Source organism: Panthera leo, chromosome B1, assembly GCF_018350215.1.
Source record: "Panthera leo isolate Ple1 chromosome B1, P.leo_Ple1_pat1.1, whole genome shotgun sequence".
In the NCBI taxonomy this organism is placed as follows: domain Eukaryota; kingdom Metazoa; phylum Chordata; class Mammalia; order Carnivora; family Felidae; genus Panthera; species Panthera leo.
The window spans coordinates 33,592,705-33,736,883 of record NC_056682.1 but is presented as its reverse complement, the minus strand read 5'-3'; the positions used below and the strand labels follow the sequence as shown (position 1 = coordinate 33,736,883).

General features: G+C 39.2%; 2 protein-coding genes, 1 non-coding gene and 1 pseudogene across 3 annotated transcripts in view; 3 read left to right on the top strand and 1 right to left on the bottom strand.

Moving 5' to 3' along the window:
- The first annotated feature begins 30,156 nt into the window (after nt 1-30,156).
- Nucleotides 30,157-104,427, top strand: ADAM28 (ADAM metallopeptidase domain 28). Its single transcript, XM_042934541.1, is given in 25 exon segments — nt 30,157-30,317; nt 35,842-35,945; nt 42,605-42,681; nt 45,526-45,604; nt 47,012-47,088; nt 48,881-49,073; nt 51,743-51,814; nt 52,722-52,793; nt 57,691-57,860; nt 61,064-61,148; nt 68,789-68,919; nt 70,206-70,383; nt 72,422-72,511; nt 74,756-74,951; nt 79,738-79,840; nt 82,731-82,890; nt 83,837-83,917; nt 84,226-84,304; nt 98,148-98,177; nt 98,180-98,255; nt 99,284-99,362; nt 100,039-100,104; nt 100,618-100,683; nt 101,973-102,032; nt 102,830-104,427. Coding segments are annotated over 25 exon segments (2,400 nt in total). The 5' UTR covers nt 30,157-30,262; the 3' UTR covers nt 102,851-104,427.
- LOC122218826 lies at nt 76,571-76,675 on the bottom strand. The gene has a single exon (XR_006202139.1). It is a non-coding gene; the product is annotated as a U6 spliceosomal RNA (small nuclear RNA).
- On the top strand, nt 96,014-96,124 carry LOC122218866 (annotated as a pseudogene).
- A 29,481-nt stretch (nt 104,428-133,908) lies between the features above and the next one.
- ADAMDEC1 (ADAM like decysin 1) overlaps nt 133,909-144,179 on the top strand; it is a 17,546-nt gene continuing 7,275 nt past the window's right edge. Inside the window, exons 1-10 of the mRNA XM_042933847.1 lie at nt 133,909-134,030; nt 135,771-135,886; nt 137,385-137,461; nt 138,403-138,481; nt 140,189-140,265; nt 141,373-141,559; nt 141,777-141,839; nt 142,507-142,578; nt 142,878-143,047; nt 143,407-143,488. Coding sequence (XP_042789781.1) covers nt 133,982-134,030; nt 135,771-135,886; nt 137,385-137,461; nt 138,403-138,481; nt 140,189-140,265; nt 141,373-141,559; nt 141,777-141,839; nt 142,507-142,578; nt 142,878-143,047; nt 143,407-143,488 — 972 coding nt within the window. The 5' untranslated portion in view covers nt 133,909-133,981. The remainder of the gene's footprint in view (nt 134,031-135,770; nt 135,887-137,384; nt 137,462-138,402; nt 138,482-140,188; nt 140,266-141,372; nt 141,560-141,776; nt 141,840-142,506; nt 142,579-142,877; nt 143,048-143,406; nt 143,489-144,179) is intronic.

Sequence of the window (144,179 nt, the reverse complement as noted above, 5' to 3'; positions counted from 1 at the left end):
AATCAGACAAAATGAAATCAAAGGCATCAAAATTGGCAAAGATGAAGTCAAGCTTTCACTTTTTGCAGATGATACTATACATGGAAAACCCGATAGACTCCACCAAAAGTCTGCTAGAACTGATAACATGAATTCAGCAAAGTCGCAGGATCCAAAATTAATGTACAGAAATCAGTTGCATGTTTACACACCAATAATGAAGCAACAGAAAGACGAATAAAGAAACAGATCCCATTCACAATTGCACCAAGAGTCATAAAATACCTAGGAATAACCTTAACCAAAGATGTAAAAGATCTGTATGCTGAAAACTAAAGAAAGCTTATGAAGGAAATTGAAGAAGATACAAAGAAATGGAAAAACATTCCATGCTCATGGATTGGAAGAATAAATATTGTTAAAATGTCAATACTACCCAAAGCAATCTACAGATTCAATGCAATCCCAATAAAAATTGCACCAGCATTCTTCTCGAAGCTAGAACAAGCAATCCTAAAATTTGTATGGAACCACAAAAGACCCCGAAGAGCCAAAGTAATATTGAAGAAGAAAAACAAAACGGGAGACATCACAATCCCAGACTTTAGCCTCTACTACAAAGCTGTAATCATCAAGACAGCATGGTATTGGCACAAAAACAGACACGTAGACCAATGGAATAGAATAGAGATTCCAGAATTGGACCCAGAAATGTATGGCCAACTAATCTTTGACAAAGCAGGAAAGTATCCAATGGAAAAAAAGTCTCTTTAACAAATGGTGCTAGGAGAACTGGACAGCAACATGCAGAAGAATGAAACTAGACCACTTTCTCACACCATTCACAAAAATAAACTCAAAATGGATGAAGGACCTGAATGTGAAACAGGAAACCATCAAAAGCGTAGAGGAGAAAGCAGGGAAAAACCTCTCTGACCTCAGCCGCAGCAATTTCTTACTTGACACATCCCCAAAGGCAAGGGAATTAAAGGCAAAAATGAACTATTGGGACCTCATGAAGATAAAAACTTCTGCACTGCAAAGGAAACAATCAACAAAACTAAAAGGCAACCAACGGAATGGGAAAAGATATTTGCAAATGACATATCGGACAAAGGGCTAGTATCCAAAATCTGTAAAGAACTCACCAAACTCCACACCTGAAAAACAAAAAATCCAGTAAAGAAATGGGCAGAAGACATCCAAAGACACTTTTCTAAAGAAGACATCCAGATGGCCAATAGGTGCATGAAAAGATGCTCAACATCACTCATCATCAGGGAAATAAAAATCAAAGCCACACTGAGATACCACCTCACGCTGGTCAGAGTGACTAAAATTAACAACTCAGCAAATAACAGATGCTGGGAGGATGTGGAGAAACGGGAACCCTCTTGCACCGTTGGTGGGAATGCAAACTGGTGCAACCGCTCTGGAAAACAGTGTGGAGGTTCCTCAAAAAATTAAAAATAGATCTACCCTATGACCCAGCAATAGCACTGCTAGGAATTGACCCAAGGGATACAGGAGTGCTGATGCACAGGGGCACTTGTATCCCAATGTTTATAGCAGCACTTTCAACAATAGCCAAATTATGGAAAGAGCCTAAATGTCCACAACTGATGAATGGATAAAGAAGATGTGGTTTATAAACACAATGGAATACTACTTGGCAACGAGAAAGAATGAAATATGGCCTTTTGTAGCAACATGGATAGAACTGGAGAGTGTTATGGTAAGTGAAATAAGTCATACAGAGAAAGACAGATACCTTGTTTTCACTCATATGTGGATCTTGAGAAATTTAACAGAAGACCGGGGGGAGGGGAAGGGGGCAAAAAAAAAAAAAAAGTTACAGAGATGGAAGGAGGAAAACCATAAGAGACTCTTGAATACTGAGAACAAACTGAGGGTTGACTGGGGGGGGGGGTGCGGAGAGGGGAAAGTGGGTGATGGGCATTAAGGAGGGAATCTGTTGGGATGAGCACTGGGTATTGTATGGAGACCAATTTGACAATAAATTTTATATATATATATATATATATATATATATATATATATAATATGTATGTATGTATGTGTATATATATATATATGTATGTGTATATATTTATAAAGAGTGTAGGTACAGATGAGTCATTATATAATTTACCATCCAAATCAAGCCATATTGAGAGTAAAAAGTGGTAATACCAATAGGTAGGCAAAGACAACAGGAGTAAATGGGGGCTGTCCTGGCATGTTTAGATGTATGGTCTGGATATGGGGTCAACGTACAAGAAGGATTCTTGGGTTTGATCAGCTCATGGGAAAATCCAATCCAGCATACAGGAAAATAGCACTTTGAATTTACTCACCCTTTGTGTGGTATAGGATCACAGGGGTGTTAAATCACCTAAGTATGTGTTATTTCTACTTTTTAGACCCATTTTGTTATACCAGCTACTATGACTCATATGTGAAGTGTTAGTATTGTAATGCTCAAGGCTTTGCACTCATACTAACTAGTTCAAAAACTATCTGAAAGAGAGTTTCCCAAACCATACTGTAAGAAATGCTACCTGAAATAATATGGTGGTTTTAAAACATGTCCTCAAATTCTTTGACATTCCTTCCATGAAGAAGAGTCTAATTCCCTCCTCTTAGTGACTTGCCTCTAATAAATAGAATATGGTAGAAATTTTACTGCATGCTTTTTTAGGGTAGGTTATAGATACAACTTCCCCCCAGGTCTCTCTTGGGACACTTGCCCTTGGAACTGAGAGGCAGTGCTCGGAGGGAATGTCCAGGCCATGTAGGGAGACGTTAGGCATGTGGCCCAGCTGAAACCCAGCTTGGGTCCCAGGCAACGGCCAGCACTGACCTCCAGACATGGAGAAAATGATCCTTCTCATGTTTCAAGCCCCAGCTGCTGTCACACTGCGATTGTATGAGATCCCAAGCAAGAACTGCCTAGCCCAGGCAAATCCCCGAAATGTGAGGGATAATAACACTCATATATGATCGTTTTATAAGTATCGGTGGGTGTGAGATGGTATATTACACAGCAAAAGATAACTGGAATAGATGGATACTATTCTTCCACTAAAAAAAAAGAGTTCCATGACCAAATATCTTCTGGCAATTCTAGATACTATCTCGGCATGTCACCAGATATAGTAACATTGAAGTTTCTGATGGGTCTTACAGTCGAGAAAGCTGATCTGTCCTAACTGGTGCCTTCAATGACCACCTCTGCTCCACCATTTTGGTGGAAACAACTCGTAATATCAAAAGAATCACACATTTTCACAGAGAGTATTGAAAAAAAAAAAAAAACTAGAAAAGCTCTCTATTTCTATTCGGTATTGCAGGCTGTTACCGAATTATCTCATTACGAGCTAAATTCACGCTCTTATGTGCATCGCTATCTTTCTAATTTGGCCAAAATAGATACTGTTCAACTGAATAAAACCTTTTGCTCCAATTCACCAAATGTCCTTTCTGGACCAGTCAAGGTCTTTATCTGAAGAATGGGCTAGACAGAACCCAGGGGTGACAGCCCAGATTATTAGGCTGGAACAGAATAAAACTCAAGTCTGTGGGTAGCCTAAGCCCAAATGATCTACCTAGATGTCTCGCGAGTCTCTAGCTCTGATCTCAAAATGCCATCTGAAGTTTATGAGAAGTAAAGATCAGCAGGCTGAAACAATGCTGGAACAATAGTAAGGCGCACAGAACTGTAAGGGTTAAATTGTAGTGTAGGGCTAATGCTTAGCTTGAAAAATAACAGCTTTGTGTTGACATTGAAGGTTAAGAGATAACAGCCTTGCTTTACTCTTATAAATTACGCCTCATACTCTTGTAAATTAGGCTTCACCAATTAAGGAAGCAAAAGTTCAAAGAAAAGAGCATCAGAGGCAGGGTCAAGGAGATCCACTGGTTGCAACTTAGAGGCAGAAAGTCTAAAGTAAACACCTCATTAGGCAACTGTTTCTAACTCATCTGGAAATTGTTTCTTTGTTCTGTTCCCAGGTGATGATAAAACGATGTGATCGGTTATAAAAACTCTGTACCCCGGCTGTTCGGGGCCGCACTCTTATCAAGAGTGTTGGTCCCGATCGGTCGGCCTTGCCTCTCATTGTAATAAACTTTGTTGTGACTGTCACTGGTGCCTGTAGCATTCTGTTTCAGGAGTCGTGTGGATGCAACAGAACCATGATAATAAGCACGTAGGGCTGTGGGAGACGGTGATGAGTAATACACAATTCAGTCTGAGATCTAGCTTTAACGAGAAACAATAACGACAAGTGTGCATTAGTCACGACTCACTTTGTAATCTGATTTAAGCCACACCCTCTTATGTCAGATGTGGCCAGCCCTGTTCCTCTTTTCCATCCACAACTGGTGGGAACAGATGGCTCGGAGAGATTTGTTTTGTAAGATGAGCTTCTGAATATTCTAGTGCACTTTTTTTACGTGAGCTCTACCTCTAAGCACAAGGCCTTCAAATCCTTTATCTATCACAGTGTTAAGGGATGCCAACCTCTCTCAGTCTATGCTGACAAATCTCATACCCTGGCCCCCATTCGTTTCTGCCTAAATTAACAGATGAGAAAGGCTATAACTGGAGCAGAGGTTTGAAGGGGAAAAGAAGTTCTTGATTGAGAGGTAGGAAAACTAAGTTTATTTCCTTTTTTGGCAAAAACTGATGGTGGGATTTTTTTTTTTTTAAGTGACTTGGCCTCACCAACTTCAGCTTTCTTAGGAAAATGAGTGGGTTTAGCTCAAAGGCTCCCTAAGGATTCTTCCCACCGAACTTGTCATTCGGTAGCTCAGATCCCTGGTGCATTCAGCAGCACTCTGTTGGGGTTAAAAAGGGTATGTCGTGTTGTGAAAAGTGGGTTTGATTTTCACAGCTCAGTTTTTCCCCTTCCTGGTTCTATCTTCTCCGTCTCCTCCACCGATTTCAAATTCTCTTCTCCCCACACACACTATGTGCTAACTTTGCCCCGACCGGCCTCCCTGGACTTCCTGTCCCTTTTACTTTTCATTAGTTCTAAATTCTAAATATCTTGTCCTCATTTCCTCATCGGCTCCTCTCTCTCAACCTTCAGGCTTGTATCCAGGTTGTTAGCAATCACTGGAACTGTTGCTTATGTCCTCAGCCTGCTTCTTCCTCTCTAAGCATTGTATCTTCTTACGACAAGTGCGTCCTGCCTGGACAGAAAGACTAACCCAAACATGACCAATGGCGATATTGCCTCTTCCCTGCCATCTTCTCCCATCTGTGGTATGCTATCTAGGATTGCCTACCCTTGATTATAAAGTCTCAGAGGAGGAGAATGTTCTGCACTTGAGTGCTGGGCGTATGAGAACTGAATTCTCAGGCTTATTTGTTACGGGCTGTGTGATCTCCGGCAAGGAACTGCTGTATGACCTGGGCAAATTTATGTTAATGATACCTGTAATATATTAGCTGTTTTCCTACCTTGCTCGAGTTTCTTCAAAGCAGCTGGCACTGTGCTTATAACAAGAGGGTAATCTGTAATCACTTATGAAGTGAATGAATGAAACTGGTTAAAAAATAGGAATCTCAAAAAAAAAAAAGATACGAAAACCAATGAAGCATTAAGAGTGTCATTTTCAGTTAATAAATGGAACAGAGAGACGCATTCACCTGCTAATTGACTGACTTCTCTAAGAAAAGCCAAAGTGTTGAAAAAGTCAGTAAGATTTCTCTGTAGCTCCCACTTTTCAGGGTTCTTTTGAAATGTTCTAAATCCCACACCTTCACAGAAGGTGTATGTAAGGTTTTGAAACGGAAGTAAAATAAGACATGCTTCTGGAAAATATCACTCTGCTAAGAATTAGTTGATTGCAAATTTGCAGATGACCATCAGGTCGCGTTGCTAGGGACCGCATGAGTACGCTACACTGACCACAGATAGATTTGCCACTAAATACAGTTGACCTTTGAACAACACAGATGTGACTTCTGGGCTCACTTATGCACAGATTTATTTTGATAAATATAGTACAGTACCGGAAATATATCTTCTCTCCCTTCTTTATTTTCTTAATAACATTTTCGTTTCTCGAGCTTACTTTATTGTCAGAACACAGTATATAATACATATAACATACGAAATATGTTTTAAGCAACTGTGTATATGATCTCTAAGGCTTCCAGTTAACAGCAGGCTATTCGTTAAGGTTTGGGGGAGTCGAATGGTGTATGGGGAGTTTTGACTATATAGGGGGTCGGTACCCCTAACCCTCTGCACAGTTCAAGAGTCAACTGCACGTTTTTGTTTCCAGTGAATGTCGTTGCCCATTTTGGCAAGAGTGGGACTAATTTATAGATTACTAATTTGCTCTGATGTTGTGGGTACAGATATGCATATACAAACACATGTATATCGATCAATCCATCGATATACTAAAGACAGATATATCATAGATAGATGTAGATATACTTTCCCAGGAAACAATAGCTCAGCTAACCAAGACTGCAATCCAATTTGCCAGTAGCTGAAGTAACAAGAGATGTTCTAGTTCAACTGTGTCTGTCTCCAAGCGGTAAGAGCGTTCACATGCTCATACGTGAACATTCCCTGTAACAGTGTCATAGTGAAATTTTAGAAACAATCCCAACAAAAGGGCATTAGCTAAACTGCATGTCCATACAATGGATCAGTACAAGTGCTTCAGAACTGTACCCATTAATTTAAAGATTCTCACAATAAATTGGTAAATGACAGGAATGCCATAAAACTTAATATCATGATCTCACTTTGGAAAAAGCAATACACATGTGTAGATAAATAGATGTGTAGAAGAATTTTCCAGAAGAATATACCCTGGAGTGATAACTTGTCTCTGGTTTGGGGAAATAAGACCTTTAAAAGCCCTTTATTTTTCTTTTTTGCTTGTTGGTACATTACGTTTTTCTGTATTCAACATGAATTAACATCACAGGAAGGATATTTGGCCATGTATTTTAAAGCCCAGGAATCATCATGCCCTCAGCATAAGAAAATTTTTGTACTTTGGAATATAGCTCAAGAAAATATTAGTAATGTGTACAACATGCACAAAGTATTGAACTTTTTTTAACGGTTGTACCCTTGACAATATAAAGCATTATTATTTAAAAAAAAATTGCTGAGGTGCCTGGGTGGCCCAGTCAGTTAAGTGTCTGCCTTCAGCTCAGGTCATGATCTTGTGGTCTGTGAGTTTGAGCCCCGCATTGGGCTCTGTGCTGGCAGCTCAGAGCCTGGAGCCTGGTAAGGATTCTGTGTCTCTCTCTCTACCCCTCCCCACCCATGCTCTGTCTCTGTCTGTCTCTCAAAAATGAATAAATGTTAATTTTTTTTTTAATTTTGCCAATTCGATGGGTGAAAAAATATTTATGTTCATATTTTATATATCAATCTTTAAGCAATCTGGAATTCATATTGGACAGAAATTCTAAGGTAATACTTCCCTTTTCTATATTAGTAGACTTACTAATTAGTAAACCTACTAATTAATATCATTTATCATTTATTGAGCATTCTAAACTTATATGAAATTGTAACCTTATTTTGCACTAAATTTTAAAATATATTCTGGTTCATTCCTGGATTGTGTACTTTGATTCTCTTATTTGTCTATTACTATTCCTATACAAGACTTTTAAATACAAAGCTTCATGATTGATTCTAACATCCGTTGAAAATTTACCTTCACTTGTTCTCACTTTAATGAAAGGGCCATTTACAAAGTTTGACACAGGTAAATTGCTGATATATTTCCTTAGGTCTCTGGGCCAGTAAGTTCATTATGACTTATTTACATGCATAGACAGGTTTCTGCTGCAGATCAGTGCTTCTCCTAATCAGCTTTTTTGCTATAAATTTCCTTGCTCTCTGCCACTCAGCTTATTTCCTAGGAACAAGCAATAACAATGTAGAACATTCTTATAGCTCCTTGGATTCTGTGGTTTGTGTTTCATTCTATTTATTCTACTGTTCTGGTCTCATTCACAAGGTATCACTGTTCCTGATAAATACCTTTCCTACAGTAAACACATTCTAAAATGTGTACCCAGAAGCTAAGGTATGTCAAGCAATTCTGGCAATGATTCATTAGGAAATGCATGCTTTAGACATTTGAGATTATTCTGGAAGCTTCTGTGATACGTGAAGATAATTCAAGGCAATATTTTTACATGAAAACTATCATCTCCCATTTCTGCCTTCTTCTTATTTTTCTCCTACAATTGCATCTTGTCTCCTGGAATTGTACATTTTTCTGTCAAGTCCTGGTATCCTTGGTTATCTTTCCAAATGGAAAGTACTTTGGTGAATATTTTTCTATCCTCTTGTCTAAAAATTTCTCCACCATCTTGTCACCTCCCCACTGCTCTGTCGTGCAAGCTCTCCAACGTGCCTTCCAGAATGAGTTTCACTGTTTACAAAACCTGCATAGTTTAACATCTCTTCACTTGATCCATCTACTGCAAGGAGGGTGCATATCTGTAGCTTCTTTGTAGGCAATCTTCATTCTGTTACCTCCTAGGAATGCAGCAGTGTGATTAGTTTTCCTAAGTCTCCCACTGCCATTTGCAAATGCTCAACTCTTGTACATGCTGCAAGCATGTCTTTTTCCTTGCAATCAGGCAGCCCTCTACATGTCCTTAGCCTCCACGCTATTTCTCCCTTTTCACCTACAATTTAGTACACCCTTCACAGTGTTTCCTCTTTCGCACCCAGTTCCTGCCATCATCGCACGTGATTACGATGTTCACGTAATCTGATAGAAAACCTTAGCTTATCTCTCAGTTTCTGGATGCTCAGTTGCATTTATCGTCTCTCTTCTTACGCTGTTTGCAGAAATAACTTCATTCTTGACCTGTTCGTCACTCTAAAATTCTTCAGCTTTGAAACATTTAAAAAAAGTTTTGATTTCTTACTATGTTATAAAAATAACTGTGCTTATTTTAGAAAATATTAAGGGATCACAAATATATAAAGAAAATACAAGTCACCAGTAAGCTCATGATATTGGCAATTTGTATTATATATGGACCCTTATATCTATCATCTATTTCACCACCTAAATGGAAGACCTCTTTAACTGCCTATAGCTCTTGAATAATCGCCAAGAGTGTGACAAGCAGCGGTACACCAACTGTCCTGCAGGACATCTAAACAGTCCTGTGTTCTCTACCTCTCCAGGGGACTTTGGAGTGTCCGGAGCAGAAATATTTGGTCCCTATGTTCACATTGCCGGCTTACATAGTCTTCTTTTGCATGTTTTTCTCATTACAGGCAGCTCTCTTTGCATGTTTGAGTGTGGTTCCTTCCCATGCCTCTCTCTTTCCGTTCAGAGATTTTTAAAAATACATTTTGGAGGCCAGCATATGCCTCCTCAATCGTTTCTATTCCTTTCATAAAAATTATTTTAACATTCACGCTTTTTGATTAAATGAGAGCATTCCATTGCCTTAATTCTCTACATATTTTCATAGACTCCAAGCTGGTTATTTTATCTATATTCAACTTGGATGGAAAGATATCTTTCTAGTTCTGATGTTTTCTAATACGTATGTGGATGGGACTGCGCTGCAGATTTACGGATCCCAACATCCAACATGTTCCTCAAGTCCCTCACTTAGAGCAGGAGACTTGGCTCTTTTTTTTTTCTTAGAAGAAATATTTTTCATAGTGTGTGTACTGTTTTCATTAGCTGCCAATATTTTTTAGCTGTTTCCGTATGTGTAGCCACTTATAATCTATAACTCCAGTGTAATCCATTTATAAACCCTCACATAAGTGGTCAACTGTTATTTGACAAAGGAACCAAGAATACTCAGTGGAGACAGCTTAGACTCTTCAGTAAAAGGTATGGGGAAAACCGGACAATCACATGCAGAAGAATGAAGTTGGACCCTGATTGTACACCATACACACAAAATAAACACAAGAAAAGGATTAAAGACGTGTAGAAGACCTGAAACCATGAAAGTCCTAGAAGAAAACACAGGGGACAAGCTCATTAACAGTGGTCCTGACAATGACTTTTTGGATGTGACACCAAAAGCACCATCGGCAAAAGCCAAAAAATAGTAAGTTGGACTACAGCAAATTTAAAAACTTCTGGGTGGCAAAAGAAACAATCAACAAAATTGTTGGTTTGTAACCTCTTCCGGAGCTCCCTGGGTGTAATCCGAAACTGGTCCCTGAACGTGGAGGGCTGGGAGAGACCAAAGAAAGAGGCAGGCCACTCCACGCTAGTAGGTGGCAGTTTTAAGAAGCAAAGGGAACTTGCATACAAGGCTCGTCTTGAGTAGCAGCAAGACAAATGGATCCTTGCACCTGCCCCTCCTCCCAATCTTAAACATTCATAAAGAGACCTTCGCTGGGTTCAGTCATGTACACTCTTCAGATGTTCTCCTCACCACATCACTATCTCAAAAGCTGCGTCCTTGGAGCAGCTTCTGGGAGTGGGAAAGGCAGGTGGAACCCACATTCCAAGGATAGAGGGGAGGATGTGAAGCTTCTGATTGCCTGGGTCCCGTTCACAGGGCAACCGGCAGTCACATCTTTTTGATGACCTTCCCCAACACTCCACCCCTTGTGGCCAGCTCTTACAATCTCACATGCCACCCTCTTCTGCCATGGCCCTGCGTGGTCAACAAGGGGCTTCCCGAGCATGGAAGTGGCCCTTTCGATGGCTGTCTGGTTGCACTGAAGGCAGCTGCTACGGCCACAATACAGGCACATACATAAGAAAACAGAGATTAAATAATGATGCCCCAAATCAGTGACAGCTTTTTTCCTTAAGAGCCCCATGATCTGAACCATTGATTTATCAAGTTCCTTAAACTGCGGGTTGGATCACTCAGGATATTTACTTGTGTCCCCATGTGACTTAGGTATGAACACACAACATTCTGTTTAGATAATGGCACAGATGTCTCCTTGAGGCGTATATATCTATATCTATCTATCTACCTATCTATCTATCTATATATATAATGTCTTAGGCTATTCATTTTGGAAAGCAGTTTTTCTCATGAGAGACATTTCAGTGTTCAGTAAGGATGGGTTTCGTTGGCTAGCAGTTATGGCTTGCTGGGTGAATTTAGTAAAGGCTTCTATGTGCGTTATGCTATCCTCCAGGCAAATCAAGGAGACAAAGATGGCTGCCAATTGATCATACTAGTGGAATATAGTATCCATTGGCCTTAAAAAGAGGGAGGCTAGTAGTTTTAGGAACCTGACTTGGCTTTGCCTAGTGTACCTGTTGGCTAGGGGAAGCAGCCTTATCAGGCATGAAGTGATGGGCTAGGGGTGGGATATGCTAGACCGGGACGCCCGCCTTTTTCCCTCTTTCAATGATGTGTGCTCCATTTCAGGTATAAGACATTTTAGCAGGTCCAGGTTGAAGTAGGACATTGGGATCCTTGTGGAGACTGAGTAGTTCCCCTTGACCTGGGGGTGTGAATAACTCACCCATCTCAGCAAGACCTCCCACTGTAAATTCCAGAATGCTCTTGCAGCATGGTTATCCATGGTGGAAACCTCCATAACCATGGTTGTTTCCATTAACCTCCATACCTTCACAGTATTGGGTGCCTTGGCAAGGGTCCCCTGCTTGAACTGTGGGGCAACAGGACCTAGTGGGTGATTATTCACATGTATTCAAGCCTGGACCAATACTTCAGTCTACCTGGCCGAGATGGTTTTACCTGTTAATAATTTAACCTACTGCTTTAATATTCCATTTTTCTTCTCTGCCAGCCCTTTTGCTTGTGGGTTATAGGAAATATAAAAGCAGTCTTGCATGTTATGGCTTTTGAAATGTGTTCCTTAAGGACTGTCTTGTCAATGAAGGTATCCATAGGTGGTATATACCTTTTATAATCCTCTAATGGTGGCAGCCTAGTCTGCACAATAATAGAGAAAAGCTTAGATTAGGCCGGATGTAGTGTCCACACAAATCAAGGCACATTTAGATCCCTTACTCAGAAGGAAAGGGCCAAGAAAATCAGTATGCCAATCCCTCACTGGCTGGAAACTCAGGATTCTTTTGGGTGGTTGCCTTGGGCATTGTTTAAAATGCACAAGACATGCTGTTACTACATTAACCAAGTCACTATTCTTCAAGGGCAATTGGCATTCTTGGCAATATGCCATCTTATTTGGGCACCATGGTAGCCGCTCTTTTTACATACCCAATCTACTGTATGTACTGATGAGGTCAATAGCTAGGACTCATACCCGAGCTAGGACATCAACTTCCTAATTACCAGGGGCTCTCGGTGTCTTATGAGCGGAAACATGAAAAACACTGACGGCTGCCTTAGGCTCTTGTAGATAGACCCCAAAGTCTTTCCACAGATCTTGTCCCTAGAAGGGCTTATTTATGATCATTCACTCCTCAGTTGCCCAAGCCATAGGAATAATCCCTTTATAATAGCCCAACTGTCAGTGCAAAGGGTTAATGTTTAGGGCTCCTGAGGGATTGATCGCCAGCCAGACTGCTCTGAGCTCAGCCTACTGGTGGCTTTGTGAAAGGCTTTAGCTGGAGGAGTGCCACGTAGACTCCCAGAAGGGATATTGGGTTTCTACCCCCTTGCAGAGCTGGGGCCAAAATTCTGGGGGGCATTTCTTCCCTCCTTGCCTCTACCAGAGGGTCTGGCCCATACCTTCTAAATTCAAGGACACAGCTAACTCAAATGTTAACCCTGCTTAGGGGATCCCAGAACTTTAATCTGCTTTGTTGGTATTGTTGCCTTCTCAAAGGCAGCTTGTTGCTCTGATTCCCAGTCCCACACATGCCCTTTCTTTATCAGACAGCACAAGGGATGGGGGCACTGTGCCAGGTGTGGATTAAAAATCTTCCCAAATCCCCAAATCCCTACAAAGACTTGCACCTCTTTCACATTCTTTTTTTTTTTTTTAACTTTTTTTAACGTTTATTTATTATTGAGAGACTGAGAGACACAGAGCATGAGCAGGGGAGGGGTAGAGAGAGGGGGAGACATAGAATGTGAAGTAGGCTCCAGGCTCTGAGCTGTCAGCACAGAGCCCGACACGGGGCTCGAACTCACAAACTGAAAGATCGTGACCTGAGCCAAAGTCGGTCATTTAACCAACTGAGCCACCCAGGCACCCCAACCTCTTTCACATTCTTAAGGGTTGTATGAACTTGGACCTTATCAATCACAACTTTTGGTACAACATCCATTTTACCTGACCAGATGACTCCCAAAACCTTACAGTGGTGCCTGGGCCTTGAGTTTTTCATGGGTTTACTGCCCATCTTAGCCCTCACAGATGGCCCAGCAAAGTCTGTAAGGTGTCCTGCTGCAGAGGCAAATCTTCACTAGTTAACATTCTACTATCAATATAATGGACCCATTTTACTGATGGAGGAAGAACAGGGATGGGTCCCAGCTACTATCCTGTCACATATTCTGTATCTATGCAGGCAGCCTTGTGGGAGCAGCTGAAAAGTTCATCATTGTCCCTCCTACCTGAAAGCAAATTGATCTTCGTTATCAGAAACCTGTACTTGTTAAAGTCATTTCTATGAATGTCGCTGAAGGAAGGAATTTTTAAGCTCAACGTGGAACTCAGTGAAGGGCTCGATCCCACAACCACTGGATCGTGACCTGAGCCGAAATCAAGATGCTCAACCAACTGAGCCACCCAGGCGCCCCAGAAGATGAAGCACTTTTGTAGGAATACATTTTTTTCCGAAGCATCGTAGTGAAACGATAATTGTCTGCAAATGACCAAAGACTTAAAAATTGCCACAATTAAAGACGTGGTGAGAGTTCATTGTATTGCAATTGACAAAGGAATTTGATTATTTCTGTGACATACATGCTTACATTTTAAAATGATGACCGATGACATTATACCAGGACAAATGAAATGGAATGAGTCCACCTCAAGGGTCATCTTGTGGTCACGGCTTCTCAATGACCTCCCGCAGCACTCGCTAAAAAACAAAAGGATTAAAAGCACAGCTTTTAACCATACAAGTCCCTTTTGGAACACTTGGATGTATTTGGTGTTTAGTTAGTTGTGGTGGTGCATTATAAAGCAATTGACAAGGGAATTTCTACGTTTTAAAAGCCCCCTCCCTTCTTTTTCCTTAGTCTCTGTGGGCAGCGTTTTTGTTATCTTCAAAGACAGGAAAAGATTTACAACTTTAAAAGACAGAGAAAGAATGCAAGTTTTCTCCTAGGAGTTTGGGGGTGATTGCTATTTAATGTTTCCTTTGTCTTAGGGGTCAGAAGGCATGGGGCATTTTGTCCATTTCCACGTCAATTACAACACCCTCCTCTTTATTTTCATTACTTTCTCAGAGTTCCGTTTCTTAGTGTTCTAATCCAGCTTTGGCACCAGTGCATGGGACTTAAATGGAGGCATCTCGGGCCCTCTCGGTTTTGCAAAACAGCCTGTGAAGGCTCTAATTTGTTATCCTGCTCTCCCACCCGGTCAAACTCCCAACTGGTGATCAAGTTCCCACTGCCCTCCTGGGCCCTGCATCACCAGCACAAGACACAGCTTCACCACCAAGAGCCCCAACACTTTAAGATGCAGAGCCTCCCTCTCCCCAGGTATGCCCAAATAAACTCCTTGGGAAAATAATAATAATAATAATAATATAATGGTAATGGGAGTGGGAGTGGGAGGAAATGGTAGCAGGATTTTCGCACAGAGAGTCATGACACCGAGGCTTTTCTTTCCAGGAAGCAACTTTATTCATGCCGGAACCACTCATTGGGTTCACACCCAAAGAACTGAGCCCCAAACGACCAGCAGCATAGTTTTTTTTATACATTTTCTATTTCTTTGTCTTCCATATATGGTAACACACACAAACATGTAGTCTGATTAAGTAGTCTCAGTTTACAAGGTCATGAGGGATGTTGTCACGTAGGTGCATAGCCAGGTTACCTTGAAGTTTTTTTGTTTTTTTCTTTTCTCTCTCTCTTTTTTTTCTCCTTAGGGAGGGGACCCTACCACAAAATTATAAGAGGAGTTAGATAGGTCTATGTCCTGGATAGTGGTGATGATATCATAGATGTAGACTTATATCCAAATTTATCAACTTGTATATATTAAATATGTACAGCTTTTTTTTACACGTCAATCATACTTCAGGAAAGTGGTTTTAAAAAAGTCTGCTGATTTAAATGTAAACCTCGTCAAAAGTACCTTCATAGAAATATCCAGAATAATATGTGACCAAATATGTGGGCATTATGGCTCAGCCAAGGTCACACATAAAATTAACCATCAATATTTTTAAACGATATTCTGAATTTTAATTTCTTCAAACACTTTTCTCTCAGTTCCTTGACATTTAGTTACATTTATCTCCTCTCTTCTTAAGGCACTCTCAGATATGGCTTCATTCTTGACCTATTAAGCCACCTGTGTAATCCAAAAATTAATTGAATATATGAATAATTGGATGGTTTGCATTGATACATGTAGTGTATAAGTGATCACACATTGATAAGATCATGGGTTAACAATTTTGCTTAGTTACGTTGGCAGAGAAATCAGAAAAGATCGCTTTGTCCTGTATTTTGATCCTATCAACCTTACCGAACACTTCTTAGGAACCCAGCAACATGTGACACAGAAACAGAATTTGTAAAATGACTTAGATATAAAATTGATCAATTAGTTGAACAGTTACTCTCATCAAACAATGTTCTTCCATATAGTTTGTTTGAAAGTAAGACCCCACCATTAATCTTAGAGTTCCTCCAATGTACAGAAACAACCTAAAATCTATTGATGGATGAATGCATAAAGAAAAATTTGTGTATATATATATATATATATATATATATATATATACACACACACACACACAATATAGTATTTTTCAATCTTAAAAAAGAAGGAAATCCTATTTATGACAAACATGGATGGACCTGGAGAAAGTTATATTAATGAAATAAGTTAGATACAGAAAGAGAAATATATAGTTTTTGTTCTTCCTGGCTTATATTGATCCCAACCTGCTCAAAAGAAGCATATTTGGGTCTCAGAGTCTACTCAAAAAACAACAAAAAACAAAAACATTTACTCAGGACTTGCAATCAGCATCTGGTGCTCAATTCCAGCTGTTTTTAGTTCATTTCTACGAACCTGTCACATCTTCAGGCATTATGGGGGGTGCTCCCATACTTTGGGGAGCCCCCCATACATGGGGGGTATCCCTTACTTTGTAGAATGGGTTCAGGATTTCTAATCCGGAGAAGCTGGCCCTCCTTGTCCTACAAAGGATCACTTGGAGGGCCTTCTTTGATATGCAAATGTAGGACACATTTTTCTAGGAATAGTGGATTAGTATATAACAAGTCCTTTCACTCTCTCTCTCTTTTTAATGGTTAAAAAGTTGCAATACCCATTTGGTATGCAGTAGATCTCTGTGGCGAACGTGACGATTTAAATAAAGAGCACTGGGTTTTCTAAGGAGGAAAAGGTCAAATCGCAACCTCTATGCCCTGTGATGATTAACTGCATGTGTCAACTTGGCTAGACCGTAGTACCCAGATACTTGGTGAAACAATATTCTGTTTCTGTGAAGGTATTTTTTCAGATGAGATTAACACTTAAATCAATAGACTTCAGTCAAGCAGATTACCCACCATAATATGATGCGTGGGCCTCATCCAGTTTGTTAAAGGCCTTCATAGAAAAAAGATTGACCTTCCTTGAGAGAGATGGCATTCTGCCAGCAGACTGCTTTCAGACTTGAGCTAACATCAGCTCTTTTGGGTCTCCAGCCCGCTGGCATACCCCGCAGAGTTTGGAGTTGCCAGCCTCCCGGAATTGTGTGAAGCAACTCAGGGAATGCTTCGGGCCTCTGAATTACATCACACGGGAGAAAAGGGAATTTAAGCTGGAAAGCTGGGCTTTAGATAAAGATTTAAGTTTGACTGAGAAGAGTTAGGTTTGAAGCAGTATAGAAAGAACTGTTATCGCCTTTAGATCTAGTTACTCTGGAACGAACAAGTCAATGTGAACAGCATCTAACTAAGCCCATGTGAACTAAGAACCTTAATGCCCTATCTGAAACACCATCGTAGGGAAGTGTAGGGAAGGTCCAGGGCCTATAAAAATGCTTCTACAGTATGGACCAGTTTCAGATCAATAACTATACAATTGCAATAACAGACCAGTCAGAATCCAATCCTCATTCTACGCCCAATATCTTGGAAGAGCATGCCATTCTATCAACTATGTAAAGCTGTAAAAGTTATTGAATGATTTTTGGGAGTGGGGGTAAAAGAGGAATAAATGGACTTCCTGATAATAGTGTGTAAGGAGGGCTCATACGGGTTACTGAAAACTTTTCTAAAGTGAAAAATCTGTACCACAATTCTAGGTTAATAAGTAACAGAATTCTTCCTAGCAAAACTTTAAACAATCTTTAATTTAAATTTACTCATTTAACCAATATTAACAAATATTTAGGGGCGCCTGGGTGGCTCAGTCGGTTAAGTGGCCGACTTCGGCTCAGGTCATGATCTCGCGGTCCGTGAGTTCGAGCCCTGCGTCGGGCTCTGTGCTGACAGCTCAGAGCCTGGAGCCTGTTTTGGATTCTGTGTCTCCCTCTCTCTCTGAGCCTCCCCCATTCATGCTATGTCTCTCTCTGTCTCAAAAATAAATAAACGTTAAAAAAAAATTTTAACAAATATTTATTGGACACTTGCTCTGAAGCAAGCACAGTTACAAGTCCTGGGAATAACTTGTTGAACAATTACTTGCCCTTATGGAACTTGACATTCAGGTGGGCAGGAGACAGACCATAAAAATGAGGAAATAAGTAAACAAATGCATAATGTAGAATGCTAGTGTGTGATAATTGCAGCAGAAAAAAATAATAAAACACAGGGGGGATAGGTTGTGCTAGAGAGGAGAAAAACAAAAATTTCTGATCAGGTTACCTCTCATCGAGAAGGCTATGTTAGCCCAAATACCTGATGTAACTGTTACTGGAGATGTCTGTGCTGAGTGCTTAATAATGCCTATTACTTACCCCATTGGTGAGGGAGAGATTCCTGCCCTATTGTTATGGGGATGGCTGAAACATAACCCCATACACTGGAAAGATGAGATCAACAATTTATGTCACAGATACTCACAACCCAGAGCTGGAGAATGCCCATGGCATGCACCCCACACCCAAACACCCAAGGGTTGCACTTGGGCATGGAGTGAACCAGGGATTGTGAGAGGTAGGCTTAGTAGTATCCAGGGGATGGGGTACTCTCCACCACCCCCTGCCCCGAGCCCCCCTCCCCTTGCCCCGGTTCCCCTGGAAGTATGTGATTGGCTTGTTTGGGTAATTCTGTAGGTTCATAGGGAACTGAAGCCTGCTATTCAGGAGATAAGCAGGAACTGTGCCTGCCTGGTCCTGTTAACCAAGGGGGCCTGACCCACGGAAATAAGGGTAGAGAGGGAAACTCATAGTTAGGCCAATCCAGGCCCTCTGGTGTTTCCCCAGATGTCAAGGAATGCATAATATCGTATCTTAATTTTAGTTCTTATGCCAGATGGAGGGCTGGGGGGGGGGGGGGGCGGTGCAGGATGGAGCACAGAAATTGAAGGATCCGCTATGAAGATGGACAGTGTCCATCCTCATTGAACCTGGATGACAAAGTGATCTTCTAGCCCCTGGTACTTAATAAGCCCTCGTCAGCTTGTTAACTACATTAGATTATGCAAATGGCGAATCAGCTTGATTAGACCCAATAAGTCTCTGCTGATCACCTATTGCTTTTAGATCCAGATTTTGCATGTGGAAAGGAAAGACCACGTTGTATTATGCGTATACCTAGGAAATACTGTGGGTTCAGTTCCACAACACCGCAATGCAGTGAATGTGGCAATAGAGCGAGTCAAATACATTTGTTGGATTTTCAATGAATATAAAAATCATGTTTACACTGTACTGTATAGTCTATTAGGTGTGCAATAGCATCACGTCTAAAGAAACAACATACCTACTTTAATTAAAAAATACTTTATTGGGGCGCCTGGGTGGCTCAGTTGGTTAAGCGGCCGACATCGGCTCAGGTCATGATCTCGTGGTCCGTGAGTTCGAGCCCCGCGTCGGGCTCTGTGCTGACAGCTCAGAGCCTGGAGCCTGTTTCGGATTCTGTGTCTCCCTCTCTCTGACCCTCCCCCCCTTCATGCTCTGTTTCTCTCTGTCTCAAAAATAAATAAACGTTAAAAAAAATACTTTATTGCTAAAAACTGCTAATTGTTATTGAGCTTTTAGCCAGTCATAATCACTGATTACAGGTAACCATAACAAATATAATAATGAAAAAAATTTGAAATATTGCAGGAATTACCAGAATGTAACACAGAGACATGAGGTCAGCCAACTCTGTCGGAAGAAATGGCACCAATAGCCTTTGTTGGTGCGAGGTGGCCACAAACCCTCAATTTGTAAAAAAAAAAAAACACAAAAAAACCCACACAATACCTGTGAAGTGCAGTAAGACGAGATATGCCTGTACAAAGAGCCTAATGGAATGTAGCAGGTTTTAAACTAGCTAATAATTTTGTGCCAGAGGGTTATTGGCTGGTTATAATAGCAAAACCTAAGCAAGAAACTAAACTCTTATGTAAATAGAGTACCTGAAAGGTGATAACAAAATCTCTCTGCCTTCTTATGTAAAAATGTATTTACTAAGCTTAAAAGCAAATCACTTCCTTTCATTCTTGTCATGGTATCTACTTACCACAGGTAGGAATATGATAAGTTAGAATAGGGAACCCTGAGGCTTTAAAGGGGTTTTGGTTTTAAAAGACTAATCGCTATTTTTCCTCCTTTTATTCTAAGACTCGGCTGTTGATGGCTTGTGGTTCACAGGCTCTGCTTGTTTTTTAAGTGATCCTCTTCTAACCATTAATTCAGTGTGCAAACACATATTTAGTAGCTACTCGTTTCGAAGAATTATGCTGGGGTCTTGGGATATGAGGATGACCAGCCCATATCCTAAAGGAGAGCTCAGTTTAGGGGAGGGAAGCCCTGTCAATAATTTTGTAAAATATTTTGATTTTTTGGTATTGATTATATAATGTTTAAATTATTAAAAACAAAATGGCAACCACTACTTAAGAATCAAGAAATACAGAAAGAAAGAGATAGAAACCATCCATCTCCCAGCACGTATAGAAAAGCTTCTTTCTCTAGGGGCACCTGGGTGGCTCAGTCAGTTGAGCATCTGACACTCATTTTGGCTCAGGTCATGATCTCATGGTTCATGAACTTGAAACCTGGGTCAGGGAGCCTGCTTGAGATTTCTCTCTCCTTCTCTCTCTGCCCCTCCTCCACGCATGCTCTCTCTGTCTCTCTCTCTCTCTGTCTCTCTCTCTCTGTCTCTCTGTCTCTCCCTCCCTCCTTCTCTCCCTCTCTAAATAAACAAAAAAAGATTGTCTTTCTACCTTTCCCCATCCCCCCTCTCTAAAATGTAAATAAATAAATACATACATACATACATAAGAAAAGAAAACTTCTCCAAATATTTTGGCTTTTTTTTTCTTTGTTTGTTTTTCATTCCGAATAGGTTTGTGAGGTTCTATTCAGATTTTGATCATTTTGTATATAGCTTTATTGCTTTACTTTTGTTCTAGTATCATTATGTAGAGATTTCCCATCGTACCAAACTTCATCGCACAGGTAATTTAAAATAATGGTTTAATATGTCACCGAGTGTAGCAGGTTCCATAGCTACCTTCGTATTTGGGGGATAATTTGGTTTTAACCTTTTCCTTTAAAAATAATGTAATTAACATCTTGCTGCCTCAAACCCGTTTGCTACCTCAGACAATTTTCTTAGAGTCATTCTCAGTGGTGGAATTCCTTGTTTCAAATATACGAAAATATTTAAAAATGTTGAATCTGGCGACCCGTCTGTCTGCTCTTGGAGATTACGTTCCCACTTTAAGTTTGTGCTTTTGGTTGTTCTGTTACCGGAAGTGGAGGTAGAGACGTGACTAGGTGACATTTCAACATGTGTGCATCGTGTGCAGAGGACAGAGAGAAGGAATATATCCAGCCAAGTTAAAACCTGCGCTCCGTATGCCCCTTGCCATTAGCCTTTAATAGCATCCCTGGAGGCGCTGACTCAGCACCAGCTCTGAGCAGTTCTTTTCTAGGTGCAGGCTAAACAGTGGAGGCAGTGCCTCAGTGTTCAGGCACCTTATAGTCCGTCTTTGGCTTGAAGGAGCGGTATGGCTGTGTCTGCTCCAGAAGCAATTGCAACGGCACGACAGTTTAGAAATGTTTTCATTAAGTGAAAACTTATATTAAAGATCCTGTACTCAAGGGTGCCAACCAAGATTTGTCCCACATGCTTAGGAAAGATCAACTGTCTTTGGTTTTTCAATGCTACTTCCTTCTCAAGGTTGTGGCAAAAATGGATCCCTGCAACGACCTCACAGTTCTTGAGTTCGAGCCCCGCGTCGGGCTCTGCGCTGACAGTTCTGGATGTTCCGCTTGGGATTCTCTCTCTCTCTGCCCCCTCCCTACTTTGCACACTGTCTCTCGAAATAAAACAAGCAAGCACGCAAGCAAACAAACAAAAAGATGGAATGATCCATGCTAATGTGAAGACTGGCATACTCTGATCACCCAGAAAGACTTTGCTCCCTTCTCTCTTCCTCTTAGGAAGACCTTGCATCCTTGGCCTAAGTAGATGGTCACCGAATTATCTTTTCCTCCTGGTTCCGGTACTAACACCATCTGCTTGTATTTCTACACGACCGTCTTTGAAATAATTAAATTGGAAAGCAGAAAGGATAGTGAGGATTCTGGGTTGAAAAGAGATTTTCGTAAAGCGAGGAAAGATATCATCTTCCTCATGTGTAATGGAATTCCTTTTCTGCCCTTAGTGACTAGAATACCTGGGAGTAGAGGCATTATGGTCCTGGTAGTGAAACAGTTACAGTAATGTCTTCCTGGTGCTCCCGTAAGAACCAGAAACAGACTCAGTTTCCTGGAGCCCCAACATCACCCCTCCATAGTGATGCAGGGACCGAAGGCAAGAAGGAAATGGCAGATACAATGAAATTTCCTTATAACCTGCAGGCCATTGACAACTACTTGAGGAAGGCAGAGTGAAACTTTCTCCAGGAACTCCTTACTGTCTTAAGGCTAATGGTTTGCTAGAGGGAAAAATAACCTTAGCTTAACAATAGCTAGGCCTCCAGTCATCTGTGTCTTCTTTAGCCTATGAAAATCTCTTGGAAAACTTCCTCTTGACTTTACCTCCCCAACTCCCAGGTATATAAGCAGTCTCTCCTCAGGGTCCTGGGACAGCTCTTCCTGCTCCCAAACCCTGTCCCTGTGCTTTAATTGTAGTGGTGAGTCACACATAGCGAGTCCCTGGGGGACACCGAGGTTTTTCTTTCCAGGAGCAGCTTTATTCGTGCCAGCAGGGGCTCAGTGGGCTAAGACCCTAAAGTCTCCCGTATATGGTAACATACAGTCTGAATGGGCGGTCTGTGTTACAGTCATGAGGAATGTCGCACATGCGCATAGAGCCAGGTTGCCTTCCCTTAAGGTTTTCACCACATTCCTTAGGTAGGTGCTCTACCATATTAAAAAAATCATCTTTTTTTGCACCAAAGATGTCTCAAGAATTCTTTCTTGGCCTTTGGCTCCAAACTGCCCCACCATCGCCCCAAAACCTCATCAGGTGCTTTTCTGGCCTTTTGTATTTTAAGAGGCCTCTTCTTCCCTTTTTTTAAAGTCTTAGGAATGGGGAATGATCTAGATAAGAGTTCCCAGCCATGTTGAAAAACTGTATTGTTGCCGGGGCCTCATTTCTAGTTTTTGCAAAGAGTTGCAAGGTAAGGACAGTTGCTTTCAATACTTCAAGGGATGTCAACCCAAAAGACATTGTAGGTTGCTATACCCATCTGGTTCCATTTCATCGTGTGAGTATTTTTAGAAACTTCCAAGTACCAATGAAAATATGCATCCTGCTCAGGTTGTTTAGTCTAATAGCTGGCTTTCTCAATTTGGGTGCACATGTACACTCATTAGATATCTTTTAAAAGATCCTCATTTAGGCCATTTGAGTGTTAAAGTCATCCTCAGTGTAATCTTCTTAAAACTTTCTTTTGACATTCTTCATCTGGGAATTTCTAGGCTCTGCCTGAACAGAGGTATTCAATCTGCCAGTCCATTTACCAAAGGGGGGCTTTCTCTCTGTCTCGCTTGCTTGTTTGCTTCCTTCCTTCCTTCTCTTTCTTTTGTTCTTTCTTTCTTTCTTTCTTTCTTTCTTTCTTTCTTTCAAAATTTCTTTCTTTCTTTCTTTCCTTCTCTCTTTCTTTCTTGCTTTCTCTCTTTTCTTTCTTTCTTAATTTCTTTCTTTCTTTCATCTTTCTTTCTTTCTCTCTCTCTTTTTTTTCCCTAAAAGGGTATTTCTCTTAAAACACTTCCCCAGAGATCTCCCTTACCCCCCACTGCTTTAGATAAGGGCAAAACCCTAAAGCTGATTTGTAGGGTAATTGCCTCTCACCTCCCTGAAGGAATTCTCTGATTAAAAGCTCTAGAGTGGCCACTGAACTTGTTCAGTGAACCAAGGTACACAGACTAGACAAATCAAGTGCCAAGGAGGATTCTCCGATGCCCCCCACCACCGGCTCCTGCAACATAGATGAGCTGGACCAGCTGAGCTGCGGCTGCCCACTGCATTGCCTACTGGGAGCTCGGGGAAGCCTAAGGGGTTAGACCAGAGGTCCCACCTGGCTCCCCAAATCTGTAACTGAACTCAAAGGATTCACTGCTTGGGGCGCTTTAAATTGAACATTACTCAAGGGAGTGTTGAAAGCAACGATTACTAGCAAGGAGACAGGGAGATGGCTCTCAAAGTGCTGTCTCATGTAATCCCTTTCCTGTGGTGTCTTGTAATACACAGAACAATGGCCGAACTACTGCAGCAACAGTTTGTTCACTTTCCCTTTTCCCTTCCATCCTTTCCTCCACCATTTCCAATAGGATATCTAACAATCCCTTGGGCTTTTGGGGGGGCGTCCTTATACTCATGTGCTAGTCTAAAATTGTCAAAAAACTGGGACAAGTCTCTCCACATAGAGGTGACTGGCCAGCTTGGGACTTCCCCCAAGGACAAGAGTCTTTCCCTGGGGAAGGGCCCCTTTACCCATGCTTGTTTCGTTTTTCCATATCCTGGCTGGCTGGCCAACTGTTAGAAGACGGGGGAGAGGCAGCAGAGTAACCTCCAAACTGAGAAGGCACTTGGAGACCAAAACACAAAGCGGGACCCCGCATACAGTTTACACAGAGTTCTATTCAGAGTAACTTACTGACGGGGGAATCTGGCGGATGATGATCCTGACAGCTGCACAGACGTTCTCCACCAACTCCAAACCTGCGTCTGCAGATTTTGTAAAGTGAGGGGATCTGAAGAAGGTATGTGGCAAAGTCAAAGGGTCCACTTACTTGGTAGCTAACACTTAACAGATCTCGCGATACCACTGGTGCACAGGAGTTGGGGGGGAAGGGACCTATATTACTCTACCAGTTATCTAAACAACTTTAGGGAAGAGCAGAATAAGCCTCCCTGCGTTTCTGTTGGGGTCTCCATTAATGTCCAAGGGGCCTGGAACATGTAGCCCAGGGAAGGTCATCTCACGAACATGGACGAGATGAAGGGCCAAATGTGGAGTCGGTATTGTGGGCACGTCTACAAAATGCTTTTCAAATGTATGATAGCCTCTGATCCTTGTCAACTCCAGCGAAGCAGAATGCTAGAAGTTACCCGTTACGTGACTTTGGAACCTAACTTTATCTATAATCAAGGTTTACGAGAAAGTCATAATCCCTGTATAATACAGCAAGTGGCAGAGCAGGACCCGAACCAAGATCCTGTGCTCTTCCTCACGATACAACACCACAACAACATCTACTACTGAAATTGCCAGATTTCGGTGAGAAATAAGGGAGATTGCATCTTCAAAGCATTAGCCAGGTTTCTGGCACTTAGTAAGTGTTGAAAGAATTAGCTCTCACCATCATTATTTTGTTTTTAGGGGTAGTCGTCCAAATCTCTATTCTGATAATGTCTTGCAATGTGACTTCGGAAAACCTAATTTTTTTCTGAACAAAAATACCCAATCGCGCTATTAGAAAGAAGTTATTTCTGTGGATTAATAATTGGGAATCCCTTGCAAGGTGACTGTAAGCTCAGTCCATAGCATTGTTATAAATTAGTGTGCGTGGAGCAGGAGTAGCACAGGAGGAGTTCTCTCCTGGGCATGGGGATAATGTGACATGTGTTTCACTCAATAGGAGTAGGGGACCATGTCCCCAAATCACATGTCGCGTGATATTCATGGTCCCTGTAGGAGTTGTAATGAAAGAACTTTTTGGAAAACGAATTAATATAAATAAAACCCACAATGAGATGTTACATCATACCTGTCACAATGGCTAAAATTAACGACACAAAAAACAACAGGTGTTGGTGAGGATACGGAGAAAGGGGAAGCCTCTTGCACCGTTGGTGGGAATGCAAACTGGTGCAGCCACTCTGGAGGACAGTGTGGAGGTTCCTCAAGAAATTAAGAATAGAAACTACCCTATAATCTAGCAATGGCACTATTAGGTATTTACCCAAATGATACAAAAATACAGATTCTAAGAGGCACATGCACCCCAGTGTTTATAAGAGCATTATGAACAGTAGCCAAACTATGAAACTATGGAAAGAGCCCAAATGTCCACTGACTGATGAATGGATAAAGAAAATGTGATGCGCGCGTGCGCACACACACACACACACACACACACACACACACACAATGGAATATTACTTGGCCACCAAAAAGAATGAAATCTTGCCATTTGCAATGACGTGGATGGAGCAAGAATGTATTAGGCTAAGTGAAATAAGTCAATCAGAGAAAGGAAAATATCATATGGTTTCACGTATATGTGGAATTTAAGAAACAAAACAGATGAACAGTGAAGAGAGGGAAACAAACCACAAAAGACTCTTAATGATAAAAAACAAACAGGGTTGATGGAGGGAGGTGGGTGCGGGGATGGGCTAGATGGGTGATGGGCTCTAAGGAGGGCACTTGTGATGAACACTGGGTGTTGTGTGTAAGTGAGGCATCACTGAATTCTACTCCTGAAACCAATACTGCACTGTATGGTGGCTAAAACTGAAATTAAAAATATTTAAAAAATAGATTAATAAAAATTCTTTAAGGATTTGGGATGCACAAGATTGTGCGGATCAACAGCAAAGACCGTGACATGCTTTTTAACCCCTAGTTTGAAATCTAAGTAAAGAGGCTCTTTTTTTATGAATAAAATAATAATTTGAGATAGCATAGAAGTATATTCATCCACAGAAGCTTATCAGTGATTGTGACAGGCCAGAGAATTCAAGAGGCCCTGTAGATGGCCATGTACAGGTCTGACCCTTATGGCATGCTGCTTGGGTCTAAAGCTTGCTTCTTTTGCAGAACAACTGCATGGTTTTGCCTCACATCTTTTTACCTTAGTGCATTCTTGTTTTAAAAAAAAATGCTAATAAAAGTATCACTTAGCTCACAAGAAAGTTGTGAGGATAAAAATACGTTAACTCACATATAAAAACTCAATACGTGGAATCTATCATTCTTTGAAATAGATCTCTAGCTTGGTTCCAGACCTATCTGTTTATTTTTTAATTAACAGCTGGACATCCTGTCTCCATGTGACACATCCCAAACTGGTATTTTTCTTCTTACCTGCTTTACTGCATGAATCCACTCTTTCAGGGAATAGTACAAGTGTGTGTATAAGACATATACTTATATCATATGTATCATATATATATAAATATGTATGGCACCATTGATCACTATAGTTTATCACAGTCTCTGAGTGCTAACTGGTGCTTTTTCACACTGTACCGCAGTACTCTGAGCTAAGCATATTATGAAATGTATGTGGCTCACTCATGTAACTATTCTTTCTGTCATTTATTTTCTGCTCCGGCAAAGAGTTTGACCAATAACGATGATAAAAGATATAAGCGGTAACGTCGCATCTATCCCAAGAAACAAAGGGGAAAATTAAACTAAATGTCAGAATTCAACTTTTGGGGGACGTGGGTGGCTCCGTCTGTCAAGCGTCTGACTTGTGGGTTCAGCTCAGGTCATGATCTCACAGTTTGTGAGATCGAGCCCTGCATCTGGCTCTGAGAGTACAGAGCCTGCTTGAGATTCTTGCTTTGCCACTCCCCTACCGCCCCCCCTCCCCCCCGCTTTGCACACATTCTCTCTCTCTCTCTTTCTCAAAATAAATAAACTAAAAAAAAAATTCAATTTTTATGTTTGCTCCATTCATCTTCTAAGAAATAATGAGGAAAGTAGAGAATAAAATTCATTTAGAGATTGGTATAAATCATTTGACATTAGAGGATACTATAAATATAATTCTAGGCTATGCAGAGTGACCAAAGTTTCTGAGAATGACAGCTGGAAAGGCATGGCATGATTACAGATTTAAAGAGAACTGAAGGACGATCGTCAGTTTAAAAATGTCGTATGCATCCCTACGCAGACCGAGATCATTCTTCATTTCCAATGCACCGCCCACTGAAATGGGCAAGTGTGCAAGTTGCCACATTGATTAGAACCTGTCAGTGGTGCCCATTCCCTACAGGGACAGAGCCAGAAATGAACTTGTTCTGTTTAGTAGGATCTCTTCCCATTCTTCCAGGTACTCTGCTCCAACAATGCTAAAGTATTACCGTAAACGAGAATGACATTACATCCTCATTTTTTCTCAAAGTTAATTTTTCATTGACCTCATTGTTCCTGCCTCCAGGAAGTCTTCCTTGCCCTGCTAAGGGTCGCCTCTGACCCCCATGCCTGCATCTTTCCTAGCCTAAAGGACAGTGTATCATAATGTATAGACAGCACTCACTTAGCACATCTTTGTGGGACATGTCCTTGCCTATCTCCCTCGCCAGGCTGTAAGCATCTCAAAGGGAATGACTACATTTTCAACTGTGATCTCAGGGTCTTTCACCTTATAGGTACTAATGAATGTGCATAGAATTAATGGGGGAAATCATGTAATAATTAAAAAGTGGGTATAAACTTAAAAAAACATTTTTTAATGTTTATTTATTTTTGAGAGAGACAGAGACAGAATGTGAGTGGGTTAGGGGCAGAGAGAGAGGGAGACACAGAATCTGAAGCAGGCTTCAGGCTCCGAGCTGTCAGCACAGAGCCTGACCCGGGACTCGAACTCACGAGCCGTGAGATCATGATGTGAGCCGAAGTCGGATGCTCAACTGACTGAGCCACCCAGGCACCCCAAAAGTGGGTGTAAACTTTCTGTTCCCTGAAAAAGACAAAGCAGTAGAACTTGGATTGAGAGCAAAGAAACCTGGGAGATTCCTAATCCTACAGCTGAAATGCTCAGTAAGTAGATATAAAAATTCTCTTGTGGTTGTTGGCTGATGCCTATATGACATTTTGAGAAATCCTTTTTCATTGAAATCGCTCTATTACAAAAATGCGCTTCAGAATCCATAGAATAATGCCTAATTTTAGTGGATTAAGAATGGATTTAATAGTAATAACCTCAGGATTATCTCATGGAATGTGTATTTTATAGGAATATGTATATATATATATATATACATATATATGTATATATATATACACACATAATTTCTCAACAGAAATAAGACTGAGTGTATAAATCAGCTGTTAGAATGTGTGACTAAGAGCTCAAACAATACTAAGTTCAAATTCCACTTCTGCTACTTACTAGATAAAATGACTTTGGGCAAACTTTTTTTTTTTGTTTATTTATTTTGTGTGTGTGTGAGAGAGAGAGGGAGTGCAGGGGAGGGACAGAGAGGGAGAGAGAGAATCCCAAGCCCTACTTGGGGCTCGAACCAGGGAACCCTGATATCATGACCTGAACCGAAATCAATAGTGGGATGCTTAATCGACTGAGCCCCCCAGGCGCCCCTGGGCAAACTTCTTATTCTTATTTACTATATAAAGGAGGACAGCTGAGCCTTAATCTTTTGAATCTTTTATCTTTTTATTTTGAAGAGGCTTTTTTTTAAAGTTTATTTATTTTGAAAGGTGGGGAGGGGCAGGGAGAGAGAGAGAATCCCAAGCAGGCTCCACACCGTTAGGGCAGAGCCCAACGTGGGGCTCGAACCCATGAACCGTGAGATCATGACCTGAGCTGAAGTCACGAGTTGGACTCTCAACTGACTGAGCCACCCAGGTGCCCCTGAATCTTTTATCTTTTTAAATCCCAGGTTTTTAATCAACAAAATAGGGGTAAGATGGCATTTATCATACAGAAGTGTCATAAGAATTAATATGATCGTAAGTATCAAGGACCTGGAACTCAGTAAGGGAGCTCACCACGAGCTATTTAGTGAGTCATACACTGTGCTATCTGGACATGCCTGCTCAGCCTCACTACCACCAATGACAGCCCCTCAAGGTTTTTTCTGGAAATTATGTCCTTTGAGTCTAATAAGGCTTTTTCCCACTCCTCGTTGTTAGTGATGATACTGAAGATGCCCTTGGAGATCTGAACAACCTTGAGCTTGTATTGTCCTACATTCTTATTTCAGGATGGCTCAAGCTCCCTGAGAGCACCATTGTGGGAGAACAGACTACAAGATAACTGGAAAAGAGAATTTTATCTAATAATTGGAGTGGATTAGAAATTGCTTCACTGAACCGCATCTGTATGTGCCGGAAGAATGCCATTCGCAAATACATATATAGCAAATACATCTGTAAACATAGCATATATTTAGCCATACATATATAATACATAGCAAATATATATATAAACATTTGTATACATTTATAACATACATAATAAATGTGCACACTTACCAAGGTCCATCCAAGCCAGTTAGCCCAAGGTAGCTTCGTGGGCTATAGTCATATACTGGAAATGTACTACTCCAGAGTGGGGAATGTGGGGAAGCACGAAAGAGAAACAATAGCTTATGGTAAAGGAGCCTTAGAGCCAGGAGGCAGCCAGAACTTCCTCCTTCAGGGCCATTGTTGCAGGACAACAGCTTCAGGGTTGTGCAACACCTTTAGTAAACACTTCCTGAAGCAGAGACAAGAATGAACCTGGGAGTTTCATTTTGTCTCACTTGAGAGGAGTCAGGGACAGATCAAGCAGTGCACCCTGAGCGAGAAGGGCAGGCACTCTGCCCCTGGGCTCATCCAGCATGCTGCAGGGGCTTCTGACGGTCACAGTCACGTTCCTCCTTTCTCCAGTTCCAGGTCGGTGTTTAATTCCTTTTCGGGTTCTGTTAGATACGCCAGTGAACTGCTTGCTTTTCACCTTCTCTCAATAGCTTTTTTTTTTTTTAACCAATTTTACTCACCAGTTGGGCTGGTTTTAGTCTGCTGTTTTGGGGGGGGGGCTGTGACTGCTGTGAACCCTCACTGTAAAGGAGAGGGAAGGAGACGACTTGAATCCATTTTCCTATGTCTGATATGGGAATACATAGCCATCAAAGGGAAAACTTCATACAGCTTAATTGAAGCAGAGAATATGATCTTCGTGTCACAAAGTGGAATTCGTCAAATCCCGCTTGTCATTTTCAGAGCAGTAAAGACGCAGCGGATTTGACTAGCTACCGCTGTGCACAAGGCTTTCAGAAAGTATCTGCTGTAATTATAGGGACCAGTTTGGCTCGTCCTGTTCCTTTTGAGTGCACGTTTTGATGTTTGGTCCTGCCATTACTGGTGATAATAAGTATGACTAATTAAGAATAAACAGGTGACCAGCTTGATCTTTCTAAAGCATTGTGCTATTACCTGATCAAAACAAGGTTATCGTTAAGCTTAAATGGATCATTTATTTCTATTTTGCTGGTTATCAAACATATAAGACTTCAAAAGGAGAGAAATTTTACTTCTCCGTAATAAGTCACTTCTGGCATGTCCCTCTATTTCTGAGAAATTCACCAATTAGATGTTGGTTAAATTTAATTGGGTAACACATTTCCTTAACTTATTTCTATTTCCAGAGCTTATTTAAGTCACCACATTAGCTTCGGTGCGTGAAAATCCTTCCCATTCAATCTTTTCTTGGGTTTTAGAGTGCTTGTGGAGACGTAGGAATGGGAACAGATCATCAACAAGAAGTATAGTGTTAGGGAGGGAAAGATTCTCTTCTCTCTCACACTCTCCCTACTTGGTCACTAAAAGTAATTCTCCCCACCTCCTCCCCACTGTTTCTGATTTCTTTTCCAGGCTTGTGAGAGTTTTACTTTACATCATTAAATATAGAACTGTACTGGGCATTTAAGTTATTGACTTCAATTTCTACTTTGGGAGTCAACCTTAATAGAAACCTTCTTTCCCTACATGTCTCCAAAAGTGCTATCTCTAAAAATTCTTTGGGATCCCTCACTTGGTTGGACCCTGAGAATTGCTTGGGAACTAGCTTTATTGAACAGCATAAAGATCAAGCAGGATCCATTAACAGCTAATCCTGGAGTCCACCCACATGACAGGCTTTTCACCACATTGGGCATACTAGCTGATTCTGTTCTCTCGTCTTTGCATTCACAACATGGCACCAAGGACAGCTTCCTTAGAAACCATGCCTAAAACCGTGATGTCTTCAAGTATTTGGTGGTGGGGACAGAGGGTTTGCAGTATCTCTTGTGAGAACAGGGTGACCGACAGACTGTTACCCCCTCATCTTCTATCTTGAACAGAGAGTCTCCCCCCACTTTACCTTCCATTTTTTATTTTCAAGACTGTCTCCTTGGCAGTGAGTATTATTCCCACTGATATTGTTCCTACATGGATTTCTTTCCCAGCCAGAATGTAAAAAATAAAGCAATTCTCATTTTCTCATCTCTTCCTTTTTGTTGATCTGCCCCCACCATGCAAAGAAAAAATATGTGCCTCGGACCACGACTTGTGCCCAGTTTCCATAGACATGAAATAAAAGAATGAAGTATAATTAGGCCAGCTGTTTGTACGCACTTCACCATCCCCTGAGAAAAATAACTTCTAGGATTTCATCATAGGAAAAAACCCAAATATTTAAAAGGATGTAACAGTTGTTTGGGGGTGAGATGTATGCGCACTGACAAAAGAGAAAGTTCTTTAATATATTTCAACAGGATATCCAGAGGGTACAGTACTTTTTAAAATTATTTTGCTTCAAATTAACAATTCTTTCTTATCTTCATAAAATGACTAGATGAGCCTCAAAAGCATTTATAATTTAATCTTCATAGCCAAAATGATAGATTTAATGAGGATGCATTTTTCCTCGATGTTTGCCGTCACTTTTACTACACTAAGCTCCAAATCACCAGAGTTTGAGGGGGTGCAGTGTAGCCCAGATCTGAAGTCAATATTGAATAAACTCTGATCCCGGGCTTAATGTCATGTGTTTAGTTTGGAAAGACATTCTTTAAACGATTTGGAACAGATTTGATCAAAAATGAAAATGCCAAATATTATATACAAATGTGCTAAACTCCAAAATTGCCCCCAAACACATTAAAACAGAATGTGGCAATCCAGACCAGTGCCTGTTATATTAATCTTGCCAATGAGTATTCACTTTTCTAAAGCCAATATACAGTAAAATAATTATCTCAGGCAATCTAAAATAATAGTTTTGTTTTTTCTCCATCTAGTGTTGCTGGTCAGAAGTAATCCAACGTGTGAGTTCTGTGGGAGAGAGAGAAAGCGAGTACTAAAATGAATTAGTAGAAACATATTGTGTTACATCTCGGATTTGTGTAATCCCAGGATGGCAGTTAGTTGTGTTTGTTCCACAGGCTTCCAAGTAATTAGCCTGATTTTATTCAGCTGGGAGGAGGCTGCGTCATTTCCATCAACCTTATGGATGATTGAGCCAAACAATATTTCGGTCTGCTGTGTGTCTCTAACTTGTGTAATCTGTGATCATTTGAATCTCATTCTTTCAGGGGCCTTCTTGGTCCCACAAAAATAAGAGCCATTAAGAGAAAGTCTGTTTCCTGTAGAGAATGTACTATGTTGCAAGAGCTTGGGAAGAGCCGAAAATCTGTTGCTTGCACACTGAAGATAGTGAGAGGCTGCCAGAGGCTTTTTCAAGAAGTATTCTGGTTTCTTTGTTGATGGATTTTATTTGCCATTTGGAAGTGTGCAGCCATCAAAGAGCTGGAAGTAAATTTCTCCGCTAATGTACATATTTGACTTCATATAAGTCAATTGGTAGTTTCCGATTTCATGAAATGTTAAGATTTAGATACTAAGTAGTAAGCATGGAGATGAGTGTATATGTCACGAAAACTTGCATTGGCCGGATGGCCTGTTTCCCTCACCCCTTCTGAAAGGGGAATGTGTGTGTGCTATCATTTTTTGCTTTGATAAAAAGAATCAGCCGGATAGTTATTATTTTATGACCCAAGGGCAACTTGGGCTGATATTTACTCTTGGAATAGTGTATCATGGATGAAAACCAATTTTCAAACCGCATTGTTGGAAGAGTTACTTTGGCTGCACATTGGTGACTATATGGCTTCATGAAGTCCGTATTAATGGGACTAATTGCACTGATTGGACATAACCCACAAGACAGCATGTGGTTGCCTTATGGTGTGCCTGTTTGGTATTACAGGTTTGCAAGAAGCTTCAGGGAATTGTGTCAATACCGTCAGTTAATTTGTGGCAAGAGTAATTTTCTGAACCTCTTGGCATCTTATTATTTTGACATAATTATGATAATTAGGAAAATTTTAACTCAATGCTAAAATGATCGATTTAATGTTCCTTTAGGCTTTTTAATTTCTGTTATAAAATTTGTTAATAAATACTTATTATTTTCCTTTACAAAAAAATAAATTCGATAGAAATAAAAATGCCCAGTGATTATCTCTGCAACAGCAAGAAGAAGGTCTTGAGGTATCTTATCTAGTTCTTGAAGTCTTGTCTATGTAATGAGACTTATTTTATCAAAACCAATTAAAACTTTATCCAAATGATCCTCATCTCTTCAAAGAGATTACAGAGAATTCGGTATTTGTTTGCAGAAAAACATGGACTACATGAACTGTCCTTAAAGGTCATTTAATCTTCTTTTTAACCAATTAAAAAATTAGAACCAAACTCAAAGTTCCAGTATCCTAGGGTTGATTCCATGATTTTAAATGTTTTCAAAATGTTTTTAAGAGTAAATCTCAAGTAAATCTCATTGAAAGAAAAGCTACTGCATATCCCTTTAATGGACTGGTTTTTACCTAATGAGATTTAGCCAATGGCTCTTAAGTGGTCAAGTGCATTTAGCCATCCTAAAATGATAAAAGAAAATGGACATAACTAGGAATTTTTTAAAGTTTCTGCTTTAGGGTCGCCTGGGTGTCTCAGTCAGTTGAGCATCCAACTTCGGCTCAGGTCATGATCTTGCGGTCTGTGAGTTTAAGCCCCACATTGGGCTCTGTGCTGACAGCTCAGAGCCTGGAGCCTGCTTTGGATTCCATGTCCCCCTCTCTGTCTCTGTTCCTCTTCCGCTCGTGCTCTGTCTCTCTCTGTCTCAAAAATAAATAAGCATTAAAAAAAAATTAAACCTTCTGCTTTAGTTTCTAAACAACATTTAAAAAAATACTCTCTGGTACATCTTTGGGATAAGCGTACAAGTCACCCAATATGACTGACAAAAAATACTCAATGTTATTTGTTAAAAGATCAAAAAATAATATAAATTTATATTACCATAGAATTTAGGTTTGAGTGCTTTAATAAGTTGGGATTATCTTTAGAAAGCACTCTAGTCATTACCCAGAGAACTAAAGCCCTTCTAGACCACAGTGTTAGTAAATTGCCAGCCTGGGCCCATACTTTGATTTTTGGTTTCTACTGCATCTATATTCTGGGTAGACCAGTAGCCCCTTCAGAAGCCAAAGAGCTGACCTATTGACATTTACTTAGACACTATTCTACACGGAGGAAGGACTCCATCAAGTGGGAAAATAAAAAAGAAAAAAGAAAATTCAGTGTTAGTTTTCGGAAAACTGAATTCATCTCAAAAATAACTTGTAGAAACAATGCTGAGATGAGAATTCAAAATATAGATAGAAGGTTTGGATGAGGTAACTGTTCAATTGTCTTTCCATATGGCTCCAGGCTCAAAGTTCCCTTCCAGACCAGTAATAGTGTTCTAATTGTTTGCTTCTCTAATTTTATTCTTTTCATGCTTTGTATGCAAAAATAAATTTACCTGTATTGCAAAAGCCAAGCATTCTATGGAGCTGGCATTGGAGCTTTATTACTGCATCATAGTTTTCTTCGTTAATGTAGAATATTGCTTTTGGACAATACGAAAAAATATTAGAATCAGAAATGGCATACATCATTGATTTCATTTTTGTAACACTGTGTAGTTTTCAGAGTACTTCTACTCAATTATGCTGACACTGATAGAAGATTGTCTTAGAAGATTAGTTTGGTTTCTGCCTTCCTGTGCTGGCCTGTATTGCTTGCTACGTTCCTCCGCAGAAGATTCAAGGTAGCAAAGAGAAATGGAAAAATCCAAAAGAAATACTTTCACCAAATAGAGATACACTTGCAAGCTTTCAGTGGGGATGTATATGAAGGTCTAGGCTAAAGATCTGAGAGGAAGGGTGGGTTTCCGATTTTGTCTCTCTACTCTTAAATCACTCTGGCATAAAACTCAGTTAAGCCTCTGTATGTGGCATTATTGCCGAAATGCAATACGGCTAATTATTACCAACCGGCTTGTTTATTTCTTCTGCTTCACTCAATCTGTTCTTACCTTTTTTTCCCTCCTCAGTAAACGCGATAAAAGAACTCTCTGGAGTGAAGAACTATGAAGTGGTTTATCCCAGAAGACTTCATTCACTACATAAAAGAGAGGTCAAGGAGCCAGAACAACAGGTACTTCTTTTGACTTAACGAAGAGTCTTGAAAAAAAAATGCATATATTTACAGGTGGTATACATATAGATATATAACTCTAATACATAAATATATACACATATTTATATTTATATTTATATAGAGACATTTTCATTTGTTATTTGACCTATATTATTTTTATTAATCGTCACAATAACCCAATGTTCTATTTTGAGCCTCATTTTGCAGATTAAGGTTCTGACGGTTGAAATAAACTGTCCAAGGTCACACAGAGAGTAAACCTTAATACTTTTATGGTAATTTCTAATTCTGTGTACTTCCAAAGAAATGAGATACAGTTTATTTTATCTATCTATTATCTACTTATCGATCATCTGCATATCTATGTACACACGTACAAACAAAACCATGAACATTAAAACTGAAGTAGAAAATAAAATATTGTGAATCAATTAATATATATATATGCATATTAAGTTAAGATGAATTACTGTAATTAAACATGAAATTTATTTTTGTCTTTCCTAAAGAGAAAGTTATTAAAGTTTGTAGAATTCTTACTACTTAATGAAACAACACAGTCTCAGTCAAAAGCTAAAAGCTAAAACATGATGATCCATTCAACAGTTTTCTCATTACCTGCACTCAGGAGTCTTCTGCTAGGAGACAGGAAAAATACAGATAAATGAGACATAAATAATAACTTGTAGAAATATTGTAAGATGCAACTCACTGGGAGTACATATCCCCCCCACTGGATAAGCTTCCCCACAGATGATTTCTTCTAAAGCAAACATGTTTATAATAGCAGAACCCATAGGAGACCCTGTTTATTGAAATTATTCTCTCTCAACAAAATGTTTCTGGTAAATTTAAATGGGACCTGTATGCACTGGGTTCCTCATCAGTATGGCCCTCTTCAAATGCTTTCCAGTATTCTCTTAAAAATGCCAGATACCTTTTGTCACTGAATATTTTGAGGAAAGTTAATACACGTCCAGTGTTTTAAAGTGAATCCCTCATAAAACAAATTTAAGCTTTTGAACAATTTATTTTGTTGAAAAACTCTAGAATCATTACTGACGCCTATTAGATGATCAATCTTAAGTTTTGGAAGAATTGAGTGGATGGATGCAGTTGATACAATGTGCTTGATATTTATTGCCGATACATTATTTTTCTAGTCCACAACTTGATTCACGGATTGTATAAGCCTTATGTTTTCTTGATTCATAGTAAAAGTGTAAAGGATCCGAATTCAGAAGTCTTGTTTATATTCACATCTTAACTTTGTTAATTTTCTCTGTTAGACACTGATGAGCTTCAATTTTTTCATCTTAAAATTGAGATAATAATAGGAATGCTTATTTTATATGGCTATTTGGAGAAGACTTACATGCAAAGCAAAGCAGGATGCAATTATTAACTCCCTGCTCATGATTATGCTATGGCACTGTCTTATATAACTCACCACCTTCTACTTCTGACTAACTGTCATGGCTCTTTTGCTTAATATAATGATTTATTAAGCCGTTTTGTTATCTTTCTGCTTCTCAACACAACCTCCTTTTTAGTCAGCTTTGGTAATCGCAAAGCCTTTCTTGGTAATATGTTTATTTCTACCACTCGGCCCTTCTTATGGATTTTTTTTTCCTATTTAACATGTTCTCCCCATTTGTAACACCCAGTTCATATTCTATTCTTGTAAAGTAAACATGGAATATTTGTATATGTACTGATAGATCCTTTTCCTGCAGTCATGCTTCAGGAATGGTCAGTGTTACACCATTTGGTTCTTGATTTTCTCTTAATATTGATTTCACTATCATTATCGTGTGTGTGTGTGTGTGTGTGTGTGTCCAAGTGACTGTGAGAATAAGTTTAATCTTCTCATCTGGGTTGAAACTGCCCACGTCAATAAAAAAAAAGTGGTTTTTTTTTCTACCTTTAACATGCCTCTGCTCCTCCTTACCCTCACCTGTCAACGTGTCCTATGGAAGGTATTCCATAAATGTTCATTGATTCAAGGAAATCCCCACAGAACACACCAATCGTACCTTTTGGAGGAAATAAAAACATTACACCAAATTCCATAGACAACCAAAGGGAAATGTGCCTAAACGATTGGAGGGCTTTAATGTTTCTTTAAAGGGTGAATTTTATTTTTATTTTTGTCGTTTTGTGGAGTATATTTGCAAGAGTTTCCTTGTTGCCTTCAGTTGTCGACAGTAGGAGGCAACATGTTATTAACCATGAAGAATGTGACAGGGCGAGGACTGAATGCTTCCGACCATCTCACAAATACGTGTAACTCAATCATGTTTGCCTTTTAGTATTATTCAACTAGCATTGATGTTCTCAGGTGCTGGTTGATGCCTTTGAGGTACCGGCCAGCAAGAATGTGATCAAACCATTAAAAACCACTAAAAACAATTCCTGGCTGAAGAAACATTCCAAAAGCGTTGATCTGCTTTTCCCAGTCACTGTTTTCATCCTCTGATATTTCAGAATCTCACCTCCTTTCCCTCGTCACAGATGTCTAGCTCTCATTCTTACAGTGCCTGGACTACTGTGTATAGAATCACCAGATTCTAGCAAATAAAAATACAGGACACCCGGTTAAATTTGGATGTCAGATAAACAATGAAAGCTTTTTTTTTTTTTTTTTTGTATACGTCATCTCCAATATCATGTGGGTCATGCTTGTATTTAAAAATTATTCACTTTATCTGGAATTCAGATTTAACAATGCCCTGTATTCTAGGCGGCGATCATACCATGGGGCTTTTTTCACGTCCCTATGAACGTGTTCTGTCTACAAATATAAGGTCCTGTGCTGCTGCATGTCTGATATTTCAGTCCTGCCTGGTCAGGCTTGCTGAGTTCTGCCATGACACTTGTTTCACAAGCACAGACCATAGAAGCCAGGGCCTCCTTGTCTATCTAACACGCAGCAGGCACATTCTCTTCCCTTCCACAGAATCTTCTCTTTTTGTTCACATACAGCTTATGGCCAACAAGAACTCTGTTATACAAATAAGCCAAGTTGTTAGAAGCTATCTTCGTAGGGGAAGGAAAAAAAAGAGGTTAGAGTGGGAGAGAGCCAAAGCATAAGAGACTCTTAAAAACTGAGAACAAACTGAGGGTTGATGGGGGGTGAGAGGGCGGGGAGGGTGGGTGATGGGTATTGAGGAGGGCACCTTTTGGGATGAGCACTGGGTGTTGTATGGAAACCAGTTTGACAATAAATTTCATATATTGAAAAAAAAAAGAAGCTCTCTTCGTGGCTTCTGCATTGAGACTATTGGTCCTCCTTGTGCAAAGGATTGATTAGCAATTATTCAAAATAACTAGAATTTGGAATGCATGTGACGGAAGGGATCTCTACACCCTGAAGATGTTATATACATTCTCAGTGAAATTAATCACTTCTCAAAGCAGGGAAGATGAGGACTTGTATACTTATTATTATTTTTTAAATATTTTTTTATTTTTTTAATAATTTATTGTCACATTAGCTAACATACAGTGTATACAGTGTAGTCTTGGCTTTGGGAGTAGATTCCTGTGATTCATCACCTCCATACAACACCCAGTGCTCATCCCAAGAAGTGCCCTCCTCAATGCCCATCACCCATTTCCCTGCCCTCCTACCCCGCCTCCCACCCCCATGAACCCTCAGTTTGTTCTTTGTATTTAAGAGCCTCTTATGGTTTGTCTCCCTCTCTGTTTGTAACTTATTTTTTCTTCCCTTCCCCTATGGTCTTCTGTTAAGTTTCTCAAATTCCACATATGAACACAAAGATATATGTCTTTTTCTGCCTGGCTTATTTCACTTAGCATAATACCCTCCAGTTCCATCCATGTTGTTGCAAATGGCAAGATTTCATTCTTTTTCATCGCTGAGAGGTTTTTCATTGTGTGTGTGTGTGTGTGTGTATCTATATCTATATCCGTATCTATCTATCTATCTATCTATCTATCTATACCTTCTTTACCCACTCATCAGCTGATGGACATTTGGGCTCTTTCTGGAATTTGGTTATTGTTTATTTATCCAAAGGATACAGGGGTGCTAATTCATAGGGGCACATATACCCCTATGTTTAATAGCAGCGCTATCAACAACATACGTACTATTAATCAACTGTGCCCTCTACTGGTCTAGAGAACAGAGGCACTGGCTTTACCTTCAGCTGTGCCAAGAGCATGGCCCCATCCTTCTGACTTCATCATGCCTGGCATCATGAAATAGTCCTCTGAAAAATTTTCTGGAGGGAATACTCAGGGGCTGAGTAGAAACTTGCATGTTTTTTTCATTATTGTATTTTTGGTTATGCTGCGTATGCATGGCATAAGGAAAACTGAATAACTATTTGTTGAATAAATGAGCAAATGGATAATAAACAAATGAACAAATGGGCACATCCATGAATTAGTGTAACTGGAATATATTACCCATATATCTGCATAGAAATGTATTCAGTAAGTACTTAATTAAGGTCCCGGGTGCTGGGAACTTAATATTCAAAGGTAATTCCTATCTTCCCAGGAGTCTGCCTATAGAGCCCACACACTTCCTTTGAGGCCAAAACTGCCAGGCTGTTGGCTCATGTCACAAAATAAAACATCTGGCGGCACAGTACCTTCCTTATGTTGGGAACAATTTCAGGTCTTAGCTGGGTCCACCAGAGTTTCTGGAGGCCTCAGACTACTGTATGTCATGGCAACAGTTGTATTACTGGAACCACACCTCCCTGGGACTTTGAGGGCTTCCTTGGCTATTTATTTTCTGTGTGCATGGGCATCATCTTGACTTCATCCTCTTGCTCCCATCCCAGGAACGTCCAGGATGGTGGCCTTCTCAATCCACCCACTAAACCTTACCCATGGATGGTGTTTCTCCTGGAGGAAGTGTTTATTTATATGTCCCTATGGCCAGCTAACCTTATTCATTGGGCTCCAAATAATTTCCATCTAGTGGACACTGTCCAAATCAAGGTGCATCTTTCCTCTCCTAACCCATAGTTCAGGACCCGGGTTGTATACAAGTAGGATACGCTTTTTATTAGCAGGCATTGCTTTCCACTATGGACTTCTACTTGGAAAGTACAGTTCTAACATCACCTAGAACACCCTCTTTCATAAAGACTTGTTTTCTTCCTTGCTGTTTCCTTTCATCTATAATCTCTATGCTAGTGTTGGCTAAAACTTCCAGTCCAAAAGCAACAATCTTTTCTAAAACCACCACCAAATAAATTTTAGGTGAAAATCTACAAAAATCCATTGCTGACAGGAAATGCATATCTGGAAGCCTCTTCTGGGTAGAAGATTACATTTACTATCCTCCAAATATTTTAATTCCATCTGGCCTTTCTTAAACCTGAATAATAAGTGGTTACAATGATTCCCTATAATTTTTATTTTCAACCCTCAGGCTTTTCTTCCCCCCCAGCTCCTGGTGTTTATAAACATGAAGTGAATTACAGCAGCCTCTCCTCATCTAGATCCACACATTGTACTTAGGAGTTTTTGACTTCAGAGAAGACTCCAATAATTGATCATTTAAAGGGAATGTGGGCCATAATGGTTGACTTTGGAGATGGCAAACCCCGGCGCAATCCTCCTGATCTGGAGGCCCAAACTCACTATTGTCCCTTGCTGAGCTCAGGTATTGCTCTGGCCAGGAGACGGAGGAGAGAAGAAAAGCAGAGAAAACCACACTCAGTCATATTCAGTCTGCCGTAGTTAGATCTCTTTAATAACAATGTCCTGGCACTCCGCAGTGAGTTTTTAGATTCACTGTTTTATAGAACAGAATCAACGTTCAGTACACAATAACATCTTCTTTAACACACTGCTGTACAGTCCTATCTCCTCTTGTATATAAAAAAAAATCTCAATTTCCAACCATTCTCCTTTTCTCCATGAGGTTTATTTGAGGCAATACTTTCCCATTCTGAACTCCTAAGACTTATTTTCTTCCTGATGACTTCTTTCTGCTTTCGGATACATATTTCTGTTGTTTTGTCCATATTCTAGCTTCCATTTAGCCTTGAGAAGACCTCCAGACCAAAAATCATCAGTAAGAGTCGTTGAGGTCTCTGGGTCTGTGTGCTTACTATTCCTTCTTCTCAAATAACTTCCCCACCCTGCTTCACCTGGCTAATTCATGTCTCGGCTTACATGTTACTTCCTCAGGAAGGCCTTTTCTGACCTTAAGATGTTAGACACCCTACACTGCATTCCTATTTATGTCCCTTATCATATAAATCATTTTTATTATCTGTATTTCCACAAGATTTTAAGCTTCCTGACAGTTGGCATCAATTTTTTCTTGCTTAGAGTTGAATTTCCGGAACCAAATAGAGTCATGCTTATAACTCAAATAATATTTGTATATATCATGCCTGTAACTGAAATAATATTTGTAAAATGCATGGGTGGATGGGTGGATGGATGGATAGATGGATGGATATACAGGTCTCAGGTAATTTGTCCATTCAGGTGGCAGAGTTGTGTGATTTGTTAAAAGAGGCCAGAAGCAGACATTTGCTATTATATGGACTACTGCTAAAGAAAGCAGGCATTGTTTGCTGATGATTAAAAGATGAACGCAGCCAAATCAATTATTTGTGTATTTATAATTACCAGCGAATGTTTGTGCATTTTTGCAGGAAAAATTTGAAACTGAATTGAAGTATGAAATGACAGTTAATGGGAAAATTGCAGTGCTTTACTTGAAAAAAAGCAAGTAAGTGTTTTTACTTCTCACATTACCCTCACCAACAAAACGTTAGCAGGTGGAAACTGTGCTGAATGAGTCTGTTTCTGCTTAAGGCTCTCAAAAACCTCGGCTAATAAGCTTTTTCTCTCGACTGGCCCACGGGGTTGGGTGAATATATGTTCCTACTGAAGTGGTTTACGTTGAGCAAAACAATAGTTTATTAGTGTTTCAATTCTTCTAGTAATAAAACACAGTGAATGAGGTACAAGCAGATATACATTTTATCAAGTTCAAGGAAAAGGCAGATTTCTAGACCTTCCCCTACATTATTTTGTTATTTTAATATTTTAATTTTAAATTTATTTATTCAAATTCAAGTCAGTTAACGTACAGTGTAGTATGGGTTTCAGGGGTAGAACCCAGTGATTTATCACTTGCATATAATCCACAGTGCTCATCTCAACAAGTGCCCTCCTTAATGCCCATCATCCATTTAGCCCACCCCCCACCCACCACCCTTCCAGCATCCCTCAGTTTGTTCTCTGTATTTAAGTGTCTCTTACAGTTTGCCTCCCTCTCTCTTTGTAACTTATTTTTCCTCTCCTTCCCCTATGTTCATCTGTTGTGTTTCTTAAATTCCACATATGAGTGAAATTATATGACATTATTGTATTTTATTTACTAGTACTGAAAGATTAGATTTGTTTATTTATTGAGAGAGAGAGAGACAGAGCACATGGGCTGAGGAGGGGAAGAGAGAGAGGGAGAGAGAGAGAGAGAGAGAGAGATAGAATCCTAAGCAGTCTCTGCATTGACAGTGAGGCTTGATCCCATGAACCTCGAGATCATGACCTGAGCTGAAATCAAGAGTCTGACACTTAACCAACTGAGCCACGCAGGTGCCCCCTGAAAGATTAGGTTTTAAAACGATTCGCAGTCATTTCCATCAGGAAAAAAAAATATATCTAAGTTAAAAAAAAATTTTTTTAACGTTTATTTATTTTTGAGACAGAGAGAGACAGAGCATGAACGGGGGAGGGTCAGAGAGAGGGAGACACAGAATCCAAAACAGGCTCCGGGCTCTGAGCTGTCAGCCCAGAGCCTGACGCGGGGCTTGAACTCACGGACCGGGAGATCATGACCTGAGCCAAAGTCAGCCACTTAACTGACTGAGCCACCCAGGCGCCCCAAGATATATCTAAGTTAAATAACCCCTAGGACCAATTGGGCTCTCCTGATTCCAACACCAGTGCTCTTTCCCACGCAGTTACACACTAACCCGCCCACTTTTCTCATGCAATTACATTGTCCTCGTGCTCCTCATTCTCTTTATTCACGCCGGCCACAGGCAACATTTCTTGCAAATTTCATGGCCTCTGCTCTTGCCCAGATCTTGATCATCCTACATCTTGACTATTTCAAACGTAGTTTCCCCACCGAATTCTGTGCTTTCAAGCTCTTTCAATCCTTTAATTATCCTATGTAGTACAGCAAGATTTTTTTTCATTCAAATAGACTCTTTGCCTTTTGCAAAACTTCACAACAGCCTGGAGTTTGGAAATCACGTGGCAGGGTGGAAATAGTACAGGTGTGGACTTGAAGCAGACCTAGATATGATCCTTTGCCACTGGAACTGTGTAATTGTTATGGAACCTGGCCTGGATCCACCCAGCCGAAGAACCAAGCGGCACTCAGGGATCTCGGAAGGCAGGAGGTTTATTTCACACCGGCGGGCTCAGAGAAGATCACTCTCCAGAGGTCTGAGTTCGTAAGCAGAGGGAACAATTTATAGTCTGTAACTTCCGCATTCCACATTAGTAGTAATTTGGCCAGTGTGGCAAGAGGGGTAGGAAGAGGAACCGGGAAGGGGAGTCTTTGGGCAGAGACTGGAATTTCCCTATCAGTCCTGTCGGCCACCTTATAACAAATTTTTCCCTATCATAATCTCATCTGGAAAATAATGTGAGTCATATTTACCATGTAAGACTTCAGAAAAGATGAAATGAATGATCCATGTAAAGTGTGTAACTCAGTGGCTGGTATAAAGACGGCATTTTACACCTACTAGTTACTTCCTTTTCTCCCCACCCCGCCTCTTTAAAAGGTATATCCAGACTCTTATGTGCTGGTGGGTCATTGAAAGAACTCAAAAAAGCTCGGTCAAAATTCTGGAAGGGCCCTACCTACCAAATGCAGGTCAGTTCCCAATAGACTTTCACTGCTACGGTTGTTAGCAGTCGCTGGGAACTGAAAAGGACTGGCGAAAATGTAGTTATCGTAAACTGGTGAGAGACGCTGCCCTTTTTAGTCATTTTTATCAACTCTACCCTTCTTACTTCCATTTGGAAATGGAAATTTATCTCCCCAAATAAGTATAAAAGTCTGGTGAAAAAGCAGATACTGTTCATGGCAGTCAGGAATATCTCTGGTCCTCTCAGTCTTCATGCTTGTATTAGTCTTGAGGGGTTAGGAGGATGAGCTCAGGAGCTAGAACATTCCTGCGCATCCAGTGAAAGCTTTCATTTTGATAACTGGACTTTTAAAAAAAAATTTTTTTAAATGTTTATTTTTGCGAGAGAGAGAGAGAGAGAGAGAGACAGAGAGAGAGAGAGAGAGAGAGAGAGAGAGAGAGAGAGAGAGAGATGTGAGCGGGGGAGGGGCAAGAGAAAGGGAGACTCAGAATCCAAAGCAGGCTCCATGCTCTGAGCTGTCAGCACACAGCCCGACACGGGGCTTGAACCCATGAACCGTGAGATCATGACCTGACCTGAAATTGGACACTCAACAGACTGAGCCACCCAGGCACCCCTGATCACTGGACTTTTCAATTAGCGTGAGTAACCATGAATTTATTTTTCTTTTTTTCTTCAGGGGTCTCCTTGCACCAGGTTACACGGAAACACATTATAATTCCACTGGAGGGGAGGTCACCACCAGCCCACAGATCATGGTAAAATAGAATATCCTAGATTCATTGTCAATCAGGGTATGACTCACACACCCAAAGGCAGTGTCATTGCCATACAAACAGGGAAAGTGAAAGCATTTACGACATTGGTGCCTTTTCCAGCGGTAGTAATTTCTTAATTGATCCTCCAATATTCGTACAGTTTGACAAGAACAAATGCATTTCTTGACCCATGGTCAAGACCCATGGTAACCCTTTCCAGCCTTCAGAGGCTCCCTCTAGGAGAGTAGGCAGGAGTCTCTCATCTTCATTAGAAGAGTGAAAAATTGAATACGTCTTGTGTCTTTTTTTTTTCCACTTCTTTTCTTTTCTTTCTTTCTTTCTTTCTTTCTTTCTTTCTTTCTTTCTTTCTTTCTTTCTTTCTTTTAGAGGGAGAGAGAGAGAACAGGGGGTAGGGGCAGAGGGAGAGAAAGAGAATCCCAAGCAGGCTCTATACTCAGTGCAGAGCCCAACATAGGTCTTGATCCCACAACCCTGGGATCATGGCCTGAGCCAAAATCAAGAGTCTGACACTTGACCAAATGAGGTATGCAGGCGCCCCTACATCTCATGATTTTAGTCAATGCCAATCACCTCACTGGACTGTATAGTCTCTTGATCTCAAGACTATTTCCTCAATGACAGAACTGTAGAATTCTGTTTTTTTTGTAAATACTCTTTTTACTCTTAACTCCTATTTAGAGAAGGCAACTGTGTTAAGTAGTGTGAGGGGTATTTTATCATTTCCATCTTTTCTGAGCTCCATTTTACTTTTGGAAGGCTTTCACTCATTCTCCTCATAGTGATGGCACAGACATTTCTGTGGGTCAATACTCATCGGCCCCAAAGCAGAAAGTTTGCTTGATTAAAGTACATCCATATGGAAAAGTGCTACAGTTGGGCATTTTGCTCCAAATGGAAGCAGAGATGTCATACTAATCCAGTTAATCTGCTGAAACTTTTTGAATGAGTCAAGAAACAACAACACAATCTGGAAAACCTATTCATTGGAAAGAGCTTGTAGGTGTCAGAAAAAATAATTAATGAGCAATCAGCCCAGGGAAAGGATATTGATGTTCTGGGGACTTGGGTTTTCAATTTTCATCTGCATGTTGTTTCTTCCAGACTGAATTCACCCCTGTTACCCTTTTTTCTGGAAGACTCATATTTACACCAACATTTAACAAATGTTCTTTAAGCATTGGGCTAATTAACCAAATATTAAAGGTTTTAACCACAAAAAGCTTCTTAACCATTTTTTTTTTTGTATCTCTAAGTTGACTGTTGTTCAGCATAAAAGGATTTGAAAATATTATAGATCTTGTTGCCAGATTTCAAATTCAGATTTAGGAGTGGATCTAAGAACACACACACTTTCCTTTACAAAACTCTTTTTTTTTTCTTGTTTAGGATGACTGTTATTACCAAGGACATGTCATTAATGAAAAAGTTTCTGATGCCAGCATCAGCACGTGTAGGGGCCTAAGGTAAGGCTTCAAGAATGGTTTGTGTATATCTGCGGTGATGGGTGAGTGTGTGTGTTTTAATAAAGCTGAAGAATGTCAAATATAATGAATTGTATTGTAGTTAAGTATGAATCCTAAGGGCTCAAGAATTTTGAAATTTGAAGGAAACATGTCTCTTTTTTTATTTTTATTTATTTATGTTTTCAATATAGGAAATTTATTGTCAAATTGGTTTCCATACAACACCCAGTGCTCATCCCAAAAGGTGCCCTCCTCAATACCCATCACCCACCCTCCCCTCCCTCCCACCCCCCCATCAACCCTCAGTTTGGAAACAGGTCTCTTGATAGTAGTTTGTAAATTACACATTTGAATTACTTGCAGAAGTGTGTTTGTTTGTCTGCTTTTTTCAAAATACAGGGTTTTGTTTTGTTTTGTTTTTTTTTTTTGAGCTCGAATCCTTAGGAAACAGGAGCTCCTCTCCACCTTCTCTCTTTACTCTAAATTCCCTCTTCAGCTTGTCCTATCCAAGCCTATGACATCATTTTCTTCTGTAGGCATCTGTCTACAGTGAGATATTTCTTCTGATGCCCAGACTTGATTATCTAATTTTGTCTTCCATATCTCCACATCTCTTCCATATCTGGATAGCTTAATGAAATCTCAATCCTGATGAACCCCAAATCAAACTAATGATTTCCTCCCAAATCTGGTGTTTTTCCAGTGGTCCCTATGCCAGTGAATGGTATAATCAACCAACTTCTTGCCCAATCCAGAAACCTAGGTTCCTTGATGATTTCTTGCCTCTCAACTACCCACTTTGAATCCATTATCAAGCCCCATTGATTATACGTTCTAAATGTTCACTGAGATTATTCAATACATTCTCGTTCTACTGCCACATCCTACTCCAAGGTACCATGGTCCTTTATGCAGATCATTGCAACAAATCATCTACTTCTCTCTTCACATCCAGTCTTGTCTTCTAATTCAATGTACACTTAATCCAGTCTCTTGCTATATATTCTTATGCTTTTTCTTCATAGCAATTATCTGTAATTATGAATATTACATATAATATACGTACTTGTGGGTTAAATGTGACTCTTTGATCCACATCCATCTTCCTTGTTTGACTATAAGCTCCACAAGAGGAGAAACCACAACTCTTTTCTTTCTTACTGTCTGCCCTTAATCCAATGACTAATGAATAATGGGAAAGCCCTAAATATTGGTGAAATGAATCTTAGCTTGGGGTTCCAGCAGGGATAATTGATAAGAAATTGATAATATTTGTTGATCAAGTGCTTTATATATTATGTCCTTCAATCCTTACAATCATTCTAATAGGTAGGTACTTTTCTCATTTTATAAAAGGAGAAACTGAAGCTGTGTGAGTCTAGGTAATTTTCCCATAGAATCAGAGCTAAAAAGTTATAGACCCAGATTTTTAATCCTTATTTATAGGACTCCAAAGTCTTAATTTGCAGGCACCTTTAGAGCAGACAAGGCTTAAGAATTGGAAGAACACTGGGTGAGAATCAGGAAGTTTCCATTCTAGTGTCAGCTCTGACACAACAGGTGAGCTATGTGACATCACAATAGTCGCTTCTCTCCAACGGGCCCCATTTCCTCATAGAAAAAATAAGTCGAGGTCATCTCTAGGTATATCTTCAGCTGCAATGTTACCCTATTTTCCGTGGCCGTGAGCTTGAAATTATACGGCGTTGGTAACTTTTTGCGATCTCTAAGTCTATAGTGCTTTCAAAAGCAGGAATATTTTTTAAGAAGCCTGGGTTCTCATGTTTTCCAGAGGCTACTTCAGTCAGGGAGATCAAAGGTACTTCATTGAACCTTTAAGCCCCACAAATCAGGATGCACAAGAACATGCACTCTTCAAGTATGATCCCGAGGAAAAGAAAGCTAACAGCACCTGCGGGACGGATGACATATTGTGGGTACACGGATCTCGGCAGAATGTGGTTCCACCTGCCACCAGTCTGGTGGTATGTATATTTTTATTTTTTATTTGCAGCGCTCTCATGTATCTCGTCCTGGTTGCCCCGTCTTCCAGTCTGAGTAGTTGCGATTAATGGAAACTCGATAGTCATTGTCGAACTAGTAGCCCTATAGTAGGCTCTAGAGACACTAACATCTTGTTGTACATTGATGATTTATTTAATAAGTATTTACGGATCGACTATTATGCGTAAGGTTAAAATGCATAAGGTTAAAACCTATCGATGCGTAAGGTTAAAATGAAGTGTAAATATGATGCTTGCCCTCTAGGAAAAGGCAACTTTGCCAATGCTACAACACACAACAAAGGTCTAAAGTATTACTTTGACGTTAAATATCCTGCCGTCTTCATGAATGAACTCATTCAACAGATTTCTTTCTTGGAGTGCTGCCATGGGTGCTGGGGATGTAGCAGTGAGCAAAAATAAACACAGGATGTGTCCAGAGGAATTTAGAATACTCTTACATACATGAATTCATCTTCTGGTCACAGAAGAAAAGTGAATATGGCTTGTTTGAAGCCACAGGTGGATCTAAAAGGTCATTGCCGTAATCACTCTCCTTTCCTTCCGGAGACACTATATCTAATCATTTCTTCTGTTTTCAGAATCCATTAAGCACGGGGCAGAGGTGGTCGAATAAAAGAAAATCTCAATCCACTGGGTTTGATTTGAGTTCACTTTGCTAGGGGTTTAAATTCTACCCGTGATATGGTATCTAGGAACCCAGAGGAACCACTCCTAGAGACGAAGACTCAAGGATTATTTCCAGGTTTTGGCCTGAGCAAATGATGAATGGGAGTACTGTTAACTGAGGTGGGAGAATGAGGGAGAAGCAGATTTTGTCTGCAGTTTGGGAATCGGTGGTTGTAATTTTGACCACGTTAAGTTGTGGTATCGGACATTCGAATGGATGCATGAAGTAAGGAGTTAATTATAAGAGTCTGGCCTTTAGAGAAGAGGCCAAGACTGGAGATACACGTTTGATAGTAATTAGTGCAGGGTTCCTATTTAAATAAGGCAGAACACGTAAAAAACTACCGATGCCACATAATTTCAAGCTCATGGCAGTAGACTATAGTATAACATTGTGATTCCCTAGGAAGACTGCCTGGATAAAGCAAAGGGTTGAGCTTTAATGACAGCCTCTAATACTTAGTGGTCAAACAGAGGAGAGGGTTACAGGAGTTACAAACCCCAAATGGTTAGGGCCCCGCTTCCCTCCGTAACCTCACCTACCTTCTGCTCCCCACCCACCGATGACCTCCCCCATTATGTTCTGACAAACACATCCTTTTTTCTCTGTGCTTTCAACATGCCAATATCAATTTGCTTTAGAGTCTTGTTCACTTTTTTTTTTTTTTCCTCAGCTGGAATGATCTTCCAATGTGTCTTCCCTTTCCTGGTTTCTCATTTTCATTAATAATGTCTGCTGCACGACCAAGTCTTCAGAACTAGCCATATATTCTGAAATAACTCCCTTGTCACTCAATATCCCATCACTCCATTTACTCCTTCGAGTAGCACTAAGATCACCACCTGATAGCCCTATGCCTGTCTACTGGGAGCTGCTTAAGCCCATGGGCCATGTCTGGTTCACTGCCTTATGCCTGGTGCCCCCAGCACTGGTGGTGGGGTTAGGTGCTAAATGAATGTGCTGCTCCTGTGGAGGGTGGGAGGGAAATGCATAGCTCACCAGATGACGCCTAGAAGTCTTGCTCATGGAAGTTTATTTACCTGTTAAAAGACAAGCACTTCCTGAAATGCAACATGATAAACTTTGATAGTTTATCAGTTAGTATGAATAATGTATCTGCTACTTGTCAGTGGCAAAATCCACTATGAAATGTGTCTTTTGCTGTCGTGGTTTAGTGGAGAAAAGGGAACAGAAACTAGGGAAGCTTGGAATGTGGGAAAGAGATCCAGTTCTGCCTAAGGAGAAGCAAGCAGAGGGGCACCTGGGTGGCTCAGTTGGTTGAGCGTCCAATTTCTGCTCAGGTCATGATCTCCTGATTCAGGAGTTCAAGCTCCGCCCTGCGTCAGGCTCTGTGCTGACAGCTCAGAGCCTGGAGCCTGCTTCAGATTTTGTCCCCTGTTCCCCCCCGCCCTGCCCCTCCTCTCTCTCTCTCTCTCTCTCTCTCTCTCTCTCAAAAATAAACATTTAAAAAATAAAAATAAAAGAGCAGACTAGGTGCCATGGTAGCTCTGGACATTGCACCATTGCTAAGGAAGGAGGTATTCACTGGGAGAGGAATGAAAGACTACTTAAAAACAAAAACAACATGAATAAAACACTGGGAGGTTGCAGAGGTCAGAGTTTCTCTATTTCAGGGCAGGAGAGCGGGAAGAGTCCATGGTTCAAAAAAATCCAAAGACTTTGGTTTTAGTTCCAGCACACTTATTAGTTGTGCAATCATTTAAATTCTGGCAAAATGAAAGGGTCAGACTAGAATATCACCGATATCCCTGCTAGTTCTGGTATTCTGAGCCTCTCATCATAGTTAATTCTGGTTGGTTAGAGTTCAAATGATAATGTTGTCTTTCTTTATTGCCAGGTATCAACCCATCTCTTAGAAAATTACACATTTCAAAGAAAAGAATGACTTTTGCGGAGAATGATGTTGTCTCAGTAATTTTCCTTTTTATTTTTATTATAGAAATCAAAAGACCGGAAGGGTCGGGAACGTAAGAAATACATAGAGTTTTATTTGGTCCTGGATAATGGTGAGGTAATTATATCAGATACCTATGTCTTTTCAAATCTCCTATATAAATTTATTGTGTGAAATATTAAATATATGGATCAGTTTTCAAAAGTCATGAATATGAGCTATTCCTTTTTTGAATTGTTCTGACCCTAGGAAATTTGACATTTAATTAGAGTGTTAATGACTTCTCCTTTTCAGGAATGTACACCTGATATGATAGGTATAAAGTGAATTCTTTGCACTTTATCCTTTATTTTTGTCTCCAAACTTAGCCTCCAATTAAGTTCCTTTGTTATTTTGTCTTTCATTAAGCGGTTAAATCATTGGCAAGTTAGAATATATGCTCATCAGAAAGTGGTAAATGCATAGGACTCATGAATGGAATCTTCTGAAAAAAGGCACTTTTGGGGGGTAACATTCATTGTTTATATTCTTTTGCAAGAATTCATTTTCATATATTGGAAATCTAAGGTTCACATGTATGCTCCCACAAGGAGAAGTTTTATGCTATGATAATCTAAGTTAATTTGTTTAAGTCATAAAGCTTGGCCTCTAATTCTACTAAATTCATTTACCATTTACCATTCATATATATATTTTTAATGAATAGCATATTCCTTGCACTGAATCTGCACAGCTTATGAAACCATGATATTTAAGTGAACACACATTTGGGATAATTCCATAGAGACTTACACTGAGCTCCTACTGCAGGCGTAAAACATCATCTCTACTCCAAGAGTGCTTTAATTTAGCTAAAGCAGTAAGGAACCATTTTGCATCTTTTAACTGTTAACTTTCATAACTGTTTGTTCATTATAACCACTGATAAGCAAAATAACCCGAAGTTGCCTTTTTTCACCTTCTAATGATATTCATTTCTACCAATGCCCATATCTTGTCTCGTTTCTTGTTTGTTTGTTTGTAGTTTAAAAAGCACAATCAAGATCCAGAGGAAATAAGAAAGAGGGTGTTTGAAATGGCCAATTATGTCAATATGGTACGGTATATTTTATTAAGTGCAATTTCAACAATTTGTGAGGCGGTGCCATTGGGTTTTTCTACGAATGCTCTTGAAGCAGGGAAAGAAAGTCACCATTCCTGACTAACAATGCTTGACTGGCTCTTGAACTTTTGCTACTTAATTGAATATTAATATTACATGATAGAGATATTTCTCACTTACTTGCCACACTGTTCTCAGGTTGAAGAACGTATAAGAGATGATTTTGTTTGAATTGTTTTTGTTTTTCTAAAGCCTGGGGAGACATCACTGACCAGCAAATCCCAACAGAAATCCAAATCTATGGAAGAACATGGAAAAACAAACAAAATCAGCTGAACGCTGGCACAGAGTTATTTCATTTAATCCTCAACACAACTCTGAGATATTTCTAAGCCTTAATATTATAGCTAAAGAATTAAATCCTGGGAAGCAAAGGAGCTTGCCTAAAATCACAAAGTTAGGAAATGGGAGACGTAAGATTTGAACTTAGATTGGTTGGATTTCCAAGTCCATTTCGATTGGAAAGATGTTGATCTTGGTCTGTTAGTGTCTTGTTAGTTAAACATCTAGTTAGTCTGCCTCCTTAGATGGGTGAGTCACTTTGTGGCAGCCTGCAAGTTCTCTAAGGATAGAGGAAAAAATGAAAGTGGATTCAAGACCAACATCATCTGGGTCTCGTCTTCTCACCACAAAGACTTCTCCCAAAGAACCCCAAGAATTGGCCATATTTACTGAGCATCTCCTTTGTAAATTTTTTTTTAAACATTTATTTATTATTGAGAGACAGAGAGACACAGAGCATGAGCAGGGGAGGGGCCGAGAGACGGAGAGACACAGAATCCAAAGCAGGCTTCAGGCTCTGAGCTGTCAGCACAGAGCCCGACGCGGGGCTCGAACTCACAAACCGCGAGATCATGACCTGAGCCGAAGTCAGTCGCTCAACCGACTGAGCCACCCCGACGCCCCACTGAGCATCTCCTTTGTGACAGGAACTTTTTGATGACAGAAATAAAGTGGGGAACAAAACTGACAAATATCCCTCCCTTCAAGGGAGTTTACATTCTTGTCCAAGACAAGCATAAAAATACCAAATAAAGAGTAGGTAGGATGGTGATTATAAATGCTATAAAAAAGTAAAGCAGGATAAAAAAGAGAGAGAGAGAGAGAGAGAGAGAGAGAGAGGCAGGTTCCTCTTGGGTGCTGTGTTAAATAGGGAAGCCTAAGTCCAAGATGTCCAAGGTGACATTTGAGTATGGAAAGGAAAGGAGAGAAGCATCTGACCCTAAGGGAGGGTGTGCAAGGCAGAGTGAGGTTCTGAGGACAGAACCCAGATTGTCCTATTTGAGGAACAGCGGGAGGGCCATTGTGGCTGTATGCGGTAAGCCACGGCAAGGGTGGGAGCAGATGACACGTGACAGGCAGTGGTGGCTGGAAACTGCAGGTCCTTATAGACCTATGTAAGGACTTTGTTATGCTGCATGGGTGAGGAAGACATTGGAGGACTGAGCTGAGGCGTAACATGTTCTGATGTGTGTCCTTAAAAAATCACCTTGGCCACCGCATTGAAAATAAACTGAAGGAAAGCAATTGGCAGAAATAAGACCCGATGGGGGATTGTTCCCTAATTCAAGGCAAGAGATGATGGTGGTTTGAGAAAAAGCAGTGATGGTGGATCTATTGAGACTAGCTGGTCTCTGAATACAGTCAACAGAGTATATGAGGTAGATGAGAGATGAGACGTGTGAGAAAAGGAAAAGATGAGGTGACATCGAGGATTTTGACCCGAGCAACTTGAAGAATGGGTAACGTATTGGCAATAGTGACTCAGAGGAACGATTAGCATTTCCATTTTGTACACATTCATTTTGAGATATCTTTTTGTATAAAGATTTCCAAGGGGACATCATTATGCTGTATACCTAAAATAAATATGATGTTATAGGTCAATTGGATTGACAAAAGTATTGTTTCTTAGCGGAGGTGACAATGGGCAGTGGGTTGCTACTTTTTATTAACTGTTCTATGGCTAAGTACTTTTTAAAAATTCGTTCATGTTTCATGTTACATTTTTATATTTAAAAATGAAAATATCGGAGACCCTACATTTCAAAAATCAGAGAAAATACTAGGAAATTTCCCTGAGATCAGGGGTAGACATGTCCATACTGACAATGACCCCCACATGTCTAGAACCTACGGGGTGCCACATTATATCAATGTATGTATGTGCCGATGAATCATTAAGGATTAAAGAGAAGATTCGTGGGTGAAAAAAGAAAAAAAGATATCCAGGTAAAAATGCTAGATATACAAGATTGTTTGAAGTTTTGAAGTCTGGGTGGAGAGATAAATCCAAAAGCCTTTTTTTTTTTCAAGTTTATTTATTTATTTTGAGAGAGAGAGAGAGAGAGAGAGAACTCGCATGAGCAGGGGAGGGGCAGAGAAAGAGGGAGAGAGAGAGAATCCCAAGCAGGCTCCGTACGGTCAGTGAAGAGCCTGATGCAGGGCTTGAACTCATGAACCGTGAGGATATGACCTGAGCCAAAATCAAGAGTCGGACACTTAAATGACTGAGCCACCCAGGTGCCCCTCAGTGCTCAGAATGGCGTGAGATGTGGGTCAGCGAACTGTAGCCTGTGGGCCGTATCTGGCATGCTGCCTTTTTATAAAACGATTTTATTGAAACATGGCCACACCATTTGTTTACGCATTATCTATGGCTGCTTTCCTGCCACAGTGCCAGTGGTGAGGAAGAGTTACAACAGAGACCACACAGCTTCAAAGCCCAAAGCAGTCTCTATCCGGACCTTTAAGGAATAAGCTTGCCAACCTTGGTGTAAGATAACCAAAGGAATGGTGTAGATAAGTAGAAAAGAGACCTAAGAACACATCCTTGAAGTGCTTCTTTGAGGAGAGGTCAGAGTACAGGAGAAACCGATAGAGACCAGGAAAGAGGAGGCAAAGAGCTTCAAGGAAAACCAGGGGATAGTGTTGTTCTGGAAGCCGCTTGAGACAAAAACCCATCAAAGGAAGAAATGATCAATGACGTTAGATGCTTCTGAGGACTGAGGATTGGCCATCGGATTTAATAGTGTAGAAGTTACCAGTCGCTTGGATGAAGCACAATTCTGTGGAGCGTTAGAGTACGGGCACGATTAGAGTGAGCCCTACGAGAATAGGAAGTGGAATTAGAGACAGCAGATACAGAAAATTCTCTTCAAAAATTTCGCTATAAATAGAAGCAGAGAAATGGTGCGTAAGTGACGGGGGGGGGGGGGGGGGAAGGTCATAAAGAGATCCTCCCCACTGTGATGGGTCATTCTTTTTATGCTGATGGGAACGGTCCGTGGAAGGCTAAGCAGAGACAATGCAAGGAGGTTGGAAGAATTGTCGAATCATCTCCTTGATCTGGGGAGAGATTGGAGGTCTAGCGCATGAGTAGAGAAGCTGGCCTTCGGCTCACACAAGCATTCCTCTGTAGAGTAAAGAAGGTGAGCACAGGTTGTTGGAAGAGGTTTAGCTCAGTAGATAGACAGTGGTGGGAGCCAGTCAAAGTTCTCTTCTGATTGCCTCTTTACTCTGAGTTTGGAAGCAAGGGCATCTGCTCAAAGGGAGGTTTCAATACTTTAAAAAGATGTTTTGTTAATGTTTATTCCTTTTTGAGAGGAAGGCAGACCGCAAGGAGGGAGGGACGGAGAGACAGGGAGACACAGAATCCGAAGCGGGCTCCAGGTTCTGAGCTGTCAGCAAAGCCTGACACGGGGCTCGAACCCATGAACCTCGAGATCATGACCTGAGCCGAAGTCGGAAGTTTCACCAATTGAGCCACCCAGGCACCCCAGATTTTGACTTTTCTTTTGATGGTTACTGCATTCCTCAATGCTTTTATTATTTTCCAAACGACTTAAAAACATTTCTTCAGGTTTCTCAGCATAAAGTTGACACATGAGGAAGCCTGTCACCATGGGTTTTTTTTTTCTCCCCCAGCTTTATTGAGATGTAATTGGCATAGCACATTGTGTGGGTTTAGCTGTTCAGTATGTTGGTTTGATATACTCATAACACTGCAAAATGATTTCCACCATAGGTTAGCGTCATATAATTACCATTGCTTTTTTGTGGTGAGAACATTTACGAATTACTGTCACCAATGTTAAAGTATATAATATGGTATTATTAACTATAAGTACCAAGCTGTACGTTAGATCTCCAGAGCGTGTTCATCTTATAACTGGAAGTTTGTACTCTTACCAACACTGTGCAGTTACATCAACTATAGTAGCAATTTAAACTTTTGAGAGATATTGTCTCTTTAAACTTTTGAGAGATATTGTCTTATAAGGTTAATCGATTATTTCTAAAAGTTACCCTGTATGCATCATTGGTTATTTGGCTCATTCCAGATTTAAGAATCAGAGGGCCACTTCATTGCGACTCACGGATGCAGAACTTTTTCATATAGCACGCTCTTTCTCCAATGTCCAAACCAGCACTGAGTCACCCTTGCTAATTCTGGAATGTTCTGACTCAGGGAACAATGCAAAGCATTTGAGTCATTACGCTTACATTGAAGTCATAGTAGTGAACTACTAACTGAAAATTATAATCTGCCTTAAGGTGGCAAGCAAGAGAAGTTTATTTTAATAGGACTTTTGCTCTGAAAAACAGCAGTCTCCAGACCTGAAATACCTAAGGGTGTCTGCCTTGCCTGAGTATGGGGGTGCTAGCATCTGTGAAAAGAGGTGGTAACTTCCATTTCACAAGTATGTTTGGAAAGAAAGTTTTTACCGTGCTGGGAGAAATAGGTTTGAAAATCTGAAGTACACTGAAAATATTGAAAGATATCATTACCACCTATGTCATTCCTTTGACATGTATTCTCTTTGGACAGCTTTATAAAAAGCTAAATACTCATGTGGCCTTAGTCGGTATGGAAATCTGGAATGACAAGGATAAAATAAAGATAACCCCAAATGCAAGCTTCACCTTGGAAAACTTTTCTAAATGGAGGGGAAGTGTCCTCCCAAGAAGAAAACGTCATGATATCGCTCAGTTAATCACGTATGTAGAGTTTTTCCCTTTTGTGTGTTAAATGGTATTTAGCGTAGAAAGTTTCCAAAGCCTTGGCAAAGCAGGTGGTTTCTTGGGGTATAGGGTAAGAAGAAGTGGCTTACACAAAGGGGATAAAAGTTTAAAAAGTATTAGATCGAATCTTATGTTGAATATGCCCTAACTTTTGTTCTAAGTGTTTCTTTTTTTCTTTTTTAAAGAAAAGCTAACAATTTAAAAATGATTCATCAGAAGTCTGTTTTGATTGGGTATACAGAAAGGAAAGACAGGTTTAGATAATGGCAAGAGAAGTTTCAATTCAGTGTTTTAAAAGTCCTGACTAGCTTTAAGTATTAGTGAGGACAAACTTCTAGGATATAAAGAAAACTGCGTATCATATTCTTTTTTTTTTTTAATTTTTTTTAATGTTTATTTATTTTTGAGACAGAGAGAGACAGAGCATGAACAGGGGAGGGGCAGAGAGAGAGGGAGACACAGAATCGGAAACAGGCTCCAGGCTCTGAGCTGTCGGCACAGAGCCCAACGCGGGGCTTGAACCCACTGACCGCGAGATCGTGACCTGAGCCGAAGTCCGACGCTTCACTGACCGAGCCACCCAGGCGCCCCTCATATTCTAATCCCACACCTCTCTACCATCCTGCTGAAGTGACTAATCAAAAACAGGGGCAAGGAGGAGAAATAAATCTAGTGACTATAAATTAACACAAAACCGCTGAGCATATGCCTCAAAAGAAATCGAGAAATTTCTTTTGAGGCATATGAATATGCCTGGAATAGTTTGCAGCTGGAATCAGATGGAAGGAAACAGCAATGAATAATTGAAAATTATTCAAGTGTTACTTCCTAAGAAAACAGTAGGTGTCATAGCACATAAGAGGACTAGGCCCTGTCAGAATTAATTAATATTCTGAATTGGTTATTTACTACACATGACACATCAACCCACAACTCCCTGACTTAAAATAAGTCTTCTTGACTTGTGTGTCTGGTTCCTTGCCTGGTAAGGCTGGAGCACAGGGGCTGGTTGCTCATCTCTGTCTATATAACTTTCAAGTGGCTAACTTGGACTGCCTCCAGCATGGCAGCCTCAGGGGTCTGGACATCTTACAAGGTGATCAGTTTTCACCCAGAAGAAGCATTGTAAGAAGACCAAGAGAAAGCCTCAAGTCTTTTCATGAGCATACCTCAGAAATTATAGCGTCACTTCTGGTATATTCTGTTGGTCAAGAGCAAGTCGTAGATCTACCCATATTCAAGGGAAGGTACTACACAGGATAGGAATACTGCAAGCCTAGCTCATTGGGGGTTATATCTGAAGAATAGCTGCCATAGCTCCTTAATTTTGAAAGGTGAGTTCCTTAAATTGTCAAGGGTTCACCGCAGGGTGAGCTCATTTTGTTTGGAGAAAGTTAGTATTTTTTTTCAAGGACTCACAGCTCATAAGTAGTAAGGTAATTCAACTCTTACCAGACTGCCTCCAGGGCCATGCTCAAATTATAGTAAACTCCCATACTTTGAACCAACAGGGTAGAGAGATAAAAATCACAGACAAGATGGCAAATGCATAGATAAAAAATGACAAGCCAACAGAAAGAGATTTCCTGTCTAGACTGGAATAAACAGGATAAAAGTACTAAAAAGATATGGTGGAAAGAAATAATTGCACTTTCATTCAAAAATTTACCTAATCGGGGCGCCTGGGTGGCTCAGTCGGTTAAGCGTCCCACTTCGGCTCAGGTCATGATCTCACGGTTCGTGGGTTCAACCCCCGCATCGGTCTCTGTGCTGACCGCTCAGAGCCTGGAGCCTGTTTCAGATTCTGTGTCCTCCCCCTGTCTCTGCCCCACCCCTGCTTGTGCTCTGTCTCTCTCTGTCTTTCAAAAATGAATAAACATTAAAAAAATTTTTTTAAAAAGAAAAAAAATTGCGTAATAAATTAACAAAAGGTTGTGTCTATACCTAGGCATAACAAGGTAAGAACTTTGTGGTACAGCTATAATCTATCCACTAAAAAAGAGTAAATAGCTAACTCCATAACGGGGGAAGATTTATTTATTATAAATGAGCTGGTAGTGAGAATTGAACCCACACAAATGCAGACTTAAGTATAAGTAATTTTTTTAATATGAAGTTTATTGTCAAATAGGTTTCCATACAACACCCAGTGAAGTATAAGTAATTTTATAACATAATTTTTAAAGAGGATATCAATACTGCAAATCTTTAAAATATCAGGTATAATGCAAAATATCATTTCAAAACAACAGATATCTGAAAATTGCCCAAAGGAAGTATAAAGTGGGACGAAGTTCTCTAATTTTCCTTATTCTGCATGGCAAAATCAGTACTCTCCATTCTTGATTATGATAAGTGGGAAAATATAAGTTCAACTTTTTATGTAAATGCATCTACTAAGGGCATTTTTTAAGTAATGCATTCTTTGAAAATTACTAGAGGCAACCCAGGGTCAGGATCTTGATCAGATCACAGAATAATAACAAAGGCAGCACATGGAATCATTGCAAATGGAAAGAAAAAAAATGAAGAAGACTAAAAAAAGAAATTAACATTACTAAAACCAAACCAATAGTCTATGCAAATAAATGTAAGTGGCTCAAATTCCTTTTAACAAATATCTCAATAACATAAATGCTTCGTAACGCAAATACATTCAGAATGGGCCCAAATTCCAAATCCCACTATAGCTTAAAACAGTGCTAAAAGTGAACAAAAGTAAATGATATAAAAATATATGAGAGAAAAACATAAATTAAAACAAAGCATATGTGAAAATATTAATATTCAAATTATATATATATATATATATATATATATATATATGGACAAAAACATTCCTGTTTATTTACTTCCTGGCAAGAGATGAATTCCACAACAAAAAATATAAAATAATGAATGAGAGATATAAAATATTTTTAAAAATTTTTTTGAGATATAAAATATTAAAAATGATTATATCCGGTGATTATATCCGGGTGCTTATATTTAGTTGATATGACAACCATTGCACATTAAAAAAATGCCTAATGCAAATTCAAAAACTGAAGGAAATATTTAAGAGTTATTATTTACAATGTGAGTTTCTCTGTTAACCATTTAGAGTCCTGGATGAGTTGTCTATAGAAAATATCATTTAGAATCATAAGTTGTTATATCAATTATTTTCTTTCTTTCAGAGCAACAGAACTTTCTGGAACAACCGTGGGCCTTGCCTTCATGTCTACAATGTGCTCTCCTTATCATTCTGTTGGCATTGTTCAGGTTTGTTTGAAGATAAATAGTTGGTTCTGCAGTTCAAGTCTGTCAAATGCTCTTTTTTTCTGAATCATGAAGGGTTTTTTTGTTGCTATGGCAAATAACATGGATTGAACTTCAAATGTTGAAACAGTCTTGCATATCAAATATAAACACATCATTGCCATAACGTATTATCTTTTTTATATATTGCTGGATTCAACACACTAACATATCTTGAGGATTTCTATAGTCTGTTTAATCCTGAGGGATACTAGTGTGTAGTTGTCTTTTCCTGTTATGTGTTTTTCATGTTGTGTTATTAGAACAAATATCGGGTAAATCTGGCCACATAAAATGATGTGTTCCCAACGTTTCAAATTTATGGAATGTTTTAGTAAGATTGGTATTACTCCTTCCTAAAATATTTGGTACAATTCATCAGTAAAACTATATGGGTCTGGCATTTCTTTATGTTTTTAACTATGAATACAATTTCTTCCATAGATAACAGAAGTGTTCAGGTTATTTATCTTTTCTCAGATGATATTAGCAATTTATGTCTTTTTCTTATGATCTTACTAAGGACTTATTAATTTTATTGATTTCAGAGAAAGAGCTTTTGCTTTATCGACATTCTCTACGGTTTCCTTGCCTTCAGTTTCATTGATTTCTGCTCTTGATTATTGAATTTCTTTTGCTTTCTCTGCATTAATTTGCTATTCTTTTCTATTACTTAAGGAACATTTTTAGATTATTCATTTGAGGCTTCTCTCTTTTTCAAATATGAACATTTAATGCATAAATTCCCTACCATGCACTGCTTGACTGCATCTGTGATATTTGGATATGTGTGTTTTTATTTTCAGTTAAAATATTTTCAGTTAAAAATATTTTCTAATTCCTTTTTGGATCTCCTTTTTGACTAATGTATTATTTAGAAGTATACTATAATGATTTCTATTATGATTTTCTTTTAGTTTCATTATATTATGATCTGAGTATTCATTTGCTAGGGCTTCCATAACAAAATACCCCAGACTGTATGGCTAAAACAACAGAAATGTATTTTCTCAGAGTTCTGGAGGCTAAAAATCCAATATCCAGGTATTGGTAAGTTTGGTTTCTCCGGAGGTCTCCCGCATTGGTTTGCAGATGACTACCTTCTTGCTGTGCCCTCACATGACCTTTCCTCTTTGCACACATCCCTTCCTCTTCAGTCATGTTGGATTAGGGCCCCATCCTAACTTATATTCTCATTTAACCTTAGAGGCCCGATCTCCAAATATGGTCATGTTGGGGGTTAAGATTTTGATATACGAATTGGAGTGTGTGGGGGGGGGGGTGGGCACAATTCAGTTCCTAATAATCTGGAGCATACCTCATAGAATGTTAATATTTTTAAATTTTTTGAGGTTTGTTCTTGGTCAATACTGCATATGATCTTGAAAAAGAATACCTTCTGCTGTTACTGAATGGAGCATTCTATAACCGGCAACCATGTCAAGTTAACTTACAGTGTTCAGTTCTTTTGAATAGTTTATAGAGAGTGGTTAAGTATCCAAGTATAATTGTAGATTTGTCTATTTCTTCTTTCAATTCTACAAATTTTCACTTCACGTATTCTGAAGCTCTATGGTTAAGCAAATACACAAAAACAGTTGTCATGTCTTTTTGGAGAATTAATCCATTATTGTTTCATGTTCCTCTTTTTTCCTGACATATTCCTGTTCTGAAGTCTATTTTGTCTGATATCATTAGAGTTACTCCAACATTTTGTGGCTAAAGTTTGCTTGATGCAACTTTTTCCTTACTTTTACTTTTAGCATATATTTTTCTCTACATTTAAAAGTTTCTGGCATATAGTTGAGTTTTACTTTTTATCTAACCTGACAATCTCTGTCTTTTTTTTTTAATTTTATTTTTTATTTTTTAAAAATTTACATCCACTATCAACAATAGCCAAAGTATGGAAAGAGCCCAAATGTCCATCGCTGCATGAATGGATAAAGAAAATGTGGTGTATGTATATATATATATATATATATATATATATATATATATATATATATAGTGTAATACAATATATATTAATGCATTAATGTATTAATGTAATACATTATATAATATAATGTATAATAGTAATACAATGGAGTATTACTCTGCAATCTCTGTCTTTTATTTCATATATTTAAATCACTTATATGTAATATAATTATTGATATTGAACTAAAAGCTTCAATTTTTTTTCTAGATGTTTTCTATTCCATCTGGTCTATTTTTTATGCTTTCTTTAGGATTGAGGATTTTAAAAAATAATTTCTTTTATCTCCATTATTAGCATTTCACTGTTACCTTTGTTTGTTTCTTTTTAATGGTTGCCCTGGTTTATTATATACCTCTGTTTGTTTTACGTTGAAATAATACTGGGCTGCATCACTTGTAATATAAGGATGTTACAAAAGTACACCTCTAATTACTCCCTTCCAGTTTTGTGCTATTTTTATCATTTGTTTAACTTTACATACGCTATAAATACACAATATATTGTTACTAATTTTTCTTAGACAGTCATCTTTCAGCACAGTTTAAAGTAAGAAAAAAATTGAGGCACCTATGTGACTCAGTTGGTTAAGAACCCAACTCTTGATTCAGGCTCAAGTCATGTCCTTATGGTTTGTAAGTTGAACCCTGTGTTGGGCTCTGTGTTGACAGCATGGAGCCTGCTTGGGATTCTCTCTTTCTCTCTCTTTCTGGCCCCTCTCTGACCTCTCTCTCTCAAAATAAATAAATAAACGTTTAAACATAATAAAAGAAAATAAAAATAATATTATGTTTATCTTAGCTTTATCTAACTCACCTCTATTTCATTCTCAACCCTCTCCGTTTCTTTGCAGAGTTTCTATCTGGTATGATATTTTTTATTTCCTCCCAAAGATTCTTTGAAAATATTTCCCGTAACACAGGTGTGGTGTGGATGAATTTTTTAGTTGCTTTCAGATGACTTTATCTCTCTTTCTTTTTTGTATACATTTTCATTGAGTTTATCATCCTGGCTTAATAATGTTTTTTCTTTCAATACTTCTAATAATTTCACTTCACTGTCTGCTGGATTATAGAGTTCCTGATGAGAAGTCCGCAGTAAACTTTATCTTTGTTGCTCTGAAATGTATCTTTTTGTTTTCTACTTCAAGATTTTCCCTTTCTTTTTAATTTTCTTTAGTTCGATCACAATTATGGTATAACTAAGTGGACTTTGGGAGAAATGGGTAATATATCACACTTAGTGTTCCTTGAGCTTCTTGGTCTTGGGGCTGTATCTGTGATTAATTATGGAAAATTCTGGGCCGTTACTTCATCAAATATTTCTTCTATTTTATTCTCTTCCTTTTTTTCTTCCAGGGATACAAATTCCTATATCTATGACCATTCTATATTGCCCCTCAACACTTATATGCTCTGTTTTTCTGTTTGTTTTCTTTTTTATCCTTTTTGCACTATGTGTTTTCACTTGGGTAATTTTTGTTGAACTGTTAAGTCAAGTAATTATTTTCTCAGCTATTCCAAATCTACTGTTAAGCCTGTTGCAGATATCGTTCGTTTCAGTTACTGTCTTTTTCATTTCTAGCATTTCCATTTGATTCTTTCTTATGGTGTCCAGGTCTGTTGAAATTTGTCATCCAGACTTGTGTGCTATTCATCTTTTCCACTGGAGCTTTTACCATATTAATCGTAGTTATTCTAAAGTATCATCTGATAGTTCTAACATCTGTGTCAGATATGAGTCTGGATATGTTCATTGGCAAGTAGGCCTTTTTCTTTATTTTGTTCTTTTTTTTTTTTTTGGATGCCTTATTATTTTTTGTTGAAAGTCAGACATCTTGTGAAAGGCATTATCTGAGGGGTGTGTGTGTGTGTGTGTGTGCGTGTGTGCGTGCGTGTGTATTTTTTCCTTGCCTGGAAATCATCACTTCTTTCCTCCCTCTAGGCCTCTTGAGTAAGGTTTGAATCAATCTAGCAGGAGTTCAGTTGGATTGGGGATTTTGTTGTTGTTGCTATGACTAGCCTCAGTCCATCACAGGCTTTAAATTCCTCTCACATTATTTTATGTTTAGGGTGAAGGCTGGTTTTCCAGAGGGTTTTTCTCAGTGTGTGCTTCATACTCATTTTTAGGTCTTTACTGGATCCCCCAGAGAGTTTCTTTATGCTGCAGACTCTCTCCCTTCGGTAGGTGGTTGTTACTTGTTACTGGATGATCGTTAGAATTTTGGTGGGCAGAGGGCATTTTCTTTCGCTTTACTAAACCTCAGTCTTTGGTAGGTCCTGTGTCCTATAGTGTCAGGGGTAGGTCCTTTGAGTGCTCCTGCTCCACTGCCAGAGGTAGAGACCTCTAATGGACAGAGCCCAATATGTATTCCTGCCCTTCCTTCTCCTTCCTTCCAGGGGTAGAAGCTTTCCATGTATTTTATTTTCCTTTTTTATAGTTGTATTGAGACTTTACCAGTGCCCTGGGTGACAGGATTTGTTGCTCTTTCTCTCAGAAGCTTAAGCCCTTGGTTCAGGGCTAGAATTAGAATGAGGCGAGTGACACGTTCATTTCACCCTGGACCTTGTCACGTTTGCTCCATGCAGAGAGAGGAGAATGATCTTCGAGTGATTTCATGCCTTTTCATGCTCCTGTTCCCCTCCCCCAGGCCCACACTAGGAGGGAGGCTTTCTCAGAGCTTTCACGTGGTGAGGTCTGTGTGGAGAAAAACCCATGAGTAGGTGAGAATTCCCCTATGTCTGAAGCTCCCACATTTGGTGTATTTTCTTGCTGTACCACACACACTCTAACTATATGGGTTTTAAGATTATTTTATTTTATTTTATTTTATTTTTTAAATTTTTTTAACGTTTATTTATTTTTGAGACAGAGAGAGACAGAGCATGAACAGGGGAGGAGCAGAGAGAGAGGGAGACACAGAATCTGAAACAGGCTCCAGGCTCTGAGCTGTCAGCACAGAGCCTGACGCGGGGCTCGAACTCACGGACCGTGAGATCATGACCTGAGCCGAAGTCAGACGCTTAACCGACCAAGCCACCCAGGCGCCCCTTAAGATTATTTTATACGAGTTATTGCTGGAACCTGGTAGCGTCTCTTCCAGGTAAACAAATATTCATGTCCCGACTTTCCCTGTAGCTGCCAGCCTACCTTTCCTTAGATTTCATTTTGTTTGTTGCCTTGTGGCCTCAGCTCTGGATGAGTTCTAGAAAATTGTGAATTGATGGTCCAGTGTTTTTATTGATTGTAAGTTTGGAAGTGATGCTCTCCCCAGACTTCTACAATGTGGTGGTAAGGAACAGAGGTGGGGGGGGGGGTTCTCCTTTGCCTTTGTCTGGTTTTGGTCTTAGGCAGGTCCTGGGTGTCAGAAGCAAAGCTTTCTTAGGGATTCTTTCCATCCTTCCCACAGCAGCAAAATTCTGCTTTCTATTTTTTGTAGATCTTTTGAGGAAGAGTTTTCTGACCATCCCTCAGTAGGAGAAAATCTCGATGAATATTACTATAGGATCCTGGGCTCAGGATTTTTGTCTTTTTGTTTCAGGAGTAGAGGATGTGTGTGTGTGTGTGTGTGTGTGTGTGTGTGTGTGTGTGTGTGTGTTTAAACCCATCCCTTAACCATGTTGGGTCTTCCGTTCTACCCTAGGTTGTCAGAGATTACTATTTCTTTCCCCAGTGGCTTTAGGTTTCTATTCCTTAAAGGAGAAGGGTCTGGATATGGCTTCAGGCTCTTTTCTTGCAGCAGTTGCTACTTTACTCCTTCTGGACTACTCCACCAAGACAAGTTCTTTCTGTTCTACTACCTGGCTCCCAAAGTGTGCCCTGAGCTCCTAGAGGAGGTCCTTGGAGAAGAGTCTCTAAGTGTATGCAAAGCACCCTTGTTTCCGAGGTCCCGCGGATTCTATACTCCGGCACTGGCCTGTCCCAGGCCTTTAACAATTCACTTAAGAAGTTAAGTGAATTAACTTCCCCACTTGTAGGATCCCTGGCATCTCCTCCTCTACACTTTGCTAGAGACAAGCCAGTTCCGTCTGTCCTTGGGAGGGCCTATTTTTAGTTTTCAGGTTCTGTGGATGTTCTGCAACCACAACTGACTGATAGAGTCAAGGAAAATTATCATTATCTGGCTAGTCCTTGTTTTTAGTACAAGAATAATGCTTTCTTCAGCTTTGTACATCCTAGGTGGAAGTGGAATATATATATATATTATATATTATTATATATATGTGTGTGTGTGTGTGTGTGTGTGTATAATATATCCTATAAGTCTGGGTTTGTGACAAGCTTTGTAAGATGAACAGAGGAAATAAAATATGTACTTTCTAACCTGAAAGAGTTTACCATAAAGTCGGAAGCGGAATCGCACTACTTAAAGCAATACTTAAAATATATGATGATAGAATTGAAAACTGCAGTAGGAATCCAGAGGAGAGAATTACTGATGAAGATTCACGTGGTCAGGAAAAGTTGCTTGAAAATAAACTTCAAAGGGTGGATAGGGGGAAGAGAGAATAGAGGTCACTCCAAAGGAAAGAAACATTTCAGTTATGTGAATAATGAATTAAAGGAAGACACCATGCATTTAAAGGGACCTCAAATAAGGCAATCTGGAAAGTCTAAACACATTTACATTTTTTCCAATTTTTTTTTTGGTTTGTTTTTGTCCCCGTTTGAGTAACTCCATCTTACTAAAATAGCAAGCTTTACTGGTTCTTCTTGACAGGACGATACAATATCGTGAATTGTAAATATGAACTTCCCATCTTACACAGGTGTTCCTCGTTTGCCAGCCTTGTACTGCGCCTTCTGGATCCCTTTATTTGGTTCTTTGACATGAAGTAGATAAGGAAATCAGGCGTCTGTGCGTGGGTGTCATTGGCAGATTCCTGTCTCCCCTGTGGGAAATTAACAACCTTCAGTGATTCTCTAGTGTTGTGTTATTGCTCTTGAAAAACCTGGAGCCCCCAGTCCAACACTTCTAATCAGAAATCATCTGGTAATGAAGTTGGCTACGGGCTGGACTTCATACCATGGGGCAAGTCTAGAACTGACTGAGGTCTAGCTTGGCAGTAACAGAACTGAGAGAGATACCAACGGTACTAAAGTCCTAGGTTAACAAACACTTTTGGATCCCTATTAGCTAAACACATCCAAGACCTTCAGTCAATTAGAAGGCATTGAAAAACAAGCCGAGGGGAGGGAGGTAGATCAGTTTTAAGCAATTCTGATTCCTTATCATTTTTGAAGACCTTTTGCCACTGTCTCTCATGGCAGGAAAGCACAAAAATGTTTCTCATTAAAAATATTCCCCATTTACAAGAATAAAGAGAAAGCAGTGTGCCCTGTAATGGGCATTCAGTACCAAAGTTGTGTGTGTGTGTGTGTGTGTGTGTGTGTGTGTGTGAGAGAGAGAGAGAGAGAGAGAGAAACAGACAAACAGAAATAGAGACAGACAGAGGCAGGAGGGGAGAGGAAAAGGTGGGGAGGGAAAGAGAGATGGTGATTAGTGAAAAATCTGAAGCTGAAACCGTTCGATCTAGCCCACTTAGTGGAACTATTTAATTATACCCTGAGTGATAATTTATTTTAAAAACCAGAGGTCTGTTTTCCCTGTTCTTGCCCTTAGGACCACAGTGAAAACGTGCTTAGAGTAGCAGGAACGATGGCCCATGAAATGGGCCATAACTTTGGAATGTTTCATGACTCCTATGTTTGCAAGTGCCCTTCTACAATATGTGTGATGGACAGAGCACTAAGGTGAGGCTTTCTTGGAAAGATGCGTTCATATCCCTGTTTTTGGTTCACTCTGGACTGTGCTGTTCTTTTATGTCATCTTTGGCAACACATTCAAGCTTTTGAATATCAAATAGCATAATCATGAATGAATATCTACACCAAACCGCCTTCCCCCTCATCTGTGCATTTTTTTTCATTAACTAAAGACATCATTTAAACATATTGTGTCTTTGCTGTTGGGGTGACTTGACATTTTTAACTTCAGATTATCTACACCAGATCTGGTTTCGGAAAATAATTGGTATTTATCACATTTTCAATAAATTCAGATTGGGTAGTGGTAGGGAGAAAGTTCTGGGAGAAAAATCTAATTAAAGAAGAATGTTCGCAAGGACCCTGGGTGGCTCATCGGTTGAGCGTCCAACTGCGGCTCAGGTCATGATCTGACGGTTTGTGAGTTTGAGCCCCTCATTGGGCTCTGTGCTGACAGCTCAGAGCCGGGAGCCTGCTTCAGATTCTGTGTCTTCCTCTCTCTCTGCTCCTCCCCTGCGCACACTCTTGCTCTCTCTCAAAAATAAAGATTAAAAAAAATTTTTTTAAAAAAAGAAGAAGAACGTTCTCCCAGAAGGATAAAGAGATTATACATTCCTGCCTTGCCTAAGTAAACTTACCGTGGAATTTTATCCTTAAAAATCCCACAGTCCCTTTCATATATGTATTTCCTCTCTTGTATTTCCCTTTCCCAGCTCACTCAACCTAGGGTTCCACAAAATTGTATTATGGCAGCATGCCAGCTACATATCTTATGTTATCTCTCTCAGATACTACTGCATTTTTAAACCTCATCTTTATTTGTGAAAAGAAGAAATTCTATCAAAAGTAATTCATCCGGGGTGCGCGTGTGGCTTAGTTGGTTAAGTGTGCAACTCTTGATTTAGGCTCAAGTCAAAATCTCACGGTTTGTGGGTTCGAGCCCTGCGTCAGGCTCTGTGCCGACAGCTCAGAGCCTGGAGCCTGCTTCAGATTCTGTGTCTCCCCCTCTCTCTGCCTCTCCCCCGCTCGTGCTCTGTCTCTCTCAATCTCAAAAATAAACATTAAAAAACAATTTAAAAAAAAGTTGGAGGTGTTTGTGTCCATCCGGAAGGGCTAATTTAGGCACAGAAATGAGCTCATGATTTAGCCATTGGGCACTGGATTGGATTTCATCTTTTGGGGCAGGTTTGGGGTATATCATCCCCAATGTGTGACATTGCTCCCTTCATGCTCAGCATGACTGTGTTTCACTCTCTTCTTCCTTGCCTTCACAGCTTCTATATTCCTACAGACTTCAGTTCCTGCAGCCGTGTCAGCTATGATAAGTTCTTTGAAGATAAATTATCAAATTGCGTCCTCAATGTTCCATTGCCTACAGATATCATATCCACCCCAATCTGTGGGAACCAGTTGGTAGAAATGGGAGAAGACTGTGATTGTGGGACTCCCGAGGTACCACCAAGTACTCTCTGTGGTTTTTTAAAATAATGTCTGTTTATTTATTTATTTATTTTGAGAGAAAGAGCGTGAGCAGGGGAGGGGGAGAGAGAGAGGGATAGAGAGAATCCCAAGCAGGCTCTGTCTGCCCTGTCAGTGAGGAGCCCGAAATGGGGCTCGATCTCCCAGTTCGTGAGACCTGAGCCAAAGTCAAGAGTCAGACACTTATCTGGCTGAGCCACCCAGGCGCCCCCAACCAAGTACTTTCTAAAATGATCGAATGTGTTTTTCAATTGTTAAGAAGATAAACCATAAACCTGTACTACGCAGGCTCACTCTGAAATTGTGTGTTTCTATAATTTTGCATATGTTCGGGCCGGCTTTTCTAAAAATGAATGATGCATTGCTTAAAAGACTTCCTACTTTCCATCTTGGGGTTCCTCCCTATTTCTTTTTCTTTTCTTTTTTTTTAAGAACATTCAACAATTGAGTTTTGTACTCTCTTCCCTCCCATCTGGCAGACATACTTAATGGCTCCTATGTGCCTATGACCTCTTGAGCGGTTACTTGAGGCACAGCACTGTGACAGTGCTCAGAGTGCAAATAGCTTGGTCAAGGTCACAGAACTGGTGAAGGGAGGAGCCGAGACGTGGACCCAGGTGTTTATGTCAGCAATCCCAGAACCACCCTGCCCTGGGATTTAGTTCTTCTCTTTGGGACTGAAGAGTTTTTATCGTTAGGAGTCCTGACTTGATCCCACCCTATTGATATGGCAGCCAGGGTTCTGAATGGGACCTTTGCCCCCATTTTGTGAAAACTTAACATGAGTAACACGTCAAGCCCTCGAGGGGTCAGCTTTTCAGTAACTTCAAAATATGACCAAAAATTTATTCATTCTGTGAGAAAGAAGAATCTTTCCAAGATGATGTGTATATTTGAAATAAGGGTAGGGGCGCCTGGGTGGCTCAAGGGCTAAGCGTCCGACTTCGGCTCAGGTCACGATCTCGCAGTTCGTGGGTTCGAGCCCCGCGTCAGGCTCTGTGCTGACAGCTCAGAGCCTGGAGCCTGTTTCAGATTCTGTGTCTCCCTCTCTCTCTGACCCTCCCCCATTCATGCTCTGTCTCTGTCTCAAAAATAAATACGCATTAAAAAAAAAAAAAAGAAAGAAGGGCGAGAGTTTTAACCCTAACAAGTTGTAACTCTAAATATATCTTAGGGATACTAAGCAGCTATAAGAGGAACTTTCTGAGGTAGGAATTTCCCCAAAACCTCATGCAGGTACCTGATTTCCTAGAAGCAAGGTGGGGAGAGCAAGACAAAGTCTACTGTTTAACACAGAGCTGGTTAAGTGTCAAACTTGGATAAAGAACTACACTTTTAGCTTTTTAGTGTCTGCCCTGGAGATTAAATTTACTGCTGGGTAGGTTCATGAGTTCAACTAATTATGTTTTTAATTATTTAGATAAATTTTATTTTATTAGTTTTTTAAATGTTTTATTTATTTTTGAGACAGAGAGAGACAGAGCACGAGCAGGGGAGGGGCAGAGAGAGAGGGAGACATAGAATCCAAAGCAGGCTCCAGGCTCCGAGCCATCAGCACAGAGCCCGATGCGGGGCTCGAACCCACAAACTGTGAGATCGTGACCTGAGCCAAAGTTGGACGCTTAACCAACTGAACCACCCAGGCGCCCCGATAAATTTTATTTTAAAAGACTGTTCCTTTTCCTTTTGTTTTCATTCATATTTTACTAAAAATAGATCACTTGCAGGGACGCCTGGGTGGCTCAGTCCGTTGGGCGGCCGAGTTCGGCTCAGGTCATGATCTGGCGGTTCGTGAATTCGAGCCCTGCGTCGGGCTCTGTGCTGACAGCTCAGAGCCTGGAGCCTGCTTCGGATTCTGTGTCTCCCTCTCTTTCTGCCCCTCCCCTACTCATGCTCTGTGTCTCTCTGTCTCAGAAATAAATAAACATTTAAAATTTTTTTTTTAAATATGAAATGAGAGCAAAATTTGAGGCCCAAACCAGCATTTGTATTTATTTTTGGTATTTCTTAGGAATGTACCAACATTTGCTGTGATGCTAAAACTTGTAAAATCAAAGCAAGTTTTCAATGTGCATCAGGAGAATGCTGTGAAAAGTGCCAGGTAAGATTATTACTTTAGTCTCTTTTAATAATTAAATACTGTGTATTTTTCTATATTAAAAATCTCCGAGATTATGTTGAATAAAATAGCAGAGTTTTTCTGTCTATAAAGTAACGCTGCTTACCATTTATATATGAGTGCTTTACAAATACAGGCTATTCGATTCTCCAACGACCTTTTGAGTTAGATATTATCATCTCATTTTGCTTTTGAGGGAATAGAGGTTCAGAATAGAGAATGTGTAAGATAATAGGGCCACTGAATTGGCAAACTCCAAATACTATCCGTTCCAAAGCCAAAGCTGGGGACTCCTACCTGCCACTGCTTCTGATGAAGGGCCTTCTTGCACCAAACATCATAATTGGTTGCATATTTCTTTTGGTGGCAAAGCTTTTATTTTAAATCTTGTGGAATCTCCCCTATCTTGAAACTTAGAAGTCACTTCAGGGTGAAAGTCTTGGAAAACAGATATAAAGGATTCTGTGTCCTTTTCTCTGTGGGGCTCATTGACTTTCCTTTCAGGTTCAAGTTTAGAATTTTATATTCCATTGTTGCATAGGATTCTCTATTATGATTATTTGTTTATGTGTCTCTTTCCTTAGTTAGACTGACTCCAAAGGGCAGGGGACTGATTCATCCTCGCCTAGCACAGAGTTTCATGCATTTTAAATGCTCAAAAACTGTTCTTAGAAGGAATGTGTAGAGTTTTAACGTACCAGATTGTGGGTAGTATTTGGGAGAGATTGGTTTCTTTTAATATCAGAGGGAGAGGAAAGAAAGAAAAGAGACCAAAAGGAAGAAAACTTGAGAACATAAGTAGCTTTCAACAAGCGTTGAATAAGGGCTATTTGTTAGAGATTGTGGGAAATTAAAAAAAAAAAGTAGTCTTTGACTTCAAAGAACATGCTGTTTCTTTAGGGTAATGACATACATACCTGAAACATATGAAAATACCATGCATGATTAAATGCCCAGGTAGACGTTATAAAGAAACATGCCCTTTGTGTAGCTTTTCACTTAATTTTCATAATGGCTCTGTAAAGGCGATATTAGAAAGGGAATTGGGTTTTCAGAGTGATGAAGTCCATTTTCAGCACCTAGCCCCTGGCAGAACCAAGATTCAAACCCGTATCTTCCAAATCCAAATTTAAAGTTCTTCCCACCCTGCGTAGAAAGGAAGGACTGCGTTGTGCACTGAAGAAGACAGAGGGGGCTTCATGGAAAATGAGGCTGTCGCTAGTCTTAAAGTAATGTGTAGATTTTAGATAGCAGACAGAAAGAAAAAAAATCCCCAAAAGAGGAGACTGAGGGAAAGAATAAAGATAGGACAGGAAGTATAAGTGTGGCTCAGGGGACAGCTGGTAAGAAAGCGAGTCTGGCTGGAGCAGTGGGGGTTGAATTTGGAGGGTGTCGTATGCTCTTATTAAATTTTGGATTCCATTCTATCATCACGGTAAAGATTTTGAAAGTTTTCTGATGATAGGGGAGCATGCCTGCTCACCTCACCTAGGGAAAGAGATGCCTCCAGTGTCCACACGGCCCTCCTCAGATTTGCATAAATGGCAGAATTGGTTTGACTAAGATTTCTCTGAGGAAGTAAGACCAAAGTTTGCAATAATAGATGGCGATGCAGTTAACACATCAAATGTTAATCTGGTTATTTCTTCTCCACAATAAATCATTTCTTAGGAAGAAGTGAGTTGAAAAGAAATATTTGAGCATACAATGAAAGGAATTAAGGATTAGGAAACATGACGCCTGGGAAAGTCTCAGAGCATGCTGATCTGGTGCTTGTAAAAACTTATTTTCTTTTCTCCAGAAGGTTCACTTCACCAATACATCTCGGAAGTTGCACATTTAAATCTTGAAAATCTTGACAAAGATGCATTCGGTAAAGGAAAAGATAAATCCTTTCTTTGCATTTAAGATGAGGCTTGGTTTTCTTCTGTATTTTTCTCATTGATATTTCTATAGTGCTTGCATTATAAATTCAGAAATATTGATGACTTAAGGACTCAGGCCATTGGGCAAAGCCAACAGAAGTGATACGATAGACGTCTTTAGTTTATACAATGCAAATGTAAGCATCATTCTATCTTACCGAAAGGCAACTCCTTGCCCCCCAAAAAAAAGGCCAAAAGGAAAAGATTATGCGCATCAATTTGAGATATCAGGGTAAGTCAGGTGGGGAGAAAACAACAACAACAACAACACAACTTTCTCTTCACTTTTATTTCCCTGCAGCTTAAAAAGCCTGGTGCAGTGTGCAGGCCAGCAAAAGATGAGTGTGACCTGTCAGAAATGTGTGATGGCAAATCTGGTGTTTGCCCTGATGATAGATACCGAATCAACGGCTTCCCTTGTCAAAATGGGAAGGGCTACTGTTTGATGGGGATGTGCCCCACTCTTCAGGAGCAGTGCACCGAGCTGTGGGGACCAGGTAGGAGGGCAGACCCCCATGTTGCGGGCATTCCTGCCTCTCTCTCTCTCTGCACACGCAAGGAAAAATCGTATTATAACGGGCAACAGTGTTTAATCATGGCCAAAGTAGTCTTCTGTCCCAGTCTTCTTTCTTGGAAATGGTGCATCCGCTCAGAATCCGGGATAAGTGCATTTTTAAGACATATGGTCAATTTGGGGACTGCTAGATTCAGCAAACAAAAATAAGGATGGCCCAGTTAAATTTTAATTTCAGATTAACAATGTTTTTTAGTATCAGTATGTCTCATGAAATATTTGAAGTAGACTTATACTAAGAAAACTTGGTTTATCTGAAATTCAAATTTAATGAGTAAAGCAGGAAAGAATATCCAGTGGGAAAAAGACAGTCTCTTCAACAAATGTTGTTGGGAGAACCGGACAGCAACATGCAAAAGAATGAAACTGGACCACTTTCTTACACCGTACACAAAAGTAACTTCAAAATGAATTAAAAATCTAAATGTGAGACTTGAAACCATAAAAATCCTAGAAGAGAACAAAGGAAGCAACCTCTTTGACATTGGCTGTAGCAGCTTCTTTCTAGATATGTCTCTGGAGGCAAGAGAAACAAAAGCAAAAATAAACTATTGGGACTTCATCAAAATAAAACGTTTCTGCCCAGAGAAGGAAACAGTCAACAAAACTAAAAGGCAACCACTGGAATGGGAGAAGATATTTGTAAAAGACATATCTAGTAATGGGTTAGTATCCCAAATACATAAAGAACTTATAAAACTCAACACCCAAAAAATGAATAATTCAATTAAAACATGGGTAGAAGACATGAATAGACTTTTTTCCAAAGAAGACATCCAGATGACAACAGAGACATGAAAAGATGCTCAACATCACTCATCACCGGGGAAATACAAATCAAAGTTTATAATAAGATATCACCTCACACGTGTCAGAATGGCTAAAATCAACAACACAAGAAGCAACAGGTGCTGGAAAGGATACGGAGAGACGGGAACACTCTTGCCTTATTGGTGGGAATGCAGACTGGTATAGCCACTCTGGAAATCAGTATGGAGGTTCCTTAGAGAGTTAAAAATCAAATTACCCTATGATCCAGCAATTGCGCTACTAGGTGTTTACCCAACGAGTACAAAAAGACGAATTCAAGGGGATCGTGTACCCTGATGTGTATAGCAGCATTATCTACAAGAGCCAAGATATGGAAGCAGTCCAAATGTCTCTCAAGTAATGAATGGATAAGATGTGGTGTGTGTGTGTGTGTATATGTGTGTGCATACACAGATATACACACACACACACATATGTGATATATATACATATAAGTATATACATATATACTTACAGATGTGGTATATATATATATACACATATATATGTGGTATATACATATAAGATGTGGTATATATATGGTGTATATATATATACGGTGTATATATATGGTATATATGTATATATATGGGGTGTGTGTGTGTGTGTACCCCCCATACACACAATGGAATTTTACTCAGCCATCAAAAAGAATGCAGTCTTGGCATTTGCAATGACATGAATGGAGCTAGAGAGTATAATGCTAAGTGAAAGAAGTCAGAGAACGACAAATACCATATGATTTCACTCATGTGGAATTCATGTGTTCTTTGCACAGGGACCATGTGAATCTCTGTATCGTTCCAATATTAGTATATGTGCTGCTCTAGCAAGCACACTCACATGTGCAATTTAAGAAACAGAACAAACAAAGAGGGAAAAAAAAGAGGGAGGTGAACCAAGAAACAGACTCGTAGCTAAAGAGAGCAAACTGATGGTTCCCAGAGGGGGTTGGGGGGCATGAGTAATAGAGGTGATAGAGATTAAGGAGGGCACTTGTGATGAGCACTGGGTGACTATGAAAGCGTTGAATCACTATATTGCACACCCGAAACTAACATTGCAACTATGTTAACTAGCTCGAATTTAAATAAAAACTTAAAAGAAAAACAAATTTCACTGGGTATCCTGTGCTTTATCTGGAAACCCTGATCAAGATCCTTCTCAGATGAGTACACCCCTAGAAGTCTGTGGAGGGGGGGGAGCGGTGTGCCGGGAGATGGGCAGAGTACAAAGAAAGGGGAAGAAAAGAAAAGAAGGCTGTGGGAATGCAGAGGAGCAATCTGGGAAAGCCAAATCTCTTAAATGTCCGTTTTGTCCGTCATACTGGAATTTTAGAAGACATATTCTCTGATTACACCATAAAAATAAATTAAAAATAAAAGCATAACTTAATCTCCAAAACTATAAACCGAAACTTCCATTGTGCTCAACAGATTGATCAGAAAGGCAATTTTAAAAATATCAGTTCTCCGGACTTTCTGCATAGGATGTCCATTGTGCATGTATATTTAATTTTCATACCCTCCTCTGCAACACTTCCAGATTCTTACCTAAGTGGCTGAAGGAATTTTTTAAACAGGGGAAATACGTCTTCCTAAAAACACTTGATGAGGGCTGCCACATGCCAGGAACTTTTCATAATCCCTGAAAATATACATAAAACAAGAGAAAGGAAAGCAACATCGATCGCTGATTTACAACACACCCGGTCAAAGAGAAAAAGAAAAAGAAAGAAAGAAACCTGAGAAATACATGGACTAGAACTTAGAAAAAAATTCCTGAATAAAACCCTTTGGATCAGGCAAGGGTGGGCTGAGACACAGTTTGAGGAGAACGCTGGATACCCCTGGTGCCCCAGGAAGTGTGCTGACCCCTGGATTCTGGCCTCAGCAAACCTCCCGATCACAGGTCAGGCTGACACGAATGCTAGACACAAATGCTAAGTCACAGATTTGGAAACAAGGATGGTTTTGCGGGTTAAAGAAACATGGCTTCCTTGGCTGACGTCAGTAGATAGCAGAAACCTGGGGAAAGAAAAACTTGAGCACAGAGGTGAAGCTCTGAGCTTCCCCTTTAGTATCTGGGGACAAAACCCTGCAATAAATGCTTTTACATGGTCCTTTTGCCCGACCCTTCACTATCTGCCTCACCTGCGAATCTGTAAATTTCCCAGCACCTAGACACTATGTATTTTGTTCACAACTGTGTTCCCAGGGGGTCCTAACACATTGCCTGACTTTAGTCAATGTTCAAAATTATTGAATCAATGTGGAACACATTTATCTGATATTAGAATAGGAGAGATCTTTTAAATCAGACATTCAAAGGCAGCCCTTATAAAAGACCAGAGAAGCAGAGTTGCCTCAATGAAATTCCAAATTTTGCCGTTCATAAGGGCTCACAAATTTATCTCAAGTTAATTTTCAAAGTTTGAAAAGTCTATCGCATATATAGAAGGAGGTCTCGAGATCACTATTCAATATCAAACCATTTCTGTAAGTCAGTTGCCGTTCCAAATATTAGAAATGTGGCCCAGGCATTAATAGGCAATTTGTCATAAAGAAGTACAAACATCTAAAGAACATTAAAATCATCTTAACTCACTAGCGAGAAGTAGAAGTACTGACACATTAATGAGTCAGGAGACATAAATATAGTAAGAAACAGGAACAAAAAGTTGATTCCTTCCACGTTTGTCAAATTGGCAAAGCTTTTCTACAGTTAATGCTCAGTTTCAGTGAAGCTGTGACAAAACACCCAGTTTTATAGTCTGGTAAGAACATGAGTTAGCACAGTCTTTCCAGGAAGAATTGGAAAAATGTATGTAGAATCTAAAAAGAAAATGCAGTCCTTTCCCCGGGAATCGTATTCAGGAATATTTGTTTACGAAGGATTTTCAGCCAGCACGTTTTACAAAAATTATAATGGGTAATTGGGAAACATCTCAAGGTCCAAGAGTAAGCATGAGTGAAAATAAATTATATAATATTTATGCAATGCAATTTTTATAGCTATGATACTGCAGAATATGTAGTCATTGGGGAAAGGACAAGTGTGTTGTTAATTGGGAAGCAGCGTGGTACCGGGAGTATCATTCATACTTCCACAACATTAGCACCAAGACCTCTGAAGCTTGGGATTAGGAATCTGCTTTTCCTTATTATCCAGGCCTAGTTATTCACTTTTCTCAGTGTAGATATTTTATTAAATAACAAGGAGCCTGTAAATGTTACTGAGACCAAACAACTAAGAAAATACGGTGATAAAACTCATTTTATCATCTTGGACATTGTTCAGGAAGGGCATGGACAGTGAGTTGAGTTACAGATAAACCCAGAGGTTAAGGCACTTGGCCAAGGTCACACAGCTGCGATTTAGCTCCTGAACCCTGAACCACTGTATTCGGTTGCTCATCTGATGGGGCTCTAAGAAAGATTACATGAGAAATGAAATACGTGATGCTTATTGTTGCGCGTGCACAAAGCAGTTTGGCTAAACGTTGTAAGAAATGGTATTTCTCCTGGCAAGTATTACCAGGAGAGCATTCCAATGTCTGCCTGTGGGTTGTTAATGTAATGATTGCAGCTCTCCAATTAAGTCTTTACATTTAGATGGAGTTTTCTTAATCTTCAGCATGTCAGCCATATTTCCAAATGTGTAGCTATCCATTGTTCAAAAAATAAATATTTAAAACATTATTTTAAATTCTAACCAGCTTTCTTAGTAACAAATTATCGCAGCCTGTATTTCTGACAATGGTCAATGGGATTATGCCCTAACAGTGCTTCTCATGCTATGTATTTCATTAATTTGACGTTTCACGAACCCTCTGTGGCATCGAACGCCTTATCTCTTTTCTTTTCTAACATGTCCCTGCTGACCCTGCCTGGTTCCAGGGACCAGCGTTGCAGATAAATCGTGTTACAGCAGGAATGAAGGTGGCTCGAGGTATGGGTACTGTCGCAAAGTGGATGACACACGCATTCCCTGCAAAACAAAGTAAGTGGCCTTGTTGTTTGAACCTTCCTGCTCCACAGACTAGGGGACTCACTCTCTTCCAGACACACATTCTGATTCATTCCAGTTAAACAGAAAGTGAATTTGGACATCGCCCATTTGATCAGCATCCATTAGGTGACTATTATGTGCTAGGGTTTCAGGCTACCGACGGAGTTAAAAAGACAAATAAGAAACGATCTCTTTTTTCCAGTCGCTCATGGCCGGTGTTTCAGATGACATCGAGTACAGTCGTTGTTAAATAGAGTGAATGTTTGGATGAAACACGCAGCAGTGAATAGGCCTGGCTGGAAATCGATACGTGGATTTTTTTTTTAATTTTTTTAACATTTATTTATTTTTTTGAGACAGAGAGAGACAGAGCATGAGCGGGGGAGGGTCAGAGAGAGGGAGACACAGAATCTGAAACAGGCTCTAGGCTCTGAGCTGTCAGCACAGAGCCCGACGCGGGGCTCGAACTCATGGACCGCGAGATCATGACCTGAGCCGAAGTCGGCCGCCCAACCGACTGAGCCACCCAGGTGCCCCGATACGTGGATTTAACAATATTCCTTAGGTGCTTTTCCACCTAAGTCTTTCATTATGATTCAAGGAGTAGAGACATTTATCTACTCAGAAGAATAACCAATATAATGCTTATATAGTTTTATTTAAACTTGCCATGGTAAAGCATAAGAAACTCTTAAAAACTGAGAACAAACTGAGGGTTGATGGGGGGTGGGAGGGAGGGGAGGGTGGGTGATGGGTATTGAGGAGGGCACATTTTGGGATGAGCACTGGGTGTTGTATGGAAACCAATCTGACAATAAATTTCATATATTGAAAAAAAAACTTGCCATGGTATTACAGAAAGAAAAAAAAATACAGTAAGAAAAGATTGACAGTTCATCTGGAGAATTTGTTTTACTTTTTGTATTGATATTCTGGTGGGAAAAATTCTAGCATATCACAAGCAATGGGCTTGAAATTTCTCTTGACGTTTATTTATTTATTTGGAAAGAAAGAGCAAGAGAGTGAGTGGGGGAGGGGCAGAAAAAGAGGGAGAGAGATTTACAAGCAGGCTCCGTGCTATCAGTGCAGACCCAACGTGAGGCTCAAAGTCACAAGCTGTGAGATCATGACCTCAGCCGCGATCAAGAGTCAGACATTTAATTGGCTAAACCACCCAGGTGCCCCAGGACTTCAGATTTTTGTATAAGATCTTTTTTTAATTCCACAGTTTTAAGACGACTTTTAAAATTCAGATGATCACAGATTAAACTTAGTACCTGCTCCAGATTTTACACACACTAAGTACTGCATAGCAAGAGACTGAAGAAGGTTAACATTTCTCAACGCTTTTCTATTAAACAGTAATTGTTCTAGGTGATAAATATTAACAAACTGTATTTTGGACATAGTATCATCTCTTGGGGGTCCGGGTGGTCTCTCCTTTATAAGAAATCGGGACAGATTTAAAAGGGAAGACAATTATGTAAAAAGAAATGTGTACGTGTTTTGGGGGGACCAACGTGTGGTTTGTGAGGTGGCGAGTGCGAAAGAGAGCAGAGTAGCTCCGTTTCCCTATGAGCATGTGCGCACGCTATTGTCCTGTATAACCGTTTGTATGAGCACTGGGTCATTTCCGCAACTAGCGGCACAAACGTATCATTCTTTCCACGGCCCGACCTCCTAGTCACTTCTGAGTAGTCATTGGCTGTAGTGGAGACTACGCCTGGAATTCTCTGTGCTCTAGAGCCTTCTGTATCAAGTGACTCCAGAAAAACACCTTCTCCGTTTTGGAGAGAATGTATGCCTTTCTCCACTCCGCAGTCACATTTCCTACCAGAAGCATTAGAAGAATCTGATTCTGTCACTCTCAGAATAGTTTTTCTGAGCCCTGCTCTGAATTCTGCATGAAGCAATTGACTCCAATTTTATTGGCATCGACTTTATTCACCTTGGCAGTAAGTGGATGGCTTTACTGAGTGCTGAGCTGTGTCATCTTTACTTGCAGGGAGATAGTTCTTCCAGTAACCATACATGATGCCTTGGTGTGTCACCCAAGACTCAGCCTTAGATAGACACAGTTACAGTGGGGAAAATTCCTCAGTGCAGTTCATGAAAATAAGAAGTAACCTTAGGGCACCTGGGTGGCTCAGTCGGTTAAGCGTCTGACTCTTGGTTTCCGCTCAGGTCATGATCTCTCGATTCGTGGGTTCGAGCCCCGCATCAGGCTTCATGCTGGCAGCACGGAGCCTGTTTGGGATTCTCTCTCTCTCTCCCTCTCTCTCTGCCCCTCCCCCATTTACACTGTCTCTGTCTCTCTCCAAATAAATTAAGTAAAAAAAAAAAGTACCTTAGCTGAAACAAAATAGAAACGGACTCCCTGTGTGCCCTTCATGATGTTACAAGTCCATTTTCCTTTATCTTGAAAATGACCTTCATTCCCAAGTGTTTCTTTTGGTCTGTCATGGCTTCTCCAGCTGCAGCCACTGCATTCCAATAAGCCAAAAGGAGGAAAAAAAGGAGGAATAAGACATATTCTTTCATGTAAGGCCACCTGCAAGAATTTGCACGCAAGATTCTGCTTTCTTCCAGTTGGCCGGAACTTAGTTAGGCAGTTGGCCAAAAATTAGCCGCCCAAGAACCTGGGAAATCAGGATTTTGTTGTGTTTTGTTTTTTGTTTTTGAGTAGCAATGTTTCTTGTTACTATTCTCTAGTTCTATTACCGAAGAACAAAGGGAACTTTGATATAAGGAGAACTAGGAATCTCTGCTCTAGGGAGAAATGCCATTAATTAAATACCGATAGGGAGCTGTGTTACATTTGGGGAAAACTGCAATTTGGATCCTGGTATTCTAACTGCAGCAAATTTTGGCTTTTCCTCAGCGATGCCCTGTGTGGGAAGTTGTTCTGTCAAGGTGGGTCAGATAATTTGCCCTGGAGAGGACATATAGTAACTTTCCTGACATGTAAACTGTTTGATCCTGACGACAGCAGTCCAGAAATAGGCATGGTAGCTAATGGAACTAAGTGTGGACACAGGAAGGTAAGTTGAAAGTGTAGCTTTTAATCAAAATGTTCTTTGGTCTTGTTTTTTTGTCTTATGTTTGCTACTCAAGGCCTCCTTCTGTTCCACGGAGGACAGTTTTCAAAGCAATGCTTATGCCATTCTTTTATGCATGCCTACATTCACCCCATCAGTATTATTTAACAAGCAACTATTATGTGCTTAGTACTAGGTTATTAAACCTAGGTAAATTTTATTGCCCCCAAATCAGTAGGGTCTCAATAAATTATAAGCCATTCTGATAATAATAAAGAGAATAATAAAAAATACTAATTTTTAGATAAATGATAATTGTTTTAATATTCCAGATGACATGATATTAACATGCTTTCCATAATGTTTTTGTTTGGAATGGGTGCCTTGTATCATGTGCAATGCTTAGCTCAGTGCTAAATATTTGTCCTAGGAGTGGACTGAAGGGGTAGATAAACAGAATGACCCATGAGGAATGAAGTCAAATAAGGAAATATTCTCTAGAGAACTTTCTAAATATTTAAAATAAGTATTATCTAGATCCCATATTCTTATTTGCAAAAGAATGTTGTGATTTCCCCAATAAAAAGGTCAGTTTGGGGACACCTGGGTAGCTGAGTCGGTTAAGCATTCGACTTTGGCCCAGGTCATGATCTCAGGGCTTGTGGGTTTGATCCCCACGTTGGGTTCTGCACTGATAGCTCGGAGCCTGGAGCCTGCTTGGGATTCTGGGTCTCCCTCTCTCTCTGTCCCTCCCCTGCTTGTGCTCTGTCTCTCTCTCTCTTTCAAAATAAAAAATAATAATAATTTTAAAAAATTTTTAAAAAGGTAAGTTTGATAACAATAGTAATGGCTAATAATATAAGACTAAATTCCAAAGGCTGAGCAATTTGCAGAACTGAAGCCATTGGGGATTGATGTGAACTCAGTGTTGTTTTCACATCACTTTCAGGTTTGCATTAACGCAGAATGTGTGGATATCGAAAGAGCCTACAAATCGACCAACTGCTCCTCCAAGTGCAAAGGGCATGCCGTAAGTTTTGAAAACATTTCCCCAAGCTCGCCGAATCTTTTGGAAGTTCGGGTCAGTCCTGACGATGCTGAAGTACCGTTTCAGCGCTCAATGATACTAAGTTTGCCTAACCGCTCAATAGTTTGGTTCGATGAAAAAAAATTTCTTCCACGCATCTGGTATTGAAATTCCCATGATGGATCCAGACACTATGTAGGTAGTTGCAAGGGTGCAGAGCAGGGGTTAGTCCTTCTTCTGAACGGATGAACAGGCTCCTTGGGTTGGTGGTCAGCCTAGTGTGGAAACTGACAGGATCACTGCTTGTCTAGGTGTGTGACCATGAGCTCCAGTGTCAGTGCAAAGAAGGATGGGCCCCTCCTGACTGTGATGACTCCACAGTGGTCTTCCGTAGGTAACATTACGCGTCTTGCTCTCCTCTTCCGAGCTTGTAGTTCGTAGTAAATTAGATTTCGTCGCCTTTTTTCTCTCCTCTTGGAATTCTTGTTCCGTAAATATTGAATCTAGAATATTAATCTTCAAGGTTTCTAACAACTTTTCAATCATATTTTCTAGTCCTTATGCTCCTGCTCGACATACGAAAAGATCTCCTCAAACTTTAGAGTTGCAATCCTATTTTAATTTCCCCCATTTTCTCGCTTTATGATTATTCTATTTTCATAGCGGGCTTGGCTTAATGTATAGATATAGAATCCTCATAAAACTCTTTAAGAATCTGGCTTTGGTTATTTTTGTAGGTTCACTGCTGTCCCTTGAATCATCTCTATTTCTTTTGAGTTTGATTGATTTGTCTTTCACCCTGTCTCTTATTTCACTGTGCTGTTTTTTTCTTCAGAATATGGGACCCTTGTTGAATGTGGGATTAGGCTGACTCGAATTAGCTTGCATGGGTTTTCTTTGTATGTTTTTGTGCTTGTTGTACCTCCTGATACCTCTCTGGATGGGACATCCGGATGTGAGCTCTATCGGTAGATAGAGAGACCTCCCTCTAGGACTTCGGAGTGGTAAGCAGCCAGGGTGGGGAATCCTCACCTCCAGTCGCCATGGGGAAGAGTACTTGGCCCAGGAGAGAGCTCTTCATTGCATTTACTTCTCGAGAGAGCTGCTTTTCCTCCATGCTCTTTCCTTGATCCTCCCTTTTCTGTCTCATCTACTGTGGGCATCTGCAGTTAGCCTCCATTCTGTTCTTCAGGCTCTTGAATCCCCCATTGCTTCTAGAGAGCAGTTCTTGGGTCTTTGCCCAGAGGCATAGCCCACTATTATTCTGCATACACAAGGGATGGGGGTGCAGATGGGGACGGGCCTGACCAAACCATCTGTCCCAAGTTCAGATTCTCTGTTGGCTTCCCAAGAAAAAAATGGCATCTACTTCTGACGTTTGGGCTATTTAAAAAAAAAAAATTGTTGGTTCTGGGGTGCCTGGGTGCCTCAGTTGGTTAAGTGTCTGACTGTGGCTCACGTCATGATCTCATGGTTCATGGGTTCAAGCCCCGCATCGGGCTCTGTGCTGAATGCTTGCTCAGAGCCTGGAGCCTGCTTCAGATTCTGTGTCTCCTTCTCTCTCTGCCTGTCCACCACTCGTGCCCTGTCTCACTCTGTCTTTCAAAATTAAATAAAAGTAAAGTTAAAAAAAAATTAAAAACAATTACTGGTTCTTTGCTAGACTTCTCAAGAAAGAATAGCATTTACTTCTGATGCTTAATTATATATATGCTTTATTACATATATATATAATTCTGATGCTTCTGAGCTATAATTTACTTTGTTTCTGTCCACCTAAATCCCCTAAAAATCCTTTTAAACTATGACTTCCCTCATGTTGAACTTTGTTTCTTCTCTTGATTAGCTAAATCACTTCCATTAGTAATTTCTTCTTTCTTCTTACATGAAACTTAACATTTTTAAGGATTTAACTCTGTTGCTAAGTAGAAAACATGAATAGCAGGTAGGATTGGATTAGATTTTTTAACTCACAGTTTTAACTTCATGACTCTTGAGAAGTAGATACTGATATTCAAAGTTCAAAACCTGAGGCTACCCTTATTTTGTTTGTTGGTGTCGTTAAATAACCCTTTAACAATAATGTTTCTTTTCTCTTAAATGTTTTTAGAATTGCTACTTAATGAGAACCAGTCATCATGTTATGCCTGGGTAATGTTTTCTTTTTATTATTTCGATCGTTTGACAGTGAGGTCTTTCAAAGTGAGGATTTGATTCTTCAGTTCCAGGAATGTGTCTATTATTACAGATTTTAAAATGGATTCTGTTCCACTTCTTTGGTTTCTAATTCAGAAATATAAATTATTTGTAGCAAATATCTTAACTAGGTGGCTTTATTATCTTTTTTTTTTTTGGCATTGTCTATTGCCTGTTATTTTTGGGAAAGTCTTTCAAAATTATTTTCTGTAAAATATGGTGAATTTTTGGCAATGTTAAGACTCCTATTTATTAGTTATAATGACATTTTATTATATTTTATTTTTTTATAGTGACATTTTAAAATATTCAGTGACATTTTTGAGTTTCCTTAAAGCACTTTTTTAAAAAATCTTTATTTATTTTTGAGAGGGAAAGAGAAAGAGAACACAGCAGAGGAGGAACAGAGAGAGAGGGAGACACAGAATCCAAAGCAGGCTCCAGGCTCTGAGCTATCAGCACAGAGCCCGACATGGGGCTCAAACTCAAGAACCGTGAGATCATGACCTGAGCCGAAGTCAGATGCTCAACAGACTGAGCCACCCAGGCACCCCTCCTTAAACCACTTCCATATCATTCTATTATCTTCTCATTTCATGTCTTCTTTTTTTGTAATCTGTTGTGATTTTGTTCAGAAGACCAAGCAGATGCCACCCTAAATTTACTTAGACTCTTTATAGCTTTTATTTCTGAAGGCATAGATTCTATATGTATTCTACCTCTGCATATTATTTTAAACCTAATCTTTTTTTATATTTTTATGCTTTTTTCCCCTCAATTGCATATCATCCAATAAAGGAGAATAAACTCCAACACACATTGTTAAAGTATTTCTTGAAAACTTTAAATCCAAGGACTGGCGATGCAAAGATACATTATACTACATCAAATTTATATCTTAAGGGAATCAAGGAGGCAGCTGGAGTAGTTCATGATACATGTGGGGACGTTTTTCTCCGAATCACTTATTCTCCTTGTTAAAACCACTGTGTCAAGATTCAACTTCATCCGTTAGGTTTTCTTTTTGTTTTGTTTTTGTTTCCATTTCTGGTACTACCTCTGACCCAACCGTCAAGGAAAGCCTCCACCAGACTGGTGAAAGTCCTCTAATTCAGGAAAGTGTCCTGTCTCCAAAAGGACAGACCTCAGCGGATAGTTTTCATGATATCCAGGCTTCACATCTAAACCTGAATGAGAAAAATTCCATTTCTATTTTTATTAAATTCTAACTAGAATTCAGAATTTTCTACGATTACAGGGATGTAAGGCAACAAACCACCATGGTATTAGTAGTTCCCATGACTTTGTCACCCATACAAATTATATATATTTTTATATCACATTGTGGTTGCTACATAAATCTTTATTTTTTAAAAATTTATTTTTAAAAATTTTTTTTTAACGTTTATTTATTTTTGAGACAGAGAGAGACAGAGCGTGAACGGGGGAGGGTCAGAGAGAGGGAGACACAGAATCCGAAACAGGCTCCGGGCTCTGAGCTGTCAGCACAGAGCCCGACGCGGGGCTCGAACTCACGGACTGTGAGATCATGACCTGAGCCCAAGTCGGGTGCCCAACCGACTGAGCCACCCAGGGGCCCCAAAAATTTATTTATTTAAATTGAAGTTAGTTAACATACAGTATAGTGTTGGTTTCAGGAGTAGAACTCAGTGATTCATCACTTACATATAACACCCAGGGCTCATCCCAACAAGTGCCCTCCTTAACGCCCATCACCCATCTAGCCCATCCCCCCACCACCTCCCTCCAGCAAACCTCAACTTGTGCTCTATTGTTAAGAGTCTCTTATGGCTTACCTCCCTCTCTTTTTATCTTATTTTTCCCTTTCCTTCCCTTATGTTCATCTGTTGTGTTCCTTAAATTTCACATATGAGTGAAATCATATGATATTTGTCTTTCTCTGACTGATTTATTTCGCTTAGCATAATACACTCTAGTTCCATCCGTGTTATTTCAGTATTTTTTGATCACCAAGCAATATTCTGTTGTGTGTATACACACACACACACACACACACACACACACACACACATATATATATATATATATACATACCACATCTTCTTTATACATTCATCAGGTGATGGACATTTGGGCTCTATCCATAATTTGTCTATAGCTGACAATGCAGCTATAAACATCGGGATTTCCCTGATGATGAGTGATGTTGAGCATGTGTCTGTTAGCCATCTGGATGTCTTCTTTGGAGATGTGTCTGTTCATGTCTTCTGCCCATTTCTTCACTGGGTTATTTGTTTTTTGGGTGTTGAGTTGGATAAGTTTTTTTATAGATCTTGGATACTAATCCTTTATCCAATATGTCATTTGCAAATACCTTCTCCCGTTCTGTCGGGTGGCTTTCAGTTTTGTTGATTGTTTCCTTAGCTGTGCAGAAGCTTTTTATCTTGAGGAGGTCCCAATAGTTCATTTTTGCTTTTGTTTCCCTCGCCTGCGGAGACTTGTCTAGTAAGAAGTTGCTGTGGTCAAAGAGGTTGCTGCCTACATTCTCCTGTAGGATTTTGATGGCTTCCTGTCTCACATTTAGGTTTTCCATCCATTTTGGATTTATTTTTGTGTATGGTATAAGAAAGTTGGTCCAGGTTCATTCTTCTGCATGTCACTGCCCAGTTTTCCTAATACCATTTGCTGAAGAGACTGTCTTTTTTCCATTGGGTATTCTTTCCTGTTTTGTTGAAGATGAATTGGCCATGCATTTATGGGTCCATTTCTGGGTTCTCTATTCTGTTCCATTGATTTCTGTCCATTTTTGTGCCAGTACCATACTGTCTTAAGATTACAGCTTTGTAATATCGCTTGAAGTCCAGAATTTTCATGCCTCTAGCTTTGATTTTCTTTTTCAACGTTACTTTAGCTATTTGGAGTCTTTTCTGGTTCCCTACAAATTTTAGAATTGTTTGTTCTAACTCTATGAAAAATGCCGGTGTTATTTGGATAGGGATTGCACTGCATGTGTAGATTGTTTTGGGTAGTATAGACATTTTAGTAATATTTGGTCTTCTAACCCATAAACATGGAATGTTTTTCCTTTTTTGTGTGCGTCTTCTTCAATTTCTTTCAGAAGCTTTCTCAAGTTTTCAGTGTACAGATCTTTTACCTCTTTGGTTAGGTTTATTCCTAGGTATTTTATGGGTTATGGTACAATTATAAATAGGATCGATTTCTTGATTTCTCATTCTGCTGCTTCCTTATTGGTGTATAGAAATGCAACCAAATTCTGTATATTGTTTTATATCCTATGAATTTGCTGAATTCATGGATCAGTTCTAGCAGTTTTTTGGTGAAGCCTTTTGGGTTTTCCACATAGAGTGTCATGTCATCTATGAAAAGTGAAAATTTGACTTCCTCCTTGCCGATTTGGATGCCTTTTATTTCTTTTTGTTTTCTGAATGATGAGGCTAGGACTTCCAACACTATGCTGAATAGCAGTGGTGACAGTGAACATCCCTGTTGTGTTCCTGACCTTAGAGGGGAAGCTCTTAGTTTTTTCCCATTGAGGATGATATTATCTGTGAGTCTTTTGTATATGGCCTTTAAGATTTTGAATTATGTTCCTTCTATCCCTACTTTCTTGAGGTTTTTTATCAAGAAAAGATGCTGTATTTTGTCAAATGCTTTTTCTGCATCCATTGAGAGGCTCATATACTTTTTATCCTTTCTTTTTACAATGTGGTATGTCACATTGGTTGATTTGTGAATACTGAACCAGACCTGCAGCCCAGGAATAAATTCCACTTGATTGTGGTGAATAATTCTTTCAATGTACTGTTGAATTCAATTTGCTAGTATCTTGTGGAGAATTTTTGCATCCAGTTTTGCCAGGAATATTGGCCTGTAATTTTCCTTTTCAGGGGGGTCTTTGTTTAGTTTTAAAATGAAGGTAATGTTGGCTTCATAGAATGAGGTGGGAAGCTTTCTTTCCATTTCTATTTTTGGGGGTCAGTTTGAAAAGAATAGGTATTAACTCTGCTTTAAATGTCTGGTAGAATTCCCGTGGGAAGCCTTCTGGCCCAGGACTCGTGTTTGTTGAGAGATTTTTGATAACTTATTCAATTTCTTTGCTGGTTATGTGTCTTTTCAAATTTTCTATTTCTTCCTGTTTCAGTTTTGGTAGTGCATGAGTCCCTAAGAATTGGTCCATTTCTTCCAGATTGCCCAGTTTGTTGGCGTATAATTTTTCATAGTATTCTCTTAAAATTGTTTGTATTTCTGTGGTGTTGGTTGTGATCTCTGTTCTTTCATTTGTTATTTTATCTGTTTGGGTTTTCTCTCTCTCTCTCTCTCTCTCTCTCTCTCTCTCTCTTGATAAGTCTGGCTAGGGGGTTTATCAATTTTGTTTCTTCTTTCAAAAAACCAGCTCTTAGTTTCGTTGATCTGTTCTGTATTTTGTCTGTTTGTTTGTTTCTATATCATTTATTTCTGCTCTAATCTTTATTATTTCCCTTCTTCTGCTGGCTTTAGGCTTTATTTGCTTTTCTATCTCCTTTGGATGTAAAGTTAGACTGTATATTTGGGACCTTTCTTGCTTCTTGAGATAGACCTGAATTGCAATGTATTTTCTTCTTAGGATTGTCTTTGCTGCATCCCAAAGGGTTTGGACTGTCATATTTTCATTTTCATTTGCTTCCATGTATTTTTTATTTCTTCTTTAGTTTCCTGGTTAACCCATTCATTCTTTAGGAGAATATTCTTCAACCTCCATGTATTTGAGGGCTTTCCAAACTTTTTCTTGTGGTTGATTTCAAGTTTCATAGCATTGTGATCTGAAAATATGCATGGTATGATCTCGATCTTTTTGTACCTGTTGAGGGCTGATGGCTACATGAATCTTTAAGTATCACATATATGTATCTCTAGTTTGAAATTATGGTGGTTATTAATCTACCATTAGATCTTATAATTTAGGGCTTAAAAAGAAGCAAATATTTAACTATATCACAGATTGTTTTATAATATTTTGACAAGTGTATTCCAATATCATTGGCTTCCTTTTAGTTCTATACATTTTATTAATGAATTTAAAAACATTCAGGGAGGGGTGCCTGGGGGGCTCAGTCGGTTAAGCGTCCGACTTCGGCTCAGGTCACGATCTCGCAGTATGTGGGTTCGAGCACAGGTCACGAACTTGCGGTATGTGGGTTCAAGCCCCGCGTCGGGCTCTGTGCTGACTGCTCAGAGCCCGGAGCCTGTTTCAGATTCTGTGTCTCCCTCTCTCTCTGACCCTCCCCTGTTCATGCTCTGTCTCTCTCTGTCTCAAAAATAAATAAACGTTAAAAAAAATTTTTTTAATTAAAAAAAAAACATTCAGGGAAAGGGCTTACAGGTTTTATCAGATTTCCAAAATGATCTGTGGCACATAAAAGGTTAAGATCCCTGCTCTATAGTATGGCCATATATAACCATGGGCTTTCAAGCTTACTTAATTAAAGCCATTTTTTCAGTAAAATTTATACAGAAAACATATAAATAGATACATTCCATATATTATTTAGATACATTTATACTATAACATATATATATATGTAATATAAATTATAAAATGAGTATTCATACAATGCAATCTGGGCAAAGGAACAGAGCATTGCCAGCAGTCCAGACATCTCCTCCCTTGGCCCCATACCTGTCCTAATGTCCTCTCTCCTTCTGAAGGTTAACCCTTTCCTCTATACCATGTTTTCAAAATCATGTATCTGGAATTAGTTTATTTTTGCTATTGTGCATAATATCACAATTTTGTCATGTATTGGTGTAATTATATATCTATATCTTGATATCTATCTATATCTATATCTAGATATAGATCTAGATAAGATATAGATATATCTATATCTATAGATATATCTATATAAATATCTATATAAATATATCTATATAGATATATCTATATCGATATATCTATATCTATATCTATAGATCTATATAGATCTATAGATATAGATATAGATATATCGATATAGATATAGATATGACAATTTCCTTTCTTACTGCTTTTATGGATACTTCAAGGCTATGTTGAAAAAAATTTCCATAAATGTTATCATTCAAGTCCAGTTTTTTAAATGCTTATTTATTTTTGAGTGAAGATAAGTCGGGGAGGGGCAGAGAGAGAGAGAGAGAGAGACAGAGACAGAGAATCACAAGCAGGCTCTGCGCTATCAGCACAGAGCCCATGTGGAGCTCGAATTCATGAACCTTGAGATGGTGACTGGAGCCGAAATCCAAGGTCGGAGGCTTAACTGGCTGCGTCACCCAGGCACCCCACATTCAAATCTATTTATCTTAACTATATCATACCAAATTGTTTCCAGGGTGGTTGTACAAATTAACACTCCCAGCAGCAGTGAGTATAAGTTCCTATTGTTCTACGACCTTTAAGCCGTTTGCCATTGGCAGATAGCAAATTTTAGCCCTTTTGGCTAAGTTTTTGTGACGGCATGTTGGGTTTTTAATTTTGCTTTCTGTAACTACTACCACTCTGAATAATAAAAGAATATTTCCTTATCTTTTGGCCATTTGGATTATATTTTCTGTGAAGAATTTGTTTAAGCCTTTTTGTATTTCTAGTGAGTTGTCTCTCCCCACCTTTTTATTCACTTGTATATGTTTTAATATTATATTTTTCATATAAACTCTTTTCAGTTATATATGTTAAAAATAACTTCCCTCCTTCTGAGTTTTCTTATGCTTTTTGTGGTGTTATGTGATTATCAGAAGTTTTTAATGCAGTAGAGTCAATTTTTTCATCATTTCCTTATTGTTAGTTGTGTGTGTGTGTGTGTGTGTGTGTGTGTCCTTTTTAAAGGAAATTTTCCCTACTCTGAAATTGTGAATATATATTTGTGTATTGTCTTCTAAAAAGCATTATTTTATTCTCTTTTCAAATTTAAGTCTCTATCTGAAATTGTTTTGTGTATGATGCAAATGTTTAATTTCATTTTTATCCCAGATGGATGCCCAATTGTCACATCATCATTCATATGATGATCCTTCCCTAAGGACCCACAGTGACACTTATCTAATAAAGCAAGTGTTCATATATGTGTCTTTCTGGGATATCTGTTCTTTTCTGGTGGTCCTATTTATCTGTGTACTCTGGCACTCTTTTACCACCAGGTCTTTGAAATAATTTTGATCTAGGTGGTCCTTTAACTCTGTTCTTTATGAATGATTTGGTGAGTAGTTTTTTGTACTTTCACATATATTCTCAAGTTACACACACAATTCCTGTTGGGATTTTCATTTAACATAGACCACATCTGTGGTCTCTATGGGAACAATGAGCACATATAAGCTATTGAATTCCAAATCTATTGACAAAATGTCTATCCGTTTATTTAGTTTTTCTTAATTTTGCCAGCTAATACTTGGTAGCTTCACCACAACAATTTTGCATATATTTTATTAGGTTTGTTTCTAGGAATTTAAGTTTTACTGTATATTTTAAATGGGCTCTTTTGAAAAATATTTTTCAGCTATTACTAGAATATAGAAATTCAACTAATTTTTGTATATTCATTTTTGTGTCAGGCACCTATACTACCTCTCTTAATAATTCTAGTAATTTATCTGTAAATTTTAGCAGATTTCCTACATAATCATATTATTTCAGAAAATGACAGCTTTGTTCGTATCTCTCTAATCTTTACAATTTTAATTCTTGCATTTGTTTTCCTTCACTGAATAGAGCCTCCCGTACAACGCAGAATAAAAATAGTGATAAAAAGTTTCTTTGTTTTTCTTCCAATCTCAAAGGAGAGACTTGCAGTATTTTGTCCCAGTATATGAAGGTATTCTGTACATATTTAGATCTTCTTCAGATTAGGAAAATTCACTTCTATTCCTACTTTGCTGAGAATTAAATCAAAGACATTTTCTTTCTTTATTGGGTGAGATTTCTTACCCCTTTATTCAGCTAGTATTTCAAAGTAAATTGATTGATATGTGAACATGTATTTAACTTTGCAATCTTTGGATAAACTCAACATAGAAACAGTGTGTCTTACACATATTGATCGATGAAGTTTGCTATTTTATGCCTGTGAGTGATACTGTCCCGTAATTTCTTTATACTGTACTTGCTCAGTGTGGGTGTTGTTATGGTATGTTATGCATAGAAAATGAATTAGAAAGTATTCATTTTTTATATTCTCTGGAATACCTTGTATAAGAATAGAAGAGCCAATTTCTTTAGTAGTTATAAAACCCTTCAGGCTTTTAATTTTTTCATATATAAATTTTGTTATATTATGGTTTCCTATACATTTTTTCTGCTTTATCTAAATTTAATTTGGCCATCACATTTACTTTTTTTAAGTTTATTTATTTATTTTGAGAGAGAGAGGGCGTGAGCAAGTGTGAGCAGGGGAAGGGCAGAGGGAGGGGGAGAGAAAGAATCTCAAGAAGGCTCCACACTGTCAGCAAAGAGCCCAACGTGGAGTTGGACCCGCGAACCATGAGTTCATGACCTGAGCCAAAAGCGAGTTGGATATTTAACCGACTGAGCCACCCAGGCTCCCCCTCACTTTTCTTTCTATCAATGTAATCTATAGAATCATTTTTTTTCTCTTTTTAAATATCATCCAAATACAAATTTTCAATTGTTATTATTTTTTTATTATTTGTTTTCCTTTTTTTACATTTTGTTTGCTATTTCAATTTATACTGTAATTTATCCTATTCCAGTCCCTTTCCTTAAGTTTATTTGTCTTAAATAAATTCTCGAAAGGGGTATTTGGTTCATTAACTTTCAGCCCCCTTTTTCAATACATTTTTTTGAGGTTTATAAATCCATACATTTTTCTCTAAGACCTCTCTTAGTTGTCGCCCATTTGCTAAAGGATATTTTCATTATCGTTTGATTCAAATTATACTGTGTTCTCCCTTTTCTCTCTTCTTTGGCCCTTGAAATGCTTAGACATATGTTTCTTAACGTGTGTGCTTATTCAGACTTTCCACGTGTTGTTAGATTAATACTTAACATAATCCCATAAGGATCAGAGAAACGACTAGGGTAAGAATCTGTTGATATATGTGGAGACTTGCTTGCTGCATGGCTCGGCATGTGCCCATGTTTCTGTCTGTGCACACAAAAATATGTATTCCACGGTTGTTCTCTGCAGCATTTTCTATGTTTGTGAGGCCACCTTTGTTCACCGTGTGTGTGTATATCAATCCCTACTGATATCTTGTTTGTTTGTGCTATCAGTTACTGAGCCAGGAGTCTTAGAATCCCTCACTATAACTGTGAATTTGGTTATGACTTCTTGTTCTACCAGTGCTTATATATTTTGCGACCACGCTACGATTACATAAAAGTTTAGAATTGTTATGTCTTCTCAGTGAATTGGCACTTTAATCCGCATGCAATGCTTCTGTGGATCTCCAGTCTTCTTCTTTTACAAGTTTTTTTTTAGTGTTGGCTTCTTTTTGAGAGGGAGGAGGACAGTGCGCGAGAAGCGGAGGGGCAGAGAGAGAAGGCGACAGAATCCAAAACAGGCTCCAGGCTCTGAGCTGTCAGCACAGAGCCTGATGAGGGGCTTGCACTCACAAGCCATGGGATCGTGACCTGAACTGAAGTCGGCCGCTTAGCTGACTGAGCCACCTAGGAACCCGTTCATGCTTTTTAAAGTCTATAGTAAGACTAATATAGCTATACCAAATTTCTGTTGGTCTCCTTTGCATTGGCATAACATTTTTCCGTACTCGTACTTTCATTCTTTCTGAAGCATCGTGTTTTATATCTGTCTGTTTTTGAAAAGTGTGGAAATATACACATTCTTAAAATTTTAGTCTTACGATATATATTTTTAAACCAGGGTACTTAGTCCATTTAAATTAAAGGTAACTACTGATATACTTGGGTGCATCGCTTCTCGGCCTTTTGGCTAAGATCAAGTGTAGTATCTGATATACTTGGGTGTAATCTACAATCATATTATATGACTTTTATTTGTTCTCCTGTTCTACGTTCCTTTTTCTCCTCTTCCTTGCTTTCTTATGGACTTACTGAGGATTTTAATCATTCCATTTTTCTTTTTATTAATTCAGAGATTACGTATTTATTTTATATTATTTTAGTGGCCATTATGAACATATTCGTTTTATTTGGTGTTGTAAAAAATCGACATTACCTTTTAGAAAAGTTTTGGGTTCACAGCAAAAGTGAGCAGAAAGTAGAAAAGGATGCCTCGCCATCCTTCCCTGACGCAAAGCCTTCCTCACTATCAACATCCTCCACCAGAGTGGTACGTTGTCACAACCGATGACACACAATTGTCACTCAAAGGCCATAGTTTAAATTCAGGGTCATGCTTGGTTTATTTACTTTTCATTCCTTCCTGCATTTCTGAACTTCCAAGACCAGGATCATTTTCCTTTCTGTCTTTCTGGGTTCCTGCCCTCTCACTAATCTTTCCAAGGTCATTTCCCCCTATTTTTTAAATTTAATTTTTTTAATGTTTGTTTATTTTTGAGAGAGAGGAAAAGCACGAGACAGGGAGGGGTAAAGAGAAAGGGAGACACAAAATCTGAAGCAGGCTCCAGGCTCTGAGCTGTCAGCCCAGAAGCGGGGCTCGAACTCACGAACTGCAAGATCATGACCTGAACGAGAGTTGGACACTTAACCAACTGAGCCACTGAGATGCCTGTTCCCCATTTTTTTTTTTTCAAATATTTCCATAACTTTGACAACTTTTGTTTTTGGTTTTTTTTTTGGAAAAATGTCTTAGTTGCTCTTAGTGGGAGAGTTAGTCTGAATTTCCCAGACCGCCATTACCAGAAACAGAAGAGTGTATTTACTCTTCAATTATTTCCATCTTCAAATGCATACCTACTTCCAATTACGATACTTCTCATCTGTCTTATACCCCACCTTTCTCTGCAGACCTTGTCCTTTCAAATTAGGGGTGTTTGTGAAGCAGTCAATTTCCTCTTTCCTCTGGTGCCATGTTAGTCTTCCGAAAATAGTTACAATTTTAATGTTAGTGCCAGTCCTTTTTTTTCATTTTTTGATTCTGAATATTTCTATACCATATTCAACACAAACCCTTCAGAATTTTATTTCCTTTGGCCTTTTTGATCGGAATTGTTATGCAAGGTGGAAAACATTAAATGTTTGTCATTATCTTAAAATTCTGCTTCTGACATATTTGCCTCCGTCTGCATGTATGCATGTTCACACTTGGGAGTTTTTCTCTCATTTCTGCAACATTTAATTTTATTATTGCTCTGCTGAGCTCTAATAAGAAAGCAGTAGTTGTTTGCATTGCCCCCTCAAACTTGTACCTCCTGGTCTCTGAAGCTTCTGACTATTATAAGAGAAATTAATGTCTGCGGTAGCAAAAGATTGAAGTTGCATTCATTACTTAGATCAGGAATTAAAACAGAGGAAACACCATCTAGATCCAGGAAATGTGTTCAAATCATTCCGCAGTTCACTGGGTCACATAATCTCTTTTCTGTCCGTAATCATTCTGCTCTGGAGCCAACATCAGTAAGACACTCGCTTGTGTCGCTCTCAATTCTGGTCTTCGTGTTTTCACTCCTTATTTGCTACCGACAGGAATATGATCTCAAGCCTTCCTTTGCTTTTTCTCTGATTCCAAGGCTGAGTGTGAAAAGTGTGCCACTCCTTTTCTTCCATCTCCTGACTTCGTATCTCCTCTCCTCTCCCAGCCCTACACTTTCCAGAGGTTACAGACGTCGAGCCTTCTAAAAATTCTCAGCAGCATGATGCCTGACCTCCCTCATATGCAATGTTTAGTACAATATGGATTTCCCCTTTACTTTCTCTATCTGCATAACATTACAACACTCAAGATCAAAATGCATTTTTATTTTATTGACTATTAGAGATTTTCCAGGGAATGCGTGTTTTGGACGGGGCGGGGGGGTGGGAAACGGGAGGTGGAATTTGTGATGAGAAAAGAAATAAGGACTAGAGTGATGCATATTTGTGAATTTCTCATGCCCTCACCAGCTCTGCTTCTCTTTGTTGCAGACTTCTCCATTGTGGTCGGGGTGCTGTTCCCGTGGCTGTCATATTTGTGGTGGTTGCTATAGTAATCTGGCACCAAAGCCCCAGACGAAAGCAGAAGAAAGTCCAGAGGTAGCCTTCTATCTTGCTTTGGGGACTTTTTGGCCTCTAATTTATTTTAAATTTAAGGAGCTGACCCAAATTCTCAAAGTTAATTAGGGTTCCCTTCAAATACTCTGAAATGAGTCCAGATGCATTTTTTCTTGGACCAGATGCTGGGTGTCAGTTTTACTGGGAAATCCTGCACAGTAAGACATGTCTTTTTGTGTTGATCACTGTATTTATAATTAATAAATATAATTAATAATATAATTAATAGAGTTATTCTATTTATTTATTTTATCTATCTATTCTATTTATAATTAATAAATATAATTAATAATATAATGAATAAAGTTATTCTAACTCTCATCATTAAGGATTTTACACCCATTGTAGGAATAAAATATGGAACTCTTATCGGTCGCTAGCTTATGACACGTGCTGTGCTAAGTCTTTTTGCATTCATTATCTCTAATCTTCACAAGAAGGTTGTGAAGTACTAACTGTTAATGCCATTTTATAGATGAAAAGGTATTGTATATTAATTCTTACAACACTCTTGCAAAGCCAGGCACTTTACACTTGTCCTAAAGTGGAAGCAAACGTTCAGAGAGGCTAAAAATATGTTCAAAGTTTTACAAAGTAAATCGGTGGAATCTGGCTTTCCACCTAGATTGCCTCATCTTTCAAACACGGTCTTGACACTGGAGCGTCTTTCTAGCATTTTTAAAACACCGACTTACTCACATGTAATGGGTTTTCCTAAATATTGAGTGAATAAATCATTAATGAAATAACATAATTTTTACAACCGTTGATTCAGTGCCATCGTTATTAGGAATTCAGGGCTCTGTAGAGAATCACAAAGAAAATTCGTGGTGGTGATTATGAATTCCAGGACAAGGAAACCTTAAGAATGTCCTAGAGAACAGAAGAAAGGCCAGTCAATGACCAAAGATGATGCAACAGGCAAAGGAAATTGGCAAACTTCTCTTGAATGTCCTCATCATGGTGAAGGAACTGCTAAGTCAATGTATATGATATGCTTTCATATACAGGCCAGCGTCTACCACTGGCACCAGGCCTCGCAAACAGAAGAAGAACCCACAGACGGTGAAGGCTGTACGACCCCAAGAGGTGAACCATAGTTGGTAGTGTGTTTGCCTTGGGCCCCGGTTCATGATTCTCTCATTGTCTCTTCTATCGTTCCTACTCAGCGGCGTTTTACAAATCCAGCCACCAGTTAGTATATAGTAAGAATTTGGGGCTCCGTAACTACACATTCAGAAATTTCTCCTTTGCCTTTGTTTTAAATCCCAAAGAGTCTTCCCAAAATGCAGAGGCTCCTTGCTGAAGTTCACAAATGCAAAGAAGTAAAGAGAACAAGGAGGGCAGACTCCAGATCTCTCTCTCTCTCTCTCTCTCTCCCCCCCGCCCACACACACTGACTGTAGGTGGACCCTTTCCCTTTTGCAAATGTCCCAATAAAGACAACGATATGTATAGTTCCATGACAGCATATATAATATGTATAACCCTTAAAGCCCTGGCTGTGTCTTGCAAGTTTAGAAATTCGGGCAGAGGTTGGTTAATGGCAATGCCATTGGCCGTGATGTTTAATGGAAACTTACCTGTCTCTAACAGCTCTGGTTACAGCAGAATGCAGCAGCGGGGCCACTGTGATTTCCTGTCTGGTCTCTTGTGTCATCTCAGTTTCTGATCTCCCGTGTCTTGAGAGGACTGCTTATTTGGAAGTTGAACTTAGGAAACCGATCATTTCATTTTAAGATATTATTATTATTATTATTTTTAGATGACTCAGATGAAGCTCCATACACCTGATCTGCCAGGAGAGGGCACTGAGCCTCCAGCTTCTTTTGTGAGTTAGCAACCTCTCTTAAATATCGCTTCCAATCTAATCGCAAGGAAATACCAGCAAGAGACATAACCCACGATAGCCCATTGTTTCCTCAGAAGAATGTGAAAATCTGTGCGAATATTTATATGAAAGCTAGATTTTCCTGCAAAACTTTTTGAAAATGCAAAATGTGAGAAGGTGGGCTTTTCCACTACATTCCTACGTTTAACCTCTGAACCTGAATTATGGCGGTCGGAAAAGTTGGTAACTTAATAATACGAGAAGAGTAGAAATCTGCTGTATAGAGTGCCGTCTTTGTCGTCTGTCTCCTGGCGCTGAGCTTATTTCTGAATCGCATGTGCATACCTAAATGAAAGCACTTGAACCTACAGGTTTAGGCTATTTTCATGGGCAGGATCATGAGTTCACCATGTCTAGAAAGGATTGAAGCCTTTCCATTCAGCACATCTCTTTTCAAGGCCCCATCTTTGCATTATTTTTTATTCTATTTTATTTCTTTTACCTTTTCACTAGCTAATTACGAAGCCAGATTTTCCACCGCCCCCAATACCTACAACCGTGTCCACTTCGTCTTTCCTGGTAAGTATCAGGTAGTCACTTAAATGACTCCTTAAATGTCATCTGGGCTGGATGTGAATGGCGTCTGTAAATCTATAGATTCTTTCTCAGGATATGTGCTCCCTAGGTCAGCCTGAGGTATTGTAGCACACAGGTATATCTGAGAAAGCAAGGCCTACTTACTATCTATAAATTAGTATGGGTATTAATTTTCTGTTGTTAAAAATAATTCTTTTTTATTTTATTTATTTTATTTATTTTATTATATGAAATGTATTGCCAAATTAGTTTCCATACAACACCCAGTGTTCATCCCAAAAGATGCCCTCTTCAATGCCCATCCCTTCCCCTCCCCTCCCTCCCACCCCCCATATGTTAAAAATAATTTTACTGTTACATAATCATCAAGAAATGATGACTAGTTCTGCTATAGGAGGTAAACAGTGTCCTTCAAAGGATAGTTTCTAGATGCTTACTTTGGAGAATATAAAATTTTATTATAAATTATATTTTACTTTTTAAGATGATATAGACAGAATAAGCCCCATATTAGCCACAATTGTCTGTGGAAGATAGGATATTAAAAAACAGACCAGGGGCGCCTGGGTGGCCTAGTCGGTTGGGCGTCCGACTTCGGCTCAGGTCATGATCTCGCGGTCTGCGGGTTCAAGCCCTGCATCAGGCTCTGGGCTGACAGCTCAGAGCCTGGAGCCTGTTTCGGATTCTGTGTCTCCCTCTCTCTCTGCCCCTCCCCTGTTCATGCTCTGTCTCTCTCTGTCTCAAAAATAAATAAATGTTAAAAAAATAATAAAAAATAATAAAAAATAAAAAATAAAAAACAGACCATATGTAGGCAAACCTGCAATAAAAGTCAGGCACTACGAAATAAAAAGTAGGATTCATTCACTTGAGTAATTACTGAGCACATTGTTTCTTCATACTTGGTACTCTGTTGTGGGTAAATGGGAAAGAACTAAATTTTTTTTTCAAAAAGTTTACATGCTTAATGTGTAAACTAGGCATATACATATAGAGCACTTAATTCCTCGTGTATTTTTTTGCACCAAAGCAAGTCATACGAATGAGAAAAATGTGGTCAAAAGGGAAATGAATGGGGTCAGATTAATTTAAAGTAAGAAAAAGATCCATTGACTATGTGGTTAGAATTTGAACTAGACCCTGAAAGTTGGGTAGAATTTAAATGAGTGATGGGGAGGTAAGGAATGATTTAAATTAGGAAATAAATATACCGAAGATTGGAAATGCATAGCATTTCTAATGACCTACTATTATTTTTGTCCCTAATATAGTATGCCACAAAAGTGCTTCCCTCTACTGTTTTTAAGGATAAAACAACATCAACACCTAAGGTAAGAGATCAATAGCCAAACTGTTGTAATCTTGTCACACTCCTACTATGAAGGAGAGAAGTTCTAACCATGTCTTCCTGGAACATGTTCACTAAGAACAGTGTCTGTATGATTATAGGATAGGAGCTAAGATGTCTTCCTTCTTTTTTAAAAAATTTTTTAAAAGATTTTTTTAAAGTGTATTTATTTTTGACAGGGAGAGAGAGAGAGACAAAGCATGAGTGAGGGAGGGGAAGAGAGAGGGAGACAGAATATGAAGCAGGCTCCAGGCTCTGAGCTGTCAGCACAGAGCCCAACGCGGGGCTGGAACTCATGGACCGCGAGATCATGACCTGAGCCGAAGTCAGACGCTCAACCGACTGAGCCACCCAGTCACGCCTAAGATGTCTTCCTTCTAAGTTTGGTCAAACCCAAGAGGAAGATGGAAGGGTTTTATCTGGAAAGGGATGATGATCCTAATATTCGTCATTTTTTCAGAAATATATCCCAGGGAAGTGAAATAGAGGGCATTTCTCATAGAATAATCATCCGATGTCTCATAAGTTTTCTGTTGATCCCTCACCTTCTTCATATTATACTAATTAGTCAGATGGATATTTGGATCCCAGTGTGAGGTTTTTCTCACTTTCTTTCCCTACCTTCCCATGTTTCCACCCCTTCACTGTGATATATCAAATAATCTATAAAATAGGATGTGTGACTACACAGAATTTATTTTAATTTCTTAAGAGTTCAAAAGTTATATAATATCTAAATTTTTGGAATAAGTTGATCATTTAAGAACTTGTCTTTTTCAGGGTTCCAACCCAAAGGTCTGAAGCAGCAACTAAGCAGGTGGTGGGTAATAATCAACTTAGAGGACTGGACAGTCTGGACGGAAGAGAAATGTACTTACTTTCCCCTTATTATTTGCTCTTGATACCCAAGGATGTTAACATTTCTTTCTTTCTTTCTTTCTTTCTTTCTTTCTTTCTTTCTTTCTTTCTTTCTTTTTGTTTCTGGATGGGAGAGGGACTGGGAGTATGTTAACATTTCTTGATTCATGTTCTACTTTGAGGAGATTAAACAAAAATTTTCTAGAGAGACATACTCTTGAGAATCTTTGTATGAATTTAAGATTTCTATTCTCCATATTCACGGGAAAGAAGATGATTCTAAACAAAGAGCTATGAATCTGACATGTCTAATTAGATGACTTTCCTAGACACCCCCCTCTTCTTACTGTTGTATTGATTACTAGTTCCTCAAATATTTTGAGTATCTTGATTTTCTCATTTAGTAAGAAGTAATTTACCCTCTACTTAAAGCCAGCAAACAAACAAATAAAAACCCTGAGTAAATTACAGGAAACTGAGAGGGATGGAAGAACATTGTATATTCATCATTAGATAACTAGGAACATCTCGATTGTTTTGACAATTAACCTGTCAAATTAGAACGCTGACAACAAAATCATATAAACATTCTCTGATTCATATAACATCTTTTTTCCTACACCATTTATTGCAATCCTTATTAGCTATGTCATTTGAAGTTTACTGTAAGTGAATAAAACTTTATTAAAGTTGTTTTTTTTTTTTCCCAGAAACTTGTCTAATTCAGTTACTGGCAAGGTTAAAGTGAACTTTGCTTTCTAAGTAGAGAAAGTTTTAGTTACATAAATTCATAACGTAAACCAGAGGTCATAAACTGGTAGTTTGCAGGACATATCTGGACTACAGAGTTGTTTTATTTGGATGGGATGATTTTGGTCATAATGTATTTTAAGATGTTTTGAATGCATTGCCAATATTTAAAAATTGGGAGATCTTGCATAAACATCCAGAGTTCCAGCTTTTTAAAAGTAATCAAATGATTTGGCAGCCCTGGAATCACATTGCCCACAGCAACCATTAGTCTAGTTGACTGGTGTTGGCATAAACATTATTGGTTGCCTTCCTTGTTTTCAGAACACCAGTTTTATTCAGTTGCCCATGTTTTAGAAAAGGCACTCCAGACTCCATCTCCAGAATAAATTGCTATTACTGTAAAGCAGTCATAATAATCGTATATCCTTTACTAGTGCTTGATTTGGTAAGTGTATGACTTCGCTCTTTTTTGTTTTGTTTCATTTTGCCGATGAGACAAGAGAAAAGATACCTTAGGAAATTTCTACAAAATATATTCTTCTGGCTGTCGGCATCTGGATAGCCTATCTGGTATTGTTGCAACCATGTTGCGATTATGAGGGCAAGGCTGATATACTCAGTAAGATAGAGCAGAAAGGTAAAAAGAATAAAACCTGGTCTCTTGATGATGTCATTGAACTGGTAGATTAATAACTGCTGAATTTACCCTATACTTTATTGGGATTTCCTGTTATGTGATCAATAAAATTTGCTTGCTGTTTAAGCCATTTCAAGTTGGGTTTTCTTTTCTTTTCTTTTCTCTTCTCTTCTCTTCTCTTCTCTCTCTTCTCTTCTCTCTTTTCTCTTCTCTTCTTTCTCTTCTCTTCTCTTCAAGAGACAGAGCATGTGCACGTGAGCAGGGGAGGGGCAGAGGGAGAGGGGGAGAGAGAATCTTAAGCAGTCTCCATGCCCAGTGCAGACCCCCTATGTGGGGCTTGAGCCCGTGAACCTTGAAATCATGACCTGAGCTGAAATAAAAAATTGGATGGCTTAACTAACTGAGCTGCCCAGGTGCCCCCCCCGCCCCACCACCCTAGATTTTCTTAATTGCCGCAGAAGTCATCCTACCTAATAAAGTAGCTGCTACCATTATCGGGGCACATGCTTTCCATGTGGGCAATTAGGGCCACTTAATCTTCACCGCTTTGTTTGTTTGTTTGTTTGTCTGTTTGTTACACTTGGCCCGTTTACCAACTTCCACCATGGACCTGGTCCCATACACCTTCCTTTCCATGGGGGACTTCACCCACCAGAAATTTGTTTCCTCTCGCAGTGTGAGTTTCTATATAAGCTCATTCTGGCCTCAAAAGTGAAACTCAGTCCCCAGCAAACCCAGAATCCATCTGTCAAATCACTCCTATTATAGCACCCTTTCCTTCCATGTGGGAGTATACTAAAGAACACATTAAAAAGTATAGCTTTATCTGTAGGGTGAAATTTCAGAAGACCTTGCCCTAACCCAGAAAGAAATCCCTATTTCCCATAAGGCCATAGTCTTACTTACGACTAGCCTATGGATCTTTCCTGTATTGTTTATTTTATTTCTTTGTTTGTTCTTCGGTTTTTGTTTTCATTCCTGTCCCTATCTCACTCTTTTTCATACTGATAAAATAGAAATCCTTCACTTAGGAATCTCCAACTAGCTACCGCATGACCCAAGCTAAAAATCAAACATCCGCTCTCAAGAGGAGGCATCTGAACTTCTCTGTAAATTCTGAAATGGTGGCCGTAGGTGTCTAATGCAGAGACCTCACAGCTCCTTATGAAGACAGATAACTCGAGGACAATGATGGTAAGATGATTCTCTTATCCTAAGACTTTGAACCCAAGCCCTGCCGAGTTTCCTACTGAGCTAACCTGTGGGACAATTTAGACAGTTCAAAGCAAAGACTTTGATTTCACCGTCCTGTTTTCCAAATTAGATCTGCCACTTAACCAACCTTAAGAGAATTCCTCGATGTGACAATTAACCACCTTGAGTATGTTACCGAACCTGCTTGTGTAATTGGTTATTTTTACTTTCTCTGCTTTAAGATGATAGATTAAACTATGGTCTTTTTCAGGTACTGTATGGCTGGTATAGCATGTGCTTTCTCTAAATACTCCTTAGCACCTCACCAAGTTACTGCTTTTTATGAGTTTTGAAAATGTTTTAAACTTTGCATGGACTGACGAAGTTTTGTGAAGTATGGGTGACAAAGAGTGCACCTTTTAGCTGCAATCAGAAATTGTGGACAGGGTGAAACTGTATTATTATTTAAGTGAGTAATAATGCCACTTATACGGTGACGACTTGAGGGTGGCCTCTGAGCGACAGACAGCGTGAACTGCACGTGTCAGGCCAACAACACGGAAGGGGCTAATTCTGCCAATGAACATGGAATGAGCTCAGGAACAGCCCACATCCCAGTTAGACCTCAGCTGCTATCTGATGAGAAAAACAGAAGCAGAAGACTCCGCTCCGATTTGCCCAGATGCTACAAAAATAGAAACTTTGAGAGAATAAATACATGTTCTTTTAAGCTGCTGTGGTTTGGGGAAAGTTTTTTGTGTTTATTATTTATTTTGAGAGAGAGAGAGAGAGAGAGAGAGAGAGGCAGAGAGAGGAAAAGAAAGAATCCCAAGCAGGCTCCGCAATGTCAGCACAGAGCCCGACACAGGGCTCGATCTCACGAACCGTGAGACCACGACCTGAGCTGAAATCAAGAGTCGGACACTCAATCAACTGAGCCACCCGGGTGCTCAGGTTTGGGGAAATTTGTTATGCAGCAATAGATTAACTACTGCAAAGGAGTAGAGATCAAATGTTTTGAATATTCCAGACAGGTTTAGATAGAATTAACCACTGTCTTTAATAGGAATTCCATAACCTTAATTTTTTTTCTCTCTATATATTCTCTTTCATTTATTCTTCTCTCTCTTTTTTTAAGAGTATCAATGATCTGGGGTGCCTGGGTGGCTCAGTCACTTAAGCCCCCAACTTCAGCTCAGGTCATGATCTCACGGTTGGTGAGTTCGAGCCCCACATTGGGCTGTGTACTGACAGCTCAGAGCGTGAAGCATGCTTCCAATTCTGTGTCTCCCTCTCTCTCCCCCCCTCCCCTGCTTGCACTCTCTCTCTCTCCCTCAAATAATAAACATTATTTTTTTTTAATAAAAAGTATTGGTGATCTGTTTGAGATCTCTGCTATCCAGTCTTCTCATATATCATGTTCTCTCTCAGATTTGTTCGCCTGTTTCCTTGGCATTTTTGAAGAATTCCTTAAGTTGATCTTTCGAATTTCCGGTTTTATGTTTTATACTGTCCGTGCTCCTTTTTACTAAATTTACGGCATTTTATCGTTGTTTCTCAAATTTGCTCCACAACAGTCTCTTCTTTCTCATCTTATGTTAGTCGTGTAAAAGCCTGCTAATGACCTAGTTTTGCCTTTGGTTTCCAGAATTTTACTTTTAAAATTCAGTTGACAAAGCAACTTCTGTTTAGACCTTGTTGGCGCTTCTCAAAGTATTTTTCAAGAGTGTGTCCTTCTTCAGCCGCTTGAGTACTACGCTGCCGGGATGCCACACACACAGATGTGGCACTGCCACTTTCCAGTTGGCTCCCCTTCATGTCCCGAAAGTTCTGTCCTGACCTGTAATATTCTCGCAGTTTATATCCTTGTCAAAAGAATCAATCACTTCAGCTAAAGAACTTCAGTACGCTAACATCCTGAGTGTAATCTACAAATAAGTTGGGCCATGAGTAAATCTTCCATATTCTCTTCGGCCCGGATTCTCTTTGCTTTTTAGCTAAAACCATCTACTAGGGCCAGACCAGGAGTGGCTGACCTTGTCGGTGATACTGAAACCTACCTCATCAGGCTTTCCTGTTTCATTAGGGGAATGCCTCCATCGACAAAATCTGCAACCATCTTGGCCTATCTGCTCTTGAATTTGCCCAGTTTTTTCTGTTGCTTCCAGAAAAAGACCTTCCCTTGCCAATGACAACTTTAGACATTGCTTAGCAACTAGCCCCGGGCAGTCTGCTATGCTGACATCACTAATACAATATCACTCTTATTATCACGCTAAGTCAGGAAAATTGTTATAGAAGCTAAATCCTTAGGCAGAAGGAAATTTTGGTATGTAATTTACATGAAGGCATCTCCTTGTTGATATTTAACTCTTCTGTCTCTCACACCTCGTGTTGAAGTCCAAACTCTTTTTTTTAAATCCATTTAAAAAAAATTATTGTGGTGAGAACGCTTGACACGAAATGTACCCTCTAACAGATTTTTAAGTGTACAATAAATACAACATTGTTATCTATAAGCACAATGTTGTGCAGCAAATCTCTAGAGCTTATTTTTCTTACGCAATTGAAATTGTATGTCCGCTGATTAGCTGCTTTGCTTCTATATGTTTGCAAGTATTAGATACTTCATGTAAATCAATTCAGGTAATATTTACCCTGCTGTGACCGGCTGATTTCATTTAGCATAATGTCTTTCAGGTTCACCCACGTTGTTGCATATATCAGGATTTTCTCTCTTCTTTAAGGTTGAATAGTACTCCGTTATACGTATACGTCACATTTTGAAAAACCCATTCATCCATTGGTGGACGTTTACATTGTTTCTACATTTTTGGTATTGTACAGAGTGCTGCAATGTACATGGGGATTACAGATAATTCTTCCGGATTCTGATTTCGATTATTTTGGATAAATATCCGGAAGTGGAATTGCTGCGTCATATGGAAGTCTTATTTTAAAATTTTTGAGGATCTTCCGTACTGTTTTCCACGGGGGCTGCACCAATTTACATCCTACCCAACAGTGTAAAAGCGTTTCCCTTCTCAACACCCTCCCCAAACCATTGCTGTCTCTGGTCTCTTTTGATAATAACCAGCCCAGTAGGTGTAAAGTGATATTTCATTGTGATTTTGATTTGTGTTTCCCTGATTAGTGAAGTTGAGCACTTTTTCATATACTTGTTAGTCATTTGTATATCATCTTTGGAAAATATGTCTGTTCGGGTCCTTTGCCTATTTTTTTTTAAGTTTATTTATTTTTGAGAGACAAGGGGGAGGGACAGGGAGAGAGGGAGACAGAGGATCTGAAGTGGGCTCTGTGCTGTCAGCCCAGAGCCTGATGTGGGGCTCGAACTCATAAACTGTGACATCATGACCTGAGCCAAAGTCAGGTACTTAACTGACTGAGCCACCCAGGTGCCCCGCCTTTGCCTATTTTTATTTTTATTTTATTTTATTTTATTTTATTTTATTTTATTTTATTTTATTTTTTTATATGAAATTTATTGTCAAACTGGTTTCCATACAACACCCAGTGCTCATCCCAACAGGTGCCCTCCTTAATACCCATCACCCACCCACCCCTCCATCCCACCCCCCATAAACCCTCAGTTTGTTCTCAGTTTTTAAGAGTCTCTTATGGTTTGGCTCCCTCCCTCTCTAACCTTTATTTTTCTCTTTTCCTTCCCCTCCCCCATGGTCTTCTGTTAAGTTTCTCAGGATCCACATAAGAGTGAAAACATATGGAATCTGTCCTTCTCTGTAGGACTTATTTCACTTAGCATCACACTCTCCAGTTCCATCCATGTTGCTACAAAGGGCCATATTTCATTCTTTCTCATTGCCACGTAGTATTCCATTGTGTATATAAACCACAATTTCTTTATCCATTCATCAGATGATGGACATTAAGGCTAAAATCTGGTTATTTGGGGGGGTATGTTTTTAAACATCTACACAACAAAAAAGCTACTGTCTTAACCATTTCAAATTTAAAGTTCAGTGCATTAAATACATTCACAATGCTGTATAACTATCATTACTATCCATTTTCAGAGCTTATTTATCATCCTACCCAGTAAATATCTTCCCTTCACTCTTTCCCCCAGTCCCTGATAACCTCTATTCTACCTCTGTCCATATAGATTTGCCTACTCTATACATTTGACGGAAGTGATAATATACAATATTTTGGCTTGTTTCACTTACCATACTGTTTTCAAGTTTCCTCCATGTTGTAGAATGTATCAGAATTTCATTCTTTTTAAGGTTGAAGAGACTAATATGATTTTAATATATCTCCTTTTCTGTTTGAAGCAGCTGGGGATAATTTCTGGGTCTCCACATATGCATTCACATTAAGATTGCTCTTTATCCTTGCTTATTTTCTAGCCAAATAATGACTTTTACGACTTTGTTTTAATCTGTACTTCTGAGCAGGGGAGGGGCAGAGAGAGAGCGGGACAGAGGATCCGAAGTGGGCCTTGAACTCACCAACTGCGAGATCATGACCTGAGCTGAATTCGGATGCTCACCCCACTGAGCCACCCAGGCGCCCCATAAATCAGGATCAGTTCTATCTTCTTCTTAGCAAAAAACAAACAAAAACATGTCTGAGATTGCTTTCTTAGACTTATCTGCCTCAATCGTCTTATTAACCATCTGTATCAATTCAGTGTTGAAATCCACCGTGTACAACCCTGATGGGAGAAGGAGCGAGGAAGTTCGGAAATCTATCTTAGGTAGAAAATGGGGCAGTGACACTAGGGATAGAGAGAGTGGGCTCCTCCTGAGTAACTTCTGAGGAGAAATGGTCTCAGCCTCGGAACTGCAGAAATCATTGTATTTCTCACAGTGGAGACCCCGGATTCACAGGCCAACTGTTGTGGCTTCGAGCCTAGCATGTTTCCCTGTAAGTCCACGCGTGCCACCAACTCGGCTTTCGAAACTCTTTAACTGCTGTGAAAGAGCTCACAGAGATGTGTGTGTCTTTTGGGACATGCTGTAGCTATCAATGGAATGGAGTCTACAAGAGTCAGTTCCAGGCAGAGACTTCTTTTGTTGTCTCTTTGCCAATGGCAGAGCCGACCAGATCCCGTGGGAGCTGAAGCATCAGACGGGGAACCAGGAAGGTCAAGAGAAAATTCAGTAGAAATGGGCAGGCGAAAATAAGAATTTTTTTTTCCCTGAAAACAGGGCTAAAAGCAGAGACAGACCCCTTGCTCTTCTAATAACTGGCTTTTTTTAGACCTAGTCAATAATTTAAACTCTTTGGGCATCTTTAAATTTCCTCACCCATGAAATGGAATGAACAATTCACGACTTCCCAATTTCCAGAGGGTTTTCTAAGAAACACGTTAAGGCATATGAAAATATAAAATGGATAAATGGGGCGCCTGGGTGGCTCAATCGGTGAAGCGTCTGACTTCGGCTCAGGTCCTGATCTCGCGGTTCGAGTTCGAGCCCCGCATCAGGCTCTGTGCTGATGGCTCGGAGCCTGGAGCCTGCTTCGGATTCTGTGTCTCCCTCTCTCTCTTCCCCCCCACCCCCGCCCCCCACCGCTGCTTGTGCTCCGTCTCTGTCTCTTTAAAAAAATAAACATTAAAAACATTTTTTTTAAATATAAAATAAAAAAAAAGAGAGATTCTAAAAGTATGCCTCTGTCCTTGGATTTGTCAGAGATGAGGCCCCTCTCTGCGTGGGCTACTGTTTCAAACAGCTTTGAGCAGGAACCCAGCCAAAATGACTTATTACTTGTACATAGTTCATTGGTGAGCCTGTTATTTCTCTTGATGTTTTATTCTTCCTCTGAAATGTGTCAGGGAGTAAGAATTCCTTCAAGGGTCCTTCTAGCTGGACTGAGAATCGAATTGACACGAGACAGATTAACACGAGAAAATCAAATTTAAGAGTGTGACCACGGGGAATCCACCCAGACGGGAATTTCAAAGACAAGCAAAATGAGGTATAAATGCCACTGTGAAATAAAGAGAAGGGGTTCTGGGGCTTCAGAGGAAAGGAATGCACTTCACAGGGCGTTAAGAAAAAGGGCAGATGTTGGGTAACAAGATGTTCACACTGTCACACAGATGGGTCACTCAGCTTAAATTGATCTCTGCTAACAATCCTTATTCTGGGAAAGACCCCCAATTTAGATTTTCTTAGGTAGTTAAGAGAGGGGCACAAGTTTCTCGTGAGCTTTATAGAGTCTCAGTTGCCTGCGGCACAATAATCTTCATGTCACAGGGGCCCATTTTGGGGTGGCCTTCCCTCAGCCGGTCTCCACCTTCTTACATTAAATCTAAATCTCAGGCAGAACTCCTGGGGTAGATCAAACACTGTCCTAGATCGGAGGCTGTCCTGTGCAATGATCTTTGATTCTGACGATTCTAATGGCCTAGATCTGAGGCTGGCCTGGGCAGTGATCCCGGATTAATGATTCAGGGACATCAACATGTACCTGAGTCCACAAAGCCATTAGAAACAATGAAATTACAGCAGTGATGATTTGTTAAATGAGACTATCATAGGGTAACCATAAAAGTGTACATTTGTAGCAAGCGATAGGATCTCATGGTCCTGCTTCAGATTCTGTGTCTTCCCTCCCTCACTCTGCCCTTCCCCCACTCATGCTCTGTCTCTCAAAACATGAATAAACGTTTTGAAAAATTAAGAAAATGGACGTATTCAAAAAGTCTTTGTTTTACAAAGTCTTCCGTCAAGATCCTGGATTTATGCATTGGGCAGTTATGCACTTACCGGGATGGGTTTTTTTGTGGTCGTTCTTTAATTCAGACATTTACAAAACCCTCATTCACTATGCTGCCACTGGGAATGGGAAGAGTACACTCTTTCCCTGCTTTCCAGGGATTCACAGCCTCTTTTGTTGTTATTATTGTTTTTGTTTTAAGGTTATTTATTTATTTGGAGAGAGAGAGCACAAGCAGGGGAAGGACAGAGAGAGGAGAGAGAGAGAGAACCCAAGCAGTTCAAGATCATGACCTGAGCCAAAACCGAGGGTTGGACGCCTAACTGACTGAGCCACCCAGGCTCCCCCTAAGCCTGCTTTTAAAGACTGACATAAATAAACGCATAAATAAAATAATTGCTAAAATAGAGGCAAGTTGTTAAAACACCAGCACTAGGGAGCACAGAGGAACTGTTCATCAAGGGAGGGCACAAGAAGTTTCTCAGGAAGGTAACATTTAAATCTGAAATTATAGGTGGTTTATCAAGACTGTAAAAGAAAAAAAACATACAAAAGGGGCTCATTCAATATAAATAAAACGATTTTTCTTCAGCCTAGCCTCAATAAACCTGATGAATCATGACTTCACACATTGTCGAACTCACGAAGCATAAGAAAAATCACATAAACAGAGCCAAAGCAACCAACCAAATAAAAGTCAGTGGCTCAGGAGTACAGCTCTTCTGCCTCTGAAGTCTGAAAGAAGTTTTCATGACCAAATCTGGGAACGTCTCTTCCCTGGGCTCTCACACTGATGTAGGCCCTAGGTATTTCATATATACAGACTCCTGGCTCCCTGTCCCAAGCCCCCTTCTGTTCACACCCAGTAAGAAAGGTACCCCAGCAGGGAACAATGCATACACTCAAGTTAGGGCATGGCCCAAACTTTTTGTCAGTGACTTTTACCACTTGTCAAGGTAATGGAGTAATTATTTTTAGTTTTATTTATTATTTTTATTATTTATTTTTGAGAAAGAGAGAGAGAGAGAGAGTCGGAAAGAGGCACAGAGAGAGGGAGACACAGAATCCGAGCAGGGTCCAGGGTCTGAGCTGTCAGCGCAGAGCCCCATGCGGTGCTCGAACCCACGATCCATGAGATCATGACCTGAGTGGAAGTGTGACGCTTAACTGACTGAGCCACCCAGGCGCCCCGTGGAGTAATTATTTTTAACTGAGCTGCACACCATGAATTGAGAAACCCAGTAATAGTGCCTTCTCAAGCTCTGATCTCATATCAACCTTGAGCGAATAAAATAGGCATTTTCATCTGTTTTAAGGTATTTAAGGGAATTTTTGTAAGTTTAATTTAAATAATTTCTATACCCCATGTGGGGCTCAAAAATCACAACCCTGAGATTAACGGTTGCATGCTCTTCCAAATGAGCCAGCCAGGCACCCCTAAAGGAATTTTTTTAAATGTTTATTTCATTACTTTGAGAGGGAGAGATAGAGAGCAAGCAGGGGAGAGAGAGGGAGACAGAGAATCCTAAGCAGGCTCCACGCGGTGAGTGCAGAGCCGGATGCTGGGCTGAAACTCACGAACCATGAGATTATGACCTTAGCCAAAATCAAGAGTCAGACGCTTAACCAGGCACCCCAGGGATCTTTTTCAGGTGTACATCATAGCATATGTAAATTTTGCATGGAGGGAATTTAATACCTAAAAAAACAATGGCTTTTCTATCACTGCACAAACATTAGTTATAAATGTTTCTATCTCAATTAATTATGTGAGAGCCTTAATCTATTTTACTTTCTACAGAACCACTCCTAGGCTCGTTGAATTGATCTTTTACGTTCACTAATATATACAGAGGGTATCACAGTATTTTCTCTCTTACCCCGTAATGATTGCATCTGTCATCAATTCTGCTTGGAGTCAAATAAATAACAGCAAAGTTATATATAACATTTTTCATTTTCTAAAAATCAATAATGAGAGGGGTTTTCATGTATAATGATTTTTTTATTGAATTACAATTGACATGAAATATTAGTTTCAGGTGTCCAACATAGTGATTCCAAATGTTTATGCTTTATGATATGATCACCTTGATAGATCTAGTTACCATCTGTCACAATACGAAGTCATTATTACTGACGACATTCCCTATGCTGTCCATAAGTCCCTTGACTTATTTATTTTATAAGTAGGAGTATGTACCTCTTAATCCCCTTCACCTATTTCACCTGAACCCCAACTTACTCTCCCCTGTGGCAACGGCCCCTTTGTCCTCTGAATCTATGAGTCCATTTCTGCTTCCTTTTGTGCGTCCTTCTGCTGTGTTTTTTTAGATTCCACATGCAAGTGAAAGCATACAGTATTTGTCTTTGTCTGACTTATTTCACTTAGCATATACCCTTTAGGTCGCCCACGTTGTCTTTGTCTGACTTATTTCACTTAGCATATACCCTTTAGGTCGTCCACGTTGTCTTTGTCTGACTTATTTCACTTAGCATATACCCTTTAGGTCGCCCACGTTGTCTTTGTCTGACTTATTTCACTTAGCATATACCCTTTAGGTCGTCCACGTTGTCTTTGTCTGACTTATTTCACTTAGCATATACCCTTTAGGTCGTCCACGTTGTCTTTGTCTGACTTATTTCACTTAGCATATACCCTTTAGGTCGTCCACGTTGTCTTTGTCTGACTTATTTCACTTAGCATATACCCTTTAGGTCGTCCACGTTGTCACAAATGGCACGTTTTCATTCTTTTTTTTTTTTAATGGCTGAGTAATATTTATATATGCCATATCTTCTTTATGGGTAGACATTTATGTTGCTTCCATATCTTGGCTATGGTAAAGAATACTATCAAGAACAAAGGGATATACATATATTTTCAAATCAGCGTTTTCATTTTCGTCAGATAAAAAGCCCAAAGGGGAATGGCTGGATCATAGGGTAGTTCTGTTTTTAAGTTTTTGAGGAACCTTCCTCCTGCCTCCACAGTGGCTGCACCAATTTACATTCCCACCCATAGTTTACTCTTCTCCACGTCCTCACAGACACTTGTTATTTCTTGTCTTTTGGTTAATAGCCATTCTGACAATTGTGAGGTTTTATGTCATTGGCATGTTGATTTGCAGTTCCCTGAAGATTAGCGATGTTGAGCATCTCTTCATGTGTCTGCTGGCCATGTGGATGTCTTCACTGAATACATGTCTGTACATGTCTTCTGTCCATGTTTTAATGGGGCTGTTTGTTTTTTGTTGAATTGTATACATTCTTTACATATTTTGGATATTAACTCCCTTTCATTGTATCGTTGACAAATATCTTCTCCTATTCAGGAGGCTGACTTTTCATTGTGTTGATGGTTTCCCTCACTGTGCAAAAGCTTTTTAGCTTAATATATTCCCATTGATTTATTTTTGCTACTCTTGGACTTTGCAAGGAGATAGATCCAAAAAAAATGTTAGAAGTTCAATGTCAAGGAGCTTACTGCCTACTTTTTTTTCCCCAGGACTTTGACGGTTTCACCTCTTACATTTAAATCTTTAATATATTTGAGTGTGCATGTTTGTGTATGTGTGTGTAAGCATATGTGTATACTGTAACAAAGTGGTCAAGTTTCATTTTTTTGCATGTACCTGTCCGGTTTTCTCAACACCGTGTAATAATGATTCTTGACCAAAAGTGAACAATGAAATCATCTATCTTACTTTAAAAAATACCTCTGGGTACTCCTGGTTAAAAATCAAAGGCTTAATGGGAATATTTCAGCCATTCTTTGCTACCTGTATCTTATTCCCATTGTTGATCTTTATTATTCAGGTAAGTTAATGCAGGAGTGGCAAAAGTAATTGGATTAAAAACACTTAAAAATATTTGTTTTCCAGTAATCTCGACTTCTTATCCAAAGCATTGTAATTAAATTCTAAACATAGGCTATTTCATTGGTGCTCTTGATAAAACCCCAGGGCTTTAATTGGAATAGAAGGAAAACAAGGTTAAGTATTAGCAACTAAAGCTACAGACCATATTGAAAAATAAGCTTGTAAATAATCAAGAATAAGCAACATTTAGACTTGAGGCTATCTTTTTCTCTCTTAGTGGTTGATAAGCAAACAAAAAAAATGTATAAGGATATCAAGCATACACAAGAATATGCATGCAATTGTAGGGGAGGCCAAAGCACTTCGGGGTAATCTGGTAGGCTGTAATGCACACTCATCATTCCCTTGTTCCTTTGTGGTTTGTGCCCATGTTCAAACAGAGGAGACACAACTTTTTTAATAATTTAATATCTATAGCAGTTCTTGATTCACAGGGAAACTGAGTGGAAGGTACAGAGATTTCCCATAGATTTCCTGCTCCTCACACATACGGTCTCCCCCCACCTCCATCGACATCCCCCACCGGAGTGGTGCATCTGTAGAGTTGATGAACCTAACATTTTACATCATTATCACTCAAAGTCCATCGTTTGTCTTAGGGTTCAAACGTAGTATTGTACATTCTGTGGGTTGGACAAATGTATAATGGAATGTATCCACCAGTATAGTACCATACGGTGTATTTTCACTGCCCTGAAAATCCTCTTTGCGTCGTGGATTCAGTACCCTCCTCCCCAATCCTTGGCAATCACTGATCCTTTTACTGTGCCCAAAGTTTTTCCCTTTCCAGAATTCATATGGTTGGAATCTTATAGCATGTAACCTTTCTCATATAGGCTTTTTTCACCTAGGAATATGCATTCAAGTTTCTTCCACGTCTTTTCATACTTGATAGCTCTTTTTTAGCACTAAATAAATTTCCATTTTCTGGGTGTCCCACAGTTTATTTATCCATCCACTCCCTAAAGCTTGCTTTGAATTTTAGTAATTATGAATAACACTGGTACAAACATCCACGTTCATGTTTTTGTGTCAACGTAAGGTTTCATTCCTTTGGGTAAATATTAAGGAATGCAGCTTGTGCTTCGTATGGCAAGAGTGTGTTATGTCAAACCTTCTTCCAAACTTCGCCATTTTGCCCTCCCACCAGCAATGAAGGAGAGTTCCCGTAGTTTCCCATCCTTGCCAACATTTGGTATTGTCAGCGTTCTGGCTCTTCTAATAGGGGTGTAGCAGCAGTATCTCACTGTTTTAATTTGCAATTCTTAATGGTATTCTTGATTCTCTTAATTCTTTTTTTTTTTTTAATTTTTTTTAACGTTTATTTATTTTTGAGCCAGAGAGAGACAGAGCATGAACAAGGGAGGGGCAGAGAGAGAGGGAGACACAGAATCGGAAACAGGCTCCAGGCTCTGAGCTGTCAGCACAGAGCCCGACGCGGGGCTCGAACTCACGGACCGTGAGATCATGACCTGAGCCGAAGTCAGACACTTAACCGACCGAGCCACCCAGGCGCCCCATTGATTCTCTTAATTCTTAATGAGTACTTTTTATGTGCTTATTTGCCAGACACAGCCTTTTGACCCAACTCAGCCCCCTTTTATTTTGTTGTGACTGGAGATAATGCCACAAGAGAACTTACACTTGAATCCTTTCATCTCAAGTGGTGAATTTCCCACCTACTAACTCAAATGACCTCAGATAACCCCAGCAGCTTCGTGAAACAGTATCCCACAGCTGACAGCACGTGAGGGGTTTGGGTTTAGACTTCTGCTTTCCTCTTAAAGCACAAAATGGAAAAGCAAAGAGGAGGGAAGGAAGCTAGGCTGATACAAAGAGGCCTTATATTAAAAAGAGGTGTTGAAAGATCCACTCAACGGAATGATCTAAGTAAATTTAATAAGGAAAGACTACCTGTATATCTTGTTTGCATAAAAACAACATCCAGCCACTTCAAGCCAACTCACTAATGTGACACAGCCGCCCTTTTTCGCAGAAAGAACTTTGGAGAACTGGCAGGATCCTCCGGAGAACGTGGGAGTGGGGGTGGGTTCGTTCCCACACTTCTGTGTGGGACTGTAGGCAGTTTGGAAGATAGTAGGCAGTTTGGTAAGGCTCTGAGAGGGTGAAAGTGGAGGAGAAAGCGTTATTTTACTTCTCCAGGTGCTTTCCAGCGTTGTCTTGAACCCACGGCGTTGTCTGTATCCTGCAGCGGGGTGGGGGGACTAGGCCTGGTGGCTCAGGAATAAAATCAGGGCAAGAGAGAAGCCCTGTGCTGTGGAAAGCCAGGGGAAATGAGACCAACCCCTGGCAGTGGCTGTCTCACCCCATCCCCTTGAAACCCACAAGGGAAGTGGCATCTAAGGAGTTTATCTTTCTCATGCAGCTTCTCTGGGGACAAAATGTGATGATCTGACCTGAGAGCTCTCTGTGGGTGAGTAATTGACTGGTTTTCTAGTACCTTAGGTTTCCCCAGAAACCCGGTAGAAGATTCATCAACTCCCCACCCCCTAACCTTTTCTAGCTGACAATATAGGCTGCCCTTCTCCACATGCATTGTTTATTAGAATCAGCAATGGCGTCATGTAAAAATGAAACCCCAAAACAGCACATTAGAGAATACAAACATTTCCAAACAAAGCCAATATATTGGATTACAGATTCCAACCTCAACAGAAATGCTAGAAGACAGGAGCCAAACATCATACTATTAATAAGTATAAACATATTAATAGGTATAAGGGAAGACACTCCAAATATGAAACCAGAACCGGGAAACATTTAAAAAAATATATATTAGGTGTAAAAAAATGTGAAAGTTCACATGCAGAATAAAATAGAACGAATAGAAAAATAAATTGGTAAATTGCAAAGATAAAATGTAGAAATTTTTCCAGAAAGTTTCTGAAAAGTCATAAAAAAGCTAGTATGGCTGTGTAAATATCAGAGAAAAGTAGATTTTTTTTTTTTACAAGAAATACAGCTGGCAATAAAGAGGGATTTTCAATTTTTTTTTTTAACGTTTATTTATTTTTGAGACAGAGAGAGACAGAGCATGAACGGGGGAGGGTCAGAGAGAGAGGGAGACACAGAATCTGAAACAGGCTCCAGGCTCTGAGCTGTCAGCACAGAACCCGACGCGGGGCTCGAACTCACGAACCGTGAGATCATGACCTGAGCTGAAGTCAGACACTTAACTGACCGAGCCACCCACGCACCCAATAAAGAGGGATTTTCATCACGAAGACATAATCATCTCAAATGTTGTGCACCTAGTAATAAAACTTAAAAATACATGAAACAAAGACTGATAAACATTAAAGGAGACATAGGTAAATCCACAGTCATTGATAGAATAACCAGGAAAAAATGTTAACAGTACAGTTACAGAAGATTTGAACAACACTATTGACGAGGCAGCTAGTCGGGCCTAATCAATAAAGAATACTACGTTCATGACCACAGAAAATATGTGGTCAATGTGTCTCATATATTTCAAGAGGTTGAAATATTACAAAGTATTGCCCAGCACACCACAGAAATATGTTAGAATTCCATTAAAATGTGATATCTTGGAAAGCTCCAAATATTTGGAAATTAAGTAGCACACCTCGAAATCTCATGAATGAATAATAAAAACCCTGAAATTTGGGGATATTTTTAACTGAAAAACATAAATACATGATACAGAAATGTATTGGACAATGCTGGGGAATAGATGCTTATGCTTCCCAATGCTTATGTTAGAAGTTTGAAATCAATAATTTATCTGAATAATTAAAAATTAATGATTTAATTTTTATTGTTTATTTATTTTTGAGAGAGAGAGAGAGACAGAGCACGAGGCGGGGGGGAGGGGCAGAGAGAGAGAGAGAGAGGGAGACACAGAATCCGAAGCAGGCTCCAGACTCTGAACTGTCATCACAGAGCCCCACGTGGGGCTCAAACCCATGAACCGTGAGATCGTGACCTGAGCCGAAGTCAGATGCTTAACTGACTGAGCCACCCAGGTGTCCCAAAATTCAATGATTTAAATAAAAATTAAAGTAAACTAAATTTAAAGTTGTAAAAAATAAGGAAAAATGAAGTGACACACAGAAAACCAATCAAGGAATTAACAAAGCCATAATCTGATTATTTGAAAAGAAAGACTAAATTGGTAAAAGTTTACCAAAACACATCAAGTATAAAGAGCAAGTAGGAATTGCCAATATTAGGCATGAAGAAGATGACATCACAATTAGATCCTTTAGCTATTAAAAGGATACCAGTGAAGCGGCATGAACACTTTATTGTAAAAAGTTCAGCAGCTAAGATAAAAGAGAAAAAAATCCAGGGGCGCCTGGGTGGCTTGGTCGGTTGGGCAACCGACTTCGGCTCAGGTCATGATCTCAACGTTCGTGAGTTCGAGCCCCGTGTTGGGCTCTGTGCTGACAGCTCAGAGCCTGGATCCTGTTTCAGATTCTTTCTCTCTCTCTCTCTCTCTCTCTCTCTCTCTCTCTCTCTCTCTCTCCTCCTTCCCTGCTCACGCTCTGTGTCTCTCTGTCTCTCAATAATGAATAAACGTTAAGAAAAAACAATTTTTAAAGAGAAAAAATCCTTTAAAAGCCATTGAATCAGGAAGGCAGAGTAGATGCACTTTTTCCTCATTTCCCTTATTAAATACAACTAAAAACCCTATATGGAGTATAGATAGTAAATATAATAAAGTCTGAAAGGTGGAAAGGAAACCGAACTTCTAGGATCTCAGGATGCAAGAAAAGATATAGCAGTGGGTTCGCTGGGTTTTCTTTTACGCCCAGATTGGATCTAGAAGCCATTAACCTGAAAGTATCCATGGGCACAGAAAAGTCCCAACGAAAGTCTTTTTACTTTAGCCAAAGGACCAGGAACAACACCTGAGAGGCTGCCCCTAGCCCTCAGAACACCATCCTGGGGAGGGGGGGAGGGGGGCGGCGGTGAGACAGGGCTTAGTGGAAGCCTGGGCCTTTCATTCTCACCGGACAGTAATAAGCATGAATGCCCCGCCTCTCCTTGGTCTCCGTGGGAATGAAGTAGAGAGCCTAGATTCTACTACGTGGCAATAAGGCGGTGGTCCCGCCCTACTCACCACAGGGGTGTTGTCAGAGGACTCCCAGTGGACAGTCAAGGATTTCAACATCTCCCAGGAGTAACAAGTCCGCCTTCCTGAATCAAGGTGTCCATGGAGGCCAGACAGAGGCCAGTAACAAGGTGATCCTACCCCTCCAGAGAGGGAAGTATCAGTGGAGACCTCGTGGAAGGCTAGAACCCCCATTCCTACCCAAGAGTAATGAGAAACACGCCCACTCTTAGGTGTTGTGAAGACCACCAAGTAAAGAATATGGATTTCCACCTGTACTAGGAGGTAATGAGGCAGTTTCCCCCTTCTCCTGTCAGGGTGGTGTGAGAACAAGCCAGCAAAACAGAAAGCCTAAGTACTATCGAGTTTCAAAACATAATATCCCCAGGGTGCAAGTTTAATAAGAAGCACCTAGATATCTCAAGCTGAATTAAGTCAAAACAAAACAAAAAATACCCCCCCCAAATAAAACCCACGTTATTTATGACAACATTGAGATGACAGAGATTATAGAATGATCTGATGAAGGTTTTAAAGTAGTCATTATAAAGATGCATAAAGAAGCAATTATTAACATGCTTGAAGCAAAAGAAAATAATAGAGATTCTTAGCAATAAAAGAAAGTCCCCGCTGAGGTGCCTGGATGGCTCAGTCAGTTAAGTGTCTCTTGATTTGGGCTCAGGTTATGATCCCAGGGTTGTGGGATCAAGTCCCACATCCAGCTCTGTGCTGAGCATGGAGTGTGCTTAAGAGTCTCTCTCTCTCCCGCTCCCTCTGCCCCTCCCTGATTAGTACATGCTCTCCCTCTCTCTCTCTCTCTCTCTCTCTCTCTCTCTCTCTCTCTCTTTTATTTTTTAACATTTATTTATTTTTGAGAGACAAAGAGAGACAGAGCACGAGTAGGGGAAGGGCAGACAGAGAGAGACACACAGAATCCGAAGCAGGCTCCAGGCTCTGAACCATCAGCACAGAGCTCAATGTGGGGCTTGAACCCATGAACTGTGAGATCCTGACTTGAGCCAAAGTTGGATGCTTAACTGACTCAGCCACCCAGGTTCTCCACCTCTCTCTCTCTTTCTCAAGGGGAAGAAAAAAAGTCCCAGTAAAGAAATAAAAGACATAGAGAAGAATCAAATGGAAATTTTAGAACTGAAAAAATATGGTCACCTAAATTAAACAAAAACCTCGAAAGATGAATTGAAGAGGAGAATGAAGAAAACAGAGGAAAGAGCCCGTGTATTTGAAGATAGAACTATAAAAATTATTTAGACAAAATAATACTGAGAAAACAGACTAACAAACAGAACCTCAGACCTCTGTGAGGCTATAACAACAACAAAAAAATAACATCCATTCCATTTGAGTCCCAGAAAGTAAGGAGAGGGCAGCACTGAAAAAGTAATGAATAAAGAGGTAACTACTATCCAAAAGCCAAACATATTTAAAAATACGTTTAATGCTGCTAGGACAACTGCATAAATACATGTAAAAACAAAGCAAGAAATATCGAGAAAAGTAACTACAGTAAATAACACAGGGTACTTTACAATAGTGCGAAACAACTAGCAATAAATCTGAAAGCTATGAAGAATGTTTACAAGAAAAAAACTATGTTTTTTTTAGATACAATAAAATCATTACTAAACAAATTAATAGATCGATCATGATCTTGGGTAGGAAAACAATATTTTAAATATACCAACTATCCAAAAATTGATCAGTAAAATTTCAATACAATTCCCAGAATTTTTTTTTTAATTTCAAAATGATTTTAAAACGCGTGTGCAAAGGTGTGGCAGAGGAAACACGATGCATAACTTTTTACACTCTTGTCGTCAAGAATCAGAGCCTGTTTCCCGTTCTCTTACACGGTGTTTTGGTGGCCCGGCCAATCGAGTGATGTTAAGCCATTTGTAGGCTTAGCCTTTAAGGGAACTCACAGCTTTTGGCTGGGTCCTCCTTAAGTTCTAAGCCACCATGACAGAAGTCTGTGTACTCTAAGTCTCCCACATACTCTGAAGAAGGCAAAACTAACCAGAGACAGACCGTAGTCACCTGATTACTTCTGGCCAGCCCCTAACCATTTGGGTTAGTTCAGCAGAAACCCCAGAGATATTATGGCATGGAGGGAAATTGTACCCTATCTAAATTCCTGACCTACAGAGTAGTGGGAAATAATTAATAATAATAATAATAATAATAATAATAAATTCTTGTTTTAAACCATGAAGGCTTTAAGATAGTTTGTTATACAGCAATAAGTAAGAAGAACCATATGAAGATTCAGTAAGATTATTGGAAAAAGGAAAGGAAAGGAGTGATGAACACAGAATTCAAGACAACGCTTACATTTAGATCGGGCAGCAGGCAAATAGATGTGTCAACCTGATGGATGAGGTGAGAGGTACGTTATCGTCAAAGGTTGTAGATTTGGTTTTGGGTGGTGGTTTCTCAAGTACTGACACATTACTAAAAATGAATAACTGACAAACTAAATCTTAATCTTTATTTTAAATGAGCTATGTGTAGACTGATAAGAATGTTATAAACCAAATGTTGCAATTAATCCAACTTTCATCCCATGATATCCAATAAAAAAAACCGATCAGTATCTATGACAATAGTATATTAGGTTGTATAAAATTTCAAGTCTCGAATGTTATTAGGTCCTAGTAGAATTTCGAGTCTTTTCTTTTTTTCTTACTCTTTTTGTCTTTTAGTACCTTTTTTCAGGGTCTTTTTATTAGTTAACAGTGCTTTCCCAAGGAAAATAAAATGCACACTTGACTTCCTTAGACTGAAATTGCAGAATGATTATAGGAATTTCAACAGATGGAGAATGTTGGCAGAATTTAATATAACTCTTTCTTGATATTAATATTTGTTTTATCAGACATACTAATCTTAGGGATAGGTTAAATCATTATGTTCCTTCCAGGAATAAATCTGGATGAAGTATACACATTTGAAAAGATATAGTAATTTCCTTTAGTGAAAGCCTTTATACTAACAGCCTAAAGTGTGTAGAGGCTCATAGAAATGTTTTCTTTTTAAAGAATGAAGATTTCATAACAGCCTCTTTAAAATGCATTCTTTATTGCATAAATAAGCCTGTAGCAATAACAGTTTAAAAAAATTTTAATAAAGTACCCAATAAACCAACTGTCTTAAATTGTTGCTATCCTATTCAAGACAAATATATATACATAAATACAAACGTTAAAAATTTTATGGAGGTGAAATGCATATGAATATTCAGAAAAATACACAAAATTTCTCATGGTGCAGCTCAATGAATTTTTACAAGGCATATATCCTATGTAATAACACCTCCATTAAGAAATGTAACATTAGAGCTGCCTCAGTGGCATAGTCAGCTGAGCCTCTGACTCTTGATTTTGGCTCAGGTCGTGATCCCATTGTCTTGGGATCAAGCCGTGCATTGGGTTCTGCACTTAGTATGGAGCTTGCCTAGGATTCTCTCTCTCTGTCTCCCTCTGTCCCTCTCCCCCACTCATGTGTGCTCTGTCTTTGTCTCTCTCTCTAGAAAGAAAACAGAAAAAAGAAATGTAACATTAACATTGCCCTGGAAGACTCAGTCATATATCTTTGCAGTCACTATAGATCTTCTTTCCCAAAGGAAACAATTATATGATATCTAAAAACTGATTTTTGCTAGGTTGGGAATGCATTACAGTAGAATCATAGAGCCTGGCTTTTTTTTCAAAACATGTATGTGATATTTACCCATGATTCTGCATGTGGCACTTGGTAGACTTTCATTGCTGTCTGGTATTTCACTATGTGGATATATCAAACTGTACCTTTCCTTCTCGCAGGCGGTTAGTATCAATGTAGATCACTCTTAGTACAACCTGGGACTAAATTGACCAGAAGCTAGTTTTCAACCTCTGTAAAGACTGGAGTATTTTTTGTTTGCCTTTACTAACATGGTGAAGTCTTTCAGAGATCCCAACTAATCCTGGGAAGTTTATTAGACTCCTCTCCTTCTTGGGGGACCCCTAATTCCAATTTTTGCTTTTTTTAGTACTTATAAGACCACTGAGAACTCTGCTCAGCTTCTTAATGTCTTAGCTGAAACCTATGAATTGCCAAGTGCCTGGCTATAAACAATATACTATAGTTTATATATATATAAACTATAAAATAGTATATATATTATATATATTGTATATGATCGTATATAATATATATTATATACGATCGTATGTACTATATATTATATACGATCATATATAATATATATTATATACGATCATATATATAATATATATAGTATAGTATATATAGTATATCTATAAAATAGTTTATATATATAAATGTATATCATATATGATATATATACATATGATATATATGTACACATATGTATGATATATGCATATATGATATATTATATATCATATATACGTATATACATATGTATATATGATATATATGCATGTGTATGTATAATACATATATACATATGTATATGATATATATGCATATGTATATATATGAGATATATATATATATATATATATATATATATATATATATATATATCACTTGTGGAGGACTGGTCTGATTCAAGTTCATCCACCAGAGCTGGAAGCATTCCTTCATTGATACCCACAATACCCCCTCTTCCCCAACTTCATATTCTCCCCTTTTGCGTTGTTCCACTTACTGTTCAGAGTAATTTTCTCCAAATTCTACTCTTCAATCTCACATCCCCCAAAACACTTGCACAAAACCTGGAGTATAAATAGTTCTACATACTTGTTGACTAAATGAGCAAACCCTACGGAACCCTCTCTCACTCCTTTTACTGAAATATCTAGAGATCTTTCTTCACTGCAAACTTACCCCTCATCTTCAATTCCTTTACCATCCATAATACCTGAAATCTCACTCTCCATGCAAAGACCTTGTTACCTTTCAGGGATATTTTTCTCATACTCTGCTTATTTCCCACATAAGCGGGAAAACTGCACGTTCGCTACAGATGGTTTTAAAACTTGCTTTTTCACTTCTATTTCTCTTGAGTTTCACATTGCTCAGCTATATCACCTTCTGTTCTTCCTCATCTGTGGTACCTAACAACTTTTTATTTAACAAACACACATTAGAGCTCTGTGGCATATTTCTTCATCAAACCCATTTTCTTTTCCTCTGAGTCATTATAGCTAGACTGTTGTCCCAGCCTCTCTAACTGCTCTGTGGGACCATGCATGCGACCGAGCCTGGCCAGTGGTGTTCCATGGATGTGATGTCATCATTTTCAGCTGAGCCTCGTAAATGCTCTATTCTTTCTCTTTCCCCATCTTCCAGCTGGGTATTTATTTCCATAGTAACATTGCAACTTACATGTGGAAAATGGCACCCCCTTCCCCCCATCATCTTGTGTCTCTGAATGACTGTGTGGAGCAGAGCCCCTTGCTGCTGGTTGGATTTTCAATAAACTATAATCTGTATAATCACTGGGATTTGAAATTTACGCGTCCCTACCCTTAGAATTACCTTTGGTTATGTACCATGCTACTTCTCCATATTGATAAATTCTGCTATAATTCTAGAACTTGTTAGGATTTTAAGACCAAAAAAACACACTAGCATTATAGTTCTTGGACCTTACTCTGGGAAAACGTTCACTCTAATGGTAACAAACTTTATTTCCATTTCTGAAAACTAGAGAACCTAACACATTCTCTAATGTGAAGCTCCTATACATCTAATCCTTCCTGTGATTTGTAACCTTAGTTATTTTATCAATACTAACCAATCCTTTCACCTGTCCTTAGCTCTCCTTCCATTGTTCTCAGCAATTATTCTGAGTTCTCTCTTCTCATCTCAAAATTTTTACCCAGCCCACTAATTCCTACCCTCTCATATTTTCACAATAGGCTTCCTGAGGCATTGAAACCATCATAGATCTCTCCCACAATAAAATAAATATTTGAATGACTTTAGTTCTCATATCAAACCCTCTTCTACCTCCGTGACTTGGGAAATATATAGCAGACTCTGTAAATCATTTGAAGTAAGTCACGTAATCTCTTTGACTCGTCTGTAAAATGGGATCTGAAATCTTTGAACTGACCACTTAGATCTATTATGATGACCAAATAAGGTAATATGTATGAAAATCATGACTTTTTAAGGGATTATTGCAATTTTTATCCGTGATACTGTTCTATTTTCATTTCTAGTTAGACAGTGTTTAAACACCCACCTCCCATTATCAAATATGCTTTATTATGAAAAATTCCAGAATGTGAGTTGTAAGTTTTATGGGAACAAAATTCTCTGTGGTCAGGAAGTGGATCTGATTTCTTAGTTTTATCATGATAGAGTAAGTCCTATGTTTAGTCATTCCTTGGATATTGTACTCATAAGGGTACACATATATGTCATTCCTCATTGCCTCCAGATGCAGCAAATAAACAATCTCTTCACTGTTGTTTTCACAGTTTGAATTTATAGGGTGGTAGTTAACTGTCTAATAAACAACATTCGTATTCCAACCAGAAGGTTCAGTTTACAAACCTCTCTCACGATGTGTGTGTTCAATGAACATATTTGAACATCTATTATCATTGAGGAGATGCACTTCCAAAGGATATGTCTTTAGGAGATATAACTGTGGGAGATATAACTAAAATGAAACTCCCATCAACTGACCAGACTGGAGGATGCCATCTATAAGATTCACACAGTTGCTTCGGCCACCCTTAGAACCCATTCCAGATTCCTCTAGCTCCCTCACTTGCTACACCCCATCAGTGAGCAAGCCTGACAATTTTATGAGCTAGATGTTTCTCAGATGTGTTCCTTTTTAAGGTCTTCATCATTTGTCTCCCCATAACTTGACCCCACATGTATCACAAGTTTTATGTGATATGCCTATTATTTCTAATGTTATATCCAAGTCATGGAGAACATATTATAGTCTACAAATATAATATGATTTTCTACATACCCATGGCTTTGCTCACATAATTTTTTCTCACCAGAATGTCTGTTCTCCTATTTGTTTTTCAGTTAATATTATTTGGTTCTTTCCACCCACCAAATGAAGTGCTTCTAAAATCTACCTGTACACAATGCACAAACCTCAATCATCATGTTTACCATCTGTATAAATTGTATCTGTTTTAAGTTTATCTTAATTAGTAGACTTTGTTGTGGGGATATCTCAATAGTAAGACAGTATTAGGATCATCTTGGAATGCCCAGAAATGTAGTATTAACTTAGTATGAACTCAAACTTAACATGGTCTCAATAAATATTTAACTTATCTTGTAATACTTAATAAACAAAATAATCTCAATGAATAATTAATTAATAAAATAAATTCCACTTAATAAATTGAAAGTAGAATTTTCAACTCTAACAATAGTTGTCAAAAGATAATAAAACAGCTCCCAAATACTGAAAGACATTAATTGTCATTCTAAAACTGTATTCCAGCTAAACTATCATTAAAGAAGAGGATGAAATAAATGTCCTCTCAGCAAAAATTTAAAAGGAAACAAAGTGTTTCTCTAAGAAAATTTTAATGCAGTGTTTATCAAAGAATACAACTGACCCAGAACAACACAGGTTTAAATTGCATGGGTCCAATCCAAACGCTTTGGGTTGCAGCAAAAGCAGTCCTGAGAGGAAAATACATTGCAATCCAGGCCTATCTCAAGAAACAAGAAAAATCCCAAATACAAAATCTAACAGCACACCTAAAGGAAACAGAAGCAGAAGAGCAAAGACACCCCAAATCCAGCAGAAGAAGAGAAATAATAAAGATCAGAGCAGAAATAAACAATATAGAATCTAAAAAAACTGTAGAGCAGATCAACGAAACCAAGAGTTGGTTTTTTGAAAAAATAAACAAAATTGATAAACCTCTAGCCAGGCTTCTCAGAAAGAAAAGGGAGATGACCCAAATAGATAAAATCATGAATGAAAATGGAATTATTACAACCAATCCCTCAGAAATACAAGCAATTGTCAGGGAATACAATGAAAAATTATATGCCAACAAACTGGACAACCTGGAAGAAATGGACAAATTCCTAAACACCCACACACTTCCAAAACTCAAACAGGAAAAAATAGAAAGCTTGAACAGACCCATAACCAGTGAAGAAATTGAATCAGTTATCAAAAATCTCCCAACAAATAAGAGTCCAGGACCAGATGGCTTTCCAGGGGAATTCTACTAGACGTTTAAAGCAGAGATAATACCTATCCTTCTCAAGCTATTCCCAAAAATAGAAAGGAAAGGAAAACTTCCAGACTCATTCTATGAAGCCAGCATAACTTTGATCCCTAAACCAGACAGAGACCCAGTAAAAAAAAGAGAACTACAGGCCAATATCCCTGACGAATATGGATGCAAAAATTCTCAATAAGATACTAGCAAATCGAATTCGACAGCATATAAAAAGACTTATTCACCATGATCAAGTGGGATTCATTCCTGGGATGCAGGGCTGGTTCAACATTTGCAAATCAAACAATGTGATACATCACATTAATAAAAGAAAAGATAAGAACGATATGATCCTGTCAATCAATGCAGAAAAAGCATTTGACAAAATTCAGCATCCTTTCTTAGTAAAATCCCTCAAGAAAGTCGGGATAGAAGGAACATATTTAAACATCATAAAAGCCATTTCTGAAAAGCCCACAGGTAATATCATCCTCAATGGGGAAAAACAGCTTTCTCCCTGAAGTGTGGAACAAGACAGGGATGTCCACTCTCACCGCTGTTGTTTAACATAGTGTTGGGAGTTCTAGCATCAGCAATCAGACAACAAAAGGAAATAAAAGACATCAAAATAGGCAAAGATAAAGTCAAACTTTCACTTTTTGCAGATGACATGATATTATACATGGAAAATCTGATAGACTCCACCAAAAGTCTGCTAGAACCGATACATGAATTCAGCAAAGTTGCAGCATACAAAATCAATGTACAGAAATCAGTTGCATTCTTATACACTAATAATGAAGCAACAGAAAGACAAATAAAGAAACTGATCCCATTCACAACTGCACCAAGAAGCATAAAATACCTAGGAATAAACCTGACCAAAGATGTAAAAGATCTGTATGCTGAAAACTATAGAAAGCTTATGAAGGAAATTGAAGAAGATATAAAGAAATGGAAAAACATTCTGCGCTCATGGATTGGAAGAATAAATATTGTTAAAATGTCAATACGACCCAAAGCTATCTGCACATTCAATGCAATCCCAATCAAAATTGCACCAGCATTCTTCTCGAAGCTGGAACAAACAGTCTTAAAATTTGTATGGGATTACAAAAGACCCTGAATAGCCAAAGTAATTTTGAAGAAGACCAAAGCGGGAGGCATCACAGTCCCAGACTTTAGCCTCTGCTACAAAGCTGTAATCATCAAGACAGCATGGTATTGGCACAAAAACAGACACATAGACCAATGGAATAGAATAGAAACCCCAGAACTGGACCCACAAAAGTATGGCCAACTAATCTTTGACAAAGCAGGAAGGAGTATCCAATGGAAAAAAAGACAGTCTCTTTAACAAATGGTGCTGGGAGAACTGGACAGCAACATGCAGGATGAAACTAGACCACTTTCTTACACCATTCACAAAAATAAACTCAAAATGGATAAAGGACCTGAATGTGAGACAGGAAACCATCAAAACCCTAGAGGAGAAAGAAGGGAAAAACCTCTCTGACCTCAGCCGCAGCAATTTCTTACTTGACACATTCCCAAAGGCAAGGGAATTTAAAGCAAAAAGGAACTATTGGGACCTCATGAAGATAAAAACCTCCTGCATTGCAAAGGAAACAACCAACAAAACTAAAAGGCAACCAACGGAATGGGAAAAGATATTTGCAAATGACATATTGGACAAAGGGCTAGTATCCAAAATCTATAAAGAGCTCACCAAACTCCACACCTGAAAAACAAATTATCCAGTGAAGAAGTGGGCAGAAAACATGAATAGACACTTCTCTAAAGAAGACATCCAGATGGCCAACAGGCACATGAAAAGATGCTCAACGTTGCTCCTCATCAGGGAAATACAAATCAAAACCACACTCAGATATCATCTCACGCCAGTCAGAGTGGCTAAAATGAGCAAAACAGGAGACTATAGATGCTGGAGAGGATATGGAGAAATGGGAACCCTCTTGCACTGTTGGTGGGAATGCAAACTGGTGCAGCCACTCTGGAAAGCAGTGTGGAGGTTCCTCAAAAAATTAAAAATAGACCTACCCTATGACCCAGCAGTAGCACTGCTAGGAATTGACCCAAGGGATACAAGAGTACTGATGCATAGGGGCATTTGTACCCCAATGTTTATAGGAGCACTTTCAACAATAGCCAAATTATGGAAAGAGCCTAAATGTCCATCAACTGATGAATGGATAAAGAAATTGTGGTTTATATACACAATGGAATTATATGGGGCAATGAGAAAGAATGAAATATGGCTTTTTGTAACAATATGGATGGAATTGGAGAGTGTCGTGCTAACTGAAATAAGTCCTACAGAGAAGGACAGATTCCATATGTTTTCACTCCTATGTGGATCCTGAGAAACTTAACAGAAGACAATGGGGGAGGGGAAGAAAAAAAATGGTTAGAGAAGGAGGGAGCCAAAACATAAGAGACTCCTAAAAACTGAGAACAAACTGAGGGTTGATGGTGAGTGGGAGGGAGGGGGGTGGGTGATGGGTATTGAGGAGGGCACCTGTTGGGATGAGCACTGGGTGTTGTATGGAAACCAATTTGACAATAAATTTCATAATAAATAAATTTCATGGGTCCACTTTACTAGGATTTTTTCCAAGAAATACAGTACAGTACTGTAAATCTATTTTCCCTTTCTTATGATTTTCTTAATAACATTTTCTTTTCTCTAGCTCACTTCCTTGTAAGAATACAGTATACAACACGTATAATATACAAAATATGTGTTCATCCACTGTTATCGATAGACTTCTGGTCAACAATAGGCTATCCATAGTTAAGTTTTTGGGTGGTCAAAATTTACACGCAGATTTTCGACTGCATTTAGGGGGTCAGTACCCCTATGCCCTGCATTGTTCAAAGGTCAACTACATGTTTTACTAGGAAATTTCTCTAGAAAAACAAACTGATGTTCAAAGGATTTGTGAAGAAATTGGCATATATGTGATTTCAAATAGCATCATCTGTATAAAACATACAGCTAATGATAATGACTAACTTGGCGGTGAGAATCATGTTGGAACTAAAATACTTGAGAACAACGCGTACGGAGGCAAGGGGTGGGCTGTGGTTAAGTGTTAAACACAAAAAGGCCTTGTGTCCTTTGATAGTGGAGATGTTAATTAAGGCTGTTAAATTTTAATGGCAACCACGCTAGGATGCATATAGAATGTGGACCTTCTGGACCAGCAAAATGTGCATAAAATTACAGAGAATATTTAAATGGCTCAAAAGGATGTAAGAGGACATAAAAGAGTATAGACATGGAGAAGTTTCTACAAAACTTGCATTCAGGAGCTAGCAAGTTCCCAAACCCATTGGTGCAAAGTAATCTCAGCAGTTAAAAAGCATGGCTTTTTAGATTGGGAAAACTATAAATGGAAATGGACCTTGGCAACAATTGTCTGAGGAGTACCAGGTCAATGGATACAAAGAATCTCACGTCGATTTCCCTATTTTAACTACATAATACTATTTCTAGTAATGTATCTGAAAGAAATCATTAGAAATGGTACGCAAAGAAATACACGCAGAGACGTACATGAATGCAAAACTGCTTCATGCTATGCAAAAAAATAACAGGTTCCCCGAGCCCTCTCTTACTACAATAAGAACTAACAGTTATAAATTTTAATTTTCCTTTATTTCTTTTCTTTTACCAGTACATAGAAAAGAGGTAAAAATGCCACAAGGTTAGCAGAAGTCCTTTCTTGAGAATGAGCCATTGGGTGATCACTTTTTTTCTTCAATATTCTCTTGATATTTGTGACCATGAAAAAGCATTATTTTTGTAATCAGAAGTCGACAGTAATTTTTCTGCAGTAGAACTCATAGTATGCTTCGAGTGTACTTCATGTGCAGTATAATTTGGTTGAGTCTAATGCTGCCAAGGGAATTTACATTTGCACATTTCTTTAAAGTCTTACATGTATACGTGTGCATGCACGTGTGTGTGTGCGTTGCCTCCTACAAATTTTATAAGAAGCTTGGGGTAGGTATTGTTATTACCCATTTTCACAGACAAGGAGACTAAAAGATCAGAGATCGTAAGACTTTGCCTCATGCTTGCTGTAGAGATGCTGTGTTCTCTGTGCTGATTTCTCAAAAATGTACGGACCACTAATATATTTTCTAAACGTGTAGATCAATTTCTATAAGGATACTGAGCGGCAATTGGGATGGTTCCGTGTGGCGAATATGCAAATATGCACACAGGCATCCCAGTCTCAGTGGGTTCTTTCCCACCACTACAGGAGCATGAGAGCCAAGCAGTTGTCCAGATGGAAATTCCTTCACAAGCTGTAACCACAGATATAAACACCTCTCTTAAATGAGGAACATTCTCATGATCTGGTCACTGCAATTTTTTCACCATTTCCCAACACCATTAGGAAACATTCCTCAATCTCACAGAGAGTACTTGAGGTTTTGTGCTTTTTTTTTTTTTCAATTTGTAAAGAGAAGTAGGGGAAGATAAAGCTGGACAGCTGGGGAGATCACAGCTTCAGGCCGTGTGGGACTTCTCGGCTACCTGCAGTAGGCAACATGCCTTTGGTCCTACTTTCTATCCTCTGGCTCATCACTCCAACTCAAGGTAAGCACCAAAATCCTGACATTTTATACAAAAGTCAAATTGCTTAATGCATTTGAAAGTACTCTTGAGAAAATAACATGCTCACATGACCCAAAGATCACTGCATTTTGCTATATTTACTTAATCTACATATACTCCACGCTCATCGTCAAGGTGTTATGATTGGTATAATAATTTCATTAGGATGCACCTCAAACTTTACCTCTTGGTCATTAATGCTAATGGATCTATAATTTTATTTTCTAAGGCACACAGCCTAAATGACACCAGAGAATTAACTTCCAGACCAGAAATGAAGAGTTTCCTCACTATCTCCAATGTTATCTCGAATAACATTGATATTTTCTACCCCATAAGGAGACAATCATTTATCCAGACACAATTTGACCAAAAACTGTGCTACAATGGATAACTCTTAAGTAAAATTAGCATCAAATTAGACATAATTGCAGCATTAAGCAAAATTAAAAATTAATTGGCCAACTGAAAATTTACTAATGGAGTTAAGACTAAAATCTATTAAAATTTATTCTGTTCTAAATCCCACAACTCTTTACATTAATTGGATTCACATTCTCCATTGTTAAAAAAAATTCTAGTAATAAATTTATAAATGTCCTGTTTTCCTATGTGATGAATCCTTTCTAAGATAGCAGCATAGCAGAACTTTGGGGACTGGCTAGGAGACATTTTTTTACTTGAGAAGTTTCCTTCCGGTTCTTCACATCAGCCAGGTGTAAAACTGCTTGGAGTTCCCAAGGCCACGCTGTCTGTCAGTGGGAAATTGTCTTTAAGCACAGACATTCATCTTTGAAAATGGGAGCATTTAAAAACAAGACTGACCTTACATCGAACAATTAAAAGTACATAAGGTGTATATGTCATCTTCCTAGACTGGCGCTACATAATTTGGTATATTTTATGTCATTCAATGTTTACACCGACCTCCATTTTTTAAATAAGTAACCTGATTGGAAGGAAAAATAGCTTTTGCAAGGTCATTTGGCTAGGACTTAAGACCACATCTTTTGGCTCCAATATCAGTTCTAGGAAATGGTCTATGTAATATTATACCAAGTGTATCAAGAAGGACACTAAGTTCATTTAGTCTACTTGCTATCTGGTTTTCCTACTTGCTATCTGATGCTTTAAAGTTGCTTCGGCAGGGATCACAAAAACTTTGTCTCCCTATGAAATCTGGAGTCTTGAGGGCAAATGCTGATGAGACAAAGAACGTAACGGTTTATTGTTACGCTTTGAAAGAAAATAGCGGTCAGTAGGGTCTTCCCTAAGAATGAAGTATTGTCTGTTTATAAAAATTTGATTTTTGGAAGGGGTAGTCTGAGGTTTCACCACAAAGAGAAAAAGACATAGAAAGAAAAAAGAAATCTCTGAGAACACTGAGAGAAAAATCCTCAATTTTGGACCAGACTAGAGAAGAGAAGAGGAGGGAACTGGACTACAGGGAAGGATTCCTGGCTTCCGTAATCTCCCACATATTGAGAGACCATCCAACGCACTGCCATATCTTTCCAGAATAGGTAGATAGAGCAAAAGAAAAATTCTTTGTTATCCAAGGTGATAAGGAGAAGGAGGAAGGCGTAACCTGTTTCTCCTAAGGTTTATTTTCTGGATGGGAATTCAGTCTTCCATACCATTTCAACAAAACCAACCAACCCAAACCAAAACAATACCAAAGACTAAATGTGTTATATCAATATTACCTCTCTCTCTTTCTAGCAATGGCCATAAAGCAAACACCTGAATTAGAGCTCTATGAAGTAGTTCGCCCTAAAAAACTACACATTTTACACAAAAGGGAAATACAAAACAACCAGACAGAGAATGGCAAAGAGGTAAGCAGTGTGAATGACTATGGGATTTTACAAAGAACCAGTTAAGAGCCTCTTCACCCATGGAAGCGATGTCTAATAGTTGACTTTTGAAGCCCATATCCACAGGTCCCCTTTGTCCAGGAAAGAATGCAGGATTTCTCAGAATGCTTTTACAATTAAGCCGTAAGAAGGGAGTTAACTGTTTCACTTGCTCAGAAAGAACAAAGCTGCTTGGACATCTCTCCAAATTTGGAGGATAGGGGGAGAGCATAGGAAGGCAGTCATTTCTAGAAGGTGTTTCTTACCAAGTTCACCAAACCTATGTATTCCCCCTACCCTCACCTCCTGTCCCACTGAATTGCCTTTTCCATGGTCATCTTGTCTGTAATGGAGAACTCAACATTATCCCATTAAGTAGCACGATTTACAAAATTTTATTAAAGATGGGTGCCTGGGTGCCTCAGTTGGTTAAGCATCAGACTCTTGGTTTTGGCTCAGGTTATGATCTCACAGTTCATGAGTTCCAGCCCTGTATGGGGCTCCATGAGGGCAGTGCAGAGCCTGATTGGGATTCTCTCTCTCCCTCTCTCTCTCTCTCTGACCCTCCCCCACTCATTCTCTCTCTTACTCTCTTTCTCTCTTAAAAATAAATTAACTAAAAATTTTTTTTAATTGATTAAAGACATTGACTCTTCGACTATTACGTTGTTGCAAATATTTGTAACTTTTACTTTTAAAATATTTTTTACTTTATTTAATTCTTAGTAGGTTTTTACTTGGTTTTCTTTAGTATATTTGGTTTGGTTTTAAAATAATAAAAATAGGGGCTCCTGGGTGGCTCAGTTGGTTATGTGACCGACTTCGGCTCATGGTTCATGAGTTCCAGCCCCGCGTCAGGCTCTGTGCTGACAGCTCAGAGCCTGAAGTCTGCTTCCGATTCTGTGCCTCCCTCTCTCTCTGCACCTCCCCTGCTCGTGTTCTGTCTCTCTCTGTCTCTCAGAAAAAGAAATAAATGTAAAAAAAATTTTTAAATAATAAAAATATTACCTTATTATTATACCATTAGTGATCAATTAGGCTACATAGGACAGTATAGTGTATAGTAAGGCAAATAATAAATCCTTACCTTACATCTTAGAACTAGTTTAACCTGTGAATATTATTGAATATTATTGAATAATAATAATATAGAATATTATTGCCTATGTTGAATAACTGTATTACTTATCACTATTATTGCATTATTGGACTTTTTGTTAATCCATCTTAATGTACAATTTATGTTTTGTTTTATATATTTTGTATAGATAAAAGAATTATTTTATCCTATATGCATTTGTAATTATTCTTCTATGGATACTACATGTATCATTTATTATAATATAATATAAATTGATATCATTTTTATATCAGACACATAATTGATATCATAAATATAAATTGATATCATTTTTATATCAGACACATAATTGATATCAGAAATATAAATTGATATCATTTTATAATTAAATATTTTTAGGACAGATATGAACCTGAACTTCAGTATCAGATTACATTAAATGGAGAAGAAGTTGTTCTTCACCTACAAAAGAGCAAGTAAGTTGTACTGCCTGAGTCTAACCAATAGATTATATTAAGAGAATGTGGAAAAATACACCTTCTTGAGACTCTATTTCGTGTGATTTGAGATAAAAGGCATGAAGTATATTGAGTTTTAGATGTTATTAGACTGTGCTAATGTTATCTAAGAAGGTTGATGCTTCCTGAGGAAATTACATGCAAAGTATAAAGAAAGGGAAGAACACAGATAATGCCTTTCTTCCTTCATACTTCCCCTGATTTACTGAAAATCTTTTCTACCCAGATAAACTCAAATCTTTGACGTGACCTCCCATTACTTTTATAAGAACATATGTGGGGTGTCTAGGTGGCTAAGTCAGTTGAGTGTCCAATTCTTGATTTCAGCTCGGGTCATGATCCCAGCGTCATGGGATCAAGCCTTGCATCGGGCGTTGAGCTGAGCGTGAAGCCTGCTTGAGATTTTCTGTCTCTCTTCCTCTGCCCCTCTCCGCCTCTGGCGCTCCTTCTCTCTCTAAAAAAGAACATATGGAGGAGTCATTCAGGACACACAGCCTTGAGATAGATCCCTGGGGATGGGGCTCTACCAAGTTCTACATCTGTCAGTAAACTTCTCCCTGAACACAATGGTCTTTTATGCATATTTGTGACCCAACACCCTTCAGAGACCCTGTGGCGACTGTGTCTTTGCTGTAAAGAATCTAAAAATAACCCATCTGAGGATAGAGAATTTGCAGCTGAAAAGTATCTGGGGGTATTTCTTCCCTTGGATCTAATGGGTATAACTAAGGCTTTGATTGACTTCAGCAGCAGAGTTCCAATGTTAGAAAAGAATCAGTGGGTCACAGTGTTCTTTCTCATCATAGACATAATCATTCTTTTTGTGCTGCAATGCATTTCAAGAACATTAGCCCTTATTACCACCTTACGTGTATCATGCAACTTTTTGAACTTTGCAGACATCTCTTGGGGCCAGACTACACCGAAACGTATTACTCACCCAGAGGGGAGAAAATCACTACAAGCCCTCAGAACATGGTAGGTTCTAAATGCTTTCTGGGACTTTTTCTGGGATCTACTACTTATGTTGTACGATGCATAGATGCAAGGGCAAATAAAAAAGAAATCGAAGGACTAGGAACAAAGGTGCTCATCTATGACCAATGAGAGAACAAATGAAAAAATCATAGTCAGCTTTTTAAAAAGGTAAGGATGGGGCGCCTGGGTGGCTCAGTCGGTTAAGCGTCCGACTTCAGCTCAGGTCACGATCTCGCGGTCCGTGAGTTCGAGCCCCGCGTCCGGCTCTGGGCTGACGGCTCAGAGCCTGGAGCCTGCTTCCGATTCTGTGTCTCCCTCTCTCTCTGCCCCTCCCCTGTTCATGCTCTGTCTCTCTCTGTCTCAAAAATAAATAAACGTTAAAAAAATAAATAAAAAAATAAAAAGGTAAGGATACAGTAGGAGGCTTCCAAGTATTATATTTGTAGAAGCAACTACCAGTCCACTTTCCCTTAGACCATCTTATCAAAAAGTTAGAAATATCTTCCCCAGTAGCTGCTTGAAAAGTCGTGTAGCCATTTATTATTTTTGAACAATGTATGCATATATCCTGAGGTCAGTAATGGGACATCAATTATTTAATTCATATAACACCTGGTTAAACCACCATGCTATAGATAATGCCAAGGTCTAGAGGTCAAACATACAAAATCAATGCCAAGGAAAGGGCAGGAAGAGAACACAGAAAGACTCAATCATGGAGTATTAAGAAGTTAAATGAGTTTCCAGAGCCGCTCTCCTTGGGCACCCAAAACATGTCTCTATAAAAAGACAAAACTTCTGTAATAAAATGGCTCTTTGTTCCCTTCTCACATCAAAACTCTCATTTCAAGGATATCTTGATTTTTGCTAATATTTAAATTAATTCAGGCTCAAATGTGAATGGCTGATGGCATATTAATTTGGTACTTTTTCCAAATCCTCTACAAGAAAATGTTTATGATGACAAGGTTTCTTCCAAATGCAAGAAAAACATAGATGGAATTTCAGACCCTGAGACCAGTTTATTTTGAGCAAGAGTTTCTTCAATGGCTTTTTTGGATCGTTCTACATAAGGGACCCCCTACTTTGCTCATATGGAGCATGAACCATGTCTGAATCTCTAGTTGTAGACAGATTCTCTGTGGTTTTAATGCTGGTAAAGGGATTCCACTAGCACACAAGTTAAAATGAGGGGTTGGACCAGCTAATATGAGGGGCTCAGGAGTGGTAGTGTGGCTTCTTGAGGAGCCTGGGATCTAGAAAAACGGGTACCTCATTTTATACACATGTGACACACAGTGTCTTAGGGACTCAGCACAGGGAAGCCAAATTCTCAAAAGTTGGTCCTCAAATTCGAGAGCTCTCTGGGAGCATCGTCGATCCCAGGGAGACTCGCCAGTGTCCAAGATGCAGTGTCCAAGTTCACCATGAGCCCACTTAGGTTCATACTCCCTGGACTTTTCTTTTGTGCCATGAGTGCCAGAAAGAGAACATCGCCGTCAAAGATGGAGTTTCCAGGGTGAGTAGTGGAGCAGTTCCTAAAATCTCTGAAGTTCTCACTGTTTTTGTGTCTGGGAACTGGTCTGGCCACTGCCACTAGGTGAAGAATTTTCCTACATATTCAAAATAACAGCTTTCACCCCAACTGTGATACATTTATTCTCACAGTTTAAAAAAAATGTGTATATTTCTCGTTTCCAACTTTAGGAGCATTGCTACTATAAAGGACACATCCTCAATGAAAAGGATTCTGTTGCCAGCATTAGTACTTGTGATGGGTTGAGGTGAGAGCCATTTGCAAAAATATTAAACAGCAAGCACCATTCTAATGGCACAGAACTGAGTCTTCCTGGATATCATGTCTTCCTATCTTGGTAAAATCTCCTGCAGGGGTAAAACGCCATTAAAATGAAGAGTCAGGTATCACTCTTGCAATCATTTTATAATCGGTTAAAAATTATGCCGAACGTAAGTTTGAGAGTGTATGTGTGCGCACGTGCACTTGTGTGTGTGATATTTCTGTTTGCAAAGATAATTCTTGCCAGTTTGGAAAAATTTGAGAAGAAAAAGCACCAACAACAAAAAAATAATAACCACTGCAAAATTGTGCTTATAAGTGACACTATCATTAACTATTTGTCATGCTTGCAGTCTTTGTGCATATAGACGTATATTTTCATCATGTGATGTCACAAGCCTCTTCCCATATCACAAAATATCACATATCACCCATATCACGTATCACCTATATCACGTATCACCTATATCACATATCACCCATATCACATATCACCCATATCACATATCACCCATATCACAAGCCTCTTCCCATATGACATCTACATTCATAGATGTAATGTTTGATGACTATCTATGTTATATTTGTCACATTCCATCATATGAATTCACTTTATGTTTCTGAATTGATTTTCTTACCAAAAAAGACAACTTCTCTAAGTTACTACTCGTTCCAACCTGTTCCTCTGGCTGATTTGCTCATCATTTTTTCTCTTCTCTGGGGTTCTTAGTATCTCAATACTCTTTTACTCCATCTTCCATTATATTCCTAGGAGCTTTCAAGAAATATTTGTTAAGTGGATAAATGAACTATGGACAAACATTCCCTGAGCTTATGCTCTGAATGTCAAATCCTTTGGGACAGCTTCGTCTGAGCAATTCTTGTTTAGAATTTTCTAGTAAATAATATAACCCTCATTTGATGATTGACAAGTATGGATTATAATTTAAATTAGCAAAAGTTAGCTGGAAGGCCTATGAATGAAAACTGTGTGCGTGAGCTTAAGATTTAGGGAGAGGTATACTCTATTCTGGTCAGTTTTGTGACTTTGTGTGGCAGAGAATCTTGAAATACGATTCTCTGTGTTTCACAGAGGATACTTCGCGTATCATGACCAAAGATACATGATAAAGCCTCTGAAAAGTACAGACCAAGAAGAACATGCTGTCATCACATATAACCAGGAAGAGCTTGACCTGGCTAATCACACCTGTGGTGTAAGAAGTGTTGGCAGGAAACAAGGCCATATTCGAACCTCTAGGTCCCTCAATAGCCCGGAGGTAAGTGTAGCTTTCCTATGTCATCATTTCTTCCACTGTCTCAGCAATGATGTATGATATACCATTGTATTCAACAGTTACTGCTACAGGTAAAGGCTATAATTCACTTACTTATTCTTTGATGGAATTTCCCCCTGGCCAAAAAAAAATATTGTAAGTTTTTCCAGTCTTTAGGATAAAGATGGTTATTAATGATGGTATTTTACTCTTTGTAAAGCAAGAAGACTTTCTTCAGGCTGAGAAATACATTGATCTCTTTTTGGTCCTGGATAATGCCTTTGTGAGTATAAAATATGGGTGCTTCTGGGGCAGTTAGGTCAACTGTTAAGATTTCTTATTGAGTGAACACAAGCCATAAGCTATTCTAGCTGAAAACTCAGGCCCTGACCACCTGAATGTCTTTTCCACCTGCCTTGTGGGCAATGGTTGTCACTTACCCACCCCCTTTAATATCCACCTGCTGCCAGTATATTCAGATATTGGAAGCATACTCAATACCAGATAGCTCCAAGAAATCAACCATAATCATGAAAAATTTAAAGAATGGGTTATTAAAATATTTTTTAAATTCTCACTCTGTTATGTAAACATAAAGCAGATACAAAACTATATATATTTTACAAATTATATTTATATTTATACAAGTACTAGAATCTGTGATTCTGGCTTAGCCAATACTGCTTTATAATCAAATTTTAATGTTGTTGAATTGGTTGGAAACATTGAAAATGTTCATTTGATTTCTTCATCCTTACAAATGAAAACCACTGAACACTAAAGAATTCTTACATTTAGAAAGAATTTGTTGAAACACAGAGTGTTATATAAGTCAGACATGAATGAATACACGTTTACTTATGTTGAAATTTGTAATTTTTCTTAAAATGTTAAATTCTGTGCCACATCAACTTTATTTTTTAATCGTGTTTGCATTTTGTATTTTACAGTACAACACATATAAGGGGAATCTAACTTTGATAAGAAGCTTTTTGTTTGATGTGATGAACCTACTCAATGTGGTAAGATATTTGCCCTGTAAACATGTATTTCCACATAGAAGCCTGGGGACTCACCACAGAAGGAGTTTTCGCCAAAGAAGGAGTTGGGAGGGTCACAGTGGCTTGCCATCAGCAGTTTTGGGAAACTCAGCAGGCAAGGATCCACAAGGTGAAAATCACGTACACTGTAGCAAAGGCAACTTCTAGGATTTCTATTTTCAAAATAGGATACACTTATCCATCAGTGGTGATCAGCACAAGATCTAAGATAATAAAGAAACCGTAAACATTTTCATGAAAAAAAGATGCTCTTCCCACAGATCTATAAAACAATAGATGTTCAAGTGGCTTTGGTGGGTATGGAAATCTGGTCTGACGCTGATAAGATAAAGGTGGTACCCAACACAGGTGCCACCTTTAACAACTTTCTGAATTGGCATCGTTCCAACCTGGAGAAAATGAAGATACACGATCATGCACAGCTACTCAGGTGAGCACGTGCTGGCCTGGGCAAGGCGTAGGTAGGCAGGGTGGATAGTTATCCCAAACGGCTCTTGGTAGAGATTTCTGTTCAATTCTATCTCCCCAAGCCGTTGTCGGGGAACCTGAAGTTCTACCATTAGGAATGCACCTGTAAGAATGTGGAGACCCATGTCAGGTCACTAAAATGGACTCCTGGATGTGGGATAACCATCTGTGATCGTTACAATGCTGTGGAATAGCAGAAGACTTTCTGGGGCCTACTGAATATGAAAAGGGTAGAGAAACAGGAAACCTAGAGCATAACTGACAAAAGCTAATGGTTCCAAAGACTTACGTTGTGACAATATGCCTGTAACTTTCACACAGTGGAATTGACTTCACCAACCGACGTGTAGGAATGGCAGCCACGAATTCCTTGTGCTCCCCATCTTCAGTTGCTGTTATTGAGGTTGGTAAACTCATAGTAAGTCTCCCTGTGGTTCTGTATCCTCTATGATAGGCCAGAATAATGCCTTCTACAGAGTTAGCACAACGAACATTTGCTGAGTCAGTAAATAAAAGTAGAAATTAACCTACTGGTAGATCATTACACTGAAGCTCCCTTAGATTATAAAATAGAATATTTCCTTAGACTGGCCCTCCCAGAAGTATTCATTCTTTAGTTGGTATTAGGGAATAAAAACAGGAAATTGGAACAGAAAGGGAACCAAGATGCCCTCTGTGGCCTGAGCCGACTTCAAATTAATCACCTTCAGTATCAATGGCCAGAGAGGTCAGTCAAGGTGCATTTTGGTGTCATTTGGCCAAGCATTACCAATGCCGACCATTCTGGCAATTGTTCTTGGAAACTTTGAAAACATAGTATTGTACTTCCTATGAAGAATGTAATTACTTCAATTTAATCATGGTTTACCAGGAACTCCTCATTAGCTCAGCAAACATTTATTGAGCACTGACTAGATGGTTGGATTCACAGGAGCCAACCAGTTTAAATGTCAGTTCAACATTTTACGATAGCCAATGGCAGGGAAAAGAGCTTAATGACTCATTATTTTTCATCTGTCCAACTATTTTTTTTAGCTAGGAAATAACTAAATATCATAAGTAATAGATGTTTCTGGGTGTTTTTTTTTTTTTTT